The sequence below is a fragment of the Thermobia domestica genome, chromosome 3, assembly GCF_964235325.1.
Source record: "Thermobia domestica chromosome 3, izTheDome1.hap1.1, whole genome shotgun sequence".
Classification (NCBI taxonomy): Eukaryota; Metazoa; Arthropoda; class Insecta; order Zygentoma; family Lepismatidae; genus Thermobia; species Thermobia domestica.
Window position 1 is genome coordinate 246177337 of NC_137456.1, and position 144179 is coordinate 246321515.

The following is a 144179-nucleotide window of genomic DNA, read 5'->3' on the forward strand; positions in this document are numbered from 1 at the left end:
TAGAGTGATTCCTCTCGAGGGAGTTCCCCTAAATGGTAGCCCCTACCATGTCCAATTGAATCACAAATTGCCGCAATCGTTTGTACATTGTTTGTACAGAAATGTACAGGCCAAACTTTCGTTTGTACACTATTAGGGGCGCCGCCAGAACGAAAACAAATTGGGGCTGTTTAACTGGTAGCCCCCCCACCAACATGTTCTATTCAATCACTAATTATCCCAATCGTTTGTACTTCGTTTGTGCAGAAATGTGCAGGCGAAATTTTCGTTTGTACACAATTAGGGGCGCCGCCAGAACAGAAAAAAATGGGGGCTGTCTAAGTGGTAGCCCCCCACCATGTCCAATTGAATCACAAATTGTCGCAATTGTTTGTACTTCGTTTGTACAGAAATGTGCAGGCGAAATGTATGTTCGCACGCAATTAGGGGCGCCGCCAGAACGAAAAAAATTGGGGGCTGTCTAAGTGGTAGCCCCCGACCATGTCCTATTCAATCACAAATTGTCGCAATCGTTTGTACTTCGTTTGTACAGAAATGTGCACCTTAAATTTTCGTTTGTACATAATTAAGGGCGCCGCCAGAACAGAAAAAAATGGGGGCTGTCTAAGTGGTAGCCCCCACCATGTCCAATTCAATCACAAGTTGTCGCATTCGTTTGTGCATTGTTTGTACAGAAATGTGCAGGCGAAATGTTTGTTTGAACAAACTTAGGGGCGCCGCCAGAACGAAAACAAAATGGGGAACTGTCTGAGTGGTAGCTCCCCCCACGATGTCCAATTGAATCACAAAGTATAGCAATCGTTTGTACATTGTTTGTACAGAAATGTGCAGGCCAAATTTTCGTTTGTACACTATTAGGGGCGGCGCCAGAACGAAAACAAAGTGGGGCTGTCTAAATGGTAGCCCCCCACCAACATGTTCTATTCAATCACAAATTATAGCAATCGTTTGTACTTCGTTTGTACAGAAACGTGAAGCGAAATTTTTGTTTGTACATAATTAGGGGCGCCGCCAGAACAGAAAAAATTGGGAGCTGTCTAAGTGGTAGCCCCCCCTCCCACCATGTCCAATTGAATCACAAATTGTCGCAATTGTTTTTACTTCATTTGTACAGAAATGTGCAGGCGAAATGTATGTTCGCACGCAATTAGGGGCGCCGCCAGAACAAAAAAATTGGGGGCTGTCTAAGTGGTAGTCCCCGACCATCTCCTATTCAATCACAAATTGTCGCAATCGTTTGTACTTCGTTTGTACAGAAATGTGCACCCGAAATTTTCGTTTGTACATAATTAAGGGCGCCGCCAGAACAGAAAAAAATGGGGGCTGTCTAAGTGGTAGCCCCCCACCATGTCCAATTCAATCACAAGTTGTCGCATTCGTTTGTGCATCGTTTGTACAGAAATGTGCAGGCGAAATGTTTGTTTGAACAAACTTAGGGGCGCCGCCAGGGCGAAAACAAAGTGAGGGGCTGTCTAAGTTTTAGCCCACCCCATCATGTCCAATTGAATCACAAATTGTCACAATCGTTTGTACTTCATTTGTACAGAAATGTGCAGGCAAAATGTATGTTTGTACACAATTAGGGGCGTCGCTAGAACGAAAACAAAGTGGGGGACTCTCTACCTGGTAGCCCCCCACCAACATGGTCTATTCAATCACAAATTATCGCAATCGTTTCTACTTCGTGTGTACAGAAATGTGCAGGCAAAAGTTTCGTTTGTACACAATTAGGGGTGCCGCCAGAACAGAAGAAAGGGGGCTGTCTAAGTGGTAGCCCCCCACCATGTCCAATTCAATCACAAATTATCGCAATCGTTTGTAATTCGTTTGTACAGAAACGGGCAGGCGAAATGTTTGTTTGTTCACAATTAGGGGCGCCGCCAGAACGAAAACAAAGTGGGGCTGTCTAAGTGGTAGCCCCCGACCATGTCCAATTCAATCACAAATTGTCGTAATCGTTTGTACGTCGTTTTTACAGAAATGTTCAGGCAAAATTTTCGTTTGTACACAATTAGGGGCGCCGCCAGAACGAAAACAAACTGGGGGCTCTCTAAGTGGTAGCTTCCCACCAACATGTCCAATTGAATCACAAATTTTCGTAATCGTTTGTACATCGTTTGTACAGAAATATGCATGCGTAATTTTTGTTTGTACACAATTAATGGCATCCATCCTAACGATGATGGAATTAAATGTTTTTTTGTTTTTTTTATATTTATATTTATACTTACAATCATTATTGCTGAGTTAGTTTATCACTCCTCGGCTCTTATTATTAAACTTATTCATTATTTCTTACGTGAACTGAATCCTTATGAGAAAAATTTATTTTTTTCTTTCTATCTTGCGCAGAAACCGTTATTCTCATCTCGTACAGGAAATTGATAAGTGGAAGATATAACAAATTCACAAAGTAGACTGTTAAAGGGAAAATTATAACACAGTATTTTGTTTTATTTGATCATCTTCATTAAATTCATTTTGCAGAAACTATAGAATGCATGGTGAAGTATTTTGGTGCATTCAGCATTCTGATTTACGAGTAGAGTTGCTAACTGGCCGGTATTTGCTGTGATTTTGATTAAGGCCGTGACCGGTACAAACTTCTTATTAGACCCCTTCTCACCGGTATTTTGGAATCTGCAATCCAGAATATAACATTGAACATCGAAATTTTTCAACAGTGCCTTTACAAACACAAATTTTCGTTGTATTATACATTATCGATATTTTTTTAATGTATGGCAGTTTTTTTTATTTATTTAATATAACGAATTTGATAACACTTATATTTTATTGTAAAAGAATTTTATTCATTTATTGAGAGTAGAAAATGACTTTTTAAAGCAATTTCCTTTGTTTGAAGAGAAGAGTAAATTTCATTTTATGAATCAACTATTGTTACATAAAGATTAATATCCAGTATTATTCATCTGTTTCGATAATTTTAAACAAGTGTCAATTGCTGGTAAATACAATAACGATCAATACAGTCTTCAGTTTCTCATTTGTACAGAGAATTTTGAGGGTGTGCCGGTAATTTTGTTTTCCTGAGTTGGCAACCTATTTACGAGGTTTTGTTTCAACTCTGCTACGTAGTGGCTCCGTACTGACACTCCGCATGCAAATAAGTATGTAAGGCTACCATACGCCCCGGTTTCTTAAAATTTGTCCCGGTGTGCAGAAATTTTCCTTCTTGTCCTGTTTTTTTCTTTATTATTATTATTAATTACATATCAAAATTTCTGAAAATATAATAAAATCGACTTATTCCTTTTGCTTTTAATTCCGGCAATACTATAGGAACAATTTCATTCTAATCTTTATTATTATTGCAATCGCTGCTTCCCCGGATATAACATGCAATGTTTAAATCCTCCTAAGTAGCACTCTTATCACTAAAAGTAAGAATGTATACCCCGAGGTGGCAACAAATTTTTCTGACGTTGCAGACCAGCCCCGAAAACACATTTTTTTTCTGCTTCAGAAAAACAATTATGCAAATTGCTTTCTTTTAGTTCGCATTTTAGGTTAACAAAAATAAATCAGCCTATTAAAATTTTGAAACAACTTCATAAATCTGGATATTTTTCTTTATACACATGTAGAGCATATAAAGGTGGTATGCGTAATAATATTGAAAATATAATTTTTGCCTAAATATTGTATGTTCGCTGATTGCGTTTATATTGTATAACAGCTTCTAGCTTCTATAATAATGTTTAGCACTGTAGATTAAGTATGGACAGTGGCGTATTTACGATTTTGTTTCGGGAGGGGCTTTGCTAACTTCCGGGGGTGCTTTGCCTGAAAATATGAAAATTCTGCAAGATATTTCATATACTTTACTATAGTAAGTAAGATTTCGGTGGGGGGCTTGAGCCCGGAAGCCCTCCCCCTAAATACGCCACTGAGTATGGACTATATTAATACATTATTTTAAGTTGTATAACTAGTGCGATACTGTAGTAAAATTCGAAAGATAAAATTAATACAAAATGCAATATTTACTACTAATTTGTAAGACGTCCCGTTTTTTCTGTTTTCAAAAAGTATGGTAGCCTTAAAGTATGCTAAACCATACAAAATAAATTGTACTGTAAATAGTACCCCTCTGATAGTGCTCTCAAACGGGTCGCGTTACGGGTCGGGTTGCCGGGTCGGGTCAGTCGGGTTAGCTCGTGTCGGGTCGTCACATTCTTCACTTATTTTCTATACGGAATACTATAAAGAGCTTTGTTGTAGAATTCAATTCGAAGTTGGTGTATGAATGATAAATGTGACTAATTGAAGGTGAAATAGTAATAAAATTTAAATTTTACCCTATATTAACTAATTGGTATTGTAATTAATATTACTACTGACTTTTTTCCTTTCTGCGTTTCTATGTCAAGTTAAATGTCACATTAAGTGAAATTGAAAGGAAATATCTAGTTAACGTCCCACGTTATGCACCAACGCTAAGAGAGACAGTGATGATGAGAAATAATTGAAGTGGTTGAATGAAGAAAGTGGGAGGAAATGGGAGAACACCGAGAAAACCCATGCACATGGGGTTTGTTCACCAGAAAACTTACTTGGTACGAGCTGGAATCAATACCCATGGACCTTCGGGTCAAACATCTGCCTTTGGGCAGGACACATTATTATTATTATTATTATTATTATTATTATTATTATTATTATTATTATTATTATTATTATTATTATTATTATTATTATTATTATTATTATAACTTTAAGAGTGCCCAAGAAAGTTCCGCCGCCTTTTCACCAACACCTTCGAACATTGGTATGTAACCTAAGACGTACCTGGAATATCAAAAATCGTCTCCATCAGCCTCGACGACCTTCTGAAAACGTTCTGGAAGGCCATGGATTCCATCGCAGTCGAACTTGGTGGGAAGTGAAGTGAAGAAGGTATCAAGTGCATATTGAACCTCTACTAGCGATTTGAATTGGCGTTCTCTAATGTGATTGCCCAAGGAATGGAACAGGTGATAATCGGATGGTACAATGTCCGTGGAGTATGGCGGATCCAATAGTGTTTTCCATCCAAGGCGAAGAATGATGTACTGGGTCATTTTAGCCACGTGGGGCTTAGCGTTGCCTTGTAACAAGAGGACCCCTTTGCGATTCAGAACTGCTGGATCCAGACAGTACACAGTGACAGTACACAGTTGCATTGATGATCTGACCAGCTGGTAGCAGTTCCCGATGGACGATGCCTCGAGCAGTCCACAAAATGCACAGGAGAACCTTATTCTGGCGTAATGCTGGCTTGGGCTGTTTTTGAACCGGTTCATGGGATGCTAACCAACAATGACGGCGCCGTGTAGCTTCGTACAGGACCCACTTCCCATCACATGTCAACACCCTGTCCAGAAATTGCTCCTTCCTCAGACGAGACACCAAAGAAACACAGGTGTCTGCTCGCGTTGATTTCTGGCTCCAAGTCAAATCATGTAGGACCTATAAACCCAACTTGCAGTGCTTCCCAAGTTGATGGTGGTGGTGCGGAATGGTTTCTCCACTTACACTGAAATGTAGTACCAGTTCCTCACATGTCTGTCTTCGCCTCAATTGCTGCCTGAAGATCTTTATTTTGAACATCTGTTTGTCTTCCGGCACGTGGTGCGTCTTCGAGTGTTTCGTCACCGTCCTTAAACCGTCATACCACTGCACTCTCCGCGTAGTCACGACACCCTCACCAAAGGTCTGTCATATCTTCCGCCCCGCGGAACAGCAATTTGAACTCGTACAGCAAACAAGCCCTTATGTCGCTCTGTGAAGGCCCCATGTTCACTCAGTCCTTACGCACGTTCACGGTGTATCTGAACAGCCACAACCAAGTAGTATGTTGGATATACTTACTAGTGTTGCTCACGAGACCTGGTTTGGGGCATTCTCGTTTCGAAAATGTGTCGTGAAGGTAGTCTCGTCTGGAAAAGTGCATATGTTTCTATTAAAAGAGCTCTATCTCATCTCGTACCCTTTCATGAAAATTCTGTCTCGTCTCGTCTCGTCCAACAACTGACCTTCACCTTATATCCATTCGCATTCAACTCACGGTGTGAAGGCAAATTGAACACAGACCTCCACAAAGAGACAGAACTTTCTTGGTCACCTTCAAATATTATTATTATTATTATTATTATTATTATTATTATTATTATTATTATTATTATTATTATTATTATTATTATTATTATTATTATTATTATTATTATTGCTGGGGTAGTGATTTGACTTTCTCCGCAATAATTGCTAATTTTATATAACGTTGCAAATATCTTCTAGATAAATTAATCAAGAAAAAATAAAAGGTAATTCCCTACAGAATGATATTTCAGTGCAATTAGTTCCTTATGATTCTATCAGACAGCAACGTTGTTTTTAAATAGAAAAATCGGAATGTTAACGTGATGAAATTGTTGTTTGTTACACAGCAAAAAATATTAAAAGAAGTTCTATATACATTCCTTACTAGAAAATAATGTTGTCTTCAGAACTTTTATTCTTTTAGCCTTTAGAACTTGTCTTCAGAACTCAGTCAAATTTTATTTTGACTTTCGAACTTGATTGCCTAAATTTTAACCTTGGAAATTTGGATGTGGAGTAAAATAAAGAAGGTTAGCAGGGTAGAGAGGAAAACGAATTAGGAAATGCTGAAAAAATGCAAGAGACGAGAGCAATATTAGACGATATAAGGAAGCGAAAAATGGACGGATCACAAGTTTTGATCTTGCTAAGGGATTGCATTCTGAGGGATGTAGTAAAGGGGGTGATATCAGGAGAGCGAGAGTGTGTAAGAAGGTTGGAATTGATAGATTGTAATAAGGAGGGTGGTACTTTATGTTGGGTTGCGAGGCAGATATTAGCGGGAAATCGCAAAAATGGAAGCTTCTTACCTAGTTCACGGAAACTGGCCTGTTTATTAATGGGAGAACACTGAGGAGGAGGAGGAGGATAATTATACTACAAGTAAAAAGAGCCGAAACAATGGTTTATGCATAACAATTGGTCACCATTTTTTTTCTGGTGGCAGTTTTGTAAAGTTCTAGCTCTCTCAAACTGGTTAGATTGTAAGGTCAAGTCACTCGGGTCGGTTGTCGGGTTAAGTCACCTCGGGTTGGTTCACTCGGGTCACTTTGGGTCGGGCCAATCGGGTCAGCTCGGGTCGGGTTGTCGGGTCGGGTCAGTCAATTAGGGTCACGGGTGGGGTCGGGTCGGTCTTCAACACATATAATTTCCACGAAAATTACAATATACCACGGTTTATACCTCATTGGACTTCCAATAAAACATTTTCAATGATGTGTACACCATGTCACCATTTTTGTATGAGGGAATGTCTAGAGGGATTTTGTGGGAATTTGATAGAGTGTAGATTCCTGTGTGTGTGTGTGTGTGTGTGTCTGTGTGTGTGTGTGTATGTATGTGTGTGATACCTTACAGGATACAAGATGTCGAGGAAGTGTGTAAATAAACCGGACAATTTCTGTTATGTATGTGGGGAGCTGATATTTAAATCACAACGTCGATGTTTTACTCCACTTGTGAGGAAGTGTTATCAGTTATATTTTGGTTGCTGTGTAGGAGACCAGGATAAGAACTGGGTTCCTCACTACATTTGTTGTACTTGCGTGAAACGTCTGACTGGGTGGGCAAATGGTGGACGAAACATGAACTTCGCAGTACCGATGATCTGGAGGGAACCAAAAGATCATTCTTCAGACTGCTACTTTTGTATGACACAGATAAAAGAAATAAGCAGTAAATCTAACCACACAGTACAGTACCCTAATTTGCATCAGCAATTAGGCCAGTTCCACACAGTGCAGAATTACCTGAACCGGTACCTCCTCCTCATCTTACGGAAAATGAGGATTACGTACTTGAGGCAACTATTGAAGTTCCAAATGAAGATGATGATCCTACTTATGTAGGAAGCACATCTACATTGGATTCCCATCTGATAACTCCGGGTGAACTAAATGACCTCATACGGGATTTAAAACTCTCCAATACACAGACAGAACTTCTTGATTCTAAACTTAAGGCTGGAATCTGCTCCATCGTGACACTAAAGTGTGTATTTTTCGAAACCTTCATACAGAGTTTCAAAACTACTATTCTCAAGAAAATGATTTAGTGTATTGTAATAATGTCTGTGCTGTGATGGATAGGCTTGGACATGCACATATAAGTACAGAGTGGAGATTGCTTATTGACTCATCCAAAACTAGTTTTAAGGCTGTCCTTTTGCACAATAGCAACAAATTTCCTTCAGTGCCTTTGGCTTATGCAACTAATATGAAGGAAACCTATGAAAACATCGAAATAGTGTTAGAAAAAATTCAGTATGAGAAATACAAGTGGACCGTTTGCTGTGATTTACAAGTCATTTGTTTGTTAATGGGTTTGCAGCTTGGTTATACGAAATATTGTTGTTTCCTCTGCGAATGGGACAGCAGGAACAAAGCGGAACATTACATCAAGAAGGAATGGCCAACGCATGTATTAACTCCTGGACAGAAGAATGCTGTTTATTCCTCACTGGTGAGCCCTGATTAGATAATTCTACCTCCTCTTCACATAAAGTTGGGGCTCTTCAAAAACTTTGTTAGGGCAATGGACAAAAGTAATGCAGGATCTTGTTACCTCAAGGAAAAAATTCCTCCGGTTAGTGACGCTAGGGATTTTTGTAGACCCCCAAATAAGATGTTTGATTCGTGACCAAAAATTTGAGGATCCCTTAACTCTGGTTGAGAAAGCAGCTTGGTGTCCATTTAAATGTTTAACAGAGAATTTTTTAGGAAACAAGAAAGCCCCAAATTACCGTGAAATTGTGAGTGATTTCCGGCAATCATTCAATGAAATGGGTTGCAACATGTCCCTTAAAGTTCACTTTCTAGACTCCCACCTGCATTTCTTTCCTGAAAAGCTTGGTGCTGTTAGTGATGAGTATGGGTAACATTTTCATCAGGACATTTCCTCCATGGAGAAGAGGTACCAGTGACAGTGTAGTTCAAAAATGCTAGCTGATTACTGTTGGACACTTAAAAGAGATGTTCTAGAAACCAAACACAGAAGAAAGTCGACAACTAAAACACATTAGTTGAGGTAAGTAAGTGTCCATTTATTAAGAAGATACCACTCACTTCTTTTGTATTATTTATTAAGTAGATATAAAATGGTGACACGGTGTATACATCATTGAAAATATGTTTTATTTTAAATCCAATAAGATATAAACCATGCTTATATTGTAATTTTCGTGGAAGTTATATGTGATTTTATCTGCACTAATGAATATTGTAAAATGAACAGTACACATAGCATATTTTTTATATAAATATGTTTATTTCTCTAGATAGAATAATGCTATTCTTATGAAACTTAGAGGGCTTACTAAGTATAAATCAGGCTAACATACAATATAATTTGTGCGTTTATATACCTAAGGTACCCAAGCTACAAGTATGAAAATGGTTTTAAAAAAAGAAAAAAAGAAAAAGAAAAGAAATTTGAGGGGAAATTTTCCGAAAACACCTCTGTCACGGGAAAACTGAGGGTGATGGAGAAAAATTGATTGCAGATTCGAATTCTACGTGAAAAGTTCTATTAGAATCAGGCATTTTCTTCCGTGTGCCAGAGAAAATTTTTTTTTTTTTTTCAACTAGTGCAATAGGAACCATTTTCAAACTCATCAACCGTTATTCAAACCGGTTAATGTTGATCGCAGATATTAAAAATACTCTCATCCGTATATTATTTAATACAAACGAAAATTTTACCTGCACATTTCTGCACAAACTATGTATAAACGATCGCGACAATTTGTGGTTCAATCGAACATGGTGGGGCTAGCACTTAGACAACTCCCCTTTTTTTCGTTCTGTCCACGCATCTGATAGCTTAGAAAAAAAATTTCGCCTGCGCATTACTGCTCAAACGATTTGCAAACAATTGAGATAATTTTCTTTTGAATCGGACGTAGGGAGGTGCTACCAATTAGGTAGCCTATACTTTGTTATCGTTTTAGCGCGCCCGGAATTGTGTACAAACGAAAATTTCGCCTGCAAATTTCTGTACAAAACCGTAACAAACAAGTGCGACAGTTTGTGGTTGAATTCGACATGGCGGGAGGCCTATCAATTAGAGACCCCATAGTTTGTTATCGTTTTGGGGGGGGCATTTATGTGCAAACGAAAATTTCAGCTGCACATTTATGTACAAAGGCGTACAAACAAGTGCGACAGTTTGTGGTTGAATTGAACATGGTGGGACGGCTAAAATTTAGACAGCCCCCACTTTGTTTTCGTTCTGTCGGCGACCCTAATTGTGTACAAACGAAAATCTCGCCTGCACATTTCTTTATAACTATATTCAAACGATTGCAAAATTTGTGATTCAATTGCACATGGTGGGAGAGCTACCATTTAGACAGCCCCCCACTGTTTTCGTTCTGAGGTCGCCCCTAATTGTGTACAAACGAAAATTTCGCCTGCATATTTCTGTACAAACGATGTACAAACGATTGCGACAATTTGTGATTGAATTGAACATGGTGATTGGGCTATCACTTAGAAAGCCCCCCAGTTTGTTTTCGCCCTGGCGGCGCCCCTAATTATGTACAAACGAAAATTTTGCATGCACATTTCTGTACAAACGATGTAGAAACGATTGCGACAATTTGTGATTGAATTGGACATGGTGGGGGGCTATCACTTAAACAGCCCCCCCACTTTGTTTTCGTTCTGGCGGCGCCCTTAGTTATGTACAAACAATAATTTAGCCTGCACATTTCTGTACAAACGATATAGAAACGATTGTGACAATTTTTGATTGAATTGGAAATGGGGGGGGCTACCATTGAGACAGCCCTCATATTGTTTTCGTTCTGGCGGCGCCCTTAATAGTGTACAAACGAAAATTTGACCTGCACATTTCTGTACAAACAATGTACAAACGATTGCGATACTTTGTGATTCAATTGGACATTGTGGGGGGAGCTACCACTCAGACAGCTCCCCCCTTTGTTTTCATTCTGGCGGCGCCCCTAAGTTTGTTCAAACAAACATTTCGCCTGCACATTTCTGTACAAACGATGCACAAACGAATGCGACAACTTGTGATTGAATTGGACATGGTGGGGAGCTACCACTAAGACAGCCCCCATTTTTTCTGTTCTGGCGGAGCCCTTAATTATGTACAAACGAAAATTTCGGGTGCACATTTCTGTACAAACGAAGTACAAACGATTGCGACAATTTGTGATTGAATAGGACATGGTCGGGGGCTACCACTTAGACAGCCCCCAATTTTTTTCGTTCTGGCGGCGCCCCTAATTGCGTGCGAACATACATTTCGCCTGCACATTTCTGTACAAACGAAGTACAAACAATTGCGACAATTTGTGATTCAACTGGACATGGTGGGAGGGGCTACCACTTAGGCATCCCCGACTTTGTTTCCGTTCTGGCGGCGCCCCTAATTGTGTACAAACGAAAATTTAGCCTTCACATTTCTGTAGAAACGATGTAGGAACGATTGCGACAATTTGTCATTGAATTGGACATGGTGGGGGTATCACTTAGACAGCCCCACTTTGTTTTCGTTCTGGCGGCGCCCGTAATTGTGTAAAGGAAAATTTTCGCCTTCACATTTCTGTAGAAACGATGTACAAATGATTGCGACAATTTGTGCTTGAATAGGACATGTTGGTGGGGAGCTACCATTTAGACAGCCTCCACTTTGTTTTCGTTCTGACGGCGCCCCTAATTGTGTACAAACGAAAATTTCGCCTTCACATTTCTGTAGAAACGATGTACAAATGATTGCGACAATTTGTGCTTGAATAGGACATATTGGTGGGGGGCTACCATTTAGACAGCCCCCACTTTGTTTTCGTTCTGACGGCGCCCCTAATTGTGTACAAACGAAAATTTCGCCTTCACATTTCTGTAGAAACGATGTACAAATGATTGGGACAATTTGTGCTTGAATAGGACATATTGATGGGGGGCTACTATTTAAACAGCACCCACTTTGTTTTCGTTCTGACGGCGCCCCTAATTGTGTACAAACGAAAATTTCGCCTGCACATTTGTGTACAAACGATTGAGACCATTTCTGATTGAGTCTGATAAGGGGGGGGGGCTGTCTAAATGGACGTCTCCTTTTCACCTCTACTGTAATTAAATTCTTCCTCGAGAAAATCTGTAATCAACACTGTCAGTAGCTACGTCCTCGACTAATATACCTTAACATGTACAGCTTTATTTTCGTATATTTTTCAACAGTTAACCAATTTAAGACTATCGCAAACAAGAATATGTAGTCAACTTCTTAAATACTTCGCTCGCCGAAACACGTTCAGCGCGTGCAACAAGCAAAAACAACATGTTTGGCGTCTCACAAATGGAAAAGGGGGAAAAAAAGAGAAGGAAAAGCAGCACCGCAGTGCCTTATCGCAGTCAGAGCTGACAACATAGTTTCGGTCGTCACTAACGCGAATAGACCTACTAGCGGTGTACAAGAGTTATACAGTTACAATATACGTTGTGCCACAGTAGCGCTACAGGCGGAATGTGCACGAACTACAAATGAATATGTTCCCTTACAAGCATCAGTCACTGTTGCACCCTCTTTACATTCTACACATCCTTTTTTCTCCCACTTTTTGACCTTGACAAGCAGAAGTACCAGGCTTTCCGAGTTCACAACCATAAACTGTTTGTGTACAGAGTACGTTTTCAGTTCTTCGAATGACTGTGCGCGCGAAGAACAAGGGTGATGATCGGGCTACCGTATTCGGAAGTCAGAAATACCCGGTTGCAATAATAAATGTAAAATACAAATATAGAGCCTTGACAATGCCGTGAGGATGAATATATATATATATATATATATATATATATATATATATATATATATATATATATATATATATACATATATATATATATATATATATGGTGAGCACAGAAACAGTCCCACGTTTATTCAAATTAGTGTAAATAATGTCCGCGCCACCTGTAACGGGGTAAATATCGAGGCGGTAATCTAGCTCCAACCAGACGTTGAGAAGGATATCCGGTGTGACGGAGTTGACAGCATTACTAATGCGTTCTTGGAGATCGTTCAGAGTTGCAGGTAGTGGAGGTGCACACACTTTGTCCTTCACAAATCCCCACAGAAAGAAGTCACAAACAGTGAGGTCAGGTGATCTTGGAGGCCACTTGCAAAGAAGTTGATCATTGACTCTAGAGCGGTTTGGGAGGTTCTCGTTTAGAAACCTGCGTACAGCACGATGCCAGTGAAGCGGCGCTCCATCTTGTTCTAGAACGAAGTCGTCTATCTCTGCATTAGTAAATTGAGGAATCAACCAGTTACGTAGCAATGCTAAGTAACTTTCACCTGTAATTGTTTCTGAAAGAAGAACGGACCGTGCACCCGACGCTCTGGTACTGCTCAAAAAACATTGATTTTCGATGAGTCACGTTCCACATTTACAGTAACATGAGGATTCTGGCTTGGCCATTCCTTACATTGTGTCTATTTACCTTTCCAGTTAAGTGAAAGGTGGCCTCATCACTGAAAATGATCTTCGTCAGAAAGTTTTCGTCATCCTCCATGAAATTTTACATAGTCTCACAGAACTCACGGCGCATTACCTTGTCTTGTGGGTATAACTTCTGAAGCAACTGCAGTCGGTATTGATGACACCACAAACGCTTGCGTAAGATCTTGCTTACTGTTGTTTGTGGCATCTGCAACTCTCTGCTAGCTTTAATTTTATAAATGGCATAGTGTTTTTCTCAATCCAAGTGTTGGCATTTCCTTGCTAGAAGCCATGACACAGCATATGAATCGCTTCGCGACTTTCCGGCCCACACACGGATTGATATGTTTGCGTCACCAAACTCACCATTCGCTCTACTGCTTGGGTATGGCATGGAAACGCAGTTACTTCTTCTTTTGGTAGTTTCAGCAACGCTACTGCAGGAATTCAAGATGCAGGAGACATTTAAACGGAGCGCAAAACCTTGTTATTGATAAAAAAATATGATTGGGAGGGAAAAGAGTAAATTCAGCGAAGCTGTTCAAGAAAGTAACGACATAGCCGGAAAATCTGCTAGAAGAGTCTTCTTAGGTGGAAAGAAAGACCAGACTGTAACGCAAGCAAAGAGAGGAAAACATTGGTATCGGCGGCAGATCAAAGAAGAACACAAAATAGTAGAAGAACCAGGTTCAACGTATTAGGGCAACGTTGTGCCGAAGTCTGGTAGTGGAGAGGACATCACCGCGTCTGCGTACGAATGTCTGGAGGAAAATGGAAGTCATAAGTCAACGGTGGTAGCAGCTGGCTATGACGGTGCATCAATCAACACGGGAAGATTTAAATGGGCTCTACATTGTTAAAAATAAATCAATCGAGAACTTCAATGAACCGTTTGTCTTCTTCACGGAAATGAACTACCGCTTCGTTACTTAATATGACATCTCGAGGGGGCAGCATCGGGTCCAAAAAAACTTTCGTTACCCATTCGAAGAAAGCTCGACAAGTGCAAAGAAGCGCCCTTGGTAGAATACCAAGAAAAGGTTGAAGACCTCAGTGCGGACCAACAATATTTACCAGCAATCGACAGAGCGATTCACGCAGGTTACTGTATTTAAACTTGGCGAACATGAAACCCAGTCCAATGACCCAGTCACGTTGGCTTAACAAGACATGTCGCATTCCTCGTTTGTACATTAGCACAGCGAGACCTTGCAAGACATTCATGTGTCTTGTACAATACATCTCATGGTGTATCCCCGGATCTGGTTTGCAATCCAGCAAAAACTATCATGCTGTGAAGAACCGCGGTATTTATGGAATTTGGGAATCTAGCCCAATTTCTACCAACGGAATCTAAGCAGATAGTATTCTCTGAATTTTTTAATAATTCGCAGTTCTTAAAAATAAATTTTCACGCGGACGATTACTACGACATGATGGAGTGGATGACCTTGTCCCTTGCAGAATCAGCTCACCATGATGCTCACAGAAGACGAGACTGAAAAAAATATTTACTCAGTTGCAATGCTCGGAGAAGAAATAAATACGTTATCGGGCCATACCCAAGCATTAGAGTGAATGTTGGGTTTGCTGGCGCAAGCTTCTCAATCCGTGTGCGGGTCTGTAGGTTGTGATGGATTCATACGCTGAGCCTTGGTTTCTAGCAAGAAAATGAAACACTCGGATCGAGAAAAAGACTATGCCATCTATAGAAGCAAAGCAAATAAGTGAGGACGCAAGCAAGTAAGGCCATGGCTGAAGAATAAACAGTGCTTAATTAAAAGTGGGTGGAACTAGAAGTGCTTTCACCTCCTCGTAGTGAGTTCTGGGTTATTTTGGACAAAGAATAAAGTATCGTGAACGTTGATAAAGAATTGCATTAGAAGAAAATATAAATAAATAAATAAATAAATAAGTAAATAAACTCTATTCTTAGCCTAAAGAAAAACAAATCAAGTTCTCGTACATACAAAAAAGCAATCATCTTACCTTAAGCGTTGAAATTTGGCCAATGTAAGCGAACAACTGCACTGCGAAGGAGTAAGCGAGCTTCGGGAAGGTAAATTAGGCACAGTTCAAGCTGCCTCTAAGGCTAAATCCATAAAACAAAAGCAAGAATATATGAGTTTTATATAGCCAAAAACATGAAATATTCTACCGTGTAGTGCGGGTTGCATACATTTTTCATAAAACATTGAACCCGTTGACTAAAAATTCTGAAAATTATCTGATACACTTTGCCCACTAAAAGACACCCTTTAACCCCTTTGCCGAATCGATTTTCGGAAAAAGTTAAAATTCGGCACACCCTAATATATATCCTTCCTCCAGACGAAATATAAGTATACCTAATACATACATACACAGACACACAGACACAAGCACACACACACACACACACACACACACACATATATATATATATATATATATATATATATATATGTGTGTGTGTGTGTGTGTGTGTGTGTGTGTAGCTTGTGTCTGTGTGAGAAAGGTTTCTTTGCCCTTTCAAATTTTAACGCTATTTTCCTTAGTTTCGAAACTTCTTTCATAGTTCTTTTATGATTATATAAGTCAAAAATCTTCGGCATAATTTATATTAATAATTTGAGTTGTTGTAAAACCTTTGGTTCACAATTTTATTTCCCCTACGCACCAAACTACAGATATGACAGATTTGATTCTCCTAGTTTTAGTTTGGTTTCAAATCAGTTCAATTCACTATTAGAGCATTTTTTTCGCCATGATACATAAATTTTCCGCACAAACATTAACATTTTGATTACTAGTTTTTTGGTACTTTGGATACAACAAAGTTGTTATTAAGTATAGACGACTGACAGAATTCCCTGTCGTTGTGTACTTGTCAATAATTAAAATGTTGAAAGACTAGACAGTGCAAGGATTCACGTTTTCCTTTCGTAACTTTTACCTTTGTTTCCATAATTTCTGTTAAGTTTGTCCTTTATTTTAAGTACCTACTCACAAGGGAGGTGTTCGAAGTGTAAATCGTGGATTTCAAAAATGTTTGTGCAGCTAGTTATGGTGGCTCATGGAATAAAGATCCGCACTGCAAAATTCGGCGGAATACCATTATTGGCTGGAGCAGTGTTTCATTTGCGGTTTTCGGCTTTCGTGGTAAAAGTCCGCTTTTAATTTGAAAATTGACTTATTGTTGTAGACAATCTTTGTCATTCGTTCTCATTTGCGTAAAGATACTTTAATTGTGGATCGGCGATCCCTGTGTGTGTGGGAGGGGTAGCCCTCACAAGTATGATACATGTTCCCCCTACATATTGAGGAGTTAAATACAAATGTGTTATTAAATGTACTGTGAGGAGCACATGTGCGACACACGTCTCTACCCAGTTTTTGGGATGCGGATTAACAAGTTGAAAGAGAACTGAAGGGTTTGAAATAGGGCAGAATCAATGCTTATTGTCTGGATTTTATGTTTTACAGAAATGAAACGCTCGTTCGGAATTAGTAGGATCAACGATACTGCAATGTAGGTGATTGTATATTCACTTTAAATTGTGTTAATGTTTCATATTTTGTAATTAACGATTAGCAAGTATGTACCTGCAGAATCGTCTGATAGTGTACTAGCAAGCCCGTTATTCATTTCAAGACTAAATGGAATAGTATAGGGAATATAATGAAGAAACAAAATACGAAAGAAAAATGCAGAGACGTCAGCTAATAGAATGACTTTGTATTAACCAGAGTGCGTGAGCGAGGACTCCTCTCCACTTGTTTACCGAGCTCCTGCTTCAAAAAAGTCTGACCATAACTAATTTAGATATGAACCAACTTTGTGCAATCATTTATTTGGTACTTATGAGTAATTTAAAATTATAAAATTAGTATTAAAAATACAGCATAAACAATTATATATTATTGCACAAACTAAATTATTAAGTACCCCAGGCTGGGTAAGCAGACGCTAAAATAACGAAAACGTTGCATGCACAACGCTAAATACACTCACTGTCATTTAAATCTATTTGATGCTGTTTAAACCATGCGCGAAGAAACTGCTAACTCCATTCGAGAAGTGCATGCGTCCTTGGACAGACGTTATTTTGAGTTATCGTTTTGTATAGAGACAGCCTTTGGCTAGCTCTGGGCTTCGCTCCCAGGCCCCGCGTTTACTCGGCCTACGGCCTCACATCTCTTAGGTATCAGCCTTTGCATCAAGAGTGAATTTTGTGCATTTGTTCTTTAATCACATTTCCTCAATTTGGCACAGCTGGGGGCTTCGCCCCCTGATCCTCACATTTGCTCAGCCTACGGCCTCGCACCTCTTAAATCCACAATTCTACCAAATTTAAAGTCTTTTCCTATTTCAACTATCTAAAAAATAAGATTTTGTATCCTAAGGAAACGCTCATTTAAATAACATGGGGATTTCTTCATCCCCCTTTAGAGCCCTTAAACCTAAAAATATTCACTTTTTGCAATTGCCTTGTACGTTAGTCCCTCAAAGCTACACTCTTACGAAATTTCATCTTTCTAGTCCAGTCGGAAGTCCCTAAACTTTTTGATGTTTAGAAGATGTCCCATATAAAAAACATGGGGAAGATTTTTCAGTTCCGATAAAACCAATCTACAGTTGAAAGTTTTTATTTCTAGCAACTTAATTAGTTAACGCTAACGAAAACGTAGAAGAATAACGAATTTCAAGTTTTTATTTCAATTCCAAGTACCTTAAATATGAGATTATATGTCCAAGAAAAGACCCGTTTAAATAACATGGGGAATTGTTTCACCTATTCTTAAGATCCCCTAAAAATTAAAAATATTCACTTTTGGCAATTTTTCTGTTGGTTAGTCCCGAGAAGCTACAATCATGTCAAATTTAATCACTGTAACCCTACAGAAAGTGCCCAATAATTTATAGGTGTAAAATGTGTTTGATATAAATAACATGGGAAAGATTTTTCAGTTCCCTATAAAACCACTCTAAAGTTGGGTTGCTTTTTATTTTTACTGATTTACTTGGGTAGTGCTAACAAAAACGAACAAGCATGCCGAATTTCAAATTTTTATTTCAATTCTAAGTGCCTAAAATATGAGATTATAGGTCCTAAAAAGGCCCATTTAAAAAAACATGGGGAAACTCTTCGTCTCCCATTTAGACCCCCTAAAAATTAACAATATTAACTTTTGGTAATTTTCCTGTCGGTTATTTCCGGGAAGCTACAATCATGCCAAATTTAATCATTGTAGCCCTAGAGAAAGTGCACAATAATAATGTCAGCTCATGTAGTTTTATATGTAGTTAAGATTAACCCTGGAACCGTACACGGGGTACACCTTTACCCCAGTTATAATTTAAAGTTCCATATTAAATCTGTAGTTTGCTCCTAGTTTCATTGTTTGAATAGCTGGTTAGTTTGTCAATAGGAGCCAATGTATATTGTTGTCTGTAACTGCTGTGTGGCAATTTCGGGGCACACCTGTACTCCTGTGTACGGTTAACGTATAGTGATTTTTGTTGTGATCTTAGTAAATAGCAGAATGGAAAGTCTCAACGTTAATCAAATTCAACAGTGTTTAATGGAAGATTCAACTGACACTTCTTCAACGGATGGTTCGGGCAGTGAGGAGAGTGTTGTTGTTGAAAATATTACATCAAGTGAAGAGTCAACTGATAGTGACAGAGAAAAAAGCTCCTGTGAATTTGGATCGTTTTGAAAAGAACTTCAATCAAAGAAACGTCCACGTGAGTTAAAAATCAAGTGATTCAGAGCAAAGTTACTTACTAAAAGTGTGTGAGACTCCTGTGATCCTTTTTGGAAGAAATACATACAAGTGGAGTGGAGTTAAAGCTGCTAGAATTCGAACGCCAAAACGGAACTTGGTTGTTCATTTTCCAGGAAATAAAAGGTAGTGCTCGACTTGTTACGTCAGAAAATGAAGCTTGGTGATTATTCCTTGATGACAACACACTAAATAAACTTGTTATATCTACGAATGCTGAAATTCAAGTTCAGCGTCAAAAATACAACTCTAATGACACTGTAGATGTTAATGTAGGTCCAAGTTTCACTCGAGATACAAACCTCGTAGAAGTGAAGGCACTAATAGGTTTATATTATTAGCTGGTGTGTTCGGAATGAATTCAATAAACGTTTCAGAGGTTTTCAACAAAAACACAGGAATAGCATACTTTCACGTAATAATGTCCGAAAAGCGATTTGAATTTCTGACAAACTGTCTTCGTTTCGACGACCGTTCAACAAGAAAAGAACGAGCTAAAGATGATCTCTTAGCTCCAATACGAGATCTGTTTGACCATGTTGTGAAACGGTGGCAGGAATTATATTGTTCTTCCGAATATTGTACATTAGATGAGCAGTTATTGACCTTTAGAGGGAGATGTCCGTTCCGTATATATATTCCATCAAAGCCAGTTAAATATGGAATAAATATACTGATGTTTTGTGACGCCAAAACTTTTTATATGGTCAATGCTGAGGTATATATGGGAAAAGGATCAACACCAGCCAACGCATCTGCTTCCGCATATTACACCGAAAACTTGACATTACCCATTCAGGGTACAAACAGAAATTTTACCTTTGATAATTGGTTCACAAGTATCCCTACAGTTGAAAAACTTCTTAACCTTTCTATGACGTTAGTGGGTATATTGAAGAAAAACAAACCCAAGATTCCGGCTTCATTTTTTGTACTTTAAAGACCTAGAACGGAACACAGCTATGTATGCATTCAGTGGTGCCAACACTCTCTTATCATATTGTCCTCCCAAGCCGCAAAAGAAGAAGATAGCTTTGGTGCTTTCTACGATGCATGACCAACCTGACTAGAACAATTCTGTTCATATTCCAGAAATTGTTAATTGTTACAATACCACAAAATGTGGTGTAGACTGTTTTGATCAGATGTGCCATAAATACACTGTTTCTCGCAAAACAAGACGTTGGCCACTGTGCTTGTTTTACGGGCTACTGAATGCAGTTGGGATTAATGCGCTCATCGTATTAATGGGATCACCACAAAAGAAGAATAAATCTTTGAAAAGAAGATCGTTTCTAAAGAATTTGGCCATTTCACTAATTACTCCCCATCTTGATGACCGATGTCATTTGCCTACGTTGCAATCACATCGCAAGGAAACTATTCGTGGGATTTTGAAGATGGACCCAGTTCAGGTTCCTCCTCAACGGTCATGTGGATGCGGAAGGTGTAGTTTTTGCCCAAGAAACAAAAACAGAAAAAGCCGTGTTACCTGCAGCTTGTATGGGAAATTTATTTGTTTGGAGCATCAGAAGAAGATATGCTCATCGTGCTCTAAATGGATATAAAAAATGTGTTGACTTACGAGATGCTCAGTAGTCGTTTCGTGTTTTATGTAAAATAAAAATAATATTAAACAATGTAAATAATATTCTTGATACCGGTCATGTCTTTCTTGGGGTACGCCTGTACCCCGTGTGCGGTTTGTGTAACATATTTGAAGTGTACGGTTCTAGGGTTAAGACTGCATATCTCTCATTAGGAAGCCAGTGTCTTATGGCGAGTTATGAACTGCGTTTTCGCTTGAATTTAGGTTCAATGTTTTTACATGCGTGTTAGTAAATTTGATACATTTTGAACACGTGATGAATTATAATGAATCCTGTGAATATCATTCCACTTTTACAAACTGCATTTCCTGCTGAAAAAATATGTAGCAACAATAATTACGGATAATGAAAAAGAATCGACATCATCTTTTGTTGATATTTTGAATGTGGTATGAAAATTCTCATTTTTGTTATCGGAAAGACGGCAGAACACAACAACGATAAATACTTAACAGTGTTCATAGCCGTAGACAATCCGGAATGCGGAGTTGTAGAAGATGATATCCCTAAAGGCTATGCAGCACCAATAGAGTACTAGAAAAATGTTTTCGATATTTGGAAATCTAAATCAAGTCCTGGAGCTAAAAGAAAATTTTCAAGCGCACAAACTAACTTTAAAAACAGTAAAACATATGTCGCAAGTTCACCGACAGGAAGCTCAAATGGATAATTAAGGAACACGGAATGACAAATGTTCATCTATTTCTAATTTCGTATATGCAAAGTTCATTGAAGTAAAAGAGATTTCATGCCTGTACATAGCATGGATCTTCGGAAACGGGCAATTGAAAATAAATTAATTAATCTTGTAAATTTTAAGGGTTCCAAAGTTGGTGCGACCGCTATCAAAGGAAATATAATATTGTGTCGAGAAAAATAACAAAATTCGAGTCACGAGCCGATTTTGACAATCCAGAACAAATAGACATTTCATCCACATCTTTGCAGCTAGTATTCAGGAATACGGAACCGGAATTCGATATAGACAATACTTATAATTCCGATCAAAGTGGTATGTCATGGAACTAAACTATAATCGTAAGTTAGCTATATCAAAATCTGGAAAGATATGTAAGCAGCATTTGGAAGAGCGGATACGTGACGTTTTGGTTTCTAACATAGGGGATAAAAATGTATTGTTCGTAGGTTTATGGTCGTCTTTTATCTAGGAGGAAACACAGTAACACATTCCGGAAAACATAACGCTATGCATCAAACAAATTCCATCGGGAACAACTTGGGCTGTACAACCATGGGATGTTTCGTGCTTTAGAATTTGGACGAATTTTGTACGGAAAATAACTGATTTCATAATTTTACACCAAGCAGATATACAACTTCACCAACATAACAAACATTATAATATTCAGTCGCTAGTTTACGAACAATTATCATCTACTAGCCACTATGATGTGTTCATATATACGGTATAAATCCGAGTTGGTATAAATCCAGATATGTAGATGCGAGGCCATCAGAATTTGTTAATCTAGTGAGTTTCTGAGTTTCCTTAAACGAAACTATCATATGCGAGGAGTGCGAAGGGCTTCGCACGGAACACTTTTTCGAGCTCTTTCATTTCCGTAAATCATACAATCCATAAGTAAGCATGAATTCTGAAAAACTTCTACATGAAGCCCTGCTGTTCTCTTTCAACTTGTGATTTAGCATCCCAGAAACTAGCTACAGACCAGTGCCGCACATGTGCTCCACAAAGTGCTTTTAATGGCATATTTGAATTTAGCTCGTCAAAATGAAGGGTGGAATATGTATCACACTTGTGATAGGGGCCCTCTGCACACAAGGATCCACGATCCCACAATTGAAATAAATTTACGCAAATGAAGACGAATGGTAACGGTTGTCGACAACAATAAGTCAATTTTCAAATCAAAAGCCCGATGTTTACTACGAAAGCCGAAAATCACGAATGGGGCACTGCCCCACCCAATGGATTAATCCGAAATTTGTTGTGCCGCTCTTTATTCCTTGAGCCCCCATAGGGATCTGCACAAACATTTTTTTAATCTGAGACTTACGCTTCGTACACTCTCCTTGCCAGAAACACAGGACAACCAGTAATATTTCTTGTATATTTGCACTGCTAATTTCTTTTCCTTCATTTCGTTGCAGATAGATTCACTTTGAACTTAGGTAAACAAAGCAAGAAGTAAAATCATGTACAGACAAGGTGCAGTCTTAGTACCATGAATGACATAGAAACGGACGTCATGAAATCTCTGATAACGTATCCGTAGTTCAGCTTTTGAACTCTCCAGAATTTTAAAAAGTGTTCAGTTGATTTGATTTTGAGTTTAACGTACCGTTCAGTAGCGAGACTATATGTATTCGAGTGCAATGACACTTACGAGTGAGGAAAGGACATTTTAATGAATACATTTTATTAGTTATGAGTGTGTGAAAAACAAGAAATTCGAAAAAAGTAGCGTATGTTTGAACACCTAAAGCAGACAGTAAAGTGAAATACTGATAGAAAAAAAATAAAGCTTAACGAAAATACTATAGCCATCTTAATTTTGAAGCTTAAGATTATATTTACATATACCATTAAACTTGTTAGCTAAATGATTAGCAGCATAGTTTTCAAATTAACACCTTTTCACACTATTTCTAACCAAATCGAAATGCAACACCCGATGTTCCTCTTTGTCGCCAAACGGCTAAAAATCGATGTTATGGATTCTACTCATGTTGAGACGTAATATATTTTTAATCAACGTTATGTTTAGATATCACTTCAGGGCAAGAAAGGAAGATTAAACGAACCCTACCATGCTAATAGAACAAATAAAAGTAGCATTACGAATCTACATTATCAAAATACTATTTATGGAATTGAAATTACAAACTGATACGTGCCACGTAAAATAAGTGAAAGATGTCTGCAGTCTGCAATGCGAGGAAGTACTGAACCGCACGTTAAACCATCCATCGTCAGTGAAGGTATACACATACCTTATGACGTGGTAATCAGAGTACGATATATGAAAAATGCGGTGGATAATGAGGGAGTATATAGTGAATCTCATAGGAAATATGTCCAGTCCTCTGAGGACGACTATTGAAGTGCATAATTAAAGCGTAAATTGATCTGAAACTTTGAATACTATAGCAGTGCACCTTCATTGCAGCTTGTAGGGAATTATGCTAGATTTGGTTTGGTAAACGTTAGCTTTTGGATGGTGAACCAGCATTCAACGTCGAAGTTTGGCTGGGCTAAAGTAGGAAGACCGGTGACATTTTGTTGGGTGAACGAAGCATCAACATTCTCAATGTCGTTGGGGTTTGGTTGTCACAAAGGTTGGGGGGGATAGTTGGGGAGTGATTGGGTGAACAAAAATCCAAACCTCGTTATGTTGGGAAATGGGTGGGAAATTGTTGCGAAAGCGACTGAACCTGACGTTGGACCACAGTTGGTGTGTCGCAACAGCACCATTTTCCAACGTTGGAAACTGATTTTCTACTAGAGGAGAAGCATACCGAAAGTAAATTCCACAACAATTTAAAATTCCGGAGGAGAAATGAACCTGAGTTATCGTTAATTACGCAGTTAATCACAAGTTCTTTAGTCCTGCGGCAATTAAATGTATGATATTTATTGTAATGTGCAGGAAAATACGTAGAAGATTAAAATATTAATTATCTAGAAAATATAAGTCAAGATGCTCTTCGTATTATTTGAAGCGTTTTTACTCATGTATTAGCCAAAGTGTACGTAGTTGATATGTTATTATTTCTCATGGAAACTAATTTCTTATATTATCTAATATGAACTTGGGATGTCTAAGACATCATTTATTTTTATTCTGCATTATAACTAGGTTTCCTAACAACAGTGTTGCCAGATGTATGTGTGTAATTGTTTAAGTTACGATTTCCTTATTTATGTCATTAACTACGACATATTTATTTAATTGTTCTTTTATAGAAAAAGCTATCAAACAGATCAATAGCAACTTGTTATAGAGTAGCGTGTGCAAAGGTGGGTTCCAGCTGCATTAGAATGAAGTATGTTAGAATGGGGTGGAATGGGGAAGAGTAATGAGTACTTGAGTATTCCAATGAATTCGGAGTTAAGCTTTAATACATTCCATCCCGAAAACACATGGAACGGCGGATTTCTTGAACTAATTTTGTATCAGCGAAAAAATATAGCTTCAGGGACCATCATTCAACACTAAAGGCAATGCCGACAGATAACCAGCGGTGCCAGCCTAACATCAAGTTACAATTTTTCTAATAGTACAACGTCAGCTTACACATGTAAAACGTAAGCAAACAAACTCCAACTTGTCTCTCAGTGTGGCAAACTAACACTGCTACAGCATCACCAATATTGCAAGATATAATTCCGTCCACCATTTAAATCTTCGAAACGGCGAGGGATGTTTAAACTTAGTTCCCGCAAAAGACGGGTAGTATGAAAGGTAAGGTTACGTTAGGTAAGATTCGTCTTAGTTTCTCAGAGCTTGCTATCTTTTATGTCAGATTAATTTTAAAATTCTCTCTCAAATAATGTTTCGCATGGAGCACTATTTGACATTGTTCCAATGCTGCTCCAGATTCCCAGTTAGAGTGACAGTCCTCCAAACAGACAACTTCCTATTAAACATGCGTCTTTGGTGAGTGATGAAGGCATATACTTGATAACATTGGAGTTGCAGTAGCATAGTTCTTTGCGATCACTATTTAAATTCGATATCTATCTATCTATCTATCTATCTATCTATCTATCTATCTATCTATCTATCTATAATTCGTTATATATATGAGGAATGGTGGCTCAGTGGTAGATCGCTTACCTCCAGTTGCGTAGGATCCGTGATTTGATCACCGTCCAAGTAACTTTGTGGCAAACAACACTGTGAGTGTGTGTTATCTCGTGGTACTCCCGTTTCCTCCCAGTTCTCATTCCACCAACTTTTCTCTCATTATTCTCTTACGTTAATCATCGTCTCCCTTAGCCTAACGGGCATAATAGTGGTATTTGATACTCAAACGTTTCATTTTCAAAGATTTCATATCTGTCTATCTATCTATCTAATTGTAATGTTCTTCAATTTTTTTTTAATCATAATAATCCAGTTAATATCCAAAAATATTTTATTTTCATAATATTCTCTAATGAGAAATGATTTTTAAAACAAGATGAATGTTGAAAGATAATTAATCAATGTTTCGAGTACAATAGGCGATTCCTTATTTCTGAGTATATTAAAATTTATTACAATCTTCTTGATCTTTCTTCTCAATCAACGTTTTGAAGAATACATTGAGACTACCTTACTCAATTTCAGATATGTGAGACGATAACATCTTCATAAAAAACCATTATAAATATAACAAAAATTGTTACAATGTCATGTGTGAGAAAAATGATCTAAGCCTCAGTCTGTAAATTTCGATATAGTAGTCAGCACCTCGTTTTCTATGAAGATACGTCTTCAGCATTCGTTTACGTGGTTATTAATATTATTGCTCGTAGTGGTATTAAATTGTTCAAAAGGACTTATTACAGGTGTGATTTCAATTGTCTAATTCACGAGTTGTGTTTCATTCAATGATAACTCTGAATTGCTTTCTCTTTCACAATTTAGCTGAGATTTAGATGTAAGACAGTGGGATATGTATAAATTGCCAGATATGATACATTTATTTGTGTTGTAGACTATAGTGGAAGCAATGAATAAGGGTTTAATCCAAGGGTAATCCTTGTCATCATAATGTGGGTAATAACACTGGTCGGTATGAAAATCCTCCCAGGAGGGTGAAAGGGTGTACCGGATAGATTTTGAGATGCTGATTACGAATCTCATCGAGAACGTTCCAGCACGTAAGGTTTTATTTTTGGCTGGGTGCTGTTTCCATAATTGAGAGAAAAATAGTATTTATCGTATTTAATATGTGTTTTCCGTGTTTGGAGTGCATAATTCTGAATTTTTATCTTAATCCAAAAAATGTTACTAGGCTATATCCCAGGAACATTCTTTTCTCTAGCTAACGACCCCCGGGAAACGTACCACTTTCCATTGGGTTGCAAAGAGTTATTGTCGTTCCACACTGCATACGCTAAAACCTGGGCGTTATTGACGGAGAAAGGTTTCGTAATCAAGTTGCGATCATTTGTAGGCTCCCTTTTGTCTAGACGACAGACAGATTGTTGAAAAAGGCGCCAAGACATACACCACGTTTTCGCGTGAAACAAATATTTCAGTTTCGAGTTGATCTTCGTGGTAGAAGGTTGTGTTACGCTGTGTCTTTGTATACCGTAGATGCAAAATATTTCTGCGTAAAATATTGATCTTTGTGTTAACGAACATGCCGAGAACTTGCAACAATACGACAGATTCATTCTGCTACATAACGTGGGGAAGTAATTTCAAGGGACAAAGAAGGCAATTGTCACCGTTCCTGAAGACAGCCTACCATCTATACTTCGTGTGTAATATAGGCGACCAGGATCGCGTTAGGGCTCCGAAATAAAGTGGTAACTCGTGTTCGCGTACTCTCACAGGATGGTTGAAAGGTACACATAAATCGATGCCGTTCGCCGTACCTATGGTTTGACGCGAGCCCCGTTATCATGTAACTTCTGCCTGACTAATATAAAAGGTTTCTCAAAAAACATGAAGCATAAAATACAGTACCCTAACTTGGATTCCGCGAGGAGACCTGCGAAACATGATGTTTGTCTGCCTGTACCCGTGCCACTAGACTCATACACCCTGTGCAGTGTTTCATCCGATGAAGAACCTGCTGCTTGAGAGGATGTTGCACAATCTTCTAGTACACAGTCAGATCCCAATTACGCTTCGGTGCCTGAAACTAATGAACCACATGTGATAAGTGAGGAAGAGCTGAATGATCTGATCAGAGACTTAAACCTTCCCAAGTCTAAAGCCCTGTTGCTTTGCATCACGACTTCAACAATGGAATCTACTAAACCAAGACATGATTATATCGATGTATAGGAAAAGAGAGGTGAGCCTAGTTCCTAATTTTACAACGGATTGTGATTTGGTGTATTGTAATGACATCCCATCGCTTATGGGACAACTGAAGTTGAACTACAACACTGAAGATTGGAGGCTATTCGTAGATCCCTCTGGGATAAGTCTCAAGGCAGTGTTACTACACAATGGCAATGAAAAGCCAGCCATCCCTATTTCTCATGCTGTACATATGAAAGAAAATTACGAGAACACGCGAAACCTAGTGCGGAAAATAAAGAACGAAGAATTGAGGTTGTCTGTATGCGCTGACCTTAAGGTTATTGTCATCCTCACCGGTTTATAAGGAGGTTACACAAAGCACTGCTGCTTCTTGTCATTGGAATAGTCGAGCCAAAGATCAGTACACCATCATAAAATGGCCACCAAGGAAGCAACTGGTCCCAGGGGAGATCAACGTGGCTAAAGAACGTCTTATGGATCCGGAGAAAATATTCTTACCACCCCTTCATATCAAATTAGGGCTCATGAAGGTCTTGGTCAAGACTCTGAACCGGGATGATGAAGCATTAAATCATCTCAGAAAACCATTCCCAAGACTCACCGAGGCCAAGGTGAAAGAAGGTGTTTTTACGGAACCTCAAATCAGAGACGTTTTTAAGGATACTACATTTTCTTCTAATCTTAACGAAGTAGAAAGTGAGGCTTGGGGGGCCTTTCGAGAAGTGTGCAGTAACTTTCTAGGGAATCATAAGTCACCTGATTATAAAGACATTTTGGGCAGGTTAATTACTTAATTTGGTAACGTGGAATGTGATATGTCTCTAAAGTTACACTTTCTGTATTGCCACCTAGACTTCTTCCCTGAAATGTACAGCTTGGGGGAGGTCTCTGACGAACACGGGGAAAGGTTTTACCAGGAAGTAGCTACCATCGAGAGGCGCTACAGTGATAAATGGAGTGTGAATATGTTGGCAGACTCCTGTTGGAATGTGATACGCGAGACACCCTATAGTAATTACAAGAGGAGTAGAAAAACCAAGCGACTCGTAAGTGTTAAAGTTTAATTTTTATGCAATTTTATCTGCATAATTTATATTGATATTTAAATTATAACGTGCAAATTATTATGCGTGGAGAATTGCATCTTTGGACGGACATTGAAACACCAAACTCCTCCCTGAAAACTGGTACGTCCTGGAGAAAAACGGGTTACGGATTAGAACTCAGGAGCTCGAAACCTATAGGGATCATCTATTTCGTGGGAGCGAAAAAAAGTTTCATTTTGCCGACCAGTGTAATTTGAATAGAATACTCACCATGGAGAGGTAAACTACGATATTTTCAAAAGTTGAAAATGACATTATAAGTCTCTGGAAAACGGGAATTCTAGTTTTATAAAATTCATTTTGAGATAAGTAAAATATTTTGTGTGATTCTATTCTATGATTTACGATATGATCGTCTGTAACTCTAGTTCCACATTACTTACATTTCAAAAATTATATATAACGCCATGATAATAATTAAAAGTATAATTGTCTTCAAAATGCCCAATACTGTGTAAACTAAAATCATTGTTGTTGTTCTGATACAGTGGTCCCAAAACTTATGAAGCTTCTGAGCCAACCTGCTGTTTTTAAATCTTACTGTGAGCTACCAACCAAAAGAACTACCAGCTTGTTTAAAAATAAATCTTAAATTTGTTTATTGCCTATAAACGCCAACCGAAGCATTAATACTATCTACCGAAAATGTCCCCGCGAGCTACTAGTAGCTTGTGATGGACGGATTGCCAATCCCTGTTCCAAAGATTTAATCTGAAACAAAGACACATGCACGTTACAATCCAAATATTTACTGTTTGTAAATAGAACTATAAGCTATTATGTAAAATTTAAATTTGAAAACAAAGGAATTAAGTCATTTTTCTTCTATGTATAATTGTGAAAACACCAAAGGCGTAGCTCCTCTTTAATTCTTGCACATTCTTTTTCATTTAAAGAAAGCGTGGAGAACAGCAACGCCCAAGGAATTGGTACTAAAATCGTTTAAGATGGTGATATTATGAACTGTTATCAATACTCTGTCCCTGGAACGGATTCGGTTCAAATTATCTTCATATACCCAGTTTCCCATAGGGAGACCGAAGTCTCACTAGTATATTATATTTTCATTATGCTGTAATATTCAATATTCTCATCTATGAACCCACATTAATCCAGTGAATCGTAAACAAACGTAGAAATTAATACAATGAAAAATCGACTATACTTAAAATAATACTTTTTACTAGTAAACTAACATTTGACAAACTCGCTTGTCGTAGGGTCATTCCATGTCAAATCACCTACAGCACTGTGCTTCAATGTCTCAGATTCTCTGGATGAGATTTTTTGAATGAGAAATGGGCCGGGGCCATTTTTTTTTTTTTTTTGAAAAATGTGAATTTTGCTTCAATTTCACTTTTCGGCACTCAGTATCATGGAACTAAATTACCATAACTTCCTTATTTTTGACGTTATTAGTCTCATCAAGGCGTCATATGAAAGCTTACTTTTTGCTCTTTCAGTAGATCTTGCGAAAGGTTACACTGTCGAACATTAATAGCCATACAAACCAAATTTTAGGGTTTATCAAATTGTGCTATTGCTCAAAAGTTACAACTATGAAACTTTTAAACTTTTTAATACAATCATCTTAGCACATACATGATATATTTAAAATATAAAAAGGATGCTTCTGGTATTATTCGAATTATTATTTTTTGGTATCTTATATGTACGGAAATATACAGTTTTAAGGTTTCTTACAAATTGTGTCATTGCTCGCCAATTATAACTGCAAAACTCTTGAAACCTTTTCTATAGGATCATTTTAGCACATACATGATACGGATAAAATATAAAAAGGATGCTCTTGGTATTTTTGTAATTATTATTTTTGTACATCAGAGTGTAATTAATGCATCACTCTGGGCCTCCTATATTCTACTTGGCCAGAAAATGAAGACTTTTGTTGGATAGCGTTTGAAAATATCATCTGGGAAGTTCCTGTTTCATCTATTACAAGCCGATCAGGCCGGACTTACGCAACTGAAAGCAAAATTAAAAGAAGACATCATATCATCAATGAAAAGAATGAGCTGTGAATTATAGGACACAACGTTTTGTATGTAAATCTACGTAATTTAACAAGTATTACTGGTATGTATGTTTATTCTATTTATCTATTTACATTAGTCTATTATTTCTTATTTTTTTGAAAGATTTGTAATAATCACTCAAACTCTTACATTGCTAGGCCTATATTTTCTACTCACAAAACCGCAACACTATTACAAAAAAGGTATCCCTTATTGTTATTTAATCATATCTAGTAAATGCAAACTAATTCTGTAATAAAAGTTACAAAAGTTTGATAGTTGTAAGCGATAGTACAATTGGGAAAAAAGTTGAAAGTCATATTTAAAGTACAAAAATATAATATTATGGTAAAACCAACTACACATTACACCAGTTCTATTTTTTAAACATACCTAATGTTTACTAAGATGATTATTTGAAAAGTTTTAAAGTGTAACAGTTGCCACTTCACAGTAACGATGGCTAAAATTTTCCGAAATCGCAATTTCCCCTTTCCGGATTTTTTCCGAATTCCAGATTTTTAACAAATCGAAATTTCCCTAAAACCGAAATTTCTCCAATTACACTTTCCGGAATCCGGAAAGTAAAAATTCCATAATAGGCCATCACTACTTCAGAGGAAAGACATATTCTGTTAACAACAGTAAATCTGTAGATTTTTGTACATTTAAATCACAAATAATAATAATAATAATAATAATAATAATAATAATAATAATAATAATAATAATAATAATAATAGTAATAATAATAATAATAATAATTACAAAAATACCAAAAGCATACTTTTTATTTTTTAACCATATTATATATGCGATCACATGATTCTACAAAAAGAAGCTTCAAGAGTGTCATAGTTGTAACTTTTGAGCAATGACACAATTAGTAACCAAAACTAAAAATTTTTTATTTCCGTACACGTAAAACAAAAAAAATATAAAAAATACCAAAAGCACCATTTTACTTTTTAATCATATCATTTATGTGCGCAGATAATTGTACTCGTATTTAAAAAGTTTCAAAACTTTCATAGATGTAACTTACGAGCAATGACACAATTTGTAACAAAACTTAAAACTGTATATTTCCGTCCATGTACTACGAAAGAGATAATAATTACAAAGTACGAAAATCGCTTTTTTTTTATTTTTTAACCATATCATGTATGTGCTAAGATGATTATGTTTAAAAGGTTTCAAAAGTTTCATACTTGTAACTAACGAGCAATGACACGATTTGTAACAAATCTTAAACTGTATATTTCCGTTCATAAAAATAATAATTACAAAAATACAAAAACGCCCTCTTTATTTTTTAAAATAACATGTACACTCATGTCCAAAATGATAGTCGCATTTCTATAAAAATGTTGTAGGAATATAATTTGATAACGAATTCACTGGGCATATCTTATAATGTTTGTGTGTGTATAATAGGCAAATACATATATGTGGCAAATTTTATGTGAAAAGAGCGGTAAATAAGAACAATAAAACGAAAATAGAACTTTATTGTCTATTTAGCAACATTTTGTTTTACTCATTCTAATTTTCGTATTCATAATTCTTTTCCTATGAAATTTACCACAAATATACATTTCCCGATTGTACACATAGTATCAGTACTAAAAGTACCTTGCAAAATCATTATCAAATTATATTCTTACAAAAAGACAGTTAGAGATATGCGGTAATCATTTTGGACATGGGTGTACATGTTATTTTAAAAAACAAAGAGTGCGTTTTTGTATTTTTGTAATTATTATTTTTATGTACAGAAATATACAGTTTAAGATTTGTTACAAATCGTGTCATTGCTCGTTAGTTACAACTATGAAACTATATACATGTTAAGGTGACTGTACAAAAGGGCTTCAAAAGTCATTGTTCTAACTTTTCAGGAACGGCACAATTTGCAAACAATTCTAAATTTTTTTATGCCCATTAATGTTTGACAATGTATAGTTTTGGATAGTTGCGTAGGATCTACCGAAAGATAAAAACTTAAGCTTTCATTTGACACCTGGATGAGCCAAATAACTTCAAAAATAAGGAAGTTATGGTAATTTTATTTCCATGATGCTAAGTGGCGGAAAGTGAAATTGAAGAAAAAGTCAGACTTTTTAAAGTTTCTCCCCGGCCCATTTCGCACCCAGAAAATCGAAAAAAAAATAATTCACGATAATTTCATTGGTATTAATATATGCCACTTTTTGAAAAGAATCTGAGACGTTGAAGCACGGTCATGTTTTCAAATTAGGTGATTTGACATGGAATGGCCCCGTAGTGTGACTAACTAATTAATCTATTTTCGTCGAAAGAATAAAATAACACCCGAAATAAATTGTATTTTTCTACAGGAGAACTCCACCGAATGAAGAATGGATTATGCCCAGTGACGGCGAAAGTGAATTTACTTTTGTAATGCGAAAACTAGAAAGGCCAATAGCTGTAAGTATCTAGAATACAATATATATCACGATTAACTAGTTTTCATATTGAGTACGTACATTTTTGGTAAAAGTAGAATTTCCAAATTCCTCCTAATTTTCAATACTTTGAAGTTATTTGTGTTAAACAGGTTGCTATTTGCAGCGTTTGGTTCTTTCAAGGTGAATGCGATTTTGTAAATATGCAAAGTGCAACCATGGAATGTGACCTTCACTAGCTCAGACTATTGATCTTAGTTCGTCACTATATGGGTGATATTTGTTACTTCCACTTAGAATATTTGAAATACTAAATTAATAACTACTTACATTGCGGTGAGCTTCAATTGAGAAAACCAAATAAAGCAAGGAATTTCCGACTGAGCTACATTTGAAACTGTTGCACAGGGGTCTTCATGTTCTATGTTAGTACATGGTGAATTAACGAAGGGATTATTTCATGTTAAAATTAAGACGAATTTTATCTGTCAACCTAATACTGTAAAGGATCATTACTATATAAAAGCAAGTGGAGAGATATTAACTACTCTCTCTGTAGATGAAGATGACTGTGTCACTTTTAATATGGATTCTAAATCAAACATAATAACATATGATTGACAAAAACAACTTTTATCCTGTGGTTTATTAAATAAAAATTGGTGTTAGAAAAAAAGAGGGAATGTTATTTATAACTCTCGTTGAAATCACTTTGACTGCAAATATTCATTGAACGTGCACGCACTTAAAATATCTCAAGCACCATTCAGAATCAGGTTATTGTAATTGTAGTAATAGTTAGCCAGTTATGGGAGTACGTAAACGTCTTTATACAAAAACTGTTTTGCAAATATGGTTGACATCAGGATTATTATGGGCGTTAAAGTGGTGGACTCGATAATTGAGATTAGCTTTTAATTTCCAAACTCTTTGTGTATCGACTGATTCAGCTGATATAGATACTTCTTACATTTTGAATATTTTGTTGTTACATTTTGATATTGATTTTGTATTTACCATTATTCTCATTGTCTCCAAGAAAAACCTTTTGAGGTCATATAAGTAGAATAGAGGGGGTTCATAAGCGTGGGAAAATTTTGGCCCTAAAACTGTTATTAGAGGGCTCTATACCGGCCTAAACCAGTATGTTGCTATGCTAGAATAAGGAAGTATACTCTTGGACGCCAACCAGATGTAGAAACAAGATGAAACATGACTTTTTTCGTCTCCTCATCTTATATTGTCTAGTTATTTGAACCCCCACCCCCTTCTCCTCCTGGAAAGCCAAAGAGCATAGGCGATTTAGCCCCTTGGTCCTATTCCCACGAAATGCTTGTAGGTTATGAACTGAATGCATGCTATTCAAATGATCGAAGCTTCTCAGCAGATTGTATGAAATTGGTCTTAGTTGCTAAGGTAAATAATATATTTTATGATTTTTTTTTAAAACGTGGGATTAGAAATAATATATGAGTCTCATAACGAAACACATACCCATACACTCCTCCCCCAAGCCTCCTGCGAAGTGGGTGAGGATTTAGCCCTGGTCTTATCCTCACGAAATGTCTGTAGCTTATGGCCCTTGTGGAAAATTTTCGTCTGGAACCTTTTCAGGAAAATGAGTTGATAAGACTAATAGTGCAGTTCATGATTCTTTTAAAACGTATTGGACTTCTTGGATTGAGCATTTTCTAATAGCGGAAGCTTCTCATAGCATATCATAATGTTTTAAAAACGTAGGATGTTGTATTGCATGTGAAAAGTGTTATATGGATATTCACATGTTCATGCCTGTTATGACAAGTAATTAAAGTCACTTATGTAGAGAAATCAAAGATCAGATTGTGCCAAATGAATTTGCTGTTAAAGCCGTGATGAGATATAGCAATATAACATATTCCCATAGCACAAAAAACTACGTAATCGAAATTTAGAATTGAAATACAGTCCCATAGAGATACCTGTATAAAAAAATGAAACACTACTTTCCCAAGTCTTAATGTGAAATATATTATCTTATGTATTAAAACCTTAATGAGATATGTTTTCGATGACTAGAATGTTACCTCGATTATGGTAGGCATGATCGAACTTGTTGTGACATGTTTCTCTAAGGCATACACATGTGTGTGTGTGTGTGTGTGTTTGTATACAGAGAACATTTGTGATTCTGATTTAGAAGAGTAAATGTGTGTGTGTGTGTGGATCCTCTTCCGCGTAAAAGCGTTGGTGTTCAACGCTAAAGACTTGAGTGTAAGCTGTGAACAAAGTGTGATACCGGACGTTCTTATTAAAATAGGTAAGTAAAAATATATATATGTTCATTTTTCATTTAGTTATAAAGGCTGTTGAAAGAACAAAATATAAAGTGTATTTATTCATAGCTCAGTTCAGGTTCTAACATTTAAAAAACACAGAGACATACATACATATATGTGAATGTCTGCTATCACATTGAACTCCATCTTAAAAAGTGTTTAGTTTCAAGAGCAACAGATAAGATAACATTTTCAAATGTTTTGATAATTCGTATTGCAACTAGGCAACAGACTGAACTACAGTCCTGCTAAACGAATGATAAAAGGTAGAGTACATTTAATTGTATGTTCAATATACTTTACGCTTCCGTATTTGATAATGAGATGAAATTCTAACGTTAAAAAACACATACATATAAGCGTAACTGTATGATGTATGATGCTTCTGCTCGCTGCACTTTGAGTTCTGAGAAAATGATAAGATGGAATTCTTGAATGTTTTCTGACTCGCATTGCAAGTAGGTTACAGCTGACTGAATGTCTGGAGACTTGTATAAAGTAGCTAGTGAACGAAAAGTCGTATCACTTTTAATTTAACGTTAAAATATAAAAAGAAGAGGTATATTATGTGTTTTAATTTTGATAGTATCATGCCTTCCTGTCTGTAGTATGTGCTCGGGGCCAGCAAACATTAAAGGCACGAACAATGAAATCTTTGAGTTTTACGTCCCACGATTATGCCAGCTAGGCTAGGCGTGAACAATGAAATGAAATCTTTGAGTTTTACGTCCGACATCTATGTCTGCTAGGTTAATGAAAACGGTGAAGATGAGAAATGAATGAAATGTTGGAATGAAGAAAGTGGAAACAAATTCACGTACACGGCGTTTGTCCACAATAAAGTTCACTTGGCTGAAACAGGATCTTGAACCTGGGACCCCCATGGACCATAGGTGAATGCATTACCACTGAGCCAGCGAGGCCCCCTGCCGAAAAGATATCAAAATTTGGCCATGGTCTCAGAACAAGACGAAGCGAAGATATGTGTTTATTAACCATTGATAATAAATTTTATATCTGTCTGTCTGTGATCTGGGGAGTTCAACCCGGGACCCATGCATCATAGGTGAACGCTCTACCACTGAGTCATCCACAATAAAGTTCACTTGGCTGAAACAGGATTTTGAACCTGAGACCCCCATGCACCATAGGTGAACGCGTTACCACTGAGCCAGCGAGGCCCCCTGCCGAAAAGGTATCAAAATTTGGCCATGGTCTCAGAACAAAACGAAGCGAAGATATGTGTGTATTAACCATTGATAATAAATTGTATATCTCTTTGCCTGTGATCTAGGGAGTCAGACAAGGGAGCCAAAAAGTTATCAAAATTTGGTCATGGTATTAGACAAAGACCAGATGGATTTCTTTTTTAGTTTAGATTGAACACAAGTAGTAGAAAATGGATCGATCTGGGCCAACCTGGGACAGTATAGAACAACTCAGGAGCCCCTGGGAAATTAAACACCTTACACCGTGAACCCACGGTCTTTTACGACCTCCATTTTAGGAGTGAATTTATTCCCTTTTATGAGCACTTTTTATGGGGGGTGTACTCGTTCTCTTTTATGAACACATTTTAGGGGTGTACTCGTTGCCTTTTATGAGCATATTTTCCAACCCCTACGAACACATGACTATGTAACATAGCACAGCTTATAAAAGAGTATGGTATATTTTCCAACCCTTATAGGGGTGTACTCGTTCTCTTTTATGAGCATATTTTCCAACCCCTATTTGAACACACAGCAGAACATAGCACAGCTAATAAAAGAGTATGGCTCATTTTTCAACCCTTATTTTACCATAACAGAAATATAGCGAAGATTAAACATAGTCCATTTTAAGGGGTGTACTCATTCTCTTTTATGATCACTTTTTCCAACCCCTATTTTAACATAACAGAAATAGCAGGGGTGTACTCGTTCTAATGTAACATAGCAGTTGGCCTATTTTTCCACCCCAATTTGAGCATAGTTTCCTTTTATGAGCACTTTTCCAACCCCTATTTTAATTACGAAACATAGCAAGGGTGTGTTCGTTTTCAACCCCTTGGCATAAGACTATGTAACATAGCAGAACTAGTAAAAGAGTATGGCTCATTTTTCAACCCCTATTTCAACATAGCAGAAATTACACTGAGACTACGAACACATAGCAGAGTCTATGTAACATAGCAGGGGTGGACTCGTTGTCTTTGATGAGCACATTACGAACACACAGCAGATACATAAGACTCGTTCCACCCCTATTTGAACATATAACATATTATTTTCTTTTACGGGGGTAGCAACCCCCAACCCTCCTCCTTTCTCATCCAGGGCTTGGGACCGGCAATGGCGGAGTTTAAAAAAATAACATAATCATACTCTCATAAATGAATAAAGCGTAATATCATTAGCATCAATAGTGGTAAGTGAGAATTTGTTTAAAAAATCGTGCAGGGAATAACCAGATGCACGACATGCTAGATATAGAAAACAGTAATGTCCACAAAATTTAGATAAATCACCTTGAATACGTCTATTATTCCATGTATAATACAGACAATTTCCTTTTAAAAACCTTACATGATGATGTATATAGGGAGGTATACCATAGCTATCGAAATACTCTCCCACACACATATTAGATATATAAACAGCAGCCCAATGTTCACCAGGCTTATCACTAGAATCAGTATTTATAATTATGGCGGCTCTAAATGTATGAATAAACAAAGCCAACTCATCAGCAGCATATACACCAATAAAATGATCATTAGGCAAATTTTGTTGTAGTGCTTCATAAAGTTCAATTGTATTTAACATTTTTTTAATTAATATATATTTTTCTCTGGAAATCAATTTCTAATTCTGAAGAGAATTCACCATAAATAATTGCTCTTACAGGAGATGTCAGTGCTTCTATAAAATTTACCTCTAAACGTATATTTACTTGCCGTTGTGGACTAGTATGAAATGCAGCACTTGCGCTTGAATCAGGAGTTAAATCAAACATCAGCAGAGTATAACCATTAGGATATTCAGCAAGTGAAATATCATTACCTTGATTAGAATAATAAATACCTAAACTTGTAAATAACGTAGAATATGCTTGTATATATAGGTTATTATCAAAATCCGGTTGTATTGGTTTGGACGGGACCGGCGTTCCATCAACATACAGTGTAAAAAACGACATATTAAAATGTTGAAAATTGAATGGACTTGTTTGATAAGTACCATTGAAAGCAGCATTAGTAACAAAACCAATAATAATACGTTTAGGCACTATGCCTGAAAACAGATCTGCAAGTGTACTATCCATAATTCCTTGTGACAGAGTTTCTGTCTTCACCTGCACTTTTGTTATAGGATATTTTATTCTAAATTTAGGATTTTGTAATACTTTATTTTGTGCTATTTTAACGGCTGGTGATACATCAACCTTTTTCACAAGCAATGTTCCATCTGTAATTACAACTTTTCCATCAGCATCTGCGTCACCCATTAGACAAAATGTAGGTTTAGCTGGAATTAGTTTAATACGCAATTGTACACAATTCAGTAAAAATTTCTCCTGATTGAAAATATCAGCATGAATATAACCCAATAATTCAAATGACTGACTTACAGTAGTGTGAAGAAAACGTTGTTTAAATCCTACATTACTATCGGCCACACTGTCCATATGCCCTGCATTATCTTTAAACCACATTGATGTTTGAAGATGCGTTGATTTAGCATTAGCATTATAATTTAGTAGTTTTTCAATATACGATCGATATGGAAATGTATGTGAAGAGTAGGAAATAAGTTTATTATTTAAATATAATTGCACTTCACTGAACATTGCATTGAGAAAATCATTTACAGGGCCGATTTTCTTATCGGCAGATGTTAGATTAGAACCATCTGATTTAGTAACTTTACCTTTAATATAAAACATTGTGTGCGGTAAGTCTATATAGTCATCCCCATTGCCGGGGCAACAAATTCTATTGGTGCATTATCAGATATTGAAGCCACAGGCTTATATGGAACTATTTTATTACCTATAATACTGGTTTGAGTGGGTAAACCAGCAAATAAATCTAATTCTGATTTCATACACTCACACTGCATTTTTCTTACTATTAATATCCACACATGGTAAAATTTACAATACTGTATTACGTCTACGAAAAGTTAATTTTACACATACACTGCCATGTTGGAAAGGAAGTGGATTGCCTGTACTATCTCTTAAATCAATAATAATTTGATCAAATTGTTTACGTTGCACGGGCACATAATGAGGATTATCAAAAATATGTACATTATTAATACCATGTTCTTAATGTTTGTATTTATAATACGTAACAATGGAGCTATGGTGTCACCTACCATTTGTGGTTCTACAATATCACTGTAAATATACAAAAGTGTAGGTAGCGAGTTTTGTAAATCAGGTGGATAACGAGTATGATGAACAACTGCTATATCTTCCTGCTGTATATGATCAAATCCTAGTATTCTGGCTAGTTCAGGAGATAGGCGTAATTCTATATGCTTCTCTTGATCTTTTATTACTCTATTAACCTCAATTCGTTTTACAGATGCTTTGACTTTTAATTGTAAATTTAATATATAACTTTTATGATTAATTTGAGATAGAATATCATCAACATGATAATAGTGGCCTGGTAAGATTTGAGTTATGTTCCAGTTTTTTTGTATTCATGGTACGGTAATAAATATTATTTGTATATTTGGAAACATTCTGAAATGAACTTATATAATGTAATTCAACAACAGCTGTTTCCCACACTCCCTTCTCTAGTACAACAGGATGATATAATTTAGTTGTATAACAAGCAAGAGTATTTTGAGGAAAATATTCCATAGAACTATTGCTAGAAAGTATGAGATCAAAAAAAAGTATGAGATCACTTTGCTCCATAATCAATCAAAAATATCTTTGGATTTTTTCTTTTCCTTTTTCTTCCAGATCCTTCCAACACCTGATTTAATTTATTTTGAGCTTTGTTTTTTTAAATTTGTTTTAGCTTCTTGCCACTGATTTTGCAAAGACTCTTCAATAGGTCTATTATTATCTACTACATCTCCTGCTACATTAATTCCTATACGTATCAATTCTTTACCAACATTTTTTGCACCTTGTTTTAATAAAGGAAATACAGTACGGAGTAAACCTCCTAGAAAACTACCAATGCCATAAACTTCTTGATATGTTGTACCTTTATACACGTTATAACCACCTCCTGCTTGATTAGTGTAGTATTTAAAGTACGGCTCATTCATCTTTCTTTCTATATGCTCAAAAATATCACTACATTACAATAGAATATTAGTATTATTGCTTATAAGTATGCCATTTGCGTTTAGGGGGTGGAGGAACATCCTCTTCGTCCTCTTCGTCTTCTGTGAGTTTTCTAATATAATCTATTCGTTGAGGATTACCAATGTACTCTAAGGGTATATTGGCTTTTGCTAATAATGTAGCAAAAGGTTTCCAACCGGCAACTGAAATATTTTTCTTACGACATCTAACAAAATCGGATATCAAATCCACTATATTTGTACCTGCAAATTAAATTATTATTAACATTCACATTTCCATTATCGTTCCATTGAATATTTGGATTTTGTTTCAATTTACGTAATAAAGGTCTTGCTTTACAGTTTACAAATTTCAGGGACAGTAGATATTATTTCATCCTCCTCCTCCTCTTCTTCTTCTTCATCCTCCTCTTTATCAATAGTAGTAGTAGTAGTAGTAGTAGTTGCTGTTGTTGTAACTGCTGCCGGTTTTTGAATTATATTTAAATATTTTGTAAGACTTCTCTATATCTTATCGATTTTTCTTCTGCATTTAAACTTTTATTATTTAAAATTTCTTTCATTTCATCATCAAGATTAGATATCGTTTGATAATGATGTAATTTTTCTGCTGAGATTAAAATAAGTTTTTGTGCGTTTTGCATAATTATTTAATTAAACTAGATAGTATACCTCCTAAGATAGGTGCAAGCAGTGCAGTAAGAAAACCACCTTTTTGTATAATTATTCGTTTTTCTTTTGTTTTAATGACGGGCCTTTTTTCACCAAATATCTCAATTCCTTTTTATATTTTTTAGCTTATTTAACTCTGTTTTATTTGATGGAACACTTCCCTGTAATACGTTATAGGAACATTCACAAATAGAGCGAATTAAAACAGGATCTGCATTTTGTAAAATTGGCTTACGTGCTTTCGGTTTTGACTTTGCTAAAAGTTTTAACAAATGTGCATTTTCCTTACTAATCATTTTTTACGGCTATTAAAGCACAAATAGTTGTTAGAATATAAACCATATTGGAATTATTTTTTACAGGCACATAAACATAATTAAAAGAATATGTTGGAAAGATATTTGTTCGAACTCGCTGCTCATCAGGAGTATTTTGTTTTAAATCAAAAAGTAAATAACCATGTGCAATTCGAGTTGCATCTTGATATGCTTGTTGAATAAATTTTGTATTACCTGGATACAATTGTCGTGCGAGATAATTAATTTGAGCTTGGTCTCTAGGATTTTTAAAACAAACAATATAATGACAATTTAACGAAATATCCCACATTCCTTTTTGTTGATGAAAAATATTCTGTGTTATAAATATTACACTTATATTTCTATGATGGCTACCCTTAGTAAAAATATCTACAATCCGATGTTCACACTCACGCATGAAGTCATCAATAATGACAAGATGTGGACCCTCGTGTGCTTGAAATTCATTTTGAGGTAAACCTTCTTTAAACGTACAGCTTGAAAGAGTATCATACAATGGTTGCCATTCACCATAACACCATACAATATTTTCAAATACTTACTATAATGGTCAAGAAATGTTTTAACAAAATATGATTTCCACAGACTGTAGGACCTGCTAATATACATGTAAAAGGAATTTTCCATTCCATATTTTTTCTCTCTATTACAGATACATTACATTTATTTTAAATAGCGTTTTTAAATATTTTGCTTTCTTTTCTCCTTTACATAAAAACAGCGTTTGTTGAAGAACAAATTTGATTTAATATACTTTTTACTTGTGATACTGATAGACCTCGTGATGATGATGATGGTAAATTGCTAGAATTTAAAATATAAAATTCACTTTTTGAAATACTTGTGACGACATGCTTCATCTATAAATTCTTGATTTTTCTTCTTTTTTACAATATAGTATGCTTTAAATCAATCCAAGGGTTTTCACTTTTTGGCAGACCTAACCTTTTCACATAGGCCTTATTATTTTTCTTTCGCAAAACTTTTTCAATTAAATATGTTTTTGGAAATTTCGTTAATTGTAATTCGTGTCCGTAAAATCTTCCTTCAATAGGTTTATTATTTGAGTCTATTAAGTGATATGTTGGAGGATTAGTGAGGAAAACTTAATCAATTCGAAAAATTTCTGTACTCCAATTGCGTGTAAAACTTCTATCAAAACCAGGACGCTTAAGTTTACTAATTCTTACATATTCACTTATCTTAAATTTTTTCTTTTTCTTTTTATCACAGAAAACTTTTTGCAATAGATGTTTGTCAATAGATGTTTTTGATTTTCTTTTTTAATGGCGTCGATAGGTTTCATTTTAATAGTGGAATGAATAGTATTATTATATTTATGTAGTAATTCCGGCAGAATGCCAATCCATTTATTATTTCCCTGCAATGTATATTGTCTTCACATTAAATTACGTAATGATCTATTAAATCTGTCAATACTACTTGCTTTTACATCACTGTACGTGGAATAATGTTTAAATTATTTTGTTTCATCGCCTTCTGAAACTCTGAATTATAAAATTCTCGACCCCTGTCAGTTTGTAAAAATTTGGGGCTTTTGTTTGCGTTTCTCAGTACTGTTATAAATGTTTGTGTAATTTCTTTCCCAGTTTTATTTTTCACAGGAATAGCCCAAGCATCTTAGAGAATGTATCTATCACAGTTAATAAATATTTGAAATTTCGATTAATGTTTGCTAGACCTTTCAATTTTCCACTATTCATTTCAACTAAATCAGCTTGCCATAAATCATGAATTCCTTTCGTTATAACGGGTATTCGAGGATAGTTTCGTCTTGCACTTTTATGTAATTCTGCAACTATTTGTTCTCGAACTGATTGTGACATATTTTTGTTTATCAATACTAATATATACAAAAACTAAAATATATTTACAATATACGAATCTCACATGTTAAATCTTTATTATGATACACCAAAGGAACCGTATGTATATTACAATTTAAAATTTTTCTCTTGTCATCATACGGATCTAACGCTAATTTTGTTACCTGATTTGTTGTAATATTGTGATATTTGCTTTTAATTTCAAATTGTGTTTTATGAATGGTTTCGTTTTGAAATAGACATGATTTATAATCGTCAATCGTAATTTGTTCTTTAACTACATTTTTCTTGATCCCTTTACATTTTTTTCAATTCTTTATTGTCATCAGTTTTTATTGCATAGTTTTTTGCTCGTAAACCAACATATTCAATGATAGGAACTCCATTAAACTCATCTTTAATTTTACTTAAAACGTGTTTATTTTTTGTGTTATATAAAGCATGATTTTCTGCATAATTAGAAGTATCAAAATATTCGTTCATGTCTTTTATATCTTTATAAATATCATCGGTTTTATTGTAGTAAATGAAAGAGTCAGTATCCATGTAAGTAATACTAATCTTATCTCCATATCGAGGTTTCATTATGTTGTAATGGAATTCATACTTTGCTAATTTTGATAGTTCTAAAACTGTAGCTCCTACATAGATTGGTTTATTTAGTGTTACAGATTTTTTTAACATATGGAATAATGCAAGATTATCTCCTAATTTTACCCAATTTTGAAACTGATCTGGAGCTACAAATTTTTTACACTTTTTTCATTGTTAATTAATTTTATATCAATGCGTTTTCGTACATTCTCCATTGTCTTTCCGTATACAGAATTATTTAATAACTTATAGAAATCTTTTTCAAATTCAATTGTGGCATTTGCACGAAGTTGAGTATTTTCTTGTATATAAGATGCAAGCCATTTAGATTCACGAAACCATAATATTTTATGTACTTTTACCAATATTAAACATTTTTTAGATAAAATTGTAATACTCTATAATGCAAGATATAATTCGATTTCGATTTAAGTGTTAATAGTAATTTTGAGTATTTACCATTCGGTGGAACTTCATTAGTGGGAGCACACGGAAAATCAGAATGGTATTCGTGTAAATAATTTGGATACTCTAAGTCCACTTCTAGAAAAAAAAACATTCACTATCCGTGGGCCAATTGATAATTTTATTCTTGTCTTGCCAATTGTCAATTTTATCCTCCCACCGAAAACCACCATATAGTAAATAGTCAATCATTGATAGTCCGTACAGAGTATTCATGTCAATATACAGTAAATAAGATTTTTCTCTTTCCGCATCAAAATCATGTACGTAGGGATTATTAGCTTTGGCATACCTTAATACAGCTTGTGTAATACCTCCGCGAATCGATTTTTCTACAAAGGTATACATATTGATATCTGATAAAAGTTCAAGTTCAATTTTTGTTTTATATAACATGGCTTGCCATGTCAAACCAAGTGCAGTAAAGCAATTAATTGGATCATTACAAAATGCATTTAAACACGTCTTTCGAAAATTTTCCAACTCATCTGCTGTGAGAAGTACATCTCATTCTAAATATAGATAATGGTAGTCCCCTAAATTTTGACACTTAATCACACGCCAAATCAGTTTTGCATATTGATAGTCGGTCTCGGAAATTTGTGTTCCATTCAATTTGCTATTAAATGCCTCTCTTTCAGAAAATTCAGTTTCTTTAAATGTATTTAAATTTGTTATGTAATCATAATAATAAATTCCTTTACGGAGAATTAAAGGGAACTTATCATCGGGAAAATATTGCTTTGTATATACGAATTGCTCAGGTTTTAATTTTCACACCAAATTTTTGAGACTGCACGGAAGAAATTTATATAAGTGTACAAAACGTAACTCGTTAGGTCTACCATTAAAATTGAAATGTTTTGAGAATGTGATGTAGTTCTCAGTGCTTTCAGCAATTACAGATATATTTCCAGGTGTGCAACCTAGTTCTTTCACAAATAAATGTGCATCATAGGCAGATAAATTATGGAAGAATACAGGGATAAAATTACTCTGACGTTTAATTTGCAAATTGCAATTATTGCACACTGTGGCAATATATTCCCCAGTTAAATGGTTATGATGTTTAACTTTTCTATTGTTACTCATATATTTACCATCGCAAACAGAGCATTCAGTGGATAGATTATACTCCTGTAACTGAGAACTATTTAATGGTATTATTGGTTTTTGTTGATCTAATATGTTTATTATTTTTCTTAGTTCATTCTCCATACCAGACATAAACTTTTCGATACATTTTCCTCCCGATAAATAACTAAATCTGATTTCATATATTTGTTACTCCAACATACAATATAACCAAAACTGCATGGTATATGTTCCTGAATTTGTATTGTACTAGATCCAATTTGTATATTTATAGGTTTTAATAAACTTTCGAAATCTGCAACTATTATCACATCATTCTGTAATAACAATTTCAGATTTCGAAATTTAAAACCTCTCCTTGTTTCGGCATGTTAATTTTGGTTGGAGTGTGTTCTTTACATAATTTGTCATGTTCATCTAATTTTGATTTGTTATAAAAAGATACTAAACATCGTCTACAAATAAATGTTTGATGAGTACCTAACTGATGTCTAACTAAACCATTTAAATTTGTTATTAAACAATAATGAGAGTTTTAATATAATAAATCTACATGTTTAAATACACCTCTATTTTCGCTTATACGTAACGGAAAAAGTGTTTCATTATCATAATTAATGCCATATATATTAATAGAAATTTGTTCCTTAGTAAATACGAAATTATACATATGTTCAAATTTGCTTATGTGTGCTACTTCAACAGGGAATTTTATATTCGTTTTTTTCAAATAACGGTAATAAAATATTAATATATTGTATGTAATTATTCACACGATGTTAGTGTTCTTTTACTGGATGTAATGCGGCTAGAATGCAGTACATAAAATATCTATTATCGTTATTTTCAATATTTATAACACATTTTGTGGATAAAATCCATTGAGGCAATTTTACATAAGTTTTCTCTTTATGACTTTTCAATAACGCATTGAGATTTTTTATAAGACAATAATGACTATTGAAATTTTCTTCACAATACAGTAAATCTATATGTTTAAATACACCTGTATTTTCGCTTATACGTAATGGAAAAATTGTTTCATTATCATAAACAATGCCATATATATTAATAGAAATTTGTTCCTTAGTAAATACAAAATTATACATATTTTTAAATTTGCTTATGTGTTCTACTTCAACGGGGAATTTTGTATTCGTTTTTTCAAATAACAGTATAAAGTATTAATATATTGTATGTAATTATTCACACGATGTGGATTATCTTTTAAAGGATATAATGCAGCTAGAATGCAGTACATTAAACATCTATTAACGTTATTTTCAATATTTATAACACATTTTGTGGATAAAATCCATTGAAGCAAATTTATATAAGTTTTCTCTTTAGGACTTTTCAATAACGCATTGAGATTTTTTATAACACAATAATGACTATTGAAATTTTCTTCACAATACAGTAGATCTATATGTTTAGATACACCTGTATTTTCGCTTATACGTAACGGAAAAATTGTTTCATTATCATAATTAATGCCATATATATTAATAGATATTTGTTTATTAGTAAATACGGAATTATACATATTTTCAAATTTGCTTACGTGTGCTACTTCAACGGGGAATTTTATATTCGTATTTTCAAATAACGGTAATAAAGTATTAATATATTGTATGTAATTATTCACACGATGTGGATTATCTTTTACTGAATATAATGCAGCAAGAATGCAGTACATAAAAGATCTATTATCGTTATTTTGAATATTTAGAACACAATTCTTTTTAGATAAAATCCATTGAGGCAATTTTATAAACGATGAAGCTGGCAGGGGATGATATTTACTGATTTTTATTTCTAAGTGATGGTTTGGTTCAGAACATAAAGACCACCCTGATTTCGTAATTGCTCTGTTTTCTTGTTCAACTAAAATTTTATTAAATAGTTTTTCAATTACAGAATTCACATCTGTACTTGGTAAAATAATTTCGTTACCACTATTTACAAAGAATCTACATGTTTCTAAATCTACTGGTTTTACACAAGTTGTAGCCAAAGAAAAATTTACTTTAAAAGATGTATTAGTTTGTTCCTGTTTTAATATATCTAAACAGTCTTTTCTTTTATTATTTAAAAAACATCCACTATCCAGAATCACATTTTAAAATGATTTTTTTCAAATTATTATTAAATAGAGTATCAGTTGGTGAATTGAAAGTATTTGGTTTAACCTTTTTCGTGGCCATTTTTTTAAATAACGCAATGTTACTATAATAATTCAAAAGTGACTTTTTATAATATGATATTATTGTCATAAGATGTCTTACCTAAAAACAAAACCACACTAATAAAACCACACAAAAAATCAGAACTTTACATCTGAAACACCAACAAGGAACTGATTAAAAATGAACGTTTCGATCAGTGTTTTATACCTGTGCGATTGCATTACGTAATATTGCGCAATAAAGATGATATCATCAAGTCACGGTCGGGGATTCCCCTTTTTTAAAATCCTATCGTTGAATGACAAGTTATACCGCGAGCGATCAACATATACCTGTATCATTGCATTACGTAATATTGCGCAATAAAGATGATATTAGGTCACGGTCGGGGATTCACCTTTTTTAAAATCCTATCGTTGAATGACACTTTATACTATTAAATCAGTATTGTCTGTTAAAGAGAAAACTAGCTCAATGTTTTTAAAATCCGGATGAATGACGTAATGAGAATTATCCACATATGGCGGAAGTTATTATGTAACTGATAACAAGACACGGAAGTTTGCGTTCCTTTGCAATCTTTAAATAATCTCTGCTATGTTCAAATATAGGTTAGAACAAGTTCACTCCTTAAAAGAATCTTTGCTATAGGGTTCGAATGTATTATCTGTTATGTTCAAATAGGGGTTGAAAAATGAGAAGAAGTTCACCCCCGTAGTCTTATGTCTGCTATGTGTTATGTGCTATGTTGAAATAGTGGTTGAAAAATGTGCCATACTCTTTTACTAGTTCTGCTATGTTACATAGTCTTATGCTAAGGGGTTGAAAACGAACACACCCTTGTTATGTTTCGTAATTAAAAATAGGGGCTGGAAAATGGAACGTATCTTATGTATTCTCCGCTCTGCTGTGTGTTCACCACCTCTATTCTCTGCTATGTTCGTTATGTTCAAATAAGGGTTGGAAACGAGTTCACCCCCGTAGTCTTATGTCTGCTATGTGTTATGTGCTATGTTCAATTAAGGGTTGGGAAACGAAATCAGTGCTATATTAAAATAGGGGTAGAGCGAATACAAACGAGTACACCCTCATTATTGTCTTAGTAGTTTTTGCTATGTAGGATGTTAAAATAGGGGTTGGAGTAGTTTTATGTATTCTCTGCTAAGTTCAAATAGGGGTTGAAAAAGTGCTTATAAAAGGGAACGAGTTCACCCCTAAAAATGTACTATGCTCAAATAGGGGTGGAAAAATAAGCCAACTGCTATGTTACATTAGAACGAGTGCACCCCTGCTATTTCTGATATGTTCAATGAGGGGTGGAGATGAGTACACCCCTTAAAATGGACTATGTTTAATCTTCGCTATATTTCTGTTATGGTAAAATAAGAGTTGAAAAATGAGCCATACTCTTTTATTAGCTGTGCTATGTTCCGCTGTGTGTTCAAATAGGGGTTGGAAAATATGTTCATAAAAGGGAACGGGTTCATCCTAAAAGGTGCTCATAAAAGAGAAGGAGTACACCCCCATAAAAAGTGCTCATAAAAGGGAATAAATTCACCCCTAAAATGGAGGTCGTAAAAGACCGTGGGTTCACGGTGTAAGGTGTTTAATTTCCCAGGGGCTTCTGAGTTATTCTATACTGTTCCAGGTTAGCCCAGATCGATCCATTTTCTACTACTAATACAAATAAAGATAGGTGTATTAGACTTTTCTTATCCTTCCTGATATTATTATTCCTTTGTTATTTACTTATATATAGCCCTTTTTATTTATTCATAGATTCTTTTAAAGCACTTTTATTTATATTCCATTTTAAATAATACTTATATCCTCTATTCACTATTTACATATACATATTGGAAATTATTTTTTGCATTACGTATATAAATCTGGGGAGTAAAAATGAAAAACAAGTGTACGCAAGAGTTAATAAAAGAGATTACTGCATTTATTAATGACATAGAAGAAGAAAAAGAAGAGGAGATGGTAATAAATAAAGAGACGCAAGTTCTAAGAGAAATAGATGCCGTAATCGGAATAGAAGAAGATCATTATGAAAGGAAGGAAGAAGAAGATGAAATGAAGGGTACAAAAAAGGAGGAAGAACACATAGAAGAAGAAGAAGAAGAAAGAAGAAGAGATTTTCATCAATACCGAAGAAGAAGAAAGAGATGCAACTAGTGAAATTTAAATTGCAGAAGAAAAAGAAGAAGAATATGAAGAATTATTAGAAATATTGCAAAGTGCAGGTAATAGAATGATAACAGAAGAAGAAGAAGAGGAAGCATCCGATCGTATTTCTCAAATTAAAAAATGGTTACAAGAAGGAGCAAAAGAAGAAGAAGACATCGAAGAAAGGACAAAAGAAGAAGAAGAAGAAGAAAAAGAATTGCTAAATCTTACGTTCTCCCAAATAATAGGAGAGACTTACAATGAGGAAGAGAAGAAGACAGAAGAAGATGAGTTCTACGAAACTGAGCTAGAAAAATTGATTACCAATTTATTTCCTAATCCTGAAAAAGAAGGAGAAGAAGAACAAGAAGTAATATATCCATCAATTATGGAAATATTAGCAGAGGCTAATACAGAACATACAGAAATAGAAATCGATGGAGGAAATAGAAAAAAGATTGGACGAGTTGCTATTCGCATTTGAAGCAGAACGAAACTCAAATGTGCAAGTAGGATTTGGAAATAAAAGACGTAATGATGGAAACAATAGATTCCATATAATAGAAGAACGCAGAAGAAAATACAGAAGATACAATACGGTGAGTACAATGTTAAGATGCCGCCTAGCCCCCGTGCGTGCAAGTGAGAATCCTTTTACTGCAATTGAAACAAGTCTACGGGCTCTAATATATTATTTGCTACGTAATGTGAACCAACATGATTAAGTAGGAATAACAATCACAAATGAAAGAGAATGACACCACCCTTTATGGTTATCGTTCATAGAAGCAAGAAATCTCCTATCGGAAATTCTATGGACAAGTTACGAGAAAGTACTGTAGAAGTAATTAGGCTTTTCGTATAAATGAATGTTGCATCGTAAATTTTCATCATGTACGCATGCCGAGAGGACAAGGTGGATTGAAACAACATATTATGAATACCGAGGAATATGTAACGGCAAAACGTGGTATTGTTACAATTAAGAACAAAGGTACAAGGTCTTTAGCACATGCAATCGTCGTTGTCATTGGCTTAAAAAAATAAAAGGGAACAAATCAAGCCGAATACAGAAGATATGTAAATCAGTATAAATATATAATTGAAAAAGAAGCAGAAGACCTGTGTGAATCTGCTGATGTAGATCTCAGTCATGGTGGTGGAATTCCGGAAATTCGTAAATTTTAGGAATATTTAAAGGATTATAAAATTACAGTGTATAGGGGCTTTTCGGGAAGTGATGTTATGTTTGAAGCACCACGAAGTGATAATGAAAGAACACCTTTAAACTTACTCTTCGTAGATAACAATTACAATGTCATTCAAAGCTTGAAAATATGTTTTAGCTGTAGTTATTTTGCGAAAGCTGTCATAAGAAATATGAAAACAAGCATGAACATTTGAAACATTGTACAGCTGAATGTTATCGTTGCAATCAGAAGCCACCATGTGACTTTAAACAAACTCATATTACTTGCAATGAATGTAATCGAGAATTTTATGCCCAGTCATGCTATGACTGTCACAAGTCAGCGCCGTATCAAAATGGAAAGCCTTTATGTTCCATTGTGAAATGTTGTGCCCAGTGTTTGAAAGTTTATGTAGTGAAAGAAAAAGGTTTTTACGTATGTGGAGAAACTTATTGCAACATTTGCTATGCTATAGTACCACCCAATCACGAATGTTACACGAAAGTGAATGAAAGAAGAAAATCAGAAAAGCCAATGACAAAATTATCATGGAGAAGAAAGATTTGATTGTATTTTATGATATTGAATGTACACAAGACACGAAAATAGAAGAGGAGGACGTAAACATATATGAACATATACCTAATGTCTTGGCTAATCAACATAATGTTACTGTTTTTATGAAGATAACAACAACAAAAATAATTGTATCGTTTGTGGAAGACGAGTAAATATATTTGATGGAGAAAATGTAATAGAAGACTTTCTCAAACACCTTCAACAACGTCATCCAAACATTAATCAGTAACATGTGTGGCCTATAATTCTAGGGGCTATGATGCACATTTCATCATTAAGACCATGGTTGGGAAGATGAATTGGATTCCAGAAGTAATCATGAATGGGGCGAAAATTATATCTCTTAAAATAGGGAACGTAACATTCATTGATTCACTAAGCTTTCTTCCCATGGCCTTAAGTAAATTATGTGGTGCATTTGGTCTCCAATCGTGCAAAGGATATTTCCAACACTTTTTCAATCGACGTGAGAACCAAACATATGAAGGTACACTTCCAGACATTATATATTATGGAGCAAATACCATGAAAGTAGACGAAAGACGCAAGTTTCTCCAATGATAGACTGAACATCGAAACGATACATTTAAAATGAAAAAAGAATTTATCAGATATGTGTACAGGATGTTGAAGTATTACACCAAGCTTGCATTTCCTTTATGAATACATTTGAGTCTGAAACAAATGTAAATCCCTTCCTTGAATGCATTACAATCGGCAGTGCATGTAATTTGGTATATCGTAGAAATTTCTTAAAGGAAAATACGATTGGTATCATACCAGAGAACGGGTATTGATGGAAAGATGTGCAATCAGTTGAAGTAGTACAATGGATAGCTTGGGAAGAAAAAAACAAGGAACATACAGATTACCAATGCTGCACGTAGTAAGGAAAAACGAATTGTATCAATGAAAGTAGATGGTGTATGGACAGATCCGAATACAGGAAGAATACAAGTATGGGAATATGAGGGCGATTGGGTCCATGTGTGTATCTACTGATACCCTAACGACAGACGAAAACCCATTTATAATAATGCTACAGATACCATGGAATTTCGATATGAAGCAACAAAGAAGAAAATTCAAAAATTAAAAGATTTTCTCTGTGAAGTGCATGAAATATGAGGGTGTGAATTTAAAAAAAAACAATTGGCAGGAAATGAAAATATGAAGAAGTATGTTAGTAATCATCCATATAGAATGAAAACACCATTAAATCCTCGTGACGCTTTTTATGGAGGACGTGCGAATGCCATACCTTTGTGTCATAAAGCACAAGAATCTGAAGGAGAAACAATTCAAAACAAAGATGTTATATCGTTGTACCCACATATCTGTAAGACTAAGAAGTTTCCAATTCGTCATCCTACTATCTATCTGCCTGGAGATTCAAATATTCCCACCATTGAAGAAGTAGAAGGATTAGTTAAACTAAGTATTCTAACTCCAAAAAACCTCTTACACACAGTACTCACTAACAAATCAAAAGATAGATTGATGTTTCTACTTTGTCGTACATGTTGTGATGAATTAAACCAGTCATCTTGTAATCACAGCGATGAACACCGAGTTCTACATGGTACATGGGTAGCAGATGAACTAAGAAAAGCACTAGGAAAAGGATACAAAATAATAAATATTCATGAAATTTGGGCATTTTATGATGTTATTCAATATGATGAAGAAACAAAAAAAGGGACGGCTTATTTGCAGAGTACATAAACACCTTCCTGAAAGCAAAAACGGAAGCTAGTGGATGGCCAACATGGTGTGAAACAGATGACCTAAAGCAGAAGTACATTCATCAGTTTTATGAAAAGGAAGGAATACGTCTCGTTGAAAATAAAATTCAACATAATCCAGCAGTTAGGAATTTAGCTAAATTAATGCTAAATTCATTTTGGGGAAAATTTGGACAACGTGAGAACATGGGTCATGTAAGCATTATTATGATCCAAAGGAATTATATGAGAAATTAACATCTCATTATATAGACGTTCATCAATATTTCCAGTAAATGATGATATATATGTATATTGGCAATACACAGATGAAGGTCCTGTTTCACTACCAACAGTAAACGTCGTCATAGTCGCGTACATAACAGCACAAGCATAATTAGAATTGTACAAGTATTTAGATCAACTGCAAGAAAGAGTATTGTATTTTGATACACATTCAATCATTTATACGCAAAAACCTGGTGAAACTACAATCCAAACTGTTGACTTTTTAGGTGATTTAACGAATGAAGTACTCGAGTATGGTAAAGAGGCCTATATTTCAGAATACGTCTCGGCTAGGTCCAAGAACTATGGATTACGTATTTTTGATCACAGTACGAAGAAGGAGTTTCAAGTATGCAAGATACGGGGCTTTCCATTAAACTATGAATCTTCAAAACACCTAAGTTTTGATGCAATGAAGAAAATGATAGTAGATAGTGAAGAGGAGGCCGGAGAACAAGAAGAATCTCGTCCCACTGAAGTGAAAATAACCAATGAGAAAAAAAATGCCATAAGAAAGACCATACTACCGTCAGCTTGCCCGAAACAAAAAAAAAGATAAATTATATAAAACGACGTAGAATACCAAATTCATATGATAGTCTTCCATATGGCTACACTAATTCCAACAAAAGAAAAAGAGAAATGTAATAAGGCCCTTTAAAATATACGTATGAAGAAAGAATGATCATACTCTTTAGAATGGACACGACGTGGAAGCATCCCTTTTCATGTATTATTGCCTGACCAAGTGGATGTGGAAAAACTTCCTTTGTAATACGATTCCTGTCCAATTTATCACGTATGGTTAATACATCGTTTCGTCACATTTATTGGTACTATGCAGAATGGCAAAATGCATACCGAGAAATTTCGACAAAAGTACAATTTATTAAAGGATTACCTCGAACCAAAGACTTTTTACCTGAAACTGGACCATATCTTATTATTATTGATGATCAACTGTGTGAATTGGTTGATATAGTTGGTGTGCAATATAGTTGATTTCTTTACAAAGGGTTCTCATCATAGAAATCTTAGTCTACTATTTATTACACAAAACATATTTCATCAGGGAAAAGGAAGTAGAGATATGAGCTTGAATTGTTCCTATCTTGTATTATTTAAAAATTCAAGAGATAAATCACAAATTAAACATTTGAGTTATCAACTAACTAATGAGAATACAAAATTTCTTCAAGAAAGTTTTAACGACGCAACAAAGTTACCATATGTATATTTGTTTATTGATTAAAAACAGGATGCGCCAGATGAATTTCATTTTCAAACAAATATATTTCCTGGTGATATTTATCATTACGTTTGTGTTCCAACGAAATAGAAGAAGATGTGTTTATAATGTTTGTTATAAACTATGTGTGTTAATTCTGACAATATGTCTCCAAGAGTAAAACACGGAGATCTTCTTCGTACGCTGAGCAAAGCAAGTCCTAAATTACGTAAAGCTATACTGGCCAATGCAGACTCTTCAGTGATTCGAAGTATTTGCGAATGTTGTTATAATGTATTAAAAAGGAATGTACCTCTTACAAAGACACAGAAAGCAAGATTAATGCGATACAATAGTAGGCTTCGTTATCTTCTGAAGAAAGGAAACTCCATTCAAAGGAAGAAGAAGCATTTATTAGTGCAACAGCAGGGTGGATTTCTACCGGCATTATTAGCACGTATTTTAACTGGTGCATTATCAAGTTTACTATTCCGTTAGTGAAATGGAACACGCAATGAAGATGGTTTTAGTTCCACCTGAAGTTCTTAATCGTATACAAACACCAGAATCATCATCATCATCAGCCCTGGAGAAACGTAAATCAAATTTGGATTAAGAAATGCGAGAGGTTTTACGGTTATCATTGCTTAGTGATGAAGAAAAGTGGAATCAATATAATAATATTCTTCAAAAGTATTTACATTTAATACGAAAACAGGAAGAACCTGTGACACTTTCGATTACGTCATATAAATCAGAGAAGCCTGAAGAAGAAGAAATATTATTATCTATACTCAAAATGTTTCGTAAAAGAGCTGAATTACTACTACATAGAACGAAATATGATCATAATATCACGTGGGAAAATAAAGGAACTGTTTACATCAGAAGTGATAAACTAGAAGGATCTCACATTGTAGATTTAATTTCTGATGTGTCGCGACCCCGGAAACGCACAAATCCACCGGGATGGGAGAAATTTTGTATTTATTTCTCTTCTAATAACACACCTCAAGAACTTATTGGAAATCCAAAACGTTTGTCATATATTATACGACGAACTAAAGCATCACCAACAGCATCATCCTCAAGTTGAAAAATACTTCTGAAATCGTTTCCAGAAGACGACGAAGAAGAAGAAGAAAAAAAGTAATATCTCCTATAAGGAAAAGGAAACGTGCCTCTAAACGTCCAGTATAGTCAAGGTTGAAACCGTAAACAAACAGTTAAGCAAGATTTACTACAACCCTTCACATCCTGCCTCGTTTTCAACTGTTAAAAAATTGTGGATAGCGACAAAGAAAATTCCTATACATTGTATAAGAAGATGGTTACTGCAACAAACAACATATACGTTACTGAATCCTGTACGTCGTCGTTTTAAAAGAGATTTCTATGTAGTGAATAACATTGATGATGAGTGGGAGTGATATTAATGATCTTCAATCTCTTAATAAATTTAATGATGGATATCGTTATATTCTTACAGTAATAGATGTGTTCAGTCGATATGCCTGGGCTGTGCCATTAAAATCTAAAAGTACAAATGATGTCTTAAAAGCATTGGAAATTGTGTTCAAAGACAGAAAGCCAATTACATTCCGAACAGATAAAGGAAGTGAGTTTACTAAGAAAGCAATACAAAAGTACTTAGAGGGCAACAAAATAAAACATATTACAACTAAAAATCCTTATATAAAAGGTATTATTATAGAAAGTTTTAAAAGAACTCTAAAAGAAAAAATGTGGAAGTATTTTACAAAGTATCAAAAGTATAATTATTTAAATGTATTACCTCTTCTTGTGAGATCATACAATGAAGGTTATCATTCAAGCATAAAGATGTCACCTGAAAATGTTTCTCAAAATAACCTACTACAAGAATGGCATTATCAGTATGATAATAAATAAAGAAGAAGAAAAAGAATCCAAATCCGTCAAATCATTTTAAGATTGGTGATACAGTACGAATTAGTAAAACTAAACGTACATTTGATAAAGGGTATATGCAAAATTGGACTTGGGAAATATTTAAAGTGAAGAAGATTCTGGATGGATTATTTTTCAAAGAGGAATTACAACCTGTGACGTTATCAAAGACGTTTTGCATAGATAAAATCATTCGTACAAGAAAAGGCAGCAGAAAAGAATATCTTGTTCATTGGAAAGGATATTTTTCTTCTTTCGATTCCTGGACACCTATATCAGCCGTAATGAAGATCGAGAAGTGCAATGGAACCTGATGAAAATTTTTACGTTACGCTTCCCAGTAATAGTTCTATGGAATATTTTCCTGACAACACTATAACATCATACACTACGAAACGTCATCGAAGAATGGAATTCCGTGAAAAGTGGGAAGTGGCTATTGTTGAAATTCATTATCCGAATTCAATATTAAATATTATTGAAGAAAATAATATTTTTTTTTGCAAACCTGCAAAAGGTGATGAATGGAAATGTATAACTATTCCTCTACGTTATTACACCGACACATCAGAATTGATAAAGATAATTAATACGTACAACAGATTTACAAATTTACATATTTCCTATACTCGGGAGATTAATACCTGCTTTATACGACGTCTTCTTAAATGTAGAACTTCATAGATGTAGACGTTGCATTATCACCAAGTGTTAGTGCGATGTTGGGGTTTGATCCAAACGTTGATTTAAAGGATATGAAACAAGGCCAAAGCATTCCAAATTTACGGTAAGGACTTCCATCTACAATGTATGTGTATTGTGATATAATTCAATCTGTATTTGTTGGAGATACAGTAGCAGCATTATTACGTATCATAAATATGAATCCTTTGAATCATACATTTGGAAGTAGTGTTATAGAAATTTTTAATCCTCCACATTATGTGCCTATAGAAAAGATGCATTTTGAACACATTAAAAGAGATATAAGAGATAGTACAGGCTGTATGCGCTAAACTACATTTTCGACCAGTGCGTCAACATTAACAAATATGAATGATCCCCATTTACAATATTATGAAAAACAAGATCTTTATGGAACTGGAAACCTTTATGTTGGATCCCCTTATCAAGTTGGACATGGTATTGGAAGTTTCCTTGGAGGATTATTTCGTTCTGTCACGCCATTAGTAAAACAATGAGCTAAAACTGTAGGATATGAATTATTAAAATCTGAAGCAAACGTTATTACTGATGTCATCGTCGATAAACAACCTATTAACGAATCCTTTCCCCAACGAATGGGTGAAGCGAGATCCGTCTTGCAAGACAATGCAAAACTTAAACTGAAATCTATGCTAGGATCTGGATATCAACGGAGGAAAGGAAGAATTACACATCATTCCATTTTTAACCCTTCATCATTACACATCATCAATAGCAAGAAGAAGAAGAAGGGAAAGAGGAAACGTACACAGAAAACAAAGAAAAATCAGTCTTACAAGAAGAGGAAGTTATCACACGATATTTTGATTAAATCATCACCAACGCAAACCAGTATATTGGATAATCATGTTGTTACATACAAATCAATCAGTTCTCTAGCTAATAATGCTCCTATAGAATTTGTCATCCCAGGAACAAGTGATGAATACATAGATCTACCACATACTCTTCTTTACGTCGAAGCTCAAATCGTTAAGCCTGATGGATCAGCATTTGTTGAAAGTGATAAAGCTGTGGCTCCTATTAATGACTTTTTAAATTCTATGCTTAGTGAAGTGGAAGTGTATTTAAATAACAAACTGATTTCATTTCCATCTCATAATCATCCATATCGATCATACATTGAAAAGCTGTTAAATTATGACGATTCTGCTAAAAATACTCATCTTCAATGTGCATTCTGGTTTCAAGATACTGCTGGATATATGGATGCAACATCTAGTGGTAATAGAGGATTTCAACAACGTTATGAATTAACAAAAAAGTGCAAAATTCGGCATGCTTGGACCCTCATTGTGATATTTTAATCGGGATAAATTTTTAATCCAAGGAGTAGAATTACGTCTCAAGTTAACTCCTGCAAAGCCAAACTTTTGTCTCATCGCTAGTGATTCGTCTGTTGAGGCTAAAGTGAATATTATAGACGCTGCTTTACATATTAAAAAGATTATAGTTAGTCCTACAATAAAACTAGGACATAACAAGCTTCTACGATAAACAACAGCCAAATATCCTCTCACAAGAGTGCAAATGAAGTCATTCGTCATTCCAAAGGATCTTCAATCAAAAATAATTGATAATTTATTTATGGGAGTATTACCAACTCGAGTGATTGTGGCGTTTACACAAAATGATGCCTATACAGGAACAAAAACTTGAAATCCATTTCATTTCAAACATTTTGACACCATTTTTTTCTCTATATACATTGATGGAAAACCTGTACCTTCAAAACCATTACAACCAAATTTCGAAAACAACCTCTATGTTTCCTCATATCATACCTTATTCTGTGGATCAGGTATTCACTTTTCCAATCATGGCAACAATATTCCTCGCCTTGCCTTTCCTCAAGGATAACTATCTTTGTATTCGACATTACTCAAGATGGAGAAGCCAGCGCTGTGCAGCATTGGAACCTTAACGTCACGGATGTGTTCGTCTGGAAGTTCGTTTTAAGAATCCTCTACCAGCACCTATCTCATGCATCACGTATGGCGAGTTCCAATCTCTCTTGGAAGTGGATGATCAGAGGAACATCATCATGGATTTTTAAAGGTACGTTATTTAAATACCATACCATATAAGTACATGTCTGCATTTTTATACATGATGTCCTCTACACTAGATTTATTGAATGCTTTGCAAACAAATTCTTTATTTCACAATCATTTCGTTGGCGTATATGCAACCAATCAATTAGCAACACGTGCTCCACTACCAGCAGCTATCATCATAAATACAGATCCCTCGAACAAACTTGTCACACACTGGATTTCCGTATATATTCATACTGATGGACGTGCTTACTACTTCTATACATTTGGATTTCCTCCATATGTAATGCAACATATTCAATTTCTACGTAGAAATTCCATTTCTTATACATTAAATAATAAACAAATTCAAAGTGTGAAATCGTCCCTATGTGGCCATTATTCATATCTTTTTCTTTGCTTCAAAGCTAAAGGAAAGTCCTTAAATGAATTTCATTACACTTTCTAATCAGCTAAAGAAAAAAATGATCGTCGCTTGCTGTATTTACTTTTACAGGTAATCATTTCTCCTGTATACATATCATCATGTCTTCATTTTTCTTCTTCTTTGTTTGTTTTGATTATTTTTTCATTATAAATAAAATTCTAGCTATTATTATTCCAGGTAGCCATTTCTTCTTCTTCTATATTATAATGTGTTTGTATATATTATCATTTGTTGTTTTATTTGTTCATGATTATAGATAAAATAAATTTTAACTTATGTTTTTCAATTTTTTCATTTCAGCGAGTAAAAGATCGTTATCGCGTGTATGGACATCATCATTGTACAGTATGACTTCTATCTACGTTTCATTACCATCATCAACAGCAGTAGTATCATCTGTGAAGTTATCATTAATTGAACTGTGCAAAAAAAGACAACACGACTATGTACATGTGTATGGACATCATCAGTGAACAATATATGGCAACTCTGAAGTTATCATCAACTGAATAATGAAAAAAATCTAACGTACTCTCTTTTAAAAATGCACTATACTTACCGTCGTTTCAATTGTGTAAATAGTTTCATCATAAATAAATACATTGTATTCTTTATCTCTTTGAAAACAAATGTTTTATCTCTTATTTTCTCCATTTCCTAATAAATAAATATGTTTTATGATCAATTATGTAATTAAATACACATATCATAAAACCTATTTTTAACTCATTGAATTAAAGAATTTCATAGTGTTTTTTTAAAAAGAATCTAAAAGGGATTTTTTAATTCAATGATGTAATCACATAGCTAAATAATAATAATAGTAATGAATTCAAATACTTAATCAGTTATTCTTTCGTAAAATAAACCAAGTATGTGAATTCAATATTATTGTGATAGGACTTTTGTTTTTAAAAATTTAATATTAAGTATTTTAGTTTTTTTAAAAAATAAAGTCCTATTCTACTTAAGAAAAATTGTATAATAATGATCATAATAATAATTTCAAATACTAACTTTTATTTTCACATTCATTTCAAGAGTTTGAATTTATTATTATTATTATTATTATTGTTATTATTATTATTATTATTATTATTATTATTATTATTATTATTATTATTATTATTATTATTATTATTATTATACATATTACTAATTGTATACGAGGAAAAATATGTTAGGATTTTTTTTATCATAAAAAAAATTAAAAATCCTAACATATTGAGATATATGAAACGAACACAAAACACGCACACAAATAAAACATTTCACTTTCTCTATATATTTTATTACATTTGATATTACGTTGTTTAGTATACATGAAAAAACAAATCAATTTTCTTCTTCTTCTTTATGAAGAGACGTTCACTTCATTGATACCCTCCGAAGATTGAGTATCGGTTTCCCCCTACAATGGCTGTGTCGGTACACTATCAAATAAATCAGCCATAATTGAATCTATGAGCTTTTTTTTTTTTGCAAAATACTTTCATTTCCAATTTTAATCTTTCATCCTCAATGTTCACATCACTGTTCATCTACACAGGTATGGATTCCGGCAAGTTCTCTAAATGTAAGACACTGCAATTGTACATGATTACGAATAGCATCTGCACACAAATCAAAATATTCACGTAGCATAACCCTACAAACTTTACTGTTTTTCACAGCATGTTCAATTACGTTAATATTTCCAAGAAATAAAGCCAATCACTTGAAGTTAAGTACAAACTATTTCGAGGAGCATAAAGTGTTCCTTTCTTCTCTAACATCACTAATTTTTCATCCATTAGTTTTCGCACCACCAGTTCGTTTTTTCGACCAAGAGATTTTATAAATGTAATTTCCACTTGGGAATTTAAATAGTCCGTACGTAATAAATGTGACCAAATGTACAAGTTTCTCCCACTCAGCCAAATTTAACTCCACTCCAAACATAAGTCCTTTAGCAACACGAATCACTGAATCAAATGTATGACTATCCAGTCCAATACAAATTAATTTTGTTTTTCATTGAATTAAGTCCATATTCAACATTTAACAGGTACTTTTTCTTGGTATCCATAGTTGATGCACAAGTACTCAAAGACATGTTACTCCAGTAGCTGCTCAACACAGAATAACGACACTATGCATACAGATGACTGCGCATGCATGAAGAAGAAGGGGGACGAAGAGGAAAATTTATGTTTCATCTTGTTTGTACATGCTACCATACACTTACGATGAGTATACCAGTTCAGTAAATTCAAGATCGTGCATGTTACCCTCAGATACATTAATCTTCGTTCCTTTATATATTAAACAGACATTCCCACTTTGTAAATACGTTAATAATGCACCATTATCTGCTTCCAGTTTTTCAGTACAACGTCCTGGTAAAATCACTTTTTCGCCTCCTTCAAATGTCACACATGCCTTCCTACCATATACCGTTGTAATTATCTCACACTTTACAATACGAAATTCTACACCAATTTTCAAATCTCGCATTTTTGTAAAGGGTACCATTGATGGCTAATTAAGCTTATCTAATTAACTCATTGACGATGACATCTTTAAATTTTACGTTTCTTCCTTTGCAACAGCTGCTAACACAATGATCTACACAAGCACATAGATTCCGCTTACGCTCTTCGCAAGAGGGATGGGGGTTTGAAAATTTAAATTACTAGGCAATACACGACAAGAACACGAAAAATGTATGTTTCATCTTGTTTCTACATTTGGTAGGCGTCCAAGAATATACTTCCTTATACTAGCTAGCAACATACTGGTTTACACCGGTTTAGGCTCCGTGTGAACTTTCCCATGGCCAAAATTTCCCCATGCTTATGAACCCACTCTATTCTACTATATAAAAAGTAGAATCAATTCGTTATACCTAGGTACACTTGAACAGTTTGTTCCAAAACTTTCAAACATATTTGATATTAACATCAGATCTGTTTTACGAACAAAAACATGATGTTCTTCAATATTCTCCTCCAAATTTTCTCCTCAACTGTAATTGCATGTCCATAGTATTAACACTGAGTAGTAATGGCGTGACCTAACCTTACTTTTGATTATCCAATTTTGGGGCCACCATGGACCATAGCGAATGAATCAGGGATGCTTTGGCCCGGGATTGCGTCACCTATTGAAATTTGGTTTATGCTTATTCAGGGCAATGCATGCTGGTGCGAATGAGTCACAGGTACCTTGGCCCGGCTATGACGTCATTGAATTGGGAGTTTTGGATTAGAGGTCATGACGATTCTTTAAAATTACTAAAAATATGATCTTGATGATTCATTACGTTATGAAATAGTACAGGTTTACGAATGCTTTTTTATTTTTCGTTCGCTTTTATGGCATACAATTTGGAGATTGTTATATCTTTGATGAGATGGACTAACACTGGTGCAAATGAAATCTTTAGTTTTACGTCCCACGCTTATGCTGGTTAGGCTAAAGGAGACGGTGACGATGCGAAATGAATGAAAGTGCTGGAGAAAATGGGAGTATCTCGGGCATAATGTTGCACACCTCAAAACTACTTTCGCGGGATTTAAACCTGGGAGCCCATACACCAGAAGTGAACGTTCTATCACTGAGCCAACGCACCCCTACTGGTGCGAATGAATTAGAGGTATTTGGTTCGAATTAATATGTTCGTATGACGTCACTGAACTCGGATTTTTAGCTTGGAGATTATAATGGTTTGTTTCGTTACCTTTTATGGGTATAACATTACTAAAATAAGGTTTGATCTTTTTCTTGAAGATCTATTACATTATGAATTAGTAGACCCAGTAATAGTATAAATTAGTATTAGTATTAATATGAAACTCGAAAACTTTGGATTTTTTCCGTGGCTAACCGGTTAGCGTATGTGTCTTTAACGTGGGAGATCAGGGTTCGATTCCCGGAAGGAGCTCATGCGGTTTGGATTTCACGTTAATTAGTAGGTTTTATCTTCGCTGCTGAACGGGACGTAAAACTCAAAATCAACTTAACTCGAAAACCTTGGGGAAAATACTTGATTTTGATTAAGGTATAGTTTTCATTCACGGGACTTATGGGACTCGAACCACGATGTTCAATTGTCGAAAAGTGTGTCCAGGAAAGCATACATTTATTGAGACGCATAAAAGAGGGGCGATCCCGGACCTGGTTAACAACAATAATTTATATCGTATTCGTTTGTGGGTTAAATAAAACTGTTGGAAAGATGTAAAAAGTTTCTTCGTGTATTGACTTATAATTATATGTTAAAAAAGGAAACGTCAGCTATATCGTGTTACCTATGCTTACGTATTCGTTGTCACAGTATCGTTGGCATTGTTTGTTCGAACAAATACGGTGTTTAATTGTCAAATAGTGTGTAATGGTTTACTTTGACAAAATATATTCATTCTTAGAGAAGGAGAAAAGAGATGAGATGAGGTTATTTTGGACCTAGTTAGTACCTATCATTTTCGTCTGTGACGTCACATTTACTTTTCGCTTAAATCTGATTGGTTCATTGTAATAACGATTAATCTATTTTTGTAACGAGATAACATTGATGAGTTATTTCTTATGACAAAACAAGAACATATATATGTAATGATTTACTTTGAAAGAATATATTCATTCCTAGACAAGGTAAAAGAAGGAAGTGATGAGTTGACTTCGAACCTACTTACCACCTTTTGTTTCCGTTCTTGGATAAATAATAACGACGTTACATTTACTCTTTGCTTAAATCTGATTAGTTCATTGTAACAGCTCTTAAAAAACATTGTTATTGGTTTGAACGATTTATACGTTCAGCGTTTCTGTTTAGTTTAATTAGTGAGGGCTTAGATGATGGAAAACTGTTCCGACATTACTTGTTATATGCTTGTTATATGTTGTTTAGGTTCATGATTAAAATGTTCCCAATATTGTGTAATATTTCTAAGCTTGATTGGTTCTTTATTACAGTATATGGATGCGTATAGGCTTTTATAGAGCAAGGGTACATGGACGAACGTGATTGGTACCAACTTTTTGTGGGTTAATTTGGCAGAACCAAAGTCATGGTCCCCAAAACTAATGTTAGTATTTGATCACCTAAAATTGGTAAAGATATAATTTGGAAAGGTATTCTCTTTATTACGTTATATTCATGCACTGTCTATATTTAGTCTCCAAATGTCATGAGTTTGATTCTCGATGAGAGTTTATATGACTTTTGATATTAACTTAAATTCTTGTGCTGTTTAGGATTTATGCTCTAGATAGACGTTGTCTGAGCTCTTCAAAGTAGAGTTTGCTGTTACTTTATTTACATATAATGAGGATATGCATACCTAAATGCACTCCTCTTAAGCTTTTTGATGACAGCATCACGATACTTTAAGGTCAACTTCTTGGTCCTGGTGTTAGTTAGTGTAATTTATATCTTAAATAAAATTGACTGTTTAGTTTAAATCATCATTTCAAAAATATTTTAGTATGTGCCAAAATTTTTCAGTGAATGCAAAGAGGGAATCGTTTCATGGTTAACCGCCAAACGTTATCCGGTTTTAACTATTCGATTAAAAAATTATCGGTTTTTAACTATTCGATTAACAAATAAACGGTTTTTAACTATTCGATTAAAAATTATCGGTTTTTAACTACTCGATTAACAAATAAACAGTTTTTAACTATTCGATTAAATTTTGAGTCCACTAATTTCCAGTTATTACAAAAGTTCAAGTGAAATTTGAAACTAAATTTTTTCGAACACAAATTTTCAAATCAAAAATATTCAAACTGAAATTTTCGGATTAAAAACATCAAACTAAACTTTTAGAACAATAAAGTTGAAATCAAAATTTTCGAATTCAAATTTTCAAATAAAAGAAATCAAACTGAAAGTTTCGAATTATAAATATCGAACCAAATCTTTCGAACAAAAATTTGAAATAAAACTTTTCGCATTCAACTTTTGAAACCAATTTTTAGAACTAGAATGTTGAAACTAGAATTTTCGAAAAAATAAATTGAAATAAAACTTTCCGAATTCAATTTTTTTTGAAACCACACAATTTCACACTGAAATTTTTGAACTAGAAATTTTAAATTAAAATTATCGAAAAATGAAATCAAAATTTTCGAACCAAAATATTTCAGTCCAAATTTTTGAACTACAAAGTTGAAACTAAAATTTTCGAATTCAAAATTTGAAACCAGTTTCACACTGAAATTTTTGAACCAGAAATTTTAAGCTAAAATTTTTATAAAAATGGAATCAAAGTTTTCGAACCAAAACATTTCAATCCAAATTTTAGAACTAGAAAGTGGAAACTAAAATTTTCGTTTACTGGTTTTACTGGTTTTAAAATTTAAATTATCGTGAAGAAGTATTTGGGACTAAGTTTTTAAGACGATGAACCGTTTAGTAAGCCATAGCCAGACCGAGACATTGATATTGCTTGAAATGAAGTTTAATCAAGCTTTTTGTCATCGGGCAGTCTTAACTTACGATCCGTTTTAGTGAACTAAAATCTTTATTTATTTAAGATCATCGTTGACGTGATGGCCAGCCATAACTGGACATTTTTTTTTCGTATCATCATGAAAGCACGCAAAGTTTCTTCTGGTCATAGCCGCTGCGCTACGACAAACCCGAATCCCTACGACAGATCAAACATAAACGCATATTTTCAAGGCCTTGAGTCGAACCTGGGACCATTTTAAGAGAAGGTTACTTACCACGACGATTCCCATCTGATGAGACCGCTCTCTCTCTCTCTCTGTCTCCTGTAATAACAAAGTACAACTCAAGATAGGTTGGATGCTTGGATTTCGTAATGAAAACAAATGCGATTTCCTGTGGCAAGGTCGGTTAAGATTTCTGCAAATGTCAGTATCAGCTGTACTTCCTTGAGAACGATAACGTTTCATGGAAAGACTGACGAATGAAGTTTACGCAACTGTAGTGAAACAGCGATCCTTAATAGTAGACACTTATCGCGAATGGCACAACACTGGTGTCGTATTTGAGGGAGAAATCAAACTAACATCACAAACACGTTTTCAAGAAATCCTATTGCAGAACACGAAGCAAACTGAGCTTTGAATGATGACGCAAAACAAAACTGCAAATGCTGCATTCTTTACCTATGACGAAACTGAGTGATTTCAAGTGCAAAATAAAGATTTCATTGAATTGAAAGTCGATCAGTTTACAGTATAATATTGTTTCAAGAGATTGGCTGGGTCGATTGATCTCATCAGATTGGAATCGTCGTGGTAAGTATCCTTCTCTTAAAATGGTCCCAGGTTCGACTCAAGGCCTTCAAATATGCGTTTATGTTTGTTCTGTGGTAGGGATTCGGGTTTGTCGTAGCGTAGCGGCTATGACCAGAAGAAACTTTGCGTGCTTTCATGATGATACGAAAAAAATATCCAGTTATAGCTGGCCATCACGTCGACGATGATCTTAAACAAATAAACATTATAGTTCACTAAAACGGATCGTAAGTTAGGACTGACCGATGAAATAAAGCTTGATTAAACTTCATTTCAAGCAATATCAGTGTTTCGGTATAACTATGGCTTACCAAACGGTTCATCGTCTTAAAAACTTAGTCCCAAATACTTCTTCTAGATAATTTAAATTTTAAAATCAGTAAACGGCTATGGTTAAATATTTTCAAAAAGTTTGTTTGAAAATTTCGAATTATTTCTTTTGTTCGAAACTTTAACTTTCAGTTCGACAATTTTGGTTTGAAATTTTAGGTCCAAAAAATTGGAGTTGAAAATTTAGTTATGAGAATTTTGAATTCGAAAATTTTAGTTTCAACTTTGTAGTTCAAAAATTTGGACTGAAATGTTTTGGTTCGAAAATTTTGATATCAATTTTCGAAAATTTTAATTTAAAATTTCTAGTTCAAAACTTTCAGTGTAAAATTGTGTGGTTTGAAAAAAATTTGAATTCGAAAAGTTTTATTTCAATTTTTTTGTTCGAAAATTTTAGTTTCAACTTTCTAGTTCTAAGAATTGGTTTGAAAAGTATAATTCGAAAAGTTTTATTTCAAATTTTTCTTCGAAAGTTTTGGTTCGACGTTTATAATTCGAAAATTTCAATTTCATTTCTTTTGTTTGAAAATTTGATTTCGAAAATATTGATTTCAACTTTTTTGTTCGAAAAGTTTAGTTTGATATTTTTAATTCGAAAATTTCAGTTTGAATATTTTTGATTTGAAAATTTGTGTTCGAAAAAATTTAGTTTCAAATTTCACTTGAACTTTTGTAATAATTGTAAATTAAAGGACTCAAAATTTAATCGAATAGTTATAAACCGTTTATTTGTTAATCGAATATTTAAAACAGATATTTTTAATCGAATAGTTATAAAGCGGATAACGTTTGGTGGTTAACCGTGAAACGATTCCCTCTTTGTATTCACTTAAAACTTTTGGCACATACTAAAATATTTTTGAAATGATGATTTAAACTAAACAGTCAATTTTATTTATGATATAAATTACACAAACTAACACCAGGACCAAGATGGTGACCTTAAAGTATCGTGGTTCTCTCATCAAAAAGCTTAAGAGGAGTGCATTTAGGTATGCATATCCTCATTATATGTAAATAAAGTAACAGCAAACTCTACTTTGAAGAGCTCAGACAACGTCTATCTAGAGCATAAATCCTAAACAGCACAAGAATTTAAGTTAATATCAAAAGTCATATAAACTCTCATCAAGAATCAAACTCATGACGTTCGGAGACTAAATATAGACAGTGCATGACTATAACGTAATAAAGAGAATACCTTCCCAAATTATATCTTTAGCAATTTTAGGTGATCAAATACTAACATTAGTTCTGGGGACCATGACTTTGGTTCTGCCAAATTAACCCACAAAAAGTTGGTACCAATCACGTTCGTCCATGTACCCTTGTCCTATAAAAGCCTATACGCATCGATATACTGTAATAAAGAACGAATCAAGCTTAGAAATATTACACAATTGCCAACCTGGGTTGCTCTTGATGAAAATTGAATAGCATTTGACTAGGTAGAGCACTCTGAGCTCCCCAGATTGATCTAATTAGCATTAAGCAACTCTGTATTTACTCGCATTTTTGTGAGAGGTAATTTGGGGATACTACTGGTTGCATTAATTGATGGCCAACCAGGGCCCTATTAAAATGATAACAAAAATGTCTACTTAAAACATGAGTATTTAAGACTCTTAATAATCATTTGTGTGTGAAGTGTTGTTTGTGTAATGAAGACTTATGAAAGTGTGGCTTAGTGTATAAATCATGAATAATGAATCGGATTAGCACAGAATTTGGTTGTGACACATACCTATTGTTGGTGATGATATTCGAACCAAGCACGGAATGATCGTATACCAGTAACAGCAGTCGGTTGTATTTCAACGTTGGTACTTCTTAGACGATTCTCTTAGTAATAAAGTTAATAATGCTTATCTCGATGAATGACTGAACTTTGAATGCTACTCTTCCAAGTATTGATCCTCTAATAATGATCCTCTAATACTCATGCATTAAACAAAAATAAAATGTTTTTATACAACTCAAACTTCAGACGTTCCGGTAATACGGTTTCAGCACTCGGGCCGATTTTCATCCACGTGCGTCCCAGATCTGAATAGATCCTATTCAACCAAATTCTCATAAGCTCAATTCAATCATGATCGCACGAAACAATGTCACTTTTCTTGATGCCCTAATGGTCCGAAGAAAAGAGTGAATGTTAACAAATTTATTACATAACATTACAAACTCTTCTTGATAGACTAGAATGCATGCAATGTGAAGTATACACATAGTGTATTCTCTGCACATATCTCTTTAAGAACAAACAAGAGTAAATTAGGTATCCTAAAACTAAAGACGATATTACAACTAAACCAAACCAACTAAACCAAATAAATTAATAAATTATCTATGGTCTTGACACAATATTGAGAACATTTTAATCACGAACCTAAACAACATATAACAAGCATATAACAAGTACTGTCGGAACAGTTTTCCATCAGCTAAGCCCTTACTAATTAAACTAAAGAGAAACGCTGAACGTTTAAATCGTTCAAACCAATAACAATGTTTTGTAAGAGTTATTACAATCAACTAATCATATTTAAGCAAAGAGTAAATGTAACATCATTATTATTTATCCAAGAACGGAAGCAAAAGGTGGTAACTAGGTTCGAAGTCAGCTTATTACTTCTTTCTTTTACCTTGTCTAGGAATGAATATATTCTTTCAAAGTAAATCATTACATATATATGTTCTTGTTTTGTCATAAGAAATAACTCCTCAATGTTATCTCGTTACAAAAGTAGATTAATCTTTATTACAATGAACCAATCAGATTTAAGCGAAAAGTAAATATGACGTCATAGACAAAAACGATAGGTACTAACTAGGTCCAAAATAACCTCATTTCGTCCCTTTTCTCCTTCTCAAAGAATGAATATATTTTTTGCAAAGTAAACCATTACACACTATTTGACAATTAAACACCGTATTTGTTCGAACAAACAATGCCAACGATACTGTGACAACGAATACGTAAGCATAGGTAACACGATATAGCTGACGTTTCCTTTCAACATATGATTATAAGTCAATACACGAAGAAACTTTTTAAATCTTTCCAACAGTTTTATTTAACCCACAAACGAATACGATATAAATTATTGTTGTTAACCAGGTCCGGGATCGCCCCTCTTTTATGCGTCTCAATAAATGTATGCTTTCCTGGACACACTTTTCGACAATTGAATATCGTGGTTCGAGTCCCATAAGTCCAGTGAATGAAAACTGTACCTTAATCAAAATCAAGTATTCCTCCTAAAGGTTTCGAGTGAAGTTGATTTTGAATTTAACGTCCCGTTTAGCAGGGAGGATAAAACCTACTAATTAACGTGAAATCCAAACCGCATGAGCTCCTTCCGGGAATCGAATCCTGGTCTCCCACGTTAAAGGCACATACGCTAACCGGTTAGCCACGGAAAAAATCCAAACTTTTCGAGTTTCATATTAATACTAATACTAATTTATACTATTACTGGGTCACTAATTCATAATGTAATAGATCTCCAAGAAAAAGATCAAACCTTATTTTAGTAATTTTATACCCATAAAAGGGAACGAAACAATCCATTATAATCTCCAAGCTAAAAATCCTAGTTCAGTAACGTCATACGAACATATTAGCTCGAACCAAATACCTCTAATTCATTCGCACCAGTAGGGGTGCGTTGGCTCAGTGATAGAGCGTTCACTTCTGGTGTATGAGTTCCCTAGTTTAAACCCCGCGAAAGTAGTTTTGTGGTGTGCAACATTATGCTCGGGATACTCCAATTTTCTCCAGCACTTTCGTTCATTTCTCATCGTCACCGTCTCCTTTAGTCTAACTGGCATAGACGTGGGACGTAAAACTAAAGATTTCATTTGCACCAGTGTTAGTCCAGCTCATCAAAGGGATAACAACCAAAAATCAAGTATTCATCCCAAAGTTTTCGAGTTAAGTTGATTTTGAGTTTAACGTCCCATTCAGCAGCAAAAATAGAACCTACAAATTAACGTGAAATTCGAACCGCATGAGTTCCTTCCGGGAATCGAACCATGGTCTCCCACGTTAAAGGTGAATACGCTAACCGGTTATCAACGAAGGAACTCCAAAGTTTTCGAGTTTCATATTAATACTAATACTAATTTATACTATTACTGGGGCTACTAATTGATAATGTAATAGGTCATCAAGAAAGAGATCAAACCTTGTTTTGGTAATTTTATGCCCATAAAAGGGAACGAAAAACCATCATAGCGTCCAAGCTAAAAACCACAGTTCAGTGACGTCAAACGAACATATTAGCTCGAACCAAATACCTCTAATTCATTCATAATGGCTCAGTGGTAGAGCGTAGAGGTACGGTGGCTCAGTGGTAGAGCGTTCACCTCTGCTGTATGTGGTCCCTGGTTCAAACCCCGCGAAAATAGTTTTGTGGTGGGCAACATTATTCTCAGGCTACTCCATTTTTCTCCCACACTTTCATTCATTTCTCATCGTCACCGTCTCCTTTAGCTTAACCGGCATAAACGTGGGACGTAAAACTAAAGCTTTCATTTGCACCAGTGTTAGTCCATCTCATCAAAAATATAACAATCTCCAAATTTTATTCCATAAAAGGTAACGAAAAATAAAAAGCATTCGTAAACCTTTACCTAGGCCACCGTTAGAAAGTTTCCCCTTAGTAACTGCGTCTTAGTTATTTCGTCTCCGCTAGACGACCTTCAGAATTGGAATTTACAAATTCTATATAACAAACAAACTTCGTTACCACCAAAAGTTGGTTAAGATGCAAAGATAATAGAAAGGAAAATAAAAAAATCCAGTTTAAGAAAATTTAAATAATAGATTTTACTCTAATCAAAAGGTGAACTAAGTAAATTGGAATAAATTACATGTCCGGAGGAAAGCTTAAAATTAAATCGGATAGTTATTAGTACAAGTCCATCGGTGATGGAAAATAACGTTAAACTTTCTTACTGTGAGCTCACACACATGTCCCTTCACATCACACCGCTCTGCCCCGAAGGAACCATGACAAACGCCATGAAGTATACAAGGAGATGAAAATTTCCTCTCACACGAAAACAAAGTAGGAAGAAAGTACAACAAAAAATACCAACCCACAAACCTACTACACTTACAAGCAGGGCACCTATTTTTAGGTGTAGAGGTAGAACAACACAATTAACAGTAGGAAAAAATCAGTCAACTCAATGTTGCACCTCCTAAAATTGCCATCACTACTAATCCTAATATTCCCTTACATATAACCCAACCTTCATTATCACTAATAGAATGAATATTAGCACCCCCAAAGCCCTTACCCGTTAAATAAAATCTTAAACGTACTGAATAACATACAGTTAGGCCCGTAGAAAAAAAGCAATAAGAAAAAGCTGACTACATTAATTAAAGACAAAGAAGAAATTTCCAAAATTAAGTCCTTAGAATAAAATCCAGCTAAAAATGGTATTCCACATAAAGCCAAGTTAGCTACATTTAAACAAGATAAAGTGAGCGGCATCTGACTTACAAGTGCTCCTATTCTACGAATATCTTGTGTGTCACCCACACCATGAATAATTCCTCCTGCACATAAAAAAAGTAATGCTTTAAATAAAGCATGTGTCAATAAATGAAAAAAAGCTAATACGGGAAATCCCATAGAAAAAATTATTATTATAAGACCAAGCTGACTTAAAGTAGATAAAGCAATAATCTTCTTTAAATCATATTCGTAATTAGCACCGATGACAGCTATAAATATTGTCAATCCTGACAATAGAAGCAACACATCTCCCATATAAACTCTCAATAAAACGTCTCTAAAACGAATTAACAAATAAACTCCAGCAGTTACAAGTGTAGAAGAGTGAACTAATGCTGATACTGGTGTAGGAGCAGCCATTGCTGCTGGCAGTCATGCAGAAAAAGGAATTTGTGCACTTTTTGTTATTGCTGCCAAAATAATCAAACTAGAAATAATTACTATCTCATTTTTATTTAAAACTCTATGCAAATGAAAGACATAATTTCAACTTCCATAATTCAATATTCAAGCGATAGCTAATAAAATTGCTACGTCTCCAATACGATTAGAAAGGGCAGTCAACATACCTGCATTATAAGACCGCACATTTACATAATAAATAACTAAACAATATGATACTAACCCTAACCCATCCCAGCCAAGTAGGATTCTAATTAAAATAGGGGAAACAATCAATAAAACTATTGAAAGAACAAACATTAATACAAGTATAATAAACCGATTAAGATACCGCTCGGATCCTATATACTGTTCACTGTAATAAATTACTATTCTAGAAATATAAAGCATAACCTTATAAACATAAATGATATTCAATCAAATAGAAGAGTCATAATAATTTTATTTCTATTAAAAGAAATAACTTCTCACTCAATAAATACACTATATCTATTGATTAAAAAACTCAAGCCTATTATGAATAAAAGGATACTTATTCTATTTAAAAAGGCAAATTTAGTTACACAAATTGAAAAAGGTCAAACCATGGCTTAAGGGCAATTAAACCTTCTTTAGTTCCACAAACTAAAATTTTATTCTAAACTACTCAAGCAACTACAACCATAAGAATCTCGGTCCCGCAAAAAAAAAAAAAAAAAAAAAAAAAAAATAATAAATTTAAAGGCAATCAATGTAATATCAATAATAAATATTCTCGCACACTTCCTCCTCAACAAGAATATAAATTAGAATAAGGCATTCCATGTTGAGTATATGAATATAAATATAATCTATAGGCAGCTCTAAAAAAAGAAAGTAAAGCTAACCCTAATATACTCAATCAAGATCAACCAACAATTCTATTTAACAAACTAATTTCTCCTAATAAATTTAATGTTGGTGGTGCAGCTATATTAGCAATTCTTAATAAAAACCATCACAACCCTAAACTCGGCATAAAAGATAGTATTCCTCGATTAATTAACAGCCTTCGACTTCCTAAACGCTCATAGGAAATATTTGCAAGGCAAATTAATCCTGAAGAACACATACCGTGAGCAATTATTAATGTAAGAGCACCTCTAAATCCTCATAGTCCCATCGTTAGTAAGCCTATCAACACTAAGCCTATATGGGCAACAGAAGAGTAAGCAATTAAAGACTTTACATCAACTTGTCGTAAACATACTAATCTAACTGATCAAATGCCCACAACTCTAATACCAAATCAAATTAAATTTATACTTACAGCTACATTTTCTATAAAACATATAATACGTAATAGCCCATATCCTCCTAGCTTCAATAAAACTCCTGCCAAAATTATTGAGCCACTTACAGTTGCTTCAACATGTGCCTTAGGTAGCCAAAGATGAACCAGAAATATAGGTATTTTAATTAAAAAAGCAAAAACTAAAGCAAAATATCATATCGTCGGCGGCAATTCAAAACCTGCTATGTGCATTTTGCAGGAGAAGCGAAAAACAGTATCCTGGTTAGCTTTTTGGCTTTATAAAAGTGATGTTATAAGTAATATTTGATGCTGCACGTAACTTGATACCTTTTCAAGTAACTTGAGAAGGTACCAGTTACGTGCAGCATCAAATATTACTTATAACATCACTTTTATAAAGCCAAAAAGCTAACCAGGATACTGTTTTTCGCTTCTCCTGCAAAATGCACATAGCAGGTTTTGAATTGCCGCCGACGATATATAATATGTAATTCCTAAATCTATTACACTTCTCATATTAACCATCAATAATCTACCCTTAATATATTCCAAATAAAAAATACCAATCAAAAGTGGAAGTGAAGCAAACAAGGTATAAAATAACATGTATATTCCTGCCTGCACTCGTTCGGGCTGATAACCTCAACCCAAAATTAAAAATAATGTAGGAATTAAAGAGCCCTCAAAAAAATATAAACAATCTAGAAGAAGAAAATCTCAAGTAGAGTAAAATAAGTAACAATAAAATTAAACTAATAAAGCTCGCACTATAAAATGAACTTCTCAACACACCTTCTCTAGCTATAATTATAAGAATAACAATTCAAATACTTAATAAAATCAATAAAAATCTCAAACTATCACTCCACAAATAATAGCCTACCTCCCAGGGAACCAGCCCCGTACTATTTCTTATTATAAATAAAAAACAAACTCCAATTAGACAAAACTGAACAACTCACCATAATATAAATTAAAACCTAAAGGTATAAAAATAACATAAATATTAAATATTTTAGCATCAACACAACTAAAGAATTCAAATAATCACCTCCGTGAGTTCGCACAATAGACACCAAAATTGACAGTCCTAGGCTACCTTCACAAACACTAAAAGTTAGAAACAATAAACAAAAATAATTTTCAACAACAAGCTACCTAAAGAACAAGATAGAAGTAAAAAACTTATCAACAAAATAAACTCAAGTCTTAATAAAACCATCAGTAAATGCTTACGCTGAATAACAAAACAAGCTATTCCTAAAATAACTAGAAAACAAGAAAATAAAATAAATAATATTTTCATAAGCTTTTATAGTTTAATTAAAACGTTGGTCTTGTAAACCATTAATGAATAAAATTCTAAAAGCATCAAGAGAAAGTGTAAACTTATCTTAAGTCCCCAAAACTAATATTTTAATAAACTACCTCTTGAAATTAAAATAACCTGAATATTACTTATAATTTTAGTAGTTTTAAGATTCATTCTAATTCAAATATCTCACCCTCTATCAATAGGACTAATGCTTATTGTTAATACTATTACTATCAGCTTAATTATTTCAACTATAAGAGAATCTCCTTGATTTTCTTACATTCTATTCCTAGTTTTTCTAGGAGGTATATTAGTTTTATTCATTTATGTTACAAGACTAGCATCAAATGAAATATTTACTTTAACACCTAGCCTTTTCCTACTAATTTCCTTAGTTCCACTCCTCTTAATCCTTATAATAATTATTGACCCTCTTATGCTCCCAAATATATCTTCACTACCAGATCCACATCACTATACAACTAATTACCAAGAAATTCCTGGTATAAAATTTTATATAACATCAATCTTAATAAATACTATTATATTAGCAACATATCTATTTATTACATTAATTGCAGTAGTAAGGATCACTTCATTATACCAAGGCCCTCTTCGGCCCTCTAAGTCATATGTCAACACCAATTCGCTTACATCACCCTCTTTTTAAAATTGCTAACAACGCCTTAGTAGATCTTCCAGCTCCCATTAACATTTCATATTGATGAAACTTAGGCTCTCTTCTCGGCTTATGTTTGATTATTCAAATTGCTACAGGTCTATTTCTGGCAATACATTATGTATCAAGTATTGAATTAGCCTTCAACAGAGTAATTCACATCTGTCGAGATGTAAATTTTGGGTGGCTTTTACGTACTTAACATGCCAATGGAGCATCCTTTTTCTTCATTTGTCTTTACTTACACGTAGGCCGAGGAATATACTACGGCTCTTATCTCTACCTTCATACTTGAAGAGTAGGGGTTGCTATTCTACTACTAGTGATAGCAACTGCTTTCGTCGGTTACGTCCTACCCTGAGGTCAAATATCTTTCTGAGGGGCAACAGTCATTACAAATCTATTATCAGCTATCCCCTACCTAGGAACAATATTAGTACAATGAATTTGAGGGGGATTTGCAGTAAATAATGCTACTTTAAACCGATTCTTTGCCTTCCATTTCCTCTTACCTTTCATTGTAGCTGCCATGTCTATAGTACACCTCCTATTTCTCCACCAAACAGGATCTAACAACCCTCTTGGCCTTAACAGAAACCAAGATAAAATTCCCTTTCACCCCTATTTTTCAACTAAGGACACTATTGGATTTCTAACAATAATAACAGCCTTAATACTACTTACCCTTTGAAATCCTTACATACTAGGAGATCCTGAAAATTTCACTCCAGCGAATCCATTAGTCACACCAGTACATATTCAACCAGAATGGTACTTCCTATTTGCTTATGCCATTCTTCGTTCCATTCCTAATAAACTTGGAGGAGTTATTGCCTTAGTAATATCAATCCTCATTTTAATAATTATACCATTCTTTCATACTAGAAAAATACGAGGTTTACAATTCTATCCTATTAACCAAATTATATTCTGAATTATAGTTAGCACGGTATGCCATATCTCTCCTCCTTATGAGACTCCCTACTAAATAAAACTTAGTTCTTTGGCTGAGAATAAGCATATGTTTTGAAAACATACAACAGAGCAAAGCTCTAAGAACTTATTCTCAATTTAATACACTTAAATTAAAAGAGAAATAAAAAGAAGCTTCATGCCTCCTAAAAATAAAAGATAATTAAGAGACAAAGGCAAAAACACTTTCAAACAAGATATATTAATTAATCATATCGAAATCGTGGTAACGTTCCTCGTACCCAAACAAAACCAAAAGAAATAAATACTACCTTACAAAAAAATAAAACAGAAAAAATATCATGGCCTAAAGTCGAAATTCTAAATAAGGCTCTTATAAACAAAATACTAGCATATTCAGCTATAAAAATAAGAGCAAATCCCCCTGCTCTATACTCAATATTATATCCAGAAACAAGTTCTGACTCGCCTTCTGCAAAATCAAAAGGAGTACGATTAGTTTCGGTTAAGCAAGAAGCAAATCAAACTAATGCTAAAGGAAACGTGATTCATAAAAACCATAACTCTTCCTGATAATAACCAAAATTCAACAATCTATATCTCTCAGCTAAAAATACAAAAGACAACAAAATTAAAGCCAAACTAACCTCATAAGAAATAGTTTGTGCTACTGCTCGAAGACCTCCTAGCAAAGAATATGAAGAATTAGAAGATCAACCAGCAATTATTACGGTGTATACACCCATGCTTGTGCAACACAAAAAGAACAATAAACCCAAAGAAAAAGTCAGTACAACACTTAAATAAAGATTTCTTAATCATACTAACAAGGATAAACATAAACTAAAAACAGGAGCTAAATAATAAGGATAATAATTAGATATAGTAGGGAAAACTTGCTCCTTAGTAAATAACTTAATTGCATCTGCAAAGGGCTGAGGTAAACCACAAATACCTACCTTATTAGGTCCTCGACGAATTTGAATATATCCTAAAACCTTCCGTTCTAATAAAGTTAGAAATGCAACCCCAATTAAAACACAAATAATCAAACAAAATAAGAAACCACACCTATAATATAATCATAATACATTATTATCTGGATTCAATTCATCCATTATTATATCCTAAATGTAATGCACTCATCTGCCAAAGTAATTGCTCATTTACTTGTATTCCCTAATAACAAATATTATCAGTACTTGGTCCTTCCGTACTAAAGTACTATCACCAATAAAGGATAGGAACCGATCTGGCTCACGCCGATCTGAACTCAGATCATGTAAGATTTCAAAGGTCGAACAGACCTATACACTAAGCTTCTGCACCTAGATAAAATCTTAATCCAACATCGAGGTCGCAATATCTCTTGTCGATATGAACTCTCAAAAAAATTACGCTGTTATCCCTGAGGTAACTTAGTCTAACAATCATTAATAAAGGATCATAAAAATACCTAAAAGTAATTATATAAAAATGAGTTTATTTTATCTTCTCGTCACCCCAACGCAACAATTAATAAGCAAATTTATTCATTACCAACTACAAAAATTACTACTTAAATATAAAGATCTACAGGGTCTTATCGTCCTTTTAAATTATGTAAGCCTTTTCACTCAAAACTAAAATTCAATATTACGAATAAAGACAGTCTTCCACTCGTCCAACCTTTCATACAAGCCCACAATTAAAGGAGGATTATGCTACCTTCGCACGGTCAATATACCGCGGCCGTTTGAAACCTCACTGGGCAGGTCAGACCTTTTATTTTAACAAAAGGACATGATTTTGATAAACAGGCGGAGGAAATCTTTGCCGAATTCCTTTAATCATCCTCTCCAATATACTAATAACTAACTAAAAACTAACTAACTAACTCTATGGCCTATGGAACCCGGAGGTTCAGTGCCGCGTTCACGAAAGCTCTCCACTGACTTCTATCCTTAGCTAATTGCATCCAGTTTCTACTTTGTATTCCTATCTCTGCGAGATCCATCTTAATATTGTCCTCCCATCTGCGCCTAGGTCTTCCTAATGGTCGTTTTCCTATGGGTCTACCAGTCAAGACTTTGAAAGCGTTTCTACTTTCTTCCATTGTAGCTACATGACCTGCCCACCTAAGCCTCCTAGACTTGACGACCCTAACAATGTTGGGTAAACCGTATAAACTATGTAGTTCCTCGTTATGAAGCTTCCGCCATTCCCCATTCTCGTTCCTCTTGGGTCCGAATATTCTTCTCAGGAACCTGTTCTCAAATACTTTCAGTCTATGTTCTTCCCTCAGAGTAAGTGACCAAGTTTCACAGCCATACAGAACAACAGGCATGATTATCGTTTTATATATTTTAAGCTTCAAATTCCTCGACAGAATTCGCGACGACAAGAGATTTTGAACCGAATATTAACACGAATTCCCTGCTTTTAGTCGACATTTAATTTCTTCGTGAATATGATTTTCGTCTGTTAATATTGATCCTAAATATTCGAAAGTATCCACTTTATCAAAAGCATTATTTAATATTTTAACGCCTCCACAATTTGCCGTATTCCGGTCCCGACGCACTTCCATGTATTTAGTTTTCTCTGCATTTACTTCTAAACCCATGTCCCTGCAAGCGTTTAATAAGATCTCTGCATTTATTTCTACTGTTCTCTTATCATCCCCTATTAAATTTACATCACCAGCATATGCCATAACCTGGTGAATGCCGTTCAACTCTAGGCCCTGGTTGCTATCTTTGATTTTCCTTATGGCGTATTCCAGCACAAAGTTAAATAATTGCGACAACGCATCTCCTTGTTTCAGGCCATTTTCGAAGTGGAAGCTCGTGGACAAAAATTATCCTACCCGGACGTTACTTTGGGATTCACTTAAACATATCTTAATTAATCTAATTAGCTTTCTCGTTATTCCAAGTTCTGTAAGAACGTTGTATAATGTTTCCTTCCTAACCGAGTCGTAAGCCTTTCTAAAATCAATAAACAGTTGATGTACCGGGATATTGTATTCCCACTTCTTTTCGAGTATTTGGCGATTGGTAAATATTTGGTCGATAGTTGACCGATTTCGTCTAAATCCGCACTGATAATCTCCAATAATTTCATCTGCGTATGGGGTCAATCTTGCTAACAGACTAAATATACTAATAACACCATTATAAATTATCTTAACTAATTTAAAGCAAAAGTACAGTAATAAATTAAATGCAATAAAATATGATAAACAACTCAAATAAGTTATAACAAAATTACAAATGATGGCTACTCCTAAGCCCACATCATTCATTTAATATAAAACCACATTATAAATAATACAAGTAAAGAGCAAATCCCCCTTACTATTACTCACGGCAGAACTACAAAAACCAAATCTACAACAAGTCTAGCCGCGGCTGAATTAAATTCAATTCCTGCACAACCAGATATAATGGAAACCGAAAGGCATTTCATCACTAAAATAAAATTTATAAATAGTATGCTACCTATAATATCATAATATTTTAGCTCTTTCCATTTCGGGAAATAATTATATAATAATATTATTCAGTGCTCCCTGATACAAAAGGTACAACATTTCATGTCTTCTTCCCTTCAAACAAAATTTCACTTATTTAAACATTCCCTTACGGTACTAATTAACTATAATATCAACAAATTAACTCTATGCCCTATACAATAACATCAATTAAAGTTGATTCACTTAATCTCAATATAAAAATCATATACACATATAAGCACATCCTTCAATCAAAATAATCTGAATCGCACAGAAACCTCCTCGATGTAAACGAATTGCTCAACTAACAAGCTCTATTTTGTTATTAAATCAATCTAGGCACACCTTCCGGTACACCCACTATGTTACGACTTATCTCACCTAAACAAGTGAGAGCGACGGGCGATGTGTACATATCCTAGAGCCCTACTCATAATAGCAATATAAGTAATATTACATTCAAATCCACCTTCATTTTAATTATTTCATAATAAAATCCGTATAAACATTCTATTGTAATCCATCTCCTCTTACTAATAAGCTGCACCTTGACCTGAAGTCCTCCTCAATAAAGATAATGAAGGTTTCTAACCTCTCCTTAATACCTTCAACTACGGCGGTATACAAACTGCCAACAATAGTAAGTAAAATATATCGTGGATTTTTCGATTACGGGACAGATTCCTCTGAACAGTCTAAAATACCGTCAAATCCTTTGAGTTTCAAGAATATAACTACTATTACCCAGGTATTACATTTTACATTAAAAATAATAGGGTATCTAATCCTAGTTTAACAAATAATTTCATAGCTTCAAACATAGAATTCATTATTTTAAATAATAATTTCACCTAACAATAAAAAGACAAAATCCTATAATTTAAATTTATAACTACACCTTAACCGTTAATACTTCTTCCCTTCAGCCCCCTCGTCTCACCGCGGCAGCAGGCACGAATTTCGCCGGGTCTTCCTAAACCTTAACTGCTTCAAACACTAATTAATAAACAAAAACAAGTACTGCGACCAATTATACTTCATCATTTACCTTCAAGATAAATAATACTTATTTCTTATCCGGAAGGTTACATGTAAAACTAGATAAACAAGAGAAGAAAATCCAGGATAATACTTTACTATTAATTTATAACGCTAAAATAAATAATTATTAATTATGTATTTAATCTAATTGATAAAAATTAGTATTAATTAAAACCTATTTGCCCCTTATCTAGGATACAATTTTGTTTTTTTTTTTCCTCAAACAAAATTGTATCCTATACAAGTATATTTATTTTCTCCTTACACATATGCTGTAAAAACTAGCATATTTTGGATACGTTAGTCCTATTAATATACCTTTAGCCGGTATCTCAGGCTAATTAAGAAGATTTAATAGATTTTCAAGTTTTAATTATTATTAATATATAATATTTCTAAATTTAATTATTATAATACAATACTCATCTATTTAAATTCTCGTATACTTCTATAAATAATTATTAAATAATAAGATGCCTGATGAAAGGATTATCGTGATAGGATAAATCAAGTATTTTAATATACTCTCATTACGCCTAAAAGAATTAGACTTTCACTTTTGATATCAAAAATCAATGTGCACCGTACACTAAAGCGTAGAAAGATAAGCTAAGATAAGCTAGTGGGCTCATATCCCGCATATGAAGATTACTCATCTTTTTCTAATGCTCACTAACCCTAAAACTCTTTTATTCTCTACAACACTTGTGTTAGGAATTCTTATTTCCCTAACTTCCTCATCATGATTTGGTACTTGAATTGGTCTTGAAATTAATCTCCTATCATTCATCCCCCTGATTTCAAAGACCAACAATCAACGTCACACCGAATCTGCTTTAAAATACTTTTTAGTACAAGCTATTGCAAGATCCTTACTTTTAATAGCAATTATTTTACTTTATATAGTGCTGCAAACTACATATTATCTAATCACTATTTCCTTACTTTTTAAAATAGGAGCAGCTCCTCTCCACTTCTGAATGCCCGAAGTAATAGAGGCTATACTCTGAATAGACTGCATCATTTTAATAACATGACAAAAATTAGCGCCCCTCGGCCTACTTTCCTACAGTTTAAAACCCACAAATCTAATCTATCTAACCTTAATTTTATCTTTAGTAGTAGGTTCAATCGGAGGTTTAAATCAAACATCACTACGTAAAATCGTAGCGTTTTCATCTATTAATCACACTGGCTGAATACTCATAGCCCTTCTATTAAGTAACATCCCTCTACTTCTTATTTTACGCCCTACTTTCAATAATAGCAGTCACTCTTTTCGCAATAAACAAAATATTTCATATTAATCAAACTTTCTCTAATAAAATTATTGTAACAACAAAATTAGCTATCTTTACTAGTCTTTTATCTTTAGGAGGTCTTCCACCATTTTTAGGACTCTTACCTAAATGAATCATCATTATAAAATCTGCTGAACAAATATCATTTATTATTCTCACCATAATAGTAATAACAGCACTAATTACCCTTTTCTATTATATGCTAATTGCTTATGCTGCTTTCATTATTAATCATAATAATCAAACACGAACATCTTTAATGAAAAAAATTTCTAAAATTGGTCCGGCGATACAGTAGTTAACCCATACTGAGCCCTCCTGAACTCAGTCTGCAAGTAGTAATGGAGCTCCTCATTTTGTACATGCTGGGCTAAAAGAAATACAAAACTCTAATCTAAACTGGGAATGTAAGAAATCTGTCAAAATTTGGTAGAACCGTCTTCTCGAGTAATGTCGAATTGAGTCCTGAGCTTTTCTTACAGAAGGAACGAACCTCAATAGTATCTTATATGAGGGTGTTATTACACCCTTCACCATCTGAATTCACTGATATATAGTATATATATATTACCAATTCCGCTGTGCCCATCTACGTTACAACAGCCTATTATAATACACCCGAATATAAGATTTGAAATGGCATGTCGACGTAGTAGTGAAGTTATCCACGTCCTGAATTGTTCCTTCTTAATTAATAATTTACTTATAATTGATAATGAGTTACTTTTGTCCACATACACAAAAGCTTTCAGTTGTATAATAAATGGTGCACCGGAATAAATCTATATAAACCTGTCACTCATCATATCTTACCTTTTTCGCAGTTCTTATTCTCTCTTCCTTGTTCACTCCAACATAGAAATATCATCATCATCATCATAGGTATTCTGCCTTTATTGGCAGGTCACTTGCCGCAGCTGAGAAGCCTCCAAGCTCCACTGTCCTTCGCTAACTTCTTCGTCTTCGCGTATGATCTTTCTCTTTTTATATCATCCATTAATTGTAGTCTCCTTCGCCCCCTCCCTCTCTTTCCCGACACCATACCCTCTAGGACGTCCCTCATGATACAATCTCTTCTTAGTTTTATCATAGTTAGTTAGACATAGAACTAAAAGTATTAATATTACTGAAATTTCTACGCTTCTAATCAACCACTCAATTCAAACCGGCTGAGAGTGTACTGTGCAAGGATCTGCGCATGTGCCGTCACTAACAATTGAATGTTGTTTTCCGTACGTCCCTTTTTTATCCAGATCATGTAGGTCCGTGGACGTTTCATTCGTGGATTAAATATTGACATCCAATGGACCATTAACTGAAGTCCAGAAAATGGATATTCACTTCTGAACGTAATATGGACATCCAATGGACCGTCCACTCAAGTTCAGAATGTGGATATCCATTGCCGAACGTAATATGGACCACCAATAGATGTTACGCATAAGTCAATGTACTAAAACTGGACGTTCTGGATCTAATATGTACGTCCACTGGCTGTGATGTGCACTGTGGGTAAAGTATTATGGGGAGCTAGCTTTAATGCGAGGCTGAGGAATTCAGAGTTGATTGGCAGGTTCCCCACCCTGTCGCCAAGAAACGGTCATTCGACGGTTCTGGGCAGGGTTGCCAGTGCGTTGTGAAAAAATTCAGCTAATACTCACTTAATTCAAAGAGTTTATGCAATTATGCAATCCCTAGCGAATGTCCCTGTATACGTGGACACACGCAAATTAGGCTGTGATAACAAATGCTTCAGTTTTTCTCCCTCGCTTCTTCGTCGCACTGCACTATGGCCTTCCTTATTACTTCCCTAGCTTCGCTGTGTATAGTTTGCCCTCTCTTACGCTGTGAAGCCATTGTCAAATGAATAATAAGCAACAAAACCGCAACCACAATAGCACACAACAAATAACCAACTCACACTCTCTTCAGAATGACATTCAAGTGACAAATTTTTAACCCTGGCAACGCTGACATATAGAAGGAGGGTAAGGGAGTGTTGCAAGAGTCAGGCAGAAAGATTGTTGAAAATTTTCCCCCTTTACCTCAGCCCCCGCTGGTAAACAAGCTAGCTCCCTATAATACATATCGTATACATTAATAAAAATTTATTTAGCCGAGATTGTGAAGATCTGAAGATCTGGACGTGTCTGTCCCTGATGATGATATATATATATATATATATACAGAGTGTCCCAAAAGTCCCTTACCGCCCCTATGAAAATCCAAATGGATGTACTTTCAGCGAATTTGATGTGGTAGGTGAACTTGAGAGTTAGGGGGACACTTTCGGGCGTAGGGTACGCGGACGACCGCCATCTTGAATTTAACTTTTTTATTACAAACGCTACCTGGGTCATGTGGTACATGACCTTAGGTTAGAATTTCACCAGCAAACCGAATTTGAAGTCAAAATGCATTTATCTTTATGAGGTAAACATTTATCCACAATTGCAGCTGTAACTTTCGTATTACATAATGTGCTCAACATGTTGTCCGTGCTGGGCAAGGCACGTTTCAGACGCTTCTCCCAGTTGATATGGACACGTATTAAGGTTTCTGGGGATATTTTTTTCATAAGCAGCCATGATACGTTGTTCCAGATGGCGAATATCACGAATTTTCACAGCATACACCACAGCCTTCACATGACCCCACAGGTAGCAGTTAAGGAGGGTTAAGTTTCGTGATCGGGAAGGCCATTCCACTGGTCCACGTCGACCACGTCCCAGGGAATTGTACATCCAGGAACTGACGCACCTGGATGCCACAATGGGGTGGTGCACCATCTTGTTGGAAGAACCTGGGGAAGTTACCATCCTCGGACATCAGAGCCGGCATTATGTTTTCCTGCCACAACGCGAGGTATCGGTCTACACTTAACGTTCCTGGATTGAAAAACTGACCGACGATCATTGTTCCCCATATGCCTGCCCATACCATACTTTTCGCTGCACCGGTCATTTTCGAGGGATCTGTCCAAGCGGGGTTGTCACGGGACCAATAGCGCATGTTTTGCCTATTGACCTCACCATTTACGTAGAAATGGGCTTCATCCGAAAAAAAATATCTGCATAGCGAACTGCGGATTTACCATCAATGGCTCAATAGCCCACTCGCCAAACTGGACGCGACGATCGGGATTGTCCTCCGACAAATGTTGCTGCAATTGCATCTCATATGGATATCACTTATACCTTTGGAGCACCCTGTGCACTGAACTGTGACTCACGGCACACTGCATTGCTAAACGACGTGTGCTTCGCTGCGGCGACATCGAGGAGGCCAGCGCGGCAGTAGCTGTTTTTTCGTCCGTTGGCTGCCCTTGGCCGTCCGCTACGGGTCTATCCACAACTGTTCCCGTTTCTTCGAATTTGGTCAATAACAGTGCCACTGCAACATGCGAAACAGGTGCTCGTTGTAGATGACACGCATTGAAAACGGCAGCCACTGCGCGAGCACTTTTCCCGCCCCATATTTTGATGATCTGGATGTGTTCCTCCCTCGTTAACGGCATGGATCACAACCTGCAACAGAAAAGAAACGCAGTCAAATCCACAACTTCAATTGTGGATAACAGTTTACCACATAAAGATAAATGCATTTTGACTTCAGATTCGGTTTTCTGGTGAAATATTAGTCTATGGTCATGTATCACACGACCCAAGTAGCGTTTGTAATAAAAAAGTTAAATTCAAGATGGCGGTAGTAATTTGGTCGCCATCGGCGTAACCTACGCCAGAAAGTGTCCCCCTAACCCTCAAGTTCACCTACCACATCAAATTCCCTGAAAGGACATCTATTTGGATTTTCATAGGGGTGGTAAGGGACTTCTGAGACACCCTGTATATATATATATATATATATATATATATATATATATATATATATATATATATAGGGTGTTAATGAACTAGACTGACAAACTGAAACAGGCAATTCCTCAGATAATATTTTGAACAAAGACAACATGGCGAAAGATTTTTGAAGCGTTGTGCGTGGTTGCATAACTACAGTTGGTCTGGTGGAATGGATAAAAGGAAATTGAATGACATCTTTACATCTGCAGGTTCATAAGCCGCAGTCATGCTCTCTGTGTTAAAGGAGACAGGCATTAATAATACTCAATTATTTTGGAAGAATTGATCCAACGAGGATTTGCGAGAATATGGGAGTGTCACCAGCAAGGAGAACAAAGATTACAACTTTAAATTCAATATTCCTTATCACAAACTCACTTGGTCTTAGCTCTAAATTGGGATCCCTCGCCATATAGGTGCACACTAACGCTAAATTACCATGTACCCCCTTCCTCTTTCCACCTAGCGAACAACAGATTTTTGCAACGTATTGGGAGCTGATGGCACATAAAGGCTACAATACTGGTTATCAAACGAGAACAGGAGAAAGTCGTGTTCAGTAGGTAGATATCTAGGGAAGAGTTGGTAACTTACCGTTTTAGATTTGTGTGAAGCAGCTTAACGTTCTTCAGTTTGCCCCATAGGCTAAAAGAAGCTGATAATTAAAGAAATGTGAAAAGAGTTGAAAAATGAATAAAATTGCTATGCATTTGGAGAACCGCGAGGAAACGCATGGACACTTCTTGAATGAAACGCATGGACACTCCCTGATAATTCGTGCACTGAGGACAATGTTAAAAATTCCAAAACTGAAAGTGACTTTAGAACTAACATGTTTATGAAATGACTGAGCTTGTTTCCAGAAGCCAACTCCTCAATTCTTGGGCGAATCTTCGAGAGTGCGAGACTCAGACCTGATTCTGGACTTTCAAGCGATTTCTGTGCTTTGTATTTATTAATGTCAATGCAGAGAAACCCTGTTCACAAAAAATGGTTGATGAAAATAGAAGAAACTGTAAAATAGTACTGTCACTAAATTCGTTATACACTTTTTGAGCATAAATACAAAAGTCACAAATTGACAAGTGACAATTTCATTTGCAGTGAACTGTAAATAGATAATAATAGCATACCTCAAGATGCAGTATTAAAAAGCCTAGAAAGATCTTCACGTACCACTAGGGCTACTCGTACACCGGTTGAATAGCACTGATCTAGAGAACAAATGGTGATCGTTGTGTCAAGTGTGTTTGATTGTATAACAATACAACAAAAAAATAATAACAACAATCAAACGAGGACATCATTTCATATGCAAGGAAGTTGTATTCCCACTTCTAGAGAAACTGCCTGAAACGCCTACGATATCACTACAGCCTTTGCAAATTTGACGCAGTTAGTTCTGAATTTGTTAACATATGTGGTGGCTCCTTTCAAGCTGTGGTTAACAGTTACAGTTCTTGCAACTAACTCTTCTTCTGGCAGTTGAGCTTTAGCTTTTTTTTTTTTTTTTGCAGGGGCAAAAGTCTAAAAAAAGTATCACATTGAAGTAATAGGACTACTCAGAGGTCCCAATCATTCTATTCATTCCTTCGAATAACCATTATTAAGGTATTACCCCACATCATTTGAGAAATGGAACGAGACTACCTCATGTTGGAGCCAAATGTGGTGACGATGTTCTTGCGAAATTTCTTTAAATAATACTGGAAAAAACGCAATAAAGTAACAACAAAATGTGCATTTAATCGAGCTGGTGTAGGATATGGGCCAATGAAGTAATCTTCCTAAATACCATGGTTACGATGTTACGGGTAATTACAAGCTCTGAAGATGAATGCGACTTCTGTATTCGAAACTTCGAATGCTAGCACCATTAACTGGCTGATAGCCAAACAAAACTTATTTGAAAACGAGTTTTGTATTTACCTCCAATTATTGTCTGCCTCTGTGATAATCTCATATGTTCGTTATCAAAGAGGGAAGGAGGTATTGAAGGAAGAAGGATTACCGTGAATCTAGATTGTGCTATTGTTCCCAGACCTGTCTGTGTGCACCTGATCTGTTCAATGACACTTCCACTCCCTGTGAACACCATATTTCTTATTATTAACTACATCGTGACCCACATGGTCAAGAAACGTTCCATGTTGGTCACCACAATCAGCAGGATTCTCTCCAGAAGTGTCCATTGATTTCCTTGCGTTTCTCCTATTGAATAGCACGTTTTCAATTCCTGAACTCTTTTAGCATTTCTTATAATATCAGTCTCCTTTAGTCTAAGAGACAACACTGTGGAGTGTTAATTTCTTTCAAACAAATCTGAAAGGATAAGTTACTAGCTTTTCTAGAGATATTCACCTTATTAACACGACTTTTACCTCTTTTTGTTACATAACCAATATTGTAGCCTTTATGTTCCATCAGTACCCATACGTATAAACAATCTGTTGTTCACTACGTGAGAGGGGGAGTGGGGTACATGGTGACTTAGTGATAGTGTGCACCTATATGGCAAAGGTATCCACTTTAGATCTACGACCAAGTGAGTTTTTGAGGAAGAACATTATATCTACTGTTCTTATATTTTTGCTTCGGGTGAGACCCTCCCCTTTATTGTCACAAATCACCATTGGACCAATTCTTCTATTTCATTTCGCCTTATTATTGTCTGTCTTCTTTAGCACACAGGCTACGACAGTGGGTCATAAACCTGTAGATGTAATAATTTGTTTTAATTTACTTTTATCCATTACCTTTAGCACAATTGTAGTTTTGGAACTACGCGCAACACGTAAATCCTTGGCCTTCTTGATTTTGTTCAAAATATTGATGATCTTTCCACAACTTTTTGTTACCTGGTGGTACGTAGTTCTGTGTGTAATGAATCGGACCGATCTCAACTATGGGAATATGTAGGGCCAACCAATGAGGAGCTCTTTTGCGACGCTACTGAACCATTGAGAATTATGATTTTTTTTTAAAAAAAGAACAAATTGTTCTAACTCTTGATGAACTCTTGAAGAATATGGGCCCAATAACGCGTGTGGCGGAAATGGCTTTTTGGAATGGTGCTGGCGGAATGGCACTGGAATGGTGCTTTTTGCTGGCACAGAACGTCCTGGAATTTCTCCCGAAACAAATTCTTTGTTTTCACAAAAGATCCAGTAAGAATGAACCCTTCAACCATGGCAACACGCTCGGGTATCGAATACGGTATTATCACACTCTGACACTCACCCGGCTTAACACAACGAGGCCTCTTTCTCAATTGGTTTCGACAAGTTTCACTGGCTGCGGCTGCACGTGACTGCTGCAGGTCACGTAAGTCGACCTGACCTCGACATGCCATCTCTTGGTAGGAAGGTAGATTACACTAGTTAACAAATTTAAACTTTTTGTTTGTTACATGAGAAAAATCACCTAATCTTAAAGGAACTTTTTGCGCTGAATTCGAATATGCACTCGGTTTCTCTCCATCACGTACAGTTTTCCCGTAACAGAGGGATTTTCGGGAAATTCCCTAAAAAAATTCCCTTTTTCAGATATTTTATTCCCCTAGCTCCTGTCCCCTTACATATAGTAACATAGAAATTATACCTAAGTATACCTTGATTTATATTTAATAAACCCTAAAAGTTTCGTAAAAATCGCTTTGTTCTTTCTAGAGAAATAAATATATTTGTATGTATACTGTGTGCACTGTTTATTGCACCTGATAGTAATGCTTTCAGATCTCCTGAGTTGGGGTAAAAACGATTTGCTTTATTACTACAAACACAGACATAAAAATGAATATTTCCAATAGTCAACAACACACTTGTATTGCTCTCTGTAAATTAGAAACGTGTATAAAAATAGAATGTACTTCCAACGTATATTTTTTTAAACGTACAGTATATGTATATCTTAATACATATATATACAATTCTCCAAGTTTTTTCGTTTTGTTCATGAAATGGTTATCAATATTTGTTATGAAATGTAACAGAATGCAAAAGAACTTCCACTTCCCGAGCCCCCTACCAACTGGGAAGAGATATGGCCAAAAGACTCTGATGATGATCATGACCTTGATGAACCATCGACATCAACATGTGCATCCAAGGATCCAACGTTCATCCCTGACTGTGTTCGCGAGCCACATTTCATCCGGCAATGTGAACTTAATGACCTAGTCCGTGATTTGCACCTGACAAAACAAGAGGCGGAGCTTCTGGGATCATGGCTCCAGCAGTGGAACTTATTGGATGCAGAAACGAACATATCAGTGTACAGGAAAAGGCATGTTCAATTTTCAAGCTATTTCTCAATACAAGATAATGTGTGCGTATGTACGGATATAAATGGGTTGATGGCGGAGCTAGGAATTCCTTACGTTCCAGAAGAATGGAGGTTATTTATCGACGCGTCAAAGGTCAGCCTTAAAGCTGTCCTTTTACATAATGGGAATAAAAAACCTTCTATACCACTTGCGCACTCAGTGAAGATTAAGGAATCCTATGACACCATGTCAACTTTGCTAAATCTTATAAATTGCAAGGACCATTGTTGGCAAATATGTTGTGATCTCAAGGTAGTTGGTATTTTATTAGGACTGCAGTGCGTTTACACGAAGTACCAATGTTTTTTATGTTTATGGGATAGCCGAGCTGATGACAAACATTATGAAGTGAAGGAATGGGAACCTAGAGTGAATTATGTACCTGGAGAATGCAACGTCAAATACGCTCCTTTGGTAGATCCTAATAAGATATTACTACCGCCACTTCATATCAAGTTAGGACTTATGAAAAACTTTGTCAAAGCCATGGACACATCTGGTGAAGGTTTCAAGTAGTTGCGAGATAAGTTCCCTAACCTGAGTGATGCTAAGATTTCAGCGGGAGTGTTTATTGGTCCCCAAATTAGGAAATTAATGCTTGATGATAACTTTGACAGTAAGTTAAACAGTGCTGAGCTAGCTGCCTGGACAGCATTTAAGTGTGTTGTGCGCAACTTTCTGGGCAATAACAAAGCTGAGAGTTACGCAGAAATCGTACAGGACATGATACAGAAATACAAAGAGTTGGGTTGTAGGATGTCTTTAAAAATCCACTTTTTGCACTCCCACCTCAGCTTCTTTCCTGCTAACCTAGGTGCTCTCAGCGACGAACAGGGGGAAAGATTCCACCAAGATATAATGGCAATGGAGAAAAGGTACCAGGGACGATGGGATCCTTCAATGATGGGGGACTATTGTTGGGGTCTTGTTAGAGAATGCAACATTTCTTACAAAAGAAAGAAGTAGTGTACGTTTTTGTAACCAAATGGAAGTTTCATATATTGTGATAGTTTTGATGGTCTTTTCATGACCTTTTGGTACATTTGTATTATTGTTTATTGTGAATTGTCACACTTGTAAATTATATTGTATTATATTTTATATATGTGTTTGTGGTAATAAAGCAAAACGTTTTACCTCAACTTAAGAGATCTGAAAGCATTACTATAAGGTGCAATAAACAGTACACACAGTATACATACAAACATATTTATTTCTCTAGAAAGAATAAAGCGATTATTACGAAACTTGGAGGGTTTGTTAAATATGAATCAAAGTATACTTAGGTATAATTTCTATGTTAGTATATGCAAGGAGACAAGATCTTGGGGTGTAAAATAAACGAAAAGGGAAATTTTTGAGGGATTTTCCCGAAAATCCCTCTGTTACGGGAAAATAGTACGTGATGGAGAAAAACCGAGTGCATATTCGAATTCAGCGCAAAAAGTTCATTTAAGAACAGGTTTTTCTTTTTATGTAACAAAACCTTTGTTAACTAGTGTTATTTAAGTGTTGCCAAAAACGTAATATACCAGAATATTACGACGGGCCGGTTTTACGTGCCGCACCCTGTACAACTATAAAATTTAAATAACTATTACTTCAAGCAATTTCATAAAATGTTTTGAATTAAGGATCTTGTGTTTTTAAACACTTAGTTCAGTTGAACTTGATATATTCCACTGTTGAGCAATTGAAGTACAATCTTAAGAAAAGCAAAGTAAATTATTAGTAAATATATCGGAACATTTAGAAAATTTATATTTAACGAGGGAACCTATCTAAGTGTAACTCTGGCTCCGAGTGGAGACTATGGCCGTTGGATAACTTGTCCCAAAAGAACATAACACGAAAAGGGATACATCCTCGATCGCAATCGTAGCGGAGATATAAATGTGAAAATTTTGAAATTGAGCTCCATAGTATACATTTCAAAGTCAGATTCCGAGTCAGTTTTTTCGGATACGGTCGAGTAAGGAAACTTAGCAAATACATATCAAATTAGTGTTGGGAGTACAGCACCTTTTAAATGAAAAAATTGTGTCTCCAGGGCACTAGCAGGGTCCCAGGCGGAGTCCTACGCAAAATTTGCAAATGGAAGCTGGGGTCAAGTAGCATATTGTATGAAAGCTATTGTTAAATAAAAGAAGATAGAACTAATCTCAACTCTCTATGATAACCCTGGGCAAACGGGCAACTGGTCAAAATGTCGATACAACCATGGTCAAGCTTCTAAATCCGTTAAGTTGCGACAATAACAAAACAGAAAGCACGTTTAAAAGTGAAAGCTATTGAAGTAAAGCAAATTGCTGCAGAGTCTCTCTCTCAAAAGCACTTTCCGATATATTTTATTTCTGCACCATTATTCCAGTTTTCTCCAACCCCACTCCTCTCCAAGTTGCCTCACAGTTTCAAAGTTACTCCTTTTCGTCTTTAACATCATGTTTCACGTTTAGCAGTTCCCCCGACAGACATTTCACAGTGCAATCTGTGAATTTGGGATCCTGGTGCGCGAAACATATACCGTTGCCTTTTTACCTCCACGACGGTTGCAATTGAGAATGTATCCTTTCTCTTCTAGGACACGAAATCCAATGGTAATGGTTATTCTATGGTGCATTGCTCATTCAAACTCACACTTTTACTTGAATAAGATCCGTTGTGCGACTCTGTGAGAGACTGCAGGAATTTGCTTTACTTCAATACCTTGCACTTTTAAACGTGTTTTTCTGTTTTGTTATTGTTGCAACTTAACGGATTTAGAAGCGAGGCCATAGAGTTTCTGATGTAGGTTGTAGTGAAATTTTGAGCAGTTGACCGTTTGCACAGGATTTTTTGTAGAGAGTTGAGATTTGTTCTATCTTCTTTTATTTAACAATAGATTTCATAGAATATGCTACTTGACCCCCGGTACCATTTGCAAATTTTGAGTTTTACCCCACCTGGGACCCTGCTAGCCCCGGAGACATACACACTAATTTGATATGTATTTGCTGAATTTCCTTACTCGACCGTTTCGAAAAATCTGACCCGGAATCTGACTTTGTAATGTATAGTATGGAGCTCAATTTCTAACTTTTCAATCTTATACTTATGAAACGGTTGCAATCGAGGATTTATTCTTTATCGTGTTATGTTCTGTTGGAACAAGGTATCCAACGGCCATAGTCTCGACTCGAAGTCAGAGTTACACTTAAGTCATCTTGAGTAAGAGAAAAGGTCTGTAGTGTTAGCACATAAAAACAATTATTCTAATGCATGTATCTTTTTATTATTTTTTAAGAAACGTATCCTGGAGCAGAGAAAAGTTTCGGGAATGTTGTAGTTTAGGCAACTTTGGTGCAATCACAATAAATCTTGTACAGTATATTTCTTAGGTTGCCTAATTATCAATTCCAGAAATGTGAACATGTGATAGCACTCAGTGTACGAGCAATGTAGGTAAACGGACGGATATGTGCTGCGATGTCACAGTCCGAGTAAACAATTTCGTGTTCAAATTGGGGAAATCTGTTTCAGTGACTTTAAAAACAGTTAGGAATCATCGGATTTTTACCTACTGTAAAAGCTAGAAAGCTAGAAGAGATTGACACTTGCTCCCCCTGTTTCGTCATCGTAGAAGAGATGAAAATCAATGTGACGTTTAGAAGTACGAAATTAAACTTTTATCGATATTTCCACCATTGGCTGCAGTGGAGAGGGGGAAAGAGTGTGTGGGTGTTTCGAAAGTGCTACTTTGAAGATGATTGAACAAATAGGTACTTATATTCTAGTAATAAAGAGTTAGAACAAAATTCTTGCACTTTTTCACCGCTCGTTGTAACGTGCTGTTACATATTTAAGTAATCGTTTGTACAAATATTTATATTTAGTTTCAACTAGCATATATTGCCCGCTTTGCTGGGTTCAAATAAATAATTTAAATGCACACCTTTGTATCTCATGTATTTTATTGCCATTTTTCTTACCTTTTCATACCTTATGATACGAACTATGTAGCTTGTCACCAAGTTCCGAAGATCATATAATACCATGTTGTAGATTGAAAATAACTTAAATTTTATGCTGAAGTATGGTGACCCAATCCCCCAAGTTGTATGGCTGAATTTGTATCTATGTGCATCGTAAGCATCAATGTTCATCTTAGTTTCCCCGAAAATCATGGATTCAGCATTAATATTGCTCATTTTCTATCATTTTAAAGTATGCTCCCTCTCCTCATACCCTAAGTGTCGAAGCTGAAAATGGACTTAATCAGCATCAGAAATGTCACTGTTCATATCAGCAACCGCAAGAACTATAGATTCAACATCAATATCGGTCATTTTTGATCATTTATATATTTCCCCATCCCCATGTTGCGGGATATGGCATCGGAAGTGTCACCGGTTATTTCACCGACCCCAAAAACTGTGGATTTAGCACTAAAATCGGTCATTTTCTATGAATCCTAAATTTCTCTTCTTCCCCTGCCCCCATGATGCGGGTTTGAATTTTGATTTAAACGGGATCGAAAGTATCCCTGTCCATCTAAAGAACCCAGAAAACTATAAATTCCACAGTGGCTATTTTCGATTATTTATAGCCTCCCCTCCCCCTCCTCCGTGGTACGACAAATGGCATTAGAATTGTCACTGTTAATCTCAGCTACTCCTAAAACTGTGGATTCGACATTAATATGAGTCAGTTTTTATCATTTTAAAATTTCTCTCCCTCCCTTTTTCCTACGTTGCATTGTCAAAGTGTATACTCTACAGTAATCCCAGCCTCTAAACTCATATATGTTCAAAATTTGACTGAGATCGGTCGTGGTTCAAGATTGATGAAGTCACAAAGGCAATCATTTTATTTTAATTTTTTACATGTATCTTCCCTCTTTCTTCCCCTACGTTGGCTCGTCAAATTGAAACGATAAAAAAAGACGCGAGGCCCGACTGTCATATATGTTGAAAATATGATCGAGATTGGTAGGGTGGTACAAAAGTTATTAGGGTTTTATAGATTTTTTATTATACGTACCCCTCTCCTCCCCCATCCCTAGGATCTTCGGTTAAAGTGAAATCAAAATAATGTTTCCTGATCCGAACCTCGTGTATCTTGAAAATTTGATTGAGATCGGTCAGATAGTTCAGGAGTTATTAAGTTACCAAAATATCCACTTTCAGTCTTAGATAAATTGATTTTTATATCTCCCCCTCCCTCTTCTTATCAACGTTACTCCGTCAAAGTTAAATGACAAAAACGATCCCAGGCCTGAACCTCATCCTGCCTGATCCTCATCTATGTTGCAGAATTTGATCAAGATTGGTCGAGTGGTTCAGGAGTTATTAAGTTTTATTTATTTTTGTATACCCCCTCCCCCATCCCTAGGTTATTCCATCAAAGAGAATAGGCTAAAACCAGCCAAGCCTTGAACCGCATCCACGCTACAAATTTGATCGAGAATGGTCGGACGGTTCCGGAGATTTAGAATCACAAAATCACAAACATAGTGATTTTCAATTTCATGTATATAGTGTAGGCGAAATAGTGAAACATAATGTAAAACCTAGAACAAATTGGAACAGAAAAGACATTTGAGTAGAGTATAATAATGTGCTTCCCCTATAATATACAAAAAATCCGCCGAAATCCGTCCACGGAAAATCTTCAACAATGTCGATCGAATTTAACCGTCGAGATGCGTCACAATTTCCTAATATATAATTACACCACTGCCATTATTTGACTGTTACAGCTTTTAGATTGTTACAAACTCATAAATTTTGTTCACTTAAAGAATCATATTTAGATTTAGCTCTTTGAAAACAAAATTGTTGAGTTAACTAGCTTATATTCAAATGAACATAAACCGATTCAATATACAGAGTGGTCTATTTATAATAATCACAGTAATAAATATCTCAGAAATCGTAAAAGGCAGTGAAGCAAAAATTACACCAAGAAACTATAGGCAGAGGGACAACGTCCTGGGTATTTTGTAATATCACCGGATGAACAGTGTTGCCAACCCAATATAAAATTATATTTTTCAAACGCCACTACGTCACATTATTACATATTATATTTGAAATCAACATATCAAATGAAAATTTACTCAGTGTTGCAAGCTAAGAATGCAATAGTATCCTCTAAGTGTGGAACCCTCTAACATACATACATCACAACGAAGATGGACAGGGTAATACATATTTAAGGTATATTTGGATACCATGGTCATGGTATGACGTGTTTCGAATGAAAAGGAACGAAGTCTGTAGGGCTTAAATTTAGATATTTTCGAAATGCTTTATTTCGAAAAAATACTTAGATAAGTATTATATCTAGTTACTGATACGACTCTTGCCAAACTCTGAACAACCACGTCTTTGAACAACCAAGTCGCAAGTTGCTGGCCTTGAAAGTACCCAAATCGCTCGCAGAAATTCTGGTAACCCACTTCGTCTTGTGAGACCGCCAGTAGTCTCTAGTGACCTCATCAAGATTTCTTCAAAGCTACTCCACCTCCAAGGCCCCACAATAAAGTACTCGTCCTGTATACAACAAATTGTCCCTTTTGAAATGCATTATATATATATATATATATATATATATATATATATATATATATATATTGCTTTCAGAGAGTTCCAGCACTTCCTGTAAGTACAGATTGACATATTTCAGATATTCGGTATGACCTGCTGCTGCAATCATTGGTAGACATTCGTGAACAGTTTTCAAATGCATCAACCCTGTACCACTTCTATCTGCTTGTACAAGCTTGTGCATTGTACTTACATTCTACCCACAGTTTACTTGTCATTGAGGTTTCATATAAACCACACTTTTTCCGTTCTCCCAAGTTTTGTATACAAGATAGAGTTTCTGATTTTTCGATTTCATGCATGAGTCTTGTATTTGATATAAAATCTTCATATAAGTTCAAAATACTTGCACAATCGTTAGGTTTTGTTCCACTTTCAAATTTCTTCCTTTGTTCGTTCAAGACTTCAGCAAGTAGCAAAGAGGTCAAAGAACCGTTAACTAACATGTGACATCAGAAAGCTCTTGAGACAGATTTGCCATTTATCATGCGTCTTACAGTATTTTCTCCATAAACAACTTGGAAAAAGTAATTTAGGCAAGAACTTTTCATTTATGTGCCAATCGCACCTATGATGTTCATTAACAAGTGAAACGACCCCAACATCAACACAGTGTCTCCAAATTCAATTTTGTATCTTCTATCATTCAGGATAATCGACGCTTTCCAGAATAATGACTGGTCGAAGGTAATAACTGAAGTGAGCTTATGAACTCTACATAAATTGTCAATGTATGTCAAAGTAGTCAGAATATAATTCATGTTACTTGATGGCATACCTATGAAGGGAATTATCACTAAAGAAAATTTCTTAAACTCGCCTGAAATACGAATTCCTTTCATTGTTGCTGATCAGCTTGGGGTTGGTGAATTCAGATGACACATTGCCTTCGATAGGATGTTTATTTTTGAGGTTTTTCCCTTGGAGTTTTGGTAGTTGTTCAAACATTAAATATGAAGATATGTTGCACTTGATAAATTTACACATGTTTACTTTTGACATTTCTTTCACGTAGTTATTTGAAATAATCCTTTGCGGAATTACTCGTGTCTGTTTTTTATTGCTTGGTGTTATTGAAGCCATCATTCCCATGCCATGGAGTGTATTTTGAGCTCTTAAAGTTTGCACGTTATGATCAATATTATCTGTCGCAAATATAACTGTTTCATGTCATCATCCACGGAGCAGTTTCTTTCGTTATGATCTCTTATGATTGACTTCACAGATTTCCTAATAAGCACAATGTCCTTCTTGCCTTCCTCCGCACAGAAATATATATGTTCTCCAAAGGGATCAATCAATTTAGATTTCATGTACTTTTGAGAGTATGATTTTTCACTAAATTCGTTTAAATGTTCTGGCTAATGCTACAAGACCTCGTACGGTAAACTGATTATTCTGATGTTCTACTAAGAAAGAACATACTTTCAGGAATGATTGTGTTAATTTCACATTTCCTGGTCTTCTAAGTACAACTGTCACTTTGCTCCCAATATTTGTTTCCTGTACAGGTAAGGAATATGCTTAGCAGATCGGAAATCTGAACTACAAGTATTGTGACATACAGAGCCTGCGGCAAAAATATTATTACTGTAATATTGTAAGCGTCCTTGTACATGAAGAGACCAAACATCTTTCCTTTCGACACAAATATCACTTATAGTTTTAGAGAAATTGTGTGTTTGACCACTCTGATTTAGGTAAATGCTTAAAGTCAACAACTTGTCCACAGAAATTAATTTGGCTCTTGAAATCGCCCACACTTGTAAAGACATAATTTTTTAACTGCAGGTTCCACATCATAAGAAGCTTTTCTTAGGTAATTTCAATATCCCTTTTATCCATGAAACGTTTGCGGCAGGAAGCGTGACCAAACTATTATCTGAGTCACTGATATTCAGTCGTAGTAACTTAGCAGCCCTATTAATTTCTTTAGTACCTTAAATTGTTAATGGAATTAGTTTACCTGTTTGTTACTTAGTTTCACATACAACACAAACGTTTGTAATTGACTCCATTTCTTAACTCGTTTGGAATAACTTAGCAGTTTGGATTTCCGAGAGATCTACGTTTTATTCATTTCTATCGATAGCTGAAATAACAATAAAAAATAATTATGATAAAGACTTTATTTAAATGAAGCAAATATAATGTATAATGTTATATAGAAAAAAAAAACAAAATAAGCACGGGAAAATAAGTTTTAACTCTGATTTCTTTACTCTAGAAAATTATAACCCTTAACTTCTCAGCGTGTCCAGATAGAATCACAAATATGAGTAACATTTTATACGCGGGAATTTTTGTGTGTGGACTTTTGTGACCTGGCTACTCTCTTAGGAGTGGCTAAACATATGTGTCTTTTGTTTGCATACTCCAGAGTTTGGATATAAAACAGTTTAAACTACTCCAGCTAAATTCTTTTGGCGGCGTTCCTTTACATTGGAAAAGTATGTGTGTTTATGTCAGGTATGTATTTATTATTTAATTATTGCAGTTTATTATTGGGCCATAACTGTGTACATTATTCACCAACATTACAGTCTAACATGTTACATTATTGGAAATCTTTTGTTCCTAATTTTATGCATTCAGCACGCAAACAAATTGGTGCGTGTTCATATGGACACTCTGAGCAGTGATAATGTCAATGTGGTGTATTTATGAACGAGAATAACTAGAGGTTCAACTTTATATGACGCACTCAATGTAAGACTATTACAAAATATAATCCTTGTATTGTATGCATAAATAAAATAATTTAATTTCTCGATTCATAATAGTTTTGCACAAATTGCAATACGAAAGAACCGATACTCTAGTTGACATCTTGTGTATAAAGTATAGAAATACTTCCATAACCATTTTAATTCACTATATAAGTAAAACTTGGATCTACCTTCAAAGTTCAAAAAAACGTCTGGTCTTCATGAATCTAAAACAATATATTATTGCAGCAATTAACAACGCTACGTGTTTTCTTTTTAATTATTGTAATCAAATGAGTAACAAGAGAGAATAATAATGCCTACTCATAATTATGGAAACCGCTATGCTTTTCGAGTGTAGGTTTCGGAACAGGATTCGCAGAGATCACTTCAATGTTTAAAATTGCTAAAAAGGTAGGCCTAATTTTAGGTCTTGGAACATTCAAGACATTTCACATGCACACTGAGCTAGATCCAACGCAGATACCACTTAACGCACTTCACAAGTATTTGTGAATACGTGTCTGGATGGAAAAATACATAATATATAAGTAAAGATTGATTTATGAATAATTAGATCAATTACTTTACCTAATGTAGTAGATATTTCGTAAAATATTTGAAAATTTCAGTTGTTTTAATTGTAATTTTCTTTTATTACTGTTTTGAAACTAAACTACATGTATACTACACAAGTATTTTTTCTCTTTCACTGGATTGAAGGTCTGTCTAACTCCAGAAGTAACAGTGCAAGAGACATTAGATATCATCTTCGGACAGGGGAACACAGATACTCCAGAAGCTGATTCACTTTTCATCTCTCCACCTAATCCTATCGTGCAGACTGATGAAGATTCTGCAGATAAAGACGCTGGGGAAACACCAGATAATCTCAGTGGATCTGCTCTAAAAGGAGCTGAACGTCCAACTATTCATTTCGTCACCTCATGTTCTCGAGTTTCCGATAGTATGACCCACCTGATGGTATGAACCACCTGATACAAGAAATTAAAAGAAAAGAAGGTCCTTCGCTGATGCTTGCGAAAAGAAGTCATCAGCAGTTCGTAGAAGGAGTGAAAAGTGCAATTTTGGATTGTACGTCGAAAGCTTTGAGAGTTTTCACACATCTAAATAGTGAAATGCAGGGACAGAGACAAGTGCGTTGATGTGGAATATATTGCATTGAACGATGCTCACAGAACAGTATGTGCGGAAAGGTATTGCATGTATTGTTTCCAATTTGTCATTCATTTGTACTCTTACAAATATAGACTTTTCTTTAAAAAATACTATAGTGTTTTTTTTCTATTTGTGTTTATGTGTATGAGTGTGTGTGTGTGTGTGTGTATCCAAACACCCATATGGACAGGGCGCACAGCCAACATATTATAACAATAACAACAAAACTTGCGTTATTATCATATTTACTACAATCATATGGAACAAACTTGATTGAAAATGTTACAAAATCAGAAAAAATATTAATTCGGGCAGTTATGGGGTAATGGAGCTAAGCCCAAATGTTCTCTCTTCACGCGGCATTCATTTTGAAAACGGCGAAAATAAATACGTTCCCTTGACTGGATTTTGGCGGATTTTCAGTATGTTGTAATTTAGCATGTTATAGTTAATACACAACACCAATCGTTTATATTCCAATTTGTTCTGGGTTAAATGCCAATTCTCCTACACTAATATAGATTCTATTGTAGTTGATAGAACACCAATCTTTCAACTAGTATTTACTATACTTACTTTATGTGGTATTGATAAATGATATTGGTAGTAAGAACCATAGTTTTAGTTTCAGTAAAGGGAAATTAGTACATAATGAATTTATTGTTAAACTTCTTTCAATATTTATGTACACCATGCTAACGTTTCTTCTGACAGCGGTTAAGTTAAATGTGCTTGATGGTTTTAATAATAAAATACAATGAAATTTTTTTCAAGTTTTCAATAAATTCCAAATATGGAGTTCCAGCAACATTATCGAAGATGGGCCATGGAGTAAAAGTGGCGGTTCCTTCCGGTGTTGATGAAATGTTTCTAAGTTGGACTATATATGTTGAAGATGCCAATAAGAATACGCTGAAATTTAGTGAAGATTTACGGCGATGCAGGTTCCATTACGAAACGAAAGGATTGAAAGGGTTTAATTACTACAGTCAAAAGATTTGTCTTGAGCAATACCGGAATGAAAACAGACTGAAGTACTGCAACTGCACAAATTTCCTATTTGGCTATCAAAAAGGTAATTAATAGGGTCTGTTTAGTAGCTGATTTTAGAACCATTGCTTTAAAAAGATTGGTTACTTTCAGCAATGTTACTCGCGATACTGTATTTCGTCAGAAAGTTCTGGGTGTGTTTTGTAAAATTAATTTACTGATGTTCTACATCTCGATTTTATACTTAATATTCAATTTCATTATTATTTGTTTCCATATAATTTTCAATATTATATCAAAATCGGAAAACGAATGAGAAGGTGTAAATAATGGTGCGAGAGAAAACAATTGTAAATATTATGTCGAAGAGAAATTACACTGGTTTGGACGTTGCTAAGAAGGAGCTGTTTTATGAGGAAAGTGCTAGAGGGTTAAACGACAGGAAAGAGAGGGAGGAGGCAATTGAGGTACAATTGATGGTCGGTATGAATACAGGGAATCATACGTGAAGACAAATAGGTTAGTGGAGGACCTAGGAGAATGAAAGCTATTTATTTGGGGAAGTGACGTGGCAATAGTGGAAGAATAGGTATGATGCTGATAATGATAAGAGAATGGTGTGTTAATATCAGTAATAAAGAAATATAGATAAAACAACTTTTTTCCAACTTCTCTGTGAAACTATGACATAGAGTTATACAAGAATAAGCAATTGCGTCAAAGGTGGATTTGCTGTTGACATGTAGATTCTTATCACATCACTGGCAGGAACATTTTCCATCAGAGAAAGTAGAATATATTCCTTAGATTTTAAAATGAAGCATTTTAAAATAAAGTGGTAATTTTGACACCGACTAAAAGACCTTATGTTATATTTATATGCATCTTTGCGAGGTTTGTCCTCATATATCTGATAGTTTTGACGTAATTTAGACTTGACTGGCAAAATTATTTTGACGAAAAATAGTGTATTCGCAGGAGAAGCAAATACATAGTTTATGCGTTTACACTAAATTTTATATTTATTTATTTAACTGATATGGACCAATCACAGTGATGTTTATCCTTATTCTTCACAAACATAAATTTATGAGATTTATGAATAATTTGGCTCGGTTTCAATTTTACAAAGCTCTAAAACAAAGTCTGGGGAAGGAAGAAGTTTATTATCTTCTTTACGTATGTTAGAATATATTCCCGTACATGTATGTTAGAATATATTTACGTCTTCATTTCCTCTGTACAATTACTTCTTCACAGAAGCATTTTGAGTATTGGAACTATTTGTAGAACATAAACGTTTTACTCGGATGCTTCACAAACCCAAAACACATCAAAAATAGTACAAACGAAAACAAGTAATAGAAACGGACTTAGACAACGTGATCAAGTTTCTTTCAATGCTGTGACATTTCCTTAAATATTGTTAAAAATTAATGTTACAAAGGGTCTTTCCTTATAAGATAGTGAAACTATTGACAAAGAGGTTACCCTTGACCTAAAACTACCTAAAACAATTCACCCCCTACCCCTCCCCTTAGCGAATTATCGTGTCATACATGCTCAAAATTGAAGCTTTTTTAAAAACATTAGTGGAGGTGGTCTAAAAATTTTGAAAGTTTCACAGATTGTAGATACTATCTAGATGTTAGTGTGCATTTTTTCTTAAAATAAACTATCGATGCGTATTTTCTTCATTTTTTTGCGTGTTGAAAATTTCAAAAAATTGTAGAAAAAATTTCGGGGGGGAGGGCATTCTGGTTAAAAGATGTGTTATAACCTTAGGTACAACATATATTCTATTCGGGGTCTGAAATGGTTGGCAACATTGTCAAAAAGAAATAAAACTGAATAAAAACGTTTTTTGCAGTTTTTCACCAAATTAGGGCCCCCAGGTGGGGGTTCCCTTCAAACAATCCTTTGCCAAAGTTAACAATTTTTCTTTCTCTTGCGTCCCTTCAGCTCCTGTCGTTTTTCGGCTTCTTCGATTGTGTCCATTTTGAAACACAAACACCAAATGTATGACCGCACAGTGCTTAAACTTCAACCGACTCTTGCACAACAAAGTTACGCACATCTCGCGGTTTATAGCGCTGCCGGTAGAGAGCGTCAGTGTTTGCGGAAACTGAAGCAAGCACTGATAAATACGAGGAACCGGCGCGAGGTATGTGTTTGCAAGAATCGTTTGAAGTTGAAGCATTGTAGCGCAGATATATTTTATTTGGTGTTTTTATTCGGAAATGGACAGACTCGAAGCATCCAAAGAACGACAGAATCATAAGGGACGCAAGAGGAAGGAAATTGTGAACTTTGTCAAAAAATTGTTTGTAGTGGTTCTCACCTTGACGGCCCTAAAATAGTGGAAAACTATGTTTAAAACACGTTTGTTTTCAGTTTTATTTGTTTTTGACAATGCTGCCATCACTTTCAGTAAAAAATATATGTTGTACCTAAGAGTATAACCAATTTTTAAACCAAAAAATCAGGAAGCTGCCGCCCCAAATTTTTCTACATTTTTTTGAAATTTTCAATACTCAAAATATAAAGAAAATATTTATCGACAGTTTTGAAAAATGCACATTTACATCTAGATAGCATCTACAATCTGTGGGATTTTCAAAATGTTTGGACCACCACCACCAAAATTTAAAAATATTCAATTTTGAGCATGTATGATATGATAATTCGGTAGTAAGAAGGGGTAGGGTTCAAACATTTTTTGAGGTAGTTTTAGCTCAAGGGTAGCCTTTTGGGTTAATAGCAACCCAATTTTGAACAAGGGCGGATTTCACTACTTTACTAGGAAAGATCCTTTATACCACTTTAGGTTTCGGTATAGAGATACAAGTGGAAATAGAATATTTGTTGAGACGACTAATTGATTACAATATTGATTTTGCTTTAAGTACCTAATTTCACTCTGTAATAATCAACGTTAAAGCCAGAAGGTATTGGTTTCAACTATTTCAAGTTTGGAAATTGATTAAGTGAGTAGATGGTACATACTATTAGAACGTTAAATCGATCCCACACAATCGCTTTCCGCTATCTCTTACCATTTTGTTACAGGTAGATCAATATAGAAATAGCAAGTATCAGGAGATTTCTACCGCTTACGGTTTCAGTACATTTAAAGAGGAAAACGAAATGTATTGAAACGTTTACTTGATTGAAACGCAGGAAACACCATATCTCTATCAGTTATTGTTTATACACATCAGCGATGACCGGAGAAACCAGCAGTAAATAATTTTCTTTCACTTCTGTTTTTATTGACGAAATTAGAGTAAAAATGAAATTCACTACTGCGATGCTTTATTGACTGAAGGAAAGCCAATTCTGCCCCTCCGTTACTTTACAACGTGTATCGATCAAAGTTAATGTTGGAAGTTGCTTATTTTACCAATACCGGTTCAATAAGAAAATAATATGAAGAAGGGTCTATTATTCTGGTGCTTAATCTGTTACCTAATGGTAATTATTTACATTATATAACAATCAGCGTTTAAACAAGGTGCAGAGCCGTAGGTAGAGATTTCTGCGCACCCTACACTTACCACAATAAGATTTTGTTTTCCTCTTTTTTTACGAACAAGAGAAGCAGCTTCTGTTGTTATACTATGTTGATTTTTTTACACGCTGTTCGGACAGAAAATTACAACAGTCGAAATTGATCACTATGTTTCCTTTACAAGTAAGAGCTGCTCTTAAGAGGCGTGTTTTCGATTTCTTTGTTAAACTGGGCAAAAGTACCTTTGGTTAGCATACAGATTCACTTTGAGATCAGATATGGAGTACAACTATTTCTAACGTTTCATACTATCTATAAGTAATCAAAGCGTTAGACAAGACAACAATAATCATAATACTACTACTACTACTAATAATAATAATAGTAATATGTTGACGGTGGAGATGATGAAGAAATAGAAGGAAAAGGAAAATATGCAAAGAAGAAAAAGAAGAAGAAGAAAAAGAAAGCGCTTAAAGGAATAAAAAATTTTATCACTATTACAGGCCTTTTCGGAAAAGATCTGAAGACGTTATGCTAAACACACTAATGTTTGTTAAAATGACAATCGATAAAATTTTATATTATGCAGTAATTTTTTGGCTTGAAACAACTTCAACATTTTTATAGATGAAAGTAACACAAAGTTTTACTGCTCATTGAAGTGCTTTATCGTTACTATTATAGTTTGCTTATAAATATCTTTATCTTATTTCTTTTAATGTCTTTTATTGAAGTTTGTACAATAATATTCAACAACTCAAAATATTTGTAATAATATATTGGTATTGATTGTCTATGCTTACTTTTGTAATATGAAAATTCTAATGGTAGATATAAGTAACTATATATTTTTACTACATATGTAATCTAATTTTTATGTAAAATTTGTAACTTCATATTGTTTTGTGTAATAACGTGTTATGATTCTAGGAAAATATAAGATTTTGTAGAATACTTGACAACTTTCAAATTCATTAATGTTTTATTCTTTTCTATTTATACGATAAAATGATTTCAATGTATTTAGTTTTAATTTTCAACTAAACTATTTTATACGTCCTCAATTTCAGAGGGTCAGAGATATTGCAATTTAATTTATGGAGGCGCAGACCTTACCTGCATATATAAGTGGATAGGTAAGCAAGGTTTAACTGTATTACCAAAAATATACAAATCCTTAAAATTTAATGAAACACATTTATTTGCGACTAAACTTCAAAACTTAATAATACACATTTATTTTACCTTCTACACGGTACCTTAAACCCGTGTGCTTATGTTTTGTCTTTTTATGTTGCAAGTGAAGGGCAATATACTTGTAATTTAATTACATATCCGCTAAAATGCAATGTTTTCCTTCGTAAAATGCCACTCTTAAATAGATATAATATTAATTTCCCTGAATATATGAGGTGTAATTTAACGTCAGTCGTATCATAGTAGAGTCCAATGGTTGTCTCCGGTTTACACCATTACCAAAGATGAATTATTTTTCAACTGAAGAGTTGATTTTGCAGATTTCACGCAACTGCTGAAAGGTTAACTTGCCTTCATAGCAGTATCAATTGAACCCTATTGATCACTTCCAAAACTTTGTTTTCCACTGACAGCTTAAATCAGAACCGGTTCCTCATAGGTAGTATTCGTAGAGGAAGCTACAATTGGTCTTTCACTCACTCCGATGGTAACAGTAATAATGTGTCCACGAGTTTTAAACCTCATATGAAGCTTTCATTTGCGAGCAGTTGATAATCAATTGTGCAACTTGCGACAGTCTTTCCTTCACACTATATGTAAAAAGGATTTTCTGCAGGTCCATTCACCAGAACTCCTCAGTTACAGGTAACGCCACCGCAGTAGAGGATAGATGTAGGTTGTGGTAAAAAATATTGGTCAATTCCAGGATGGACTAAAGAATACCACAAATGCATTATTCCACCATGGTCAATTTGGTGGAATAAAGTGGAGGCGTAGGGTCACGAAGTTTTCTTTCTTCGAGGGAAATTTCCATTTTTTCACTTGTTTAGTTTACAAGGTATCAGATTGGAACTTTACATACGGATTGTGTGTACCATTCAATACTTCGCAAAATTTTTCGGGATCCCTATACGAAACCAGAGACGGATCCGAGCGTCGCAAATTCTGAGAGGGTCTGATTTTCTCTGAAAAAATCTAATTTCTTCCCTATTTTAAGGGTAGCGACATACGACTACTACCGTTAACAAGGTCTTCATATACTAAAGAAAAGGGCTATAAATCTATGCCAAACAATAATGACATAGAAAATTTTTAATGTTATATACAATATAGTGTATATATGAAAAATGGGCCACCTTCAGACTTTCAAAAATTTCTTCTGACCTTAGTTTTCAAGATACAAGATTGGAATTTTGTATTCGTACTATCTAGAAAACAGCGTGTTTTCTTTTAATAAAAATCAGATCCTTACGTGAACCTAGGCCCAGGCCTGAGAGGCATAAAAATTTGGATTGTTTTAGCTGCCAGTTTTTACCCATTTTTCCGTTTCTGGTGTATAACACCTACAAGCAAGTGGTAACTTTGGAAAGTATGATCTATTGTTAATAAAACGAGATATAAATCATTATCCTACAATAAACAGTAAGGAAGCAGTAACAGGATAAATGAAAGTCTAAACTTTACCTCAAAAAGTGGAAATCCTAAAAGGGTTAAAGATATTACTTAATACTCTCCAAATATAAAAACTTGTGTATAGTGGAAGTGAAAAATAATATGATTCTTCGGCGGTGCTTCTAGATGTAATTCGTAAAATCTAATTAATGAAAACAGTATTCAAGTCTTCGAACAAGTTATAAGTAAGTACTTTTGAAATTTAGAATAGGAATGGTATTCAGCTCAAATACATTCAAACCTTCACGAAATCTGAAACAAATCATTTCTGAGAAAGATAAAGCTGTCCCTTGTGATATTAGTGTTAAAGCGCAATATTGTAGTCGTTATTTACTTCTGTTTTCATTTTGTTGGCTCTCGAGTCGATCTAATGAAGGTACCTGTCGCTCAGGATGGAATTCTGGGTATCGTACCGTGCTCAGAAACGTCCTCCCTCAATGAATTGAACAAGGTGACGCATGCATCTAATGTGTCTGTAAGCACTTAGAGCAGAAAAAAGATAAATTTATATTTTATATAGTTTTATGTTCCTAATGAGGCACGTATTAACGAATATCGGCTATTACATTTTAGCGAAAGAGGAAGAAGAAAAAGAGGACAACTCCGGCTGCCTTCGAGACTGTGTGAGTCCACGCCACTTCCTAACTCACTTCAGAGCGTGAGTACTATATTAATAACAATATTATAAACCCTTAACTTATTCTTTTCTTTTAGTTTCAGATTTGTACCCAAAATATAGCAAGACTTATATAAAAGAACATTCATTGAACTGTTATATGTTGAATAACTCAGTTCACATAATAACGCTGGTTGTTTTAACAATAGGAACGTATTTATCAATATTTCGAGTAATCAATGGCAGTTTTGATCAATAATAGGATAATCACAACACCAAAAAATTAATATTCATTATGGGATTACATATTACACGTTGTCTGTCATGAGACCCGAAAACGGGAGTCTGAACGTCACCCGTGGAGCCGTGGTATCCATTTTTGGGTATTACCTCAGCTACTGCTTCAGGCCGCGATACTTGCACGGAAATTTCACTTACTATTTGTTTCTCAGATCAAAGATAATCTTTGGCCTCAGAATGTAACATTGTATTTGTGGCCCGAGGCCATAGAGCACCATGTGCTGATAACAATGGCGTGAAATTGTCCCTTGTATTGTTGTAATAAAAGAATTGCTTCCTTATTGTTTAAAGTGAGTTCATTTTGTTTTTTCCGATGCAACTATTTACGCATAGGAAAAAAGAAGAAGAAGAAAGTAAGGCATTATATTCTGTGTAAAAACACGAAACTGCTTCATTTCCAGAAACGTTTCATACTTGGCCCCTCGATGTGCTTCACACAATTTGGCGTTGCCAGCCAACGTGTATTATACGTATTTCAACGTCTTGCATATATTATTTTGATATCACATCATCTGGCGGAAAAGAAATACGTTCTTTGATGTTAAACCCTAGTACTTAAGAATAGAAAATAAAATACGATAAATGGAAGTTTGTAATCAAATAGCCACAACTGTAAATACTCTCTTAATAATGGACTTTAAATATTATGCTAAGTACAATTGAATCTCTAGCTTTTATGGCCTTAAGTCTCTAGTCAAAACGAAATTTATATAACGAATACATTTTCACTTTGGCCTTCCTTATCATAAGTCGTGTTGATATTTTCAGCGAGGCGGTATGAACACAAACTTGATCGTTAGGAAGTAAAGATGATAAAGACAGAGACATTGAAAATTGAAGTACATATTTAACATTAAAATCACGTTTAAAATTACATTGCTATTGTTTTATGATAAATCACATTTGATTTGAATACTGTGATATGACGAAAAGTTACTACAATAGCAATGCTGCACAATAAATTCAAGGAACGTCTCAAATGCCGGTAGAACTAGTTCGTGTACAGTATGCCAACAACAAAGAAATGCATTCATATGGCTAATTTGCATGGAATTGTTTCCAAGCTGCTTGAGAGTTTAACGAAAACAAGGAAAAACTAAATACAGTATTACCTCTTCTGGACAACAATTTTATTCCTTAAATTGCTATAAATACTTATTGCTCTTTCTCTTAACGTTGAGACCGGAGGACAAATATTGTAAAAGACTAACAAAATAATCTCGCATATCTCTAAACATATCAGAAGTTCATATTAAATGAATTAAGGAATTTAGTATTAGTATTTAGAATTTAGCACATGTCAATTTCTTTATATTCTAATTTAGAAATTGAGTAGAGACTGCAGTTATAATTAATCGATATTTGCTCCTCTGATTCTTGATACGCGTATCAATAACAATCTGTTGATATTCTGGTAAACCTATTCAGACAACCCCTTAAATCGATAAATTGTAATTAAATATAATGTAGTAACATTTATATTGGAATACCCTTTGTAGCCTTGCGCGTTAAATATGTACTGAGAACGATAATTTTAAAATATTGTTACGTACATTTCAGTTAATGTTGTGAAAATGTCTGTTCACATATTGAAATATCAAGCAAAATAATTAAAAATATTAAAGCTTACAAATTCCATATATCTCATGTATGTTGAGCAATTTCAAAAGATTTGAGACCTGTATTGGAAATAAATGGACATACTGAAAAAGGAAATAAAATGGTTGTTCTGGTTCATTCCATCAAAAAATGTTTCGGTTTGTCTAGACATATTCTATATCTGAAAATATGGGAACCTAACCTACAGCTTTTAAACTGAAACTAAAATTCTTTATATAAATTGATAACAAACAACCTCTCCTTTTCCTACTCTCTCTTCTCTGGAAATGAAAGTTTTCTTTAAGGGAGATATCTCACCGTCTCCGCTATCTCACCAGTTCTGTTCAGTAAATCCTTCTTCTGCTCTGAAAGATGCTTAATAAAGCCGGGTGGCTTTCTATACAGTTTCACCTCATCACTATTCACTTGTACGGCCTTGTTTGTGAATGCTTTTCGCTATGAATGTATTTGCTGCTAACTGATTAAAGAAAAGATAAGACCCAAGATACTTTGGCAATAAGCTGCCAGAAATGAATTTGGATGCACAACATACTCGCACCGCTCTCACTCATGCCGTCTAACCCATTTTCAAGTACTTTTCTTCTCTTACCATAAAATAACGTTGAAGCCTCATTCCTTTTCTTTGAGTTAGATTTGTGCAATCTTGGGCCATCGTCACCTTTTTTTAAGATCCGATGTGAACTTGGAAACTCGTGAGAACCTTCAGTAGTTTTAAGATTATAATGGGGAAATGTACTTCCTCCCAGCTTATTGCAGAAAAGCGTATAATGCAATTACCTGCTGTCTTAGAAGTAACGTTTGTAACTGAAAAAATATCACTAATTTATGAATATATTCGTTGTGACCATGCAGTACAGATTACCACCTGTACCCGATCTACTTAATGGACTCAGTGAATCAATGTAAGCTCGTTGTACTGTTGCTTCCACTAAAGAACTTATCTTTCAATTTAGCAATTTCTTCAACTCCTTCATTCTCTTGCTGAATTCAGTATCAATTAATAAACTTTCGTCGTATATAAAATTGTCGCATTTCACCGCAGAATCACCTTTTTTATGAATTAAATTAATTTGTAATATTTCGATTTTGAAGGAAGATACTAATTGGCAAGTTCAAAGCTCTCAAAATCTATTGCACCAGTCCATTATCCATTATCTATCTAGAAAGATAATTTACATAATGTGTAGTTCCTGTTATACCTCAAAATAATTGGAAATGCGGTAATTTAGCGATCCATGTTGACGAAGGATTAGATTTTGACATCTTAAGTAACGCTTCAAGATCTGTGTTGACATACACAATAAGAGCATAAATTAAATAAACTTCGAATATTTCAGTGATCCCAGTAATTCCTACATAGTCATGCTATACTATCATTTCCGTCTCTGATATTTTGAACCATAAGAAACGACACATGTATATTCTTTGGTTCCCTCTTTTGAGACAAAACGTATCCAGTGCTGACATTTGAAGTATGTACAAACATGTGAAATTCGTTCTCTTCCCTAAGAAGTGAGTTTATTGTCTGCAATTAAATTTTCTTTTAATTCCTGTAGATCGCTCCTCTGACTTTCATCTCATTTGAAACTTATTGTATTTTTATTGTAGAGTGTGTCAAAGGTGCCATTATTCTTGAAATGTTTGGTATATTCTTTCTATAGTAAGAAAAAAATATCTCAATAAGAAATGCAATTGTTTTCTAGTTTTCGGACTCTAAATTTGCACCGCAATTTTAATTTCTTCTGTGTATGACATCATTTGCCAAACATTACTGTCAAATTATCAGTTTTAAATCTTCTCGTATTCTTTCAAGACCTCTACCATCGAGAAAATCATAGAAAGTAGTTACTTTTTTGTAATAAATTTTTCCTAACACAGATTGCGTTAACCTATTCAAAGTAAAAGATAATCTGATTAGCCCGTAATATTCTTTTTAAACTTACTTCACCTTATACGTAATGAATGCTGTATATTGCTGACACTTCTTTGCTATTTTTGAATTTGCATATTCATAAGTGAAATCGAGGTTAAGAAAGTGTATCTTATCCCTAGGTGACTTAAGGGTTCAAAGACTCCAGGAATAATAGCCGGTTCCTTTTCCGTAGTCAGGTTGAAGCACCTCAAGTAGAGCACGAGCTTATAACTGCCATTGCATTCTTATATAAAATATGACTCCTTATGTAATGGAAAGAAGATTTCTCGATAATCCTGTAACCTTCCACATTATCTAACAAATTCGTCCTTAATATTTTTTTCCTCTGTCATAGCTATTAAATGCCACGTAAAAGGTGTTATATTTTTAACTTTATTGACTGTTTTGTTACATTCGTAAATTCCTTCTTCTCTGAAAATTACTTTTCTATACATACATGTATAGAACGGTACTTGGTGGAACGACGCTGCAGTGCTCTTATCGTTAGGATTGACCACATAAACTCCTCCACGGCTGTTATGACATCATTATCGCTTGCAATACGTCGTCATGCTACAGTCTTTTCTACATTAATTAACAAGTGGAAATCTCCGAGTGCCAGATCTGGAGAATAGAATGGATAAGGAACAAGTTCAAAGTCTCATTCGTGAATAGTAGCCATGGAAACTGCTGATGTGTGACGGGAGATTTGTAATGATGGTAGAGAATTCATTTAAATATCACTTGTGGTCTTTTCTTGAATTTGCACTCTGAGTATTTTTGAGATGTCACCATTGTATTGTTATGTGATGGTAAAACCCCTTTGCAGGTAATCAATGAATATCGCACCTTGGAAATCCCAATAAACTGAGACCATCCCTTTCCCAGCGGAGTGGATCAGCTTTGCCTTCTTTGGGTCAGGGGCGGAGGGGGCTAAAATGACATAGTTTGAAAAGCGCATAAGATGGTTTCGTATACTCCATTATTGATCATTGTAATAGTAACGACGAACATTAAATATACTTTCCACTAAGCGACAATTGAACAGAGAAGGAGAATGTTTAGCGTAATAAAGATTTTTCAAACAATGGAGTTCTTATTTTTTTTTTTGAAAAAAAGAAAAAATAGAATATTAATCATGTATTGATAACTTAAAATTTGGAAAACTACTTTCTTTTTCAAATGTCTCTTTTATTTTAAATTAATGCTATCGTGGAATATATGACAATTGTGTAGTAACAATTGGACCTTACCGTGAGCGGTTCAAAGCAAACGCCTTAGTTCCACACACCCACACACCCACTTAATATATATATATATATATATATATATATATATATATATATATATATATATATATATATATATATATATATATTGCTTTAGACTTCGGGTATTGATATAAAAACGTCCTGAGAAATAATCTTAATCTGCTATAAATTATGCTGATACGGTACTTATTTTTGTCTTTTCATTGAAAACCTGATCTCAACCATAATTAAACGTGTGTTAAGAATTTTTTACTGGTTACTAAGGCATGAACCGATGTTATGGGTGGGTAATGTCATTACCAGCCCCCTCCCAAAAAGATCAACTTTGACGATGACTAAATTTAAAAAAAAATGCAAAGGAAATAAATAAGTTGTCCTTCCTGAAGTCGTCCTCCTACAGGTATGTATTTTATAACGTCGCTTAGCGCACGTAAAAATGAGAATATAGCTGGAAAAGAAATAATTTGTAAGCGAATTTGAATATTCAGTCATCATTGGATGCAGGATTAAGTAGATATTTAACTTGACAAACAACACCTTGGAATAAAATCGACATAACAAATTTTATTAACAAAACGAAAAATAAAAAAATGAAGGATGTAACAAGAATAAACTTTCTATTACTGACACTTTCTATTACTTCTATTACAAGAATAAACTTTCTGTAGAATAAAACATACATGAATCGTGAGTTATCTTTAGTTTTCGATTGCGTACATACACTTACTTATTCCTTAACGTCTTGATATACCACATGCTTTAACTTGAAATCGGTCTCAACGTGGCTACTGCCTTCAATTATAATTCAGATTAACAACATGAAAAAATGATCCAAAAATATAATTTTTCACTCCTATTTAGCTAACAAACTTCTTCAGTCAATGACTACATACTCTACATTAAATACTCACGTACAGAATAGCGAGTGGTAATAACACTAATAATAATAAACTTTTTTTAAATACAACATGTATTTTACATACAGTTGCAGGGGACAAATGATGGGCCCTTTCACTTGTTCCCTATACATCGCAGAGAAGACCTATCAACCAATCAGAATGCAGTACTACAATCACGTGACTTCTACCAATAGCCATGGTAACAGATCACTCAATTAAAAAATAACGAAATATACACATATATATAATATTTGCTGAAGTTGGCAAATAAAAGAAGTTAACAATGGAAAAAGGACGGGAAAAAAATTAAATGATAAACAGCGCTGTCCATAACTTACCAAATATCCTATCTAACTATAGTATAATCTATTTAATATATACAAATACAGAAAAGTGGGGGGTCACTACCCCACAGGCGTACTTTATATGTATAAGGAATTCCTTTAATTAATATTTCATATGTCAATAAAAGTAGTTACAACATTCAAGTTTTTTTGTATTATTTTTGCTTAAATTGAAAAGAACAATCCAAAAATTTGTGTTGAAGAGATTATTCATTGAATCCTGTATGCTCAAAATACAAGTCTATTGGGTTACAGTAATACTAAAATATGTCATTTATAGCGTGCCTCATTATTTTATTACAGTATTAATATGAGTAACGTATATAATTTTTACAATGGGCTCATTTGATCCTCATAATTTCGAATATCTTTAAGTGGAAATAATGTGGTTTCATCTAGATTTATTTGAAAGGGGATTTATGCATATCCCCTTAGATTTGGAATTATCATAATGCTCTGAGAGCTGCAAACTTTAACATTCATAAGTATTGGAAGACTTGGAAAACGATTGTTAGTGTCAATCCTTTCGTCGACACATACGATAAACACTGAAACCTATATAGAAAAAAAATATTGATATCATTTCAAAGAGGTAAGAATACAGCCGCTCCTGTCTCATAACTCTCAATACAAATTGGAAGTAGTATATCTATAATTCAAATATTCGAAATTACTCATAATGGAACTATATTGTAATGTATGTCAGAGAAGAACCCGGGTTTATCCCTAAATTTCATATTATAAAAAGTCTTTGTACAGCCTATACATTGAACTTACAAACACTAATTGTCTCTAACATGTCTCACTCTATAAATTGGAACGTTTTTGCCCAGTGCAGCTTGGGAGCCTTGTGACTTATTGGTTAGAAAGTAGAAGCGCAAAGGTGGGATGATATCTCCTGCCAGAGCAACCCGAAATTGGTTGGGAACTTCTTGTCCGATGCAACCCAGAGTTAAGGATAGAGAGACCTTCCCACCTAGAGCAGCTTAAAGAGAATGTAACACGTAACAAGCTAGCCTGATGACTTCTGCCTCTTGAGTCCTCTCCTATAGCTTATTTTGCAGACGAAGCCTGTGGAGTGATTCTAGGGGCTCTCCTCGTGACTCTTCGTGTTCTTCTCATATTTCATCGGAGATAATATTTCTCTGCTGCTTTTGTGCTTAAGCACCTGGTGTTGTTTGTAATTTTGCGGGCATATTGCTATATTTACAAATAACAAATACGTGCTGGAATAAACTCAGCACCTGCAAAATACGATTTAGTACTTGTCCCTTATTATGAAGTGTTCTGCCTTTCGTCAAGTCCTGAGAATAATGAGGATTTTTTTTTAGATTTGGGCCTGGATATGTTTCTTCCACGCTTCCCGATCTTTAGCTTCCTCTTTCAACTCCCAATACTTTCTAGTATTTTTCAAATCATCATTCAGTTGTGTTCTTCTTCTGATTCCTCTATTCTGTTCCATCTTTACTTCTATGTCCGTCTTGTGAAGAAGATAATTTCCTCGCAAGATGTGTCTAATGAAATTGTCCTTCCTACGAAGGATGCTAGATAGACGTAACGTTTAAAAACATCTTCGTTTGTTGCTCTCCCTGTCCATTTTATCTTCTCCATCTTTCTCCAACGCCACATTTGGAAACTATCTAAACACTTCTTCTCTAACTTCCGTAATATCAAATTTTCTGAACCATTCCAATTCAATTCTCCATATATACAACTTGTCAACTTCTTAAGTCTAATATTGAGTCTGTTAGTTAATAGTGATATTTTCTTGTTGAATGCTTCTTTAGCTTTAGCAATTCTTCACCTGATCTCTTCGCTGTAGTAAACGTATCATATCAAAATACTTCCCATATACTTCAAATTGTCGATCTCTTGAGGTTATCTTTGTTGTACACTGATCCGTATGAGATTGTTTCTTCGGAATATTCTCACAACTTTCGACTTTTTGTTGTAGATTTCAGTTCCATATAGTCTTCCAATGTCAACTGTTTTGTTAATCATGTCCTGTAGTCCTCGTTTGGTTTTAGCTATTATAACTGTATCATCTGCGTACCAGATCTTGTTAATGATCTGCCCATTACTGTTTCCTTCATTAAACATTCACTGTAATTATTGAATAATTCTGGCGACCAAACTGTTGGTTTCTCCTTCATTCAAGAGCAAGTTCACTTCAAATACTATGTACAGAATTTAAATGAGTCCTAGATCTCTCCAATTGACTGCGATTTCTTTAAGTATTTTCAGAAGTTTCGTCCAATTGACCCAGTCGAACAGTTCGTCAATCGATGAAGCAGAAACACAACTCTTCCTTTATATCATGACGTCTTTCTGGAATAATTTTCATCAGCCAAGTAGCATGTCTGGGGCCTTTTCTTTTCCGGAATTCAAATTGATCTTCATCTAACCTCTCATCTATCTTACTTTCCAGAACCGTCTTCAGCATGCGTGCAACAATCTATATAGTGAGAAATCAGGCTAATGGTTCTGTGATCGCTCCACTTCTTTCCTTGATTTTTCTTGGGCAATGCACTCAGTGGAACGTCAAGAAAATCTTTTGGCCACTCACGTAGATTTTGTTAATAAGTAAAGTCATCATTTTCCTTGAAATGCCTCCTAACCCCTTTTTGCAAACCAGCTGGTATGTGGTGTTCTCCAGTAGCTTTTGTACTCTGCATTTTTTTTATTGATTATACTGCTGCACTTTTCAATATACTGGGTCCTTTTTATCATCAACTACCTCTTTCTCTGCTTGCATTAATATTTGTTTTCAGTTTTTCTCATCATACCTATTTTCATGATTTCATCCCAGATTTTAAAGATTCTTTGATGGTCAGTGATTACTAATGTGCTTCGAAAAAATATATATTTTCTAGTTCCGGAACGCTATAGTGCGCAAAAGTTGACGTTGGTATAGATAAGGATAAACCCAAAAAGAAAAAAAAATTACATATCTTCCGGTCCCGCATTGCCGTTGAAATTTTAAAAATCCGGAAAAAAATTAAATTTTCAGTATTCTTCTAAAACGACTAAAGAATAAGAGGATGACTCCATATAGCCTAAAGCTTTCTACAAGTATGTAGAAACAACGTTAAAATAAATAAACTATTTTTATATGATATCTTATGGTCGCGCATCGATGTCAAAAATTTGTAAAATTTGCGAATTTAGCAAAATTTTAATGTTTAATATGTTCTTTTATTATTTTCTTAAAATAAGTAAAAATAAAAATTCTACTCACCACGAGGGGGTGGCTGCAAATGGAGTTCCACTGCCAAACCAGCCATCCAAAGATTATGGTGTATTATTTACTATTGTATTTACAATTTATAATTTCACATTATTCGTCCCCTACAACTTTCCATTTACCACTTTATTTATGTCCATTACTAATGATTTTAAACTCTCATTTATGTGGGAGGAAAATCAGTGATAAAGCGTTTACTTCTGGTGCATGGGATCCTTGGTTCGATCCAAAATCGCGCCAATTGCGCTTTGTAGTGGACGACAAATACCGAATGCTTGGGTTTTCTCGGGATTGCCCCTTTGTTCCGACTTTCTTCATTCTATCGTTTCATTCATTTCTCATCGTCACCGTCTCCTTTAGCCTAGCCGGTATAACGTGAGATATAAAACAAAGATGTCAATTTTCCAATTTTCTGATTTATGCGAAAAAGTGGCATTGGTGTTCTTGACAATAGTGTAGCTCTGATGAAACCTTCTCTAGCACTGTGTTACTGGACAAATCAAAAGTTATCCAGTTAGGGCACTGCTCTGAAGACTTTTCAGTCGTGACTCTGGCCATTTGTTACATTCAAGATCCCTCACTAGAATTAATCGAATTCAGCGGCTATACATTAATATGGAAAATCCTTCAAATAATGAGTCAAATACCACTTTTATCTTATCATATATGCCTATGTGGTATGCCACTAAGTCTAGCAATAATTTGACCAAAAGTCCACAACATTAAGAGACCATTCAGAAAACGCAGTATTTCTGCCAGAAGATCTAAAATAAGTTGTAGACCTCGTTATAGAACGCAATGCTTACTTTGCACATCCCAAAATTTTGCACATCCAGAAACCAAATTCGAGAGGTTGGGTACAGACGAATTTTGAAGGCAAGAAAAGCAGCTTCTGAAAGTGACCCTATTACAATGTTATGCCACCAAACCTGAACTTTGGAGCTACATATTACACCGAAATATTACAAGGGGATACTTGTAACCTTACTTCTCCTCCTTTGTTAGGAGCATTGACTAATGACGAAATAACACAACTTATAAGGAGACACTAAGCCAGTTAGGAATTTCAAGAAGTTCCCATGCCATACTCATGCTGTCGAATGATGCGTTAAGCTTGTGACGGAGGCTTCGTGTAGAGTGTGTGGACACAGTGCTACAGTCGGCTTCATGAGAGCTACGTTATTTTCAAAATTACCATGCCTACATTTTCGCATAAAAATTAAAAAATGAAAACTTTAAGTTCTACGTCCCATTGTTATGGCGGCTAGGCTAAAGGAGAGGGTAATGATAAGAAATGAATGAAATGGTGGAATGAAGAAAGTGGGAGTAAACGGGAGAATCCCGAGAAAACCCACGAGCACGGTGTTTGTACACCACAAAGTCCACAAGGCGCAAGTTATTATCGAGCCATGGACCACAATCACCGGATGTCAATGCCCTACCACTTAGCCATCGCCTTTCCCAGCCACATAAATGGGAGTTTAAAGTCATTTGTAATGACCAAAAATAGAGGAGAAAATGTTAATTTTATGGGGACGAAATAAGTGAAATTATAAATTGTAAATGCAATTGTAAATAATGCACCCTAATCATTGGAATCGCTGGGTAGTGGAACTCCAAATGCAGCCATCCACTCGTGGTGAATAGCGGCCTTATCTTACTTGTTTCAAGAAAAGAAGAAAACCTTTTAAACTCTTCAATTTAGCCAAATTCGCAAATTTGCAAATTTTGCAATGTTTTGACAGAGTTGTAGGATCAGAAGATATTATGTAATTATAGTTTGTTTATTTTAAAGTTGTCTTTATATACGTGAAGAAACCTTTAGGTTATATAGGGTCCTCATCCTATATTACTCAGTCGTTTTAGAAAAATATTGAAAATTTGTCTTTCTTTCGGATTTTTCAAATTTGATCGGCGATGCGGAACCGGAAGATATGTAAATAAAAGTTTTCCTTTTTGGGATTTTTCTTGTCTATACGAACGGATACTTTTGCGCACTGTAGCGTTCCAGAAATTGAAAATGATTTTTTCGAACCACCATATGATTACATTACCTTAAGACCTTCGACGCCAAACGTTCGTATACTTTTGTTATCTTCTCCTCCTAATGCTTGTGCTTTCTCGTACTTCAGATCATACTGTCGTGCCCTTGAAATTACATTATTTCTTCACATACCTGCTCCATGGACTTTTCTTTGGGTTTGTCCGTTTCTCTTGTCAATTAGTTATTCAGCCTTCTGTACTTTTTCTGATGTCCGTGTTTTCCGCCCTTTTGCATTCCTATATCTTCTTACGCATCGCTTCATGTATCCATGGTTTCCTCCGTTATATTTCCATCCTGTTAATGCTATTGAGGAATGTTTTACATGAATACCCGTTACTAAAGTCTGATTATGAAGAAGCTACTACAACTACCGGTTGAAATTTTATTAATCATAGTTCATAAGTTTACTCACACATCCGAATATACAAAAATGCTTTCTTACATGTGTCGAAACAGTATCTAACATCTATATCAATGACAATCTTGCTCCAAAACTATTTTATGGTCTGCCCATTTTCCAATATAAATTATTCTAAGTTGAAGTCAGAAAGGTGTGTTATTTCCATTTCCTTTGTTTCTTCTTATCTAAACTTCTTCCATATTTCCAGAGTATATGGTAATAAAGAAACTATGTACAGCACAATCAGAATACGTCTTAAAGTTTCAACCTTCTCTACAGAGATGCGAGCTGTTCGTGAGTTTATTGACATCGTAGGTAAGTGGATTGTAATTCCATATCTCATTAATATTATTGAATGAGTACTAATTATTTTTATTAATCCACGGCACGAACACATGCATATTTTTCTGGAAAGTATATGTGACAATATTGTTTGTAGTAGACTGTTAGCTTGAAATATGACTCGCCATACGAACTTCCATAATTATCTTACGAAACAGACTCACAGAGCTTTATTTCTATACACGACAACAGCATATTCATCAGAAAAATATTGTATAAGGGATATATTTCTCCATAACGATTCAAATAACTATATGAAATATAAAATTACTAATCTTAGACAACAACAAAAAGTTAAAACAATATATTTCCACATACCAATCCAATTAACACGAAGGTAAATATTTCATGCGGTTTGAAACTTCTGTACACATGCAGAAAGTTAGTTGCCGGATTCATGTATCTAGACATTATTAGCAAAAACGTTAACATTTTCTGTATCTAGCTTAGATGCTTTTAAGTTAGAGTAGGATTATCATCAATCAAAATGATACCAGGTTCCCTTAAAAATCATTTGAAGAGACAACTTGATGATATAATTATTATGTTTCAAAACAGCATGTTGAAGTCACATATTCACATTCCTGTTCGAAGAAAATTCGTTCTTTTTGACACCATTATCCTGTTGATACTAAATTGTTGTTTTTATTGAACAAAATATTTATAGCAGGTAGTTTTCAGTGATCTATTTTGAAACTAATTAAACATAATTCACAATAGACTACAATAAATGGTGTTCTGTCGTGATAAATTCGTGCTATATGGTGAATGAAATAAAACATTCCAGGCAGCATTCGCCAGTTTCTCACAGATTCTTTAATATGTAGAATATCTGCTATTTTCAGCAAGTTAGACGATTTTTAGTTCTGTTTATGTTTTCATGTCATTTCCCTTTAAATGAAAAATGCACTCGACCTCCGAGTCTATCGTTCTGCCCGGCGGAATCATATTGTAGCACACCAAATACCGCAAACCTTCCTTTGTTATCTGTTGGTGGGGTTTGCAGTGACCCCAATATTGACCCCCATTCCAACAATAACCTACACGCAAATTTTTCCCCTTTTTATAACCGAATTTGTATTATTCTTCAGCAAACGTTCAAGGAATGTTGCAGGTTATCATTAGAGATTTTCAGATAGACATTTGACAGAACAGCTGTTTCTGAGATGTACCATATCATGTAACAGTATATGTCGAGTTTTCCTTTATACTGAGTTTCCTCCAAATGACTTAATACTGTTTGGTGATGCATTTTTAGATCATTGGCAGTGTTTCATTACATGCTATTCCTGTTCTGCTATTACCGCAATATCATCACATCTTTCATATTTTTTGACCGGTAATTGCTGGGAGTATTTTAGGTAGCGACACTTGCAGACAATTGAGACCGAAATATTTTTTCCTATTGTTTTTGATAGTATATCTTCACTATGAACATTAGTATGAACCTGCGTAACAGTCTGAGATAAAATAAAAAAAAAACGTTGCACAGTATAGTGGAAATACACTTATAGTCACTTTGCAGTAACTTACTTCTAATTATAAGAATTGCAACACATTATGCATATACATTGTTAGTTCTAGTCGTCTATTATTGCCACGCTTAAATACATGCATGGCGAGCATGCCCGCGATGGTTCGGTCTATGTAATGGACGGGTTCCGCCAAACAAGGCACCCCCCGGAGTTCCTCGATACTAGTATTGTACCCTGGTGCACGTGGTGCACCGTCAGGATTAGTCCCCTAATCCTGACACGCCTAAGCGATGTAATTCCCATTCTCTGAGGGAGTGGGATACGCTTAGTACGACCGAAGTCGTTAGTGCCTACTAATTAACCTACTGGTTGAGGCAGACTGCTAGCAAGCCAGTCCTATCATGCTCTGCAGGCATGGCGCCCGAACGTTATGGCAAGCTCACCTCCCACCCGTGTTCCCCGTTACCCAGTTTCCTGGGATTGGTTCCCACAAGCTACCGAATCCCACGGTATGACCACAGCTCGGCAGAGTCCAACCAAAATCCGGGGCCCCAGGCAATGCTCAAGGGGGCTTGTTCAATCCCGGCCCTTGCTACCTCTATCGTTAAACTGGCAACCGCCTTGCCGTGTATAGGTACCACGCACATGTCGAGATACTCCCGTATATCATCCCGGACCCAATGGTACGTGTTAAGTCATCATTTGAGTTTGGTGCCGGCCCATATCCTAAAGAGTTACCTCCTTTTTGCCGGATTAGTACCGTTACCCAGGTTCCTGGGATTGGTCCCTCCCCCACTTCCGTTTGTTCCCCCGGCAGGCAGAAATCAGACACTCCCCCATCCCGTAGGGTCGTCCAAGCAATACGGACTTCCTCTGATTACGGTAGAGGTACAACGTACATTAGCAGAGTCAATGACTGATGTAGACCGTTTGCTCAAAGCAGACATTGTCATTTGGGAGCCGTGTCTCCCCTGGTAGACCCACCCAAACAATACAGGGCTACTTATCTTTAACGTGTTTAGGTACCACGTACACGTTGTAGCTAGCTACTCGTCCGATTAACAATGGTAAGTGTAAACCACTATTAGAAGGGACGCCCGCACTCTTCCTTCGGTAGGGTCATTCGAACAATACGGAACCACCTCTTCTTACGTGAGAGGACAACCGTACATTACCAAACCCGATGGCTGATTTAGACTGTCTACCTTTAAAGACAGTGGCCATTTTGGAGCCGCGCCTCCCCTGGTAGGGTCGTGGCTCCTGCACCAAGTGAATATGCACGCCTGGGACGTGGGAGTGACCCACTTCCTCAGCGCTCCTGAGGTACGAGTATTCGTTAGGATACTAAAATCCCATCCCATTCCCAAGAGAACGCACTACACTCTCTTTGAGGGCAGTACCTACATCACCATCCTGGTAGGGTGCTGGATCCGCCCACACTATTAGACACACCAGCCACCCACTCCTTTTAGCGTGTTGGAAACCACAAAGCCTTATCTCCCGTACCCAAGGGCACGGGTTAGTTGCCCATTTCAGGGGATACTCGAAGGGCTCACCCCCACCGGTAGGTACGCCAACCAAAGACTATCAACCCCACTGAGGACGTGATGGGGTCATACATATTCTTGTGAACTGGTGATACACTTGGTCAGTTACCAACTCACACACTAAGAGCAAGACAAGAACGCCTCCCCAGTATAAAATGGCTCAAAACTTCCTAGACACTGAGCCATATCCGAAAATAGACAATGAAATCTGTTAGTATGGTATGTTTTTATAACTATTTGCTTTACTTAATACTGATTTAGTTTACAGATACTTCATAATTTAATAGAAAAAAGTATGTTTTAAACACTCAGATATCTTTGGTTATATCAGACAGACAGTGATCGCGACGAGAAGCTGTTCATGCGGTCTGTTAGTCGAGCTCCATATATGAATTTGTCTAACTTCAGTGCACAGTGAAGGAAACATATTAAGGAAACAAGCTGTGTAACTTACATTAGATAAACGTAGTTGCACAGAATTGAATATTAGCCTCAGTTCCTTTTGATTATAATAAAAACAATGGTATTGGAAAGAATAAAAACGGGACAACAGGGATAATTGTTTAGAATAGGAATCTGACTCAACTAAATCGGGGAGAAGCATTATTATTCTTTCACCAAGACGTACATTTATAACGCAATCCAAACATAATAATTGCCATCTAAGATTAAATGCCAATGCAAATGCAATGAATAAGGTCTAACTATAACTAATTATGTAAGAAACAAAAGAAGGTTATTTATACTTTATACTTTATAAATAGTAAAATAGAACTGAGTATACATTTCAAGCAAGTGAATTCTCAATACCAACTAATTGCATCCTAGTTTTTTCAATAATGATGTAAAATTCATATCGTTATATCAAACTTCAAAAATATATACAAAATTATTAACATTAATTAGAAAAATATCAAAAAGAATTACCAATATACTGTATGAATTGTATAATAGGAGTTATTCCATAAATATACCACTATTTAAACCACATGAAATGACTGATTATATTTGTTGAACACTATCAAAATGGGTCAAGATACTGCACTCGCGTCGATATTCTTTTTACCAAACACAATTCACCATAAGAAGATATATAACACTCCAATATATAACCTAACTTTCTGCCAATGAATTAAACGAAGTAACATTTCTGGATAAACCTTTGCAATTATTTAAACTTGCATTTTTCCATCATACTCTCAAATATCGCAAGTAGTAATAGCAAATCTCCACCGACTTATTCTTGACTTCACTTTTAGGTGATATTGCACCTATCCCATTTCGAACGATTATGCTCGGAACAACCCCGAGCTTTCAAACGAAGGACGAGTAATTCCACAAATTGCCGTTGGCGCTTATGGTTAAGCATACAGCATCAAGACACGCAACTTCCTCTAGACAGTTAGCTAAAAATAGTACAGAGTAGGAAACTAATTCAACTTATCAAGAATCTCAAAACCATCTTAACACTACGGAATATATATCTATATCTGTAACCGTTACAGCTGCTACGTCTTGTTTTGACTGTAGTTAATATAATGTAAGCCCCCTTATATTAAAAAAAAGGTCGTTTCTAGTAACATTTAATATTTTCCAATTAAACTAATTTTGTTCATAAATAGGTTTAGTATTCAATAAATCCACTTCCGGGAATAAGACTCATGAATCTCACAGAGTTTAAAACCATGACCGCCCTATTATCTATCTATCTATCAATCAATCTTCATACCTACCTACCAGCATATCTAAGGTGTGATATGTTACTGTGATACACTGTTAAGTACTATTTCAATGCTTGTTGCGTACATAACAAATAATACTTAAAGATATATATTAGATAGATTGTATCCTTGTTCCGGGCTAATTCTAAAACTGCTCGCGGGGGATCCAACAGTTTTCAAGTCATAGCGTTTTAAAACTTGAAGTTCAGTTTGTAATTCTCATACTTCGTGTTTTCAAATGACGTATATTAAAATTTTACTTCAATGTGATTTTAGGTATTGCTTCTCAATTGTTTACACAGAGTTCACTAACAACATTTATTTGCATTAGAAACTCATTAAAACCATTCTTTAAAGAAATATTAGTGTAAGTTATCTTCCTCCTTATCGTTTATTTCAACTTCAAGAATTGAAGATGATTGAAAAATGTGAGTGGAACGTACGAAAAGTATTTTTATACATACTGAAAACAAACTGACTGGTGAAATACAGTGTCAAAGAACCAATTCAAGAAAATGAACAAATGTACAGAAGATAACCGTTATGAGATAGCGGCCACATATAATTTGGCGCGACGGGAGAAAAGTGATATTAACCCGAAAACGAAATGTCGAATTAAGGTCCAGTTAGGACAATATGCTTTATTTGTTCCGGTAGTGCCTAAACGTTTAGCATAATGTGTATTGTAGTTGAATCTCCAGAGCAAGGGCAGCCTGTACATTACGAACAATTAACCCTTTAAGTAGTAAATTCTCTGTAGGTACCAACACAAATATCTTGTTGTATCTAGTTTTTCAGTGTCATACGATGACAGTGAGCAATCAAAACAGAGGGTCAAATATTTTTGTTTATGTTGTTTTGTTGGCATTTCTTCTTACGTCCACTTTCTCTCTCCCATAAGGTTTAATATATGAGAGAGTGATTCAAATGTAATGCGAACTTCTACTACTGAGTGATTTCTCCGCAGCTATACATAGTTAAGTCGATCCTTCCCGTCAGTCCCTGCTCATAGTGTTTAGGAAAGTACTCTCAAACGTTCGTTCTGCTTTATTTCCTATTGATGTGATTTTCATGTTCAGAATAAGAAAATAAATTTGGAAATGAATCCACAATGAAATGAAATGAAATCTTGAAGTTTTACGTCCCACACTTATGCCGGCTAAGCCCAAGGAGGTGGTGATGATGAGAAATAATTGAAATGGCGTAATGAAAAAAGTAAGAAGAAACGGAACAATCCCTAAAAAAACTCACATACACGGCCTCTGTAGACCACAAAGTTCAATTCACGCGAGGGGCCTCGTGTATCCAAGGTGCACTTAGCCACCGCGGCCCGCAAAATATATCATCAATCAGTTATATGCCTTGCGTTTCGTTAGTTACGCCCAGCATCCATCGATTGTGGTCGTTTGTGTGGATACTAAATATCGACTCTCATGCATATCTCTGAATACACATTCCGGCAATGTGTGAAAAAGCGTCTGGATGTGTTTTGTCAGCGCCTTACATTCTGTTCATGCAAATTTGAGGGCACTTGAAGTAGGAACCTTGCAAAGTTGCCAAGAAAATTAGAAGCGTAAAAACAGAAAAGTAATATATATAATTATTATTGAGCCAATCGTTACAATTCTTTAAAAACTTTCAAAATAGGCTCCTTCTGCGTCGATGCAGCGCTGCCAGCGCGATTTCCAAGCATTGAAGGCGTCACGGAAGTCATTCTCCGGAATAGCCTTGAGAGCCGCGGTGCAAGCTGCTTGGATCCCCTCTGTCGTCTGAAAATGCTTGCCTTTCATCGGGCGTTTCAAGCGAGGAAACAAAAAGAAATAAGGGAGAACCACATCTGGGCTGTAGGGCGGCTGCGGAAGCGTTAGGATGCCGGCCTTGGTCAGGTAGCTGTTCACAAGAAAAGCGGTGTGAGCCGGGGCGTTGTCGTGGTGCAGCTTCCAGTGGGCTCCGATGTCTGGTCGTACCGATTGACCCTTCGTTTGAGTCTCTTGAGCACTTCCACGTAAAACTTAGCGTTGACGGTTTGTCCAGGAGGAAAAAATTCATGGTGGACGATGCCTTTGATGTCAAAAAAGACAATGAGCATCGTTTTCAGTTTGGATTTGCTCATTCTTCCCTTTTTTGGGCGAGAAGACGCCGGCGTGTGCCACTCGGAAGATTGCCTCTTTGTCTCGGGATCATACTCAAAAATACATGATTCGTCACCTGTGATTACGTTATTCAAAACTTGGGGGTCACTTTCACACATGTTCAAATTTTCTTGGCACAATTCCACTCGCCTCTATTTCTGGTCGTCAGTGAGCACTTTTGGGACAATCTTCGCGCACACCGTGCGCATGTTCAAATGCTTCGTCACAATTTCATGAACCACAGTTTTCGGTAAATTTAACATCTGGGCAATTAAACGAATACTTAGTCGACGGTCTGAGTTCAAAACTTCGCGCACACGAGTCACATTGTTGGTGTTTGTCGAAGTCGAAGATATTCCAGCACGGTCTTCATCGGCGACCTCTTCCCGGCCCTCCGAAAAGGTCTTGTGCCACCGAAACACGCCACTTCTTGCTAAAGCATCATCTGGGTAAGCCTGCTTGATCATATCAAATGTCTCTGTCGCAGATTTACCGAGTTTAACACAGAATTTAATCGCGTACCTCTGCTCTAAGGAACGCTGCATTTTCGGCTTGCACCATTCACAGAAACACGTCGCGCGAAAAAGCCTATGCTTACTCCCCGTGTGCTCGGAGACAACTGACCAGCCGCTCGTTCGTTAGCTAGGAACGCCCTCTACCGGATTCAGCCGGTGCGCGCACGCTCCGAAATACAGTCATGGCGGAATAAAGTCAGTCCTATTACTTCCCAGACAAATTCTGTATATATATATATATATATATATATATATACGACGGCCCACTGTAATCTATACATGGAAATATCTCGGAAAATGTTGAATATAAATCAACCAAACGGAAACTCAAATGGAGAATGCGATGGGACACATCGAATGTTGTTGTAAGGGTGCTCCAAGGGCTGACCTCATTAAAGCCCAGGGCCCAACTGCAAAATTTTAAGTAGAATCTTAGGTTGAGTGATATCTCGTTCGTAAGATCTCCAAACACTAAACAGCATTATGACAAAATATTTTTCACATAGGCCACCGTTTTCAAAATGGCCGCCAAGACGTGACGTCTGTATCAGATTAAAGTCCAGTACCATTAATATGGAACTTCCACACATTTTTCCAGTACCATTAATAAAACGTATATAGGAAATCACAGATGGTATTTATCATTTCATAGCTCGAGAACTATGCAACAAAGAAGAAGATGATAAATTAAAGGTGACATAATGGAAAGGATGAAATCCAAATCTTAGAAAATTATTTTTAAGACCTCCATTCGTAAGTGATTGAAGCGGAAATGAATTGCGAAGCCCTCTGCTACTTGTAATAAATAATGTTTGTATGTATGGTTGCTATGTACAAGTGATTGGTATTGTAATGAATAAATGAAAGACGAAATTCGGTCTGAATGGTGAACTGTGATTTGATGTGAAAAAGGAAGTAACTGAAATGTACAGCAAAGGATTTAAAATATAGTTTGGAACTTCCACACATTTTGCCCACACCCTTCACCCTTGAGAATTTAACGCAATGCGTGGACGATGGTTGGGTGGTATCTTCTTCAATATGTACAACTCCGTTAATAAGGATCACAACTGAAATTACGATGGAAGTAAATTGAAAATTGTCACGCATCCTGCTCCCCCCTTATAAATGAGATAATCCTTGTCTTTCTGTTCTACTTGGGAAATATCGGGATGGTACTTGTATCCCGGAAAAACCGTTGACTTTACACATATTTGCCCATTAACTTGCTTTCTTTGCATTAAACAACTGCACGTCACAAAATAAAGTCATGTCACGTCAATTCTCGTTCCTGCACCTTACGTACGAGAAATTGAATCTCCAAGCGAAGCCCTCAAGCTTTTATCTGTCTGTGATATTCACTTTAAAGATTGAAAAAATGAAAACTGTGTTGTTTAAATTATTAAATTACAATGTGATAGTACTATGTACACAAACTGTCCGTACTATTATTAGGGTTGATTTTCGTGAATTCACATGTCCAGCACCGTCAATACCCACAGGAACTGTGATTGATTCATTTTCATTGGTTCATCAGACACTTGTGATCATATACATGCACATAGCACATTGTGACCTAGCCTTTGATCCCAGATTCTACATACGAAACCTGTTAGGTGAGTTAAATGAAAGACACAGTCAGCGGTATACAGTAGTAAGTACCCAAATCAAAGTTACACATTTATATTAGTTACAAATGTAAATGTGTGACCAACTTTTTATCTTACTATTTTACGTACAATTAGATGCAGCGGCACCTCACAAAGCTCAAAGAGTGGGGAAGTATTAGCATACGCGATATAATGAGAAATTGATTAGGACAAAAGGACCAATATTTTGGCGATTCCCAGATTTATTCTCAACAGATCTTTATCTGTGGGGATATTTAAATAATTTTGTATATGAACGCAAACCTATTACTAGGGAAGATACGATGAAGTGAATTCGAGTATGTTGTGTCCAAATCCGTCGTAAGATTTTATTAGAAACAGTCATGCATTTTCGCCGAATGATTAATTTATGTATACTGGCAAATGGAGCAATCACTGAACAAACTATGAGATAGATTCCACAGGCGAGGCTACTCACCAAGAAAACACGAAGAAAAAACAACCCGAACATAAGAAGTGAGGTGACACACAAAGTAAAAGTCCTGGACAAGACGTGAAAGACTATACATTAGGAAAAGAATCGAACCAATATCGTGCACACGACTGTTGTTCAAAATCCACGTTTGTATACATTGTTTTAAAGCTGCATTGTTTGACAATTTATCTCGCATTTCAGTTTAATCATTTTTGCATCAAATCATTACCTGCAATAGAAATGGAAGTTGCTATTTAACACGAATTTTAACTACTATGTCTATTTACAGAGACATCTATCTCTTATAAAACACATTTCACGTAATTATGTTGGATAGATTCAATTGTACCGTTTAACATGAATTGTATCTACTTTTCTCATTACAGCTACATTTATCTCTTCTAAAACACATTTCAGATAATTTTCTTGCGTAAATTCAATTTCCGAAAATTAAGGTTCTCATACGCAATTTCAAATTTCCCTCCCGCTTCACTACATACGGAGTAAGGTCGGAAAGGTAATTTTCTCGGAATTTCATTTTATCCTTTCCATTATAGCATTTTCACTTTAATTATATTTTTCTCTCTTGCAACATTATCAAGCCGTGGAATGACAATTACCTTCAGTGATATTCTATTAGAATTTTTGTTTTGTTTATTTATCTCCAGCCGTTTTCATATTAGTGGTACTTGACGTTTAATCTAATGTAAGCACGATGTCCTAGTGGCCATTTCGAAAACTATGATCCCTATGAAAAATATATTTTTCCACAATGCTGTTTAGTGTTTGAAGATCTATCAAACGAGGTATCAATCGACCCAAGTTTCCATTCAAAATTTCGAATTTGGGTTGTGGGCCCCCTGGATGGCGACGCTGGGGATTACCCCGGCAACATCCTTCGATGTAGTATTAGGGACCAAACTATAGCTAGGCGAGTCAGCAAAATTTGCCGATTCTGATCGGCTGATAGGTTTTGTGTGATCGTAGGCCCCGCTTACGCGGGGAATTCAAAATTCTGGGTCACATGATATGATATCATTACTTCACGTGATCCACCTTCGCAAGGAATCCCTAATTATCTTTTGTGAACGGGATTTTTGAATTTCCATTCCCTTTTATGGTTATCCCTTTTAATACCATGATGGTGTAGTGAAGTTCCCTTGGAGGGCTCGGTCCCACCTTGCCTTGAGGGCTCGGTCCTATGATATTTTTTCCCTTTCACAATCAAAATTGTTAGCATCTTTTTTTCTTGAGCTGGTACAGGACTTCCCGTTTAAGGCCCACCATACATGTTCTAGTGAGTAGATTGTAACTTATAGGATTAAATACAGGGTTTTGGTTGTCTGTTAAAGAGGAAAGATAAATGCACGAACCCTTGGCAGAGGTCAAAGGTCAAGGGTACACTCATGGTTGTTGTCCAGTACTAATTGTGTTCCTTTCGAATGATATTACTTGCTAAAATCAAAAACTTTGGGAAAGGATATGTAACATTTGAGGGTCAAGGTTCAATTCTGATTGGTGTCCGTCGAACCATGTTGCTTAATTATTCAATTGTATGTCAATGAAATGATACATTTATTCTCTAACAGTGACGAAAGAGGAGCGTCCAGATCCATCTAAATAACACTTTAATACACAACCTTTTCATGCGTATAATTAAACAAAGACATGACGTTACATATACGCTCTACTTAAAACTGATTGGTTTATTGTAATAACTCTTCTAAGAGATTAGGATGAGGGTTTGAGCGATTTTTTAAGCTTAGTAAGCGCTTCGTTAAAGGAAACAGTATAGCGAGATTTTTAAAATCAAAACTGATCCGATTATTTTCGAAATGAGCGCAAGAATTTTCAAAACTAAAAACTTATAAAATTAAAATTTTTTCAAACTAAAAAACATAAAGTTTTTACAAAACTTAAAAAATGAAACTAAGAAAATTCAAACGACACTTTTCCAAAGAAGTTTGCAATTCAAATTTTCCGAACTAAATATTTTCGAACAAATTTTAAAGTATGTTTATGAAAACTCAAAAAATTCCTAAATCGCACTATTCTCGAACAAATTTCCAAACCAAAGTTTTCGAATTAAATTTTCAACCAAATTTTGAAGATAAAAATTTCGAACTACAAGGTTTACAACAAATTTTGGAAATCTAAAATTCTCAAGTCAAACTTTTCTCGAGTCAAGGGTAGACTCATGGTTATTGTATAGGACTAATTTCGTTTCCTTGGATGGATATAAATTGTTAAAAATTGAAAATGTTTGAAGGTCAAGGTTCAAAATTGAATTTGACGTATCCTTCATCGGCGTTGCTAGGACCTACTGATTAATGTGTAATTTGAACCACATAAGTTTTTGCTGGGAATCGAACTGAGGTCTCTTAAACCAAAGATGCTTACGCCAACCGTTTAGCTACGAATGAGCTCCGTATAATCTTGATTGGTGGGTTTCGAACCGTGGAACCTAACTGTTCAATAGTATTTTCCTGTAAGGATATATTTTTACTTTAAGATGTGTGTAAACCAGATGTCCAATACCCAGTTAAATAAGTGTATCACTGTAACGTTTCCGTTTGTGCATTAAAATTAAATGCTTAAAGTATTTAAAAGACTTCTTTGTGTGTCGACATAAAAGCACACATGACTTAAAAGCAAACGCAAACGGATGGTGTATCGTAATACTTTTGTTTCACTACAAACGTGTCAGCATGATTTATGGAAAGCAAGCACTGATATTCTCTTCCGCTTTGTTTATTGAATATGTTGTAATTGAAACAGTGCATTGGTTTGTAGCGTACGTATGTCATTCTATTATTAATAAAGTATTGATTAAGACATTCTGGACAATCACTATCTTATTTTGTGTTACTTTAAATCCACTGATGATGATAATTTTGAGGATTGGAATCGAGTTCGTTTTATAAACATTCACGTGATTCATTCTTTGGAAATGTTGGTTTACCTAATTCATCTGAAGGGAAAAATTGACTTTTATTCCTGATTGATTTGATTACAAGCAGCTGATCAATAACATAATCTATTCCGAATAAAAATAGTGATTTTGACGAACATTATCGAGAAAAATTGTTTTCGAATATTATTTAATTATGTGCTTATATTGCAAACTTAGAACAATTGTAATTTCATACAAGACATTGGGTAATATAAACGTAATGAAGGAAGTATTAAATGCATTCTATTAAACTCAACATAATTTTTGAAGGCTGAACCCAAAAAAAAAATACCTTTTGGTTTTATGGCTTTTGTCAATTTTCCAGTTCGTTCTTGCTCGACTACAACTAGAAATAGAATTCATTCAACAGGATGAATAAAGTAATGTCCCAAATTTCGTTTAAAAAAGAATCTTTTTAACAGTCATCTTCAAGAGGCTGTATGGCAATGTGGAAAAACACGCATATTGATTATGTCCAATCGAATATTTTAAGCAAGTGTATAATGTCATTATTCTTTAATTTCCTTATAAGAGAGTTGAGTTGAGTTGATTTTAGTTTAGCGTACCTTTCAGCAGCGAGGCTATATGAGACGTGGACCTACTGATTAACGTGGAATCCGAACCACATGAGCTCCCGCCGGGAATCGAACCCGGGTCTCCCACGCCAAAGGCGCGTACGCTAACCGCTTAGCCACGGAGGAGCTCGATTCCTTATAAGAGAAAAAAATGTGTAATGCTATTGATCGTTACCACAAATGGTGAATAATAGGTATTGCGTTTTTTTATAAGAGAAAAACGCAATACCTATTATTCACCATTTGTGGTAACGATCAATAGCATTACACATTTTTTTTACAAAAATCTATCCTCGTGAAAATCGTAGCTACTATTACCAGTAATATAGTTCATTCTAAAATCGAGCAAACATATTTTTTCATATAAATATTTTCAACGCTTTGCCATTTACGAAATTTGTAAGCAACTAACACGAGTCGCTACTAACCTTGCAAATCAATTTTTTAACAAACAATGTTGAGAACATTATCGTAAGAAATGGAGAGATATTAGCTCTCTCTCAAATTTAAACCAAAAAAATTTAATAAATACTTCGGAAAGCCTCAAATAACATATACAACATAAAGATAAAATGGGACTGTAATTACGAGTAAACATGGAATTAGAAAAAAAAACGAGATAATTAAGTTTCAGATTTTCCACTAACAGGAAGAAAGCAGACTTTGGTAAATAAACTTCAGGATCATATTAGGCGAGGTGGTAATGCTCAAAAAAGTGTTAATATTAAGTGTTAAGGGTATTAAAGTTTCCGACTTCCCGCATATAACATACTTCACATAAAGGTATTAAGTGACGACGTGGCAGAGTTAAGAGCATCTGCGACTCACAAACAAAGTGTCCCGGCCTCGATTCCTGCTCGAGTAAACATTTTTGTCGTTTTGCTTTAACCAATGAAGTAGTCATTTGTAAGTACATGTAAAATATTAATTCAACCTTTGTTTATAATTCATAAAACAATATAAATTTTCAAATAAGTTGTAAAATCTTCCAATGTTTCATGATAATTAGCAATAAAATGTAACCTATTCCATAAATATATTGATATCGCGAGTTATATTATGGTTACCACAGTCGTCGTGGAAAACTGTTCTTGACGCTTCGTGTCTATGTCTGTGAACAGTGGGCGAATTACAAGGGGTTTGAGGGGAGAATCCCTTTGGGTAATACTCTATGTATGCTAGAACATGCTATATATATATATATATATATATATATATATATATATATATATATATATATATATATATATATATATATATATATATAAGCTAACTATCTTATTTATGATGGCAGAGCCCTGAGCATACATATTGATTGTCAATTGTATATAGAATTTTAAAAGGTAATTACATATGGACCATACTTAAAGGTACATTTATATGTGATACTTTCATTGTTTTATGTAGTAGTATATTTCTAGAGACGGAAACAAATTTCTATCAACAGCCAGAATGTGTGGTCTGGCAACTCACTTCACTGATTAATAAACTAAATTTTGCGTAAGTAACAATACTCTTTCTAGCGTGAACTTTTATTCATATCGTGTATTACCATAGATCAATTTTCATGTCTAATAATATATTTTTATGGCGTACGAATTGTGTTAAACCGCATTAAATGTACAAATATGACATGTTCATATAATAAAACTAAAATGTTTCGTCACGCTCTATTTCAGTAAGTGTTGGAGGAGTTTTTGGGTTATTTATTGGAGCAAGTATGATGAGCATCTTAGAGGTGTTGTACTTTCTTCTGTTAAGACCATGGTTCATCTACTTAAAGACGAGGAGAAGACAACTGCATCAACGGAAACGTGTAGAGTAAGAAAAGTATTTATGAGAAAATTTGTTGCACTGAGGACGAAGACAAACACAATAAATGGAATCTGCCTTAGCAATTTATCCCGACTCATACACTTCGGACATAAATATAAAAATATTGCCTAAGAAACAATGTATTATTATTACTGAACAACTTTTAGGGCCATAACATTTAACTTCTTTTTCCTGCTTTATTACTATTCATGACAATTAGGCCTTTAGAGTACAATATTTTACTGTATATGGATACATTCTTTTGATATGAATTTTTTTCCTCACTAGTTTTTATATATAAATAAAAAGTATTGTAATATAAACTAGAAATAATGTGGTACATTACATTAACTACTGTACATATTGGCTCATTCCGAATATTGTACTAATGAGACACTTAAAGATAGTATAAATTAATTTTATACACTGAATAATTTTATACATAAGGTCAAGGATTAAATTTTAGATTAGCATTTTTTGTGAAAAGCTACAGAAGAAAATTTTATGGTCATAATTATTATTTTCTTAGAACTAATAGAATCAATGATTGTTTTATGTCTCATTTGTTCGACATGCTAATAAAAAATATATTATTGAAATAAAACCATTTTATTTTTCAAACAATTAACTATGTTTTGTAAAATTCAGTTCCTTAAGTGTGACCAAAAATATGAGTACGTGGGAAATTGTATTAAACAGTACGTAGTAATAACAAAATTAATAATCATGAAAAGCCTCATAGACACATAATTTAAATAATTAAAATAAAATATATTGGTCTTGAATTTGTATACCGTCGTATTATTTTACATATTTGACATATGTTTGTTTTCATGTATGCTGAAGCATTATTAGTAAAATTTTCTGTGGAATATTATTGGAGAAACATTTTTTTATTCTTTATAAGATTTTAAATTTACTTTGATTGTAACTAATAATTGTTATAATCTACTACCAGGAGGTAATATTTACGGATACTTCAAAAGATGGAAGAATGAAGTATTTTTTCAACACAATGGAGCGTATTTCTATTTTTAAGTAATTCCATGATACAGTTAATTTTTTGTTTATTATTATTATTTTATTTCATTTTCCTCAAACACATTTGAAACCGATATTTAACAATATTTAACGATGTAAAAGAAGCTTGAGGTTTGCAACTGCAAGACAATTTGCTCTTCACAGAGTTGAAGGTCGTCAGTGACACTTCGAAAAGATCCATCAGAACAATGTATTTTTTTAATTTACCGATTATCAAGTTCTTACCTCAACATTACAAGGAAGCAAGTTTGTGCAACAAATACCTACACCTTATTAAGTTGGATGTTGTGACCTATTGACGTGCAATAACAGAAAGGTTTAAAACTATAATTCCTTATTCATACAAGTCTAACAACAGTTTGTACAGGTAGTTAATTATAATTATATTCATATATATTGTTATAGTCAAATTCATAGAGTACAAGGCTAATAAGATAATGCTAATACTCATAAACATTTGGTGAACCAGTGTTTTCCCACATGCCCTACGAAAACACTGGCCACATGAAAAGTAACAAGACCTTTGAATGGTTATTCCTGCTGACTTTTGCCTTACTAATATACATTTCCAGCATATGACGTAGAGTAAATCTGTTTGAAAGATAAAAGTAATACATTAAGACAATCGTGGTAAATGTTCATTAGAATGTAGTTTCTTAAGAACATTTTTGCTTCACATAATGAAAAAAAATATTTTTTTAACAAAAAGTCATCGAACGCTTCCTACACTATACTGACTTGACTATTTACAAAGTGATTGATATATTTCACGGTTGCTGAATACAGATGAAGTCAAGATATTTGCAATAGGATTTTACAATTTAATATAATGTACTTTTTCACCATTTACATAGTCAACTTTGTTAAGGATAAGAAATAACAAGAAATGCTTGTGTGCTTGTGTTTGTGACAAAGCTTTATTTCAAAGAAAGTAATGGATAAAACATATGTCCATAAAGCTAATGATAAATGCATGCAATAAATAAATATAGAAATCAGTTTACAGTAAAATGTTTCCGTAAGTATATCCACATTATACTTATTAGCATTATGAACATTATCAGCGCAGACATATACTTTCCGTTTGGAGATTTAGTTCTTGATTTTGGACGGACATACATGCCACATCTACTTCCAGCCAACACTTGGAAGCAATTTTATTTTTTTCACATCAAAAGGTAACTTAAAACAGTTTCAGCATTTGGCCTTCAATTAATGTTAAAGAAGAAACAACACGAGGGGTCAGTAGTGAAATATTTTTTAAACGTTATGCTATTTCAGTGGGATAACTGCTGCAGAAAGCAAAGACCTTTTAGCCTGAGGAACTCGTGTGTCTATTATTATTGATTTACATTTGATACGAACAATTGCATTATTAAAATGGGCATTAATGTGCAAACCAAGCATAGTAAAAGTGGATAATTAAGAAATTTTGTATCTTAATATTTATCTGAACTAATTTAAAAAGCTCTCATATGGCTATGTGGCTATTATCTGTTGTATGGATGTTGGAATCCCTGCAAAACTTTACATGGTCAAGACTTTGCTTAAGCTCTAGATTAAATTCCTATAGTATCGGAGAGGTGGTCCTCTGATTTTTGGAAGGACCCAACTTATTTCAAAGAAATATATCTGCCTGTCGAATTACATTTAAACACCTGTATACAACTTATTATGACAGAAACCGTATACTGTGTATATTTATAAAACAAATAATTGTTATTGAAAAACGTAAAACGTGAAGCAAATGTTCGAGCTTGAAGCTATACCGTGATTGTAATCAAGTGCATTGCTGAAAACTCAACGATGGTCATTTTATTATAAATAGGTGCATTTTTTGTTAGTTTGGAGGTAACTAGTTTAAGATGTAAGTACATTTGTGCATTAAATATAAAGGTAACTAAGAAAGTTCTGTCACATTTCTACGAAACACATTCCAACATCAATGTTTCACGTAAGTCGTACCTGGAAGAACACAAATAGTCTCCAGCATCCATTAAGGTATAACTTTGTGGGCCGTGAAGCGAAGAAGGTATCAAGTGAATTGCACCTCTAAAAGGGATTTGAACTGACGTTCAATAAGGTGATTGCCGAAGGAATGGAACAGGTTTACAATCGAACGATGCAATGTCAGAGGAGTATGTCCGATGTAATAGTGTTTCCCATCCAAAGCGTAGAATTGTATCCCAGGACGTCCTGACCACGTAGGGCTTCCCGTTGTCTTGTAACAGGAGGAAACCGTTGCGATTCAGAAGTCCTGGCTCCTGACTATTGAGATTTTCTTTAACACGGCTCAACTACTGACAATACTGTATTGATGCTCAGACTAGCTGGTAACATTTCCCGATGCACTAAGCCGCGAGCAGTCAATCAAACACACAGGAGGACCTTCTTCTGGTATAGTGTTGGTTTCGCGTGTTTGAAACTGGTTCATGGAATGCTAAGAAATGATGACGGCGTCATGGTTCTCCGTAAATGATACACTTCTCATCACACGTCAAAACCCTGTCCAGAAATGTCTCCTTCCCCAGAGGAGTCAGAAGGAAACAAAGGTGTCTCCTCGCATTGCCTTCTGGCCATTAGTCAGATCACTTGGAGACATCGACTCAACTTGAAGTGCTCCTGAAGTTGATGGAGGTGCTGCCGAAAGGTTTATCGTCACATGTCTGGCCATTGTATTTCCTGAAGATCTTCATTTTGTACACTTGTTAGTCATGCGGCACGTGGTGCGTCTTCGATTGGTTCGTCAAGGTCCTCAAACATGTTTAACAACCGCCGGAATGTCCTCCTAGTCAGGACAGTCTTGCCAAAGGATTGGTATATCTTCCGACCCTCTGCAAGGGCGCTTAGCCCTAACTTGAACTAGCAACGGTTTGCTCAGGATACTCTTCCGCGATTGACACTAACGAAGAACATACTCCAAGACAGTTAATACAGAAGTAACTGAAGTATTATATTTAAATTATTGAAATAGTGTGTCTTTCGGGAAATTCTTAGTTGGCGTCAATTACGGCAAGAGATTCGTGAGGTAAGCTATACTTAGGTTACTTCAACAATATCTGTCATAGGAAATTCTTCGTTGGCGCCAATCGCGGCAGAGATTCTTGAGCTACGTTATACAGTGTCACACTTTTATGCTGCTCTGTGGAGGTGCAATATTCACTATGTCCTTATGCAAATTCACGGTATAACTTAACTACCTCAACCAGGTGGTATGTTGGATATACCCACACGAACAACTGATATTCGCCTTATCTCCATTCACATTCAACTCACGGTGTGTGAGACAATTGAACACACAGCTCAACAAAAAGCGAGAGAACTTCCTTGGCTACCTTAATAATATATTATTACTATTTGAATCTATTTGCCATGCTGTGTAGAAATGTTACGCACTTAGTAATTATAATAAAATTAATTATATATGCTACTTTTGCCACATTGAAAACTAAAAGAAAATAAACCTATATTTCTTCGTGATGTTGATAATGTATATAATTTAGAATAACTATGTTCTCTTAAGTTTTTCATGCTAAAAGCCTATTGATATCATGGAGTGCTTTAAATTATTTTTATTGTAACTACTACTGTATGTTAATAATTACTACTAACGAAATGCTTATACTATGCTATACATAGGTAACTTGTATTTCAATGTGTGTAATTGCAACATATCTTAGCATATCCGTAATTTCAATAAACTATTTAAGAGCATTATTCATCATCATTGCAAAATATTACGTAGTTGAGCACGCTGCTATGTTGTTTAGTATTTATTATTGCAAGTTTGTTGATATATTGGAATGAAATAACGCACTTCTGATTTAAATATGGTATGATAAGTTGAAAAATAACTTACATTTTTGAGATATTGATTTCTAGAGAGAGATTTTGTGATCGTTAAAAAACACGATTGTCATTATTTTATAAAACTAAATTTTAATAATAATGAAGTAATATCAAATCGAACTTAGTTTGTGGATAAATGGAAATTTGAGTTGGTAGGCTCGGTCAGAATATGTCGTCCTGATACAAGAAGACTCATTGACAACAAGTATATACATTTCACGGACTTGATATTAATGCGTTGCATTTAAACAATTGTTTCCCCGCATTACATCATAGTATGGCAATACTCACGACACCAGACAGTATCAGCACATGGGTATGACCGAGGATTTTCCTAAGGATACATGTTATAAATAAGAAATTTTGAAATTATTTAGAGCATGTAATAAACGAATACTGGCGATGATCAACGGTAAATTCAAATGTATTTTTGTTTGTAACTATATAGCTGTCAGTAGCAAGACACATGTGTTGACATCGTCCGATACCATATGTTATCACATACAGCGCCAATATACTAGAAAGACTTGTGCATTTTATGACTCGCCATTATTTGTTGTATATTAGAAATTAGATTCTAGTTTAAAATGTGTAATGTTGATACTGTTTGAGTTTGAGTACTGTCTTATGAGTTGCAAAAATGTAGCAGACTGTGCAAATAATAGCTAGATAAAAATGTAATAATATTACAGATAGATCGAATGTGTTAATGAAGATTATATGGAATAGTAGCAATTTGGTTACGAAGGTTTACGAAAGGATAGGGGACGATGTACGAATATATATAGGAAGCTTTTATAATTACAGATTGAATGGGAAAGCTAATGTAATTTCAGATTGAGAATAAAGTTACTATATAAGATATGTTGTTTATTGTTAGAACGATTAATCAGTCACTCACCGGTGTAATTGTGGAACAAGGCTTCACTCATTGATTAAACGGTTATTAATTATTTTTAAAAAATACTGCGTTATTTGATTCTTGCTAGCAATATTTGGCCCAGATGGTAGTATACGGTACAGTAAGCTGAAAATATCATACCTCTTAACTGTTTTTTTTATGTTGTCACAATCGAGAGTTACAGTTCCTATTGGACACAGAGGTGCTAGAATCGACCGTCACGTTAAAGCAACACCAGGACTGGTTCTCGTTAAAAAAATGATGGATTTTTCTAGTTCACTTAGAAACACAGACTCATCAGTTATCTCAACTTTGGGTTATGTGAATGTCAGTGTTGAATTTCACAATCAGAAATACAATTTATTTCATGTTGTAATTAGGCATGACTTATCCATTCCCATCGTGGGAAAAAATAGGTTAGGTGTAGTAACTCCAATGTGGAGGCTGCAAAACTTAGATAATTTTTGAAAATTCAAACCGTTTCATCGATTGCGAACAAAAGCACAGAAGCTCAGTATTATAAACAACATATTGTAATTTCTGGTTCGATTCGAAATTTTTGGATAATATTGAC

General features: G+C 35.0%; 1 protein-coding gene across 1 annotated transcript; it reads left to right on the plus strand.

Annotated features, from left to right (window-relative positions):
- The first annotated feature begins 14073 nt into the window (after positions 1–14073).
- Positions 14074–110666, plus strand: LOC145682181 (uncharacterized). Its single transcript, XM_081753768.1, has 5 exons — positions 14074–14264; positions 33426–33516; positions 103626–103926; positions 108426–108491; positions 110578–110666. The coding sequence occupies exons 1-5, from the start codon at positions 14074–14076 to the stop codon at positions 110664–110666; spliced, it is 738 nt and encodes a 245-aa protein (XP_081609894.1).
- The last annotated feature ends 33513 nt before the right edge of the window (positions 110667–144179 follow it).

Coding starts and splice junctions, on each gene's coding strand:
- LOC145682181 (XM_081753768.1), top strand. CDS start 14,074: ATGATTGGGAGGGAAAAGAGTAAATTCAGCGAAGCTGTTCAAGAAAGT. Junction 14,265..33,425: donor GTAGAAGAACCAGGTTCAAC/GTATTAGGGCAA, acceptor ATTTTTCTACAG/GAGAACTCCACCGAATGAAG. Junction 33,517..103,625: donor AACTAGAAAGGCCAATAGCT/GTAAGTATCTAG, acceptor ATTTTTTTCAAG/TTTTCAATAAATTCCAAATA.